This window comes from Lycorma delicatula, chromosome 2 (assembly GCF_047948215.1).
Source record: "Lycorma delicatula isolate Av1 chromosome 2, ASM4794821v1, whole genome shotgun sequence".
Taxonomy (NCBI): Eukaryota; Metazoa; Arthropoda; class Insecta; order Hemiptera; family Fulgoridae; genus Lycorma; species Lycorma delicatula.
In genome coordinates, this window is record NC_134456.1 from 189,230,438 (window position 1) to 189,374,616 (window position 144,179).

At 29.0% G+C, this 144,179-nt stretch overlaps 1 protein-coding gene across 1 annotated transcript; it reads left to right on the forward strand.

Annotated features, from left to right (window-relative positions):
* Window positions 1-15,920: 15,920 nt before the first annotated feature.
* Window positions 15,921-92,222, forward strand: LOC142319522 (uncharacterized). Its single transcript, XM_075356894.1, has 4 exons — window positions 15,921-16,069; window positions 83,257-83,443; window positions 86,519-86,818; window positions 90,126-92,222. The coding sequence occupies exons 1-4, from the start codon at window positions 16,029-16,031 to the stop codon at window positions 90,297-90,299; spliced, it is 702 nt and encodes a 233-aa protein (XP_075213009.1). The 5' UTR covers window positions 15,921-16,028; the 3' UTR covers window positions 90,300-92,222.
* The last annotated feature ends 51,957 nt before the right edge of the window (window positions 92,223-144,179 follow it).

Sequence of the window (144,179 nt, forward strand, 5' to 3'; positions counted from 1 at the left end):
ATGATAACGGTTATTGTCATTACAATAACCGTTATTGGGCGTCATCTGTTTTTGTTGTATGAATTAATAAATAAGTTCATTTTCATTTCTAAACTATTTTTATAATGGTTTAAAGAAATGAAAAAATGTAGGTGGAGTATATAAAAAACGTTTTACTTTCATTAAGTCATCTGCATCACTCTTAATAATATTATAATATAAATAATTCTATATCTAGAAAAAAAGAGTTTTGCAAAAAAATATTTTCAATATTAAAAAAAATTAAATATTTTTATTAATAAATTGAAATAACACATTTATTCGTATAGTTTTCTTTAATTAGTCTTGAAAGAATATTAAATAATATTAAAAGCCAAATAATTCTATTCGCTCTCGACATCTCAGAGGTAATAACTACGTAAAAGACTAAAATTGCCTAAAGTTGCGTTCGGTCGTCAGAATGAAACCCTTTACGTAAATCGGTAGAAAAGACAACTGGAAATAACTTTTACTTCCATTTCTTACTCGTTTAAGAGTCCCATTAATGTGATTATTTTTCCTGGACGTTCATCTAGTGTACTGTAAATTTCTAATCGGTCACGTTTTCTGATTGGTTAGTTAACAGTAATGTCCGAAATGCTTTTAAAAATCGAGTTTTATAACAACTGAATAAAATCCGTTGAGATTCTTCTAGTTAAACGGCCCTTGACAGCTGTTAAATCTAATTGGATGCTATTTACTTTCTTTTTATTGTGGTACATTCGCAAATCAACGATGTCAATCACCTAGGCGATTATCTATTTATCTTTTGCTGTTCTGAACAAGGACTTCGTTGATACGGATAGCAACTATCTCAAGCTATTTGTGCGTAATACTCTCCTCCTTTCGGGATTCCATTTTCCCTCTATTATTTTTTCAAGTATGAGATACCGAAGTGGTACTACTCTGGATGCTTCATCATATGCAGCTTATTTGTCTATTCTTTTTGACAATATTTTTAATGGCTTCAGAAGTTACTTAACCTAAAACCTCCCTAAACTTCCTCGTCCCGAATGCTACCATTATATCTACTTTTCAGGTATTACTCTATAACTTAATGTAGCCATAAAAAGTACCACAGACTCCATAAACAAGTTGTTGTAGTTAACAACTCAAGAAGAATAAATTTCTATGTTATTATTTATCTGTAATAATAAAAGGGTGGTTGATCTTCCTTATCTTCCTCATCAGATCAACTTATACAATCGCCCAGGAGCTGCTTAGGCGGAACGAAATAAATCTAATAATTACGAGAGTATAAGCTAAAAACGATTGCATACGACTAAATAAGCTAATTTTCTAAAATACTTAAATTCAGAATCACACTCGCCTATTCAGATTTATTTTAAACTTTGAGGGGGGGGGGGTCATAACACGTTAAATCACTAGTTGTATCAAATGTGAGAAAAACTTTCACATATTATTACATTTCATTAAATTTTTTACCCTAGTAAAATACAATAGAACTAATTACAACATATTATGTCGTAATAAATGTAACATTTTATTCATGCGCTAGTTAACAAAAAGATTAAGAAATTGTAATATAATTTATTATAGTAATAATTATTATTTTAAAGATAAATAATGTCATATATTTAGATTTGAGATTTTTTTGTATTTTTTACTTCTATCTAAAAACTTTCAAATACAAAAGGATGAGTTCTTCTGTATATATTTTACAATTTCAAAAATATGTGTATCATTTATGTTTTAAAATTCCACTTTTACATTCTTTAATTCAAATATTTTTCAGAGTATCACCAACAGCGAATAGTTATATATTCATTATAAACTATATTTTCTTAAACATATATCTGCTTTTGTAAAATGCAGATATACTATTTGCATGATAAACTTGATCACTGTTTACAAAATTTCAAAGCTAAATTTAAAAAAAATATTTTAAAAACTTTAAAATAAATAATCCCTTTTATGTAGAAAAAATTTATTTTCCTCATATTTTTGTAATCTACAAAAACTTTCCCATAAGTACTGAAAAATATTCATTTTTTATGTTTTTTTTTTGTAATGTGATGATACAAAACAGAATTCCTTAACAACGATTCGAACGGTTTCAATAAAGGAATGGAATGGAATGCAAAGTTGGCGGGAGTTGACAGATACTCTCTACGGATCGCAGAACCTGGACAGAGTCCCTTGCTGCTGGATGATTCAATCGGGCGTGTTTTTAAAAGGTTTATTTTAAGTGACGGGTCTAATTTTTCAAGTTTTGTCTTATTTAATATTTTGTGTTTTTAAGGACGGATTTAATTGCATTCCAATCCGTTGTTAAACCAGCGTTATCAAACCCATTTTATGGGCCGACTGCGGAAGGCTAGGCTTATGAAACCTGTCCTCCCGACGTAATTCCCCTTCAGACCGTCCACTGAAGTCCTTTCGGTGCTAAAGCTTCATAGGCTAGCAAAAATACGCCACAACGGGGCACTAACTATATGGAGGGAGCAATGCGCCCTCTTCTCCGGAGGAGTCGCAATTGCTGATTTAAGTTAATTTATATGTAAGTTTTAAAGGAGGGGTTGTGTAGAAGCTCTTCATCTACTTCTGTTATGGCTGCCTTTCAGGACGCATCTCTGCTGGGCTCTGCTCCGGACTTCTGTCCGTGATGTTGGGACGAGTAGAGGGTCTTCCTTCTTCTTCATCTTCTTCTTCCTCTTCTTCTTCCGATGACCTGTGTCACCTCTTCATTCTTCTTTGGCCTGCACTTTCCGAGAATTGGCAGTAACCGAAGTTACAATTAACCTTAGTATTCCCGTGGCCCCGAAGGGCTGAACGGGGGAAAGTGCAGGTTTCGTCTTTCTTCCATGCTGTCAGTGGCTGCTGGGCAGGTGACTGCTGGGCTTGTGACTGCTGGGCTGATGGCTGCTGGGCTCGTTCCCTCATTCTTCTTTCTTGAAAGGAAAGGGAATAGGGAACTTACAAATTTGGTGATGCCTATTCGCGATCGCGGTTTTGGAGCGGCGATCGCCTTTTCAGAAGAAGTAAACACAATTTCTTTATTCTACGTAATATTAATCTCCAGACACACGTGTGTCCGGGAAGGGGTTGGGGGTACCGCGTGGCCGCAGTGAAGAAACCATTTGTTTGTGGTGGCTGTGGGTATCTGCAACAAAAGAAACAGAACACACACACGAAAAAAAAGGAATTTATATTTTATTTTGGGATGACAGGATTAAAGGAAGGCCGTTTCCTTCTCTATTTCGGTGAGTGCTTAGTCAGAGACCAAGACGGCACGACGAGTCGCTCCACACCCACGTCTCTCTCGTTTCTGAAACAAACAAGAGAAACAAAACACACGCACGAGAAAAAAACCGCGTTTTTGCTCTTACCCTCAATATTGTTGTGGCAGAGTTCCACGATTGCGGAGCGGAAGTTGCGTCTGAAAAAAAAAAAAAATACACAACTTACCGCATTTTGTTGTCCTGAGACCGTATAACTCGCTGACTTGTACAGTTACACTCGAAAACCATTCACTCGCGACCCCGGAAACGTTTCTGACGCGTTTTTCCGTTTGTGGCTCATGCGATATAGAGGCCCCCAAGCCTGGTTTGTCGATTCTCGGCTCCCGCACCACACCATCACGGTGGTTCGTCCAGTACGGCGTGAGGCCGCTTCCTTACAACTGTCGGGGTTGGGTCCTCTCGGCAGATGTTCCGAAGATGACTGTGTTCGGACACAGCCGCTCTCCCGAACAGTCTGCGCGCCTGCATTTCAATAAAACGTGAGAATATTTTTTGAGACTACTACATTTTAAAATTTTAAATTAGAGGAAACCTTTTTATAAAATAATTTAAAAAAATCTATTTATAGTTGGAAGAGTTTTACATTATCGGTTGCAATTTTTGAAATATTTCAAAAACTCATACTCTAAAACTCACTCATATACATCACTTACAGACAAAAAAACACGTGAATATATATAAAAACACACAAATTCGGGTCTCTTTAGACTGCGTGTAATATTTTTTTTTGTGTCCTCAATTTTAATTTTATAAAGCACAACGTAATCGTGCCTAAAAATATATTCAGTATTATTTTGTTAATATGAAGCTTATTACTAAGAAAGTAACGTGTTGTTTCTCGGAAAGCAACCCTAAGCCAGAACTTCAAAAAATACTTCCCACTAGAATTGTTTCAAGTTTTAATTAATTTACTGACTCAAATTTTTTACAAAAATACATAAACACCAAATAAAACACAAAAATATATTTATGAAAAATAACGGACTCCTCCTCTCACTTGGGAAAAGTTTTTTGTTAAAAATTTCCAAACTGTTTCCGTTAGAATTATTTAAAGCTCCTATTTTTAATTTTCACTAAAATTTATTCTAAGATTAAATAAAAAAATCCATTGAAAAGGGAATGTATTTAATTTTTTGTTGACTAAGTGGAACCTAAATGAGTAAAAGGCAAAAGCCCATTTGTTCCTGAAAGGGGTAATATTAGTAAATATTTGAAGAGGAAACACGGGGAAACGAGTTAAGAATTCGGTAGTGTAAACTATTTCTATCAATATAAACTATTTTGCAAGTTTTAATAAAACAAGATTTTTTTGATTATGCATGAATAGGAAAAACATAATAGTAGATAGAAATAGGTAAAATAGGATGTAACATCAGTTTTTTTTTTATGAAACTTTAGGACTAAATAAAAATAAACATATTTATGTTATTTACAGACAAAATTTTAATTACTTGTAAATACCTAGTAGCAATATAATACTAGCTACGAAAAATTGCGTAATTCACCTACCTACAACAATGTTGAAATTAAATCTTTAATTAAATCAAACATTTCGAAAACAATTTACCCGATTTTTATGAAATAAATACCAAAATAGAATTTCCTCTGTTATCTAAATATCACTTGCAGAAATCGGAGCTATAAAACTAAAGATTTTTAGATTTCAAGTCAAAAATACAGAAAAGTCATGGAATAAAAGAACGAAAATATCTCAGTAACCTTATAGTTTAACGGATAATAAAACACACACACACGCGCGCGCGTATGTATATATATATATATATGTATATATGACCCAACAGACGTTGTCCTGACGTGGCATTGTTCTGTAATAAATGCACAACACATAAATATAAGTAACTTATTTAAGTTAAAATTAGCAGGAATTTGGACGAAATTTCATTAATATGAAATTATCAGTTTGTGATTGTTGTATTATTGTAATGGGTTTATTGATTAATTATGTGTAGTATGATTAATATTTATTTTCACTAAATATTGAGATATCTGACGAAAATCGAAACGTCGTAAAATTAATAATTAGTGTAATTAATAAATTTTGGTACTTACGTATTAACGCCACCGCAGCTACAGCTTCATGTAAAAACAAAGTAGTCAATCGGATTTCGGTGGAAAATGGGCCGATATAGAGTTTAACATAGATTCAAAACAGTCTCTTTATTAATTTTAATAATGATTATTTATATTTATTTATTTTATAAACATAATTTAACCAAACTTAACCTACGCTCGCTTCGCTCGCTAACCTTGACTAATTAACAGGAGTGTTTTGATCATTTAAATAATAAATAATTGCAATAATTACTGAATTTATTAAATAAATACACAAAAAATTACGGTATTCATTAGTCAAGGTTAGCGAGCGTAGGTTAAGTTTGGTTAAATTATATTTATAAAATAAATAAATATAAATAACCATTTATTAAAATTAATAAAGAGACTGTTCATTTTCCACCGAAATCCGATTGACTACTTGGTTTTTAAATAAAGCTGTAGCTGCGGTGTCGGTAATACGTAAGTGCCTAAATTTTCATCAACGTTACTTCTAATTTTCACTTAAGATCATTTTAAAAAAGTACCTCCTGCATTTTTTTTAAAATTTAATAATTTTGAAGTTTCATAACCATGTGATAGATTAATTAATCAGTTAATAAAAAATTAAAGCACTGTAAAAAAAGCAACGTTGTTAAAATTTTAGTAGAAATTTTTATCATTCTTTATTTTAACATCTATTTTACCAAATTTTAGATAATTGTAAATTATAACAATTTTAGAAAATTTGTTATAAAATTAATCGGCTACAAATATTATAACTTCAATTTTTATAAATATACTTTAATTATTATACGTAAATTATATTTTAATTTTACAAATGTTATAATTTATTTTACAAACTGACATTTTTATTTTCAAAGAGCCGTTCAAAACTTCATAAGTTGCATAGAATCAAATGAGAACTGACAATTTAAATTTGTAGGTTAAGTTGATTGTTATTGAATGCAGGTGTATACAAAATTAAAATTCATGTAAAATACTCACGTCAATACTGCATCTTACAAATTTGCACAATGTATATTTTTTAATTATACTTTAAAACGTTATTTCAATAAATAATAATATAATATTCTCAATAAGCGCGCAATTCTAGCACGCTCAGCAATGCTTCGCTATTGCTAGATTTGAGTATACATACAGATTAAATGAACACAATTGAAAGTTTCATAAAACCTTAAAAAAAACTGAACATTAGGAACTTCACAAAATTTAACCTTTCACAGAATGTAAATAAATCTAAATGGCAAAACAACAGCATTACCTATCGAATAAAATTCACACCACTCTCTAATCACAGTATTCGGTGGAAAACAATTTTTTAACGAAAAGGGTTGTGGCTGCAAAATCATTATAATTAATACTCAACATTAAGAAACTTACAAAATATTACGGAACTTCATAAAATTTAACCTTTCACTTTATAAAAGTCAAAATGTAAATAAATTCAATTGTCAGAACAGCATTACCTATCGGATTTAATTCAAACTACTCTCTAAACACAGTATACTGTTAAAAATATGAATTTTAATTTAGTAACAACATTAAGCTACGACGCAAGTAACTGATATGCGAAAAAGCAACAAAATAAAAAAATTTCCTAGAATCCGATCGCACCACCAACTACCGGTTCTGACTGATATGCCAAAAGTTAAAAAAAAAAATTCTAAAACGCGATCGCAGCGCTGCCTACCGGATTTAATTGTGAACCTTAACCATCGCAAGATCAACAACAACACATAAATGAATAAATTAATTAAAAAAACATTTTCTATCGGATCAAATTGTGAATCTAAACCATTCTCGAATCAACTTAATCATACACACAAAATTTCATCAAAATCAGTCCAGCCGTTTAGGAGGAGTTCAATTTCATACACACGCACAGGAGAAATACATATATATATATATATATATATATATATATATATGACAATAATTTTAATAAATCCAAATGTAAATGAATTATTTAGATTGATTCAGCCGTTTCTGAGTATTAGACAAACATCCAACAAAGTAACACGCGGATATTTTGATTTGTGAATAAAGATATACCACAACTAGTGAAATTAAACAAGTTTGTATTTATAAGAATTTGAAAAAATAAGTATTTCTACGTAATTAAATCTTCCATATCTGGGAATCAATAATACGTCACCCATCCATAAGCACATAATTATATCACAGTATACACATGCACTAACGGTTTGCTAAGTACACATCACGAAGTGGCCTTTTGTTTGTAAAATTCAGTAAGAATTGGCATCAGTCAGATTTTTACAACAAAAATTTATTACTCTTTTAATGAAACCTAGATAAAGATGAATAGATAAATATTTACATTATGTTTTTAATTAAATCTGTACAAATAAAGTTTACTGTAGATAAGAAAAAACGTCTTAAAATTAAGTAACAAATAATCTTCTGAAAATTAAAGAGAATTTCTAAAAACTTTCTTTCGTAGTGTATAATAGTACGATGATATTGCACTTTTGTATAATAGTACACAACCGATGCTATTTCAAAGTATTTTTTTTTTTATACCATTTAGAAGACTACAATACATATTGGATTATACACCTGAAAATTGAATTTGCAATAATAATATTGAAATTGTTTGTCTTATTTAAAATTTGATTCATGTTACTCAGACACGTAAACAATTTTAAATAAAATTTAGTAGTTAATAGAAATGAAAGTAAAAACTTTAATCGAAGTTTTAAAGAATGTTTTATGTTGAGGGAGTGGGGGAGTTAATTTTGTAACGAATATAAATTCAGGTTGTAAAAGGAAGCTAAGAAGTGGGGCACCTACAACTTAAGGCAATTTATTAATTATTTTATGTAATAGTTATCAAAATACTTATATACGTAGAATACCTTTCTGATAAATTTTCTGTTTGTAAGAATTTTTACATCACCGTATTTCACATACTTCTAAGAAGGTACTATTAATCATTTCTCCCATCTTCTTTGATCGGTTTTTATTCTTTGAATCCAATGAAATTTTCATAACGGTATGATAAGTTATGTAAATACTTTGATATATTCTACTTTTTATTATGAACAACATTAGTGACCTAGCCATATATTTAAACAAAATAAATAAGAACTGGGTGAAGGATGCAAATTTTGATGTTTACCTTTCTGCGAGTTATACGTATAATAATAATAATAATAATAATATGAAATGTCTTAAATGGTATTTGTTCAACATTTTGAGGCTTCTAGACGGTTTTTGTGATATAGATAAAATTTCAATTTATACATTTATTCTTGAGTAATATTAATACATTTAGTTAGGTTTTTTTTTTACATACGAATGACGGTTAAACATGTAATATTTTATATTTTCTTAATGTTTTAGTAAGCTGAGTAAGAAAATATGAACAGTAATTAAAGAAAAGCTAGCTACAACATTTATTAAAAACTAATTGTGCACTACTATAAACATATAGTAAAGTAAACAAAATATTATATTAAAAAACATTTAATAAAAGCAAACTATATCGTTTGCTTTTATTAAATTATTAATGCTACATATTTTCTTATTTAGTTTCTTAAATGATCATAGCAGGTTTTTAATTGTTAAAAATAACCTTTTCTGATTGAAATAACTATTTATTAAAAAAGTGGTCATTATTAGAGAACTGTTGGTCCAAGCACGCACACTTAGCGCGAAATTAATAAAAAAATTTTTTATTAAGCAATAAATAGGTATTATTCAGAGCGTAAAATCAAGTTAGCCTATATAAACATTGGTAAAAATATGTAATTTTCTTTAGTTTTCAAGAAAAACTTGAATATTGAAATGAAGTTGTATAGATTAACAGAAAAGTGATTATGGAGTAACGCTTCGAAAATTAGAGATGATTAGAGGATACACTGATTTTTACTTTAATCACAGTTCTAGAGATATAACGTCATAATTCTAGAGCTATGCTGCAAGAAGGAAAGTACGGCAATCAGTCAAAAAATGGGTATGGATTTTTTTTAATTTTCGACGTTTCATGACCTAGGAACCCCAAAAACAAAAAAAGGGGGTAGTGTTTGTACGTATGCACATGTGCACGTGTGCTGGGGTGTTCTAAGCTTAACAATTTTCACTAGATAAACCGATTTTGAAAAATTTTTTACAGAGATTTGTGCATATGAGACAATTTGTTGGTAAAATTTTGGGGTCAATATCTCCAAGGGGGTAAATATTTTCCGGGTTAATTTTCTTAAAATTTTGCAAATATAACCCCACTATATTAAACTCCAAACATGCGTGCACACTTATATTATCAAGTTAAAAATTTGCCCCAAAATTCCTCCTTTCCCCAAAATAAAAAAAAAAAATCAATTTTTATTGTAAATTTTTTAACTGAATTTTTTTAAGTCTTCCTAAGCACAGTAGTAGTGCAAGAAACCCCCCTCAAAAAAAATAATACTGAGGCCAATATTGGGGATGAGGAGTAGATCAAAGTTTAAAAATGTAGATTTTTTGAATTTTTCAAAACTTAAGGTTTATCTATATAAATTTTTAGAAACAATATTGCAATAAAATTTCATCATAATTCTCCCCGTCACCCTTCGAAAAATAAATCTTAAGTAAATTTTTATTGGTTGTACACTTTTTAGTGGATTAATTTTTAGTTTCTTCTAATTAACGTAGTAAACACAGAAACAAAATTATTGTAACTTTATTTTGGAGGTGGGTGAAAAAAAATAAAAAAATGCCGTATTTCTGAATTTATAAAACTTTTTTGATTTATTTAAACATACAATGATAATTTTACAATTAAACTTTATCATAAATTACCCCCCACTCAACAAATAAATTTTAGGTGACCTTTTTGAAATTATAATTATTTTCCACTACAAAAGAATAAATAACCAATGCCAGAAAAGTATTAGAATTTTGTTGTCAGCTGTTCTTAATTGTTGCTTAGAATCCGATTATATTAAAGTGCAATGGTATAATTACATCCCATACAAATTTAGTCGCTCTGATAGGTTCCCGTAATTTCTGTGTTAATTTTCTTACTTTATCAAAGGAAGATATCAATCTCCGAACAATGTTTTTAATTCTGACCGCGTTGTAGCAATATTAAATAAAATAAATAAAAAATACTTCAAAGAAAGGCACGAAAACCACTGAAAATAATGTTTCTTTTTGATCTTTAAATTTAGACATTTTGAAACCAGTGCAATAACCTGTTGGTAATTATTTTTTTTTTTTTTTTTTTTTTTTTTTAACTGAATTTTTACGGGCATCGACTGCTAAGGTCATTAGCCCTCGTCACATTCTTTAAAAGAAATTATTATCTCCATCAGGATCGTCATATGTAAGGGTGTAAAGGGCCCTTACATTTTATTTAAAAACACAAACTTCACAATAAACATTAAAACATGAAAGACAAGGACAATCACAAACACTTACGGGGTGTAAAGGGCCCCAATATTAAAATTTGAGATAGGTTCTCAAAAGACCATGAACTTAAAATTAAAATAAACTAATCAATACCATATCTTTCTTTCTTCTACGAAGTCTCATTTATAGTTTGCTTAAGCACCCTCGGGGCGACCAGAACCGCCGTTGAGCAGTATATCAGTCGTGCCAGGGTGCCGTGGCAGTTGAATCCTTCTTATATCAGGCTATAGGCATGCACGGCGTACACCCATAGCCTCGCGCCCTCAATCCACCCTTGAGGGTCCCCCATGCCATCATCGGACACACCCCGACTCACTGCTCTTGAATGCAGGTGAGCCAAAATGGCCTAGGCAAGAGGGCTACCTCCCGTCACTATACGTGCCACGCTTCGAGACTCCCTTATATGTATATATAAAACTACCGCTTAGAGTATCTCTTACCACAGCTTTAAACTTCCATTTTATAGACTTTTAAGAAGTCCACTGGCGTGTAAAAATGCAACTATATTTTCTTCATTTCCATTAATTATTAATATTCTAACTCGTTGAAATTTTAAGTTATCAAAAAGTATTTAATAATTTTTATAACGTTTTTTAAAGGTTGGTTTTATTTTTTTCTAAAGTTATTAATTATAATTACTAACAATTTTTTCATCGGTATCAGTTAACATTGTACAGCTGATTTTGAATAAAAAACAAAAATTAGTTCAGTAAAAACAGTTCGATTCAATTGAATCTTTTAGTTGTAGTTTTGTATTAAGTACCATATTGTAGAGAATGTAAACTGATATGTACCAAAAATCACTCTTGGAAATGACAGTCATTTTCTAAAACTAACAAGCTATTCAATCCAGAGAAAGTGAGCGGTTTCCTCACAGGGCAAAATGTGCAGTTTTTAAGCCCACCGAAAGGTAAGTGATATTAAAACTTACAAGCGATAATCAATCTGTTTCATCTCACGAACTGGGCGTTTAATGAATATCATTACTTTAAGAAACCGAGGCTGTGACCGATGGTTCTTGAACCCTAGGTATTTTATATGTGCCTATTTATAAGAACTGGGAAAATAGTGCAAAGCAATAAATTAATTTCTATTTCATTAAATGAAAGACTATTTTTTTAATATTTATTTTTTAATAGAATATTCTTTTCTGTACTAGCTGCATTACGGGTCTACCCATGAGTTCAAAACTTAGTAACACGTTTCCTAATAGTAAAAGAAGCAGAGGGTGATTTTATTCTGTTCCTTAATAAATTTTCTGTTAATTTCATTTCATTACTGAACTTTTTGCAAAAACATTTTAAAAACCCTCGATGAAAAAACCTTAAGTAAAAAAATATTAAAAAGGTGGTCCTCTAATAATTAAATAACTGTATTTTTACCTTATAATCCTCTGTACCATTCTGATATTGTAATACAATTCCTAGCATTAAACAGTTATAGATTAACTCTACTTACCTACAACAATAAAATTTAAGATTTTGATTAACCATCGTGCGTGACCCGTAGACTACATAGATAAGCTTTAGTTATCATCATAGTCACGCTAAAAACGTGAATACGTCTTGACCAAATTATTTAATAACCACACAAAAATGTAGCCTTGCTGAACTTAGAGACATTCAAAAGCTGTTTTGAAGAAACATATTTACTGCAGCGTCCCTGGAGGCTTATAACCGTAGTTTTACGGTTATAAGCTCTGAGGTAATACCTATGTAATGAAAAAACCGCATCCAAATCGGCCCAACCGTTTTAGAGAAACACATCAATTGCAACGCCCGCTGGTAGTCTATAACCGTAAAACATATTTAAGAAACTGCTTTGAAGTGATGCCTATTTATTGCAAATAACCGCATCGAAATCGGTCTAGTAGTTTACGAGGAAAATGATAACACACACGTACACGCAAACACACACACACGCACGCCTCTTATCTTATCTCAAACGCATATACCGTGTCCGTTCCGTAGTGGTTAAAAAAATTGAAGGAAATGTACTCTTTTGGACAAATTTTTAACTATATTCGATTTTAAACTGGAATGAAACGTCTAAAGAAAATTCAAAAAAACATATTAACTGCTTAAAATCTAATCTTTTAAAATTCTCCTCTTAGAATTTGAGTTTCATGGACCAACGATACCCCACTAAACTGTACTTTTTCAAGTTTTAGCTAATTAAATCAAGAATGATTACTTTTCTTAGTCGAAACGCTAATATGTTCATTTACCATATCTCAATCTGAAGTTTTATTTTCTGAAGAAATAAATATCTTCTGAAGATGGTCCTGGAAAAGATTGCAAGAGTGATGTTGTTGTTAAAAAATCTTTATGTTATTATTAAAAATAGAGTAGATAACGGTTCAATGATATTGACCAACAAAAGCAAGATCAATTAAATCTATGATCTAAGGATAGAGAATAGTAATAATAGTACCTTTCTTTATCTGTTTAGCCTACGGACCCACCGTAAGATATTACTTCAGAGGATGAATAAGGATGATATATGTGAATGTAAATGTAATAGTGTAGTCTTGCACAGTCTCAGGTCATGAGATGTGTGGTTAATTGAAACTTATCCGCCATAAAACACCGGTATCTACGATCTAGTAATCAAACCCGTAGAACTTTCGACTTTGAAATCAGCTGATTTTTGATGACGAGTTCACCACTAGACCAACCCGGTGGGTTAGTAATAATACTACCTAATGTACGACGATGAGGTCCGCGATTAAAAGATAGAATTAGTCTATTCATCTTAGTGCCTTATAAATTAAACTTTTTGTTTATAACTGAAATCTACAAAAATGATGAGAAGTTAGAGCAATAATAACAAAGAAAATTATAAGTTATTTTATTGTAACAAAACCTTGGCAACGATGACGCTAAACTATCTCGGGTTTGCATACAGTTTAAAATTCAATCCCACTTCTTGTGATGAATGTATGTCGGTAGCTTCACAGCAACAAACGTAAGTACGCTGACAGTTGTTAAACCTGACCCGAGATACACGACTGTTAAGAAAATGGCATAGCTATTCCGAAGAATAGCAAGCCATGCCAGGCTTACTAAGGGCAGTGAGAAATAATGTGGTTTCCTTTAGCCTTCATCAAGAATATTATTTTACATAATAGCATGTTAAGGCCTTCGAAATGAAGGTGATATTCACATTTCTCTCTTCTTTTCTGTTTAGCATCCGGAACCACCGTAAGGTATTAGTTCAGCGGATGAATGAGGGTGATATCTATGAATGCGAATGAAATGTAGTCTCGTACAGTCTCAGGTCGACCACTCCTGAGAAGTGTGGTTAATTGAAACCCAAACACCAAAGAACACCGGTATCCACGATCTAGTATTCAAATCCGTAAAACAGTTACCTTTACTAGGATATTCACATCTGCAAGTAATTAAGTTAACTACAATGATCAGACATCATTACTTACAGAGAAAATAACACGAAATAATTCCGTTGTACCTCAAGAGCTTTACATGTATCACAGAGATAAAACTATTTTCATCCTGATTAGGTTTCATTTGAAGAAAATTAATAAATAAATTCATATTGATTGATTATTGAAGTCGTAAAACCGTCACCTTTTAAAATTTATAAACTCCAATTTTTAGGACATGATAATTTTTTTATAATCTTTTGTGTAATTATTTTCATTAGTTCTTTTTTTGCACTGATTTTGTTAAGCTAAATGAATTTAAGTAAATCTATGTTTCAGTAACCTTTTCAATTCAATCCTCGTTGACGTATACCATCCTCTAAAATTTCTCCGCCATTGAATTTTTTTTCAATGCTTTAATAGAATCAAATCTGTAATTTACAAGCTACCATATGTGTCATAACCGTAGGGCTTAATTGTATTAAATTTGGGGGGAAAAACAGGCTTCAATATATTTATATAAACACGAATATAAGAGTTGTAAATCGAAATACATTTATACATATAATTTATAAATGAAATACAAGTACATAACAAAACTTAATTAAAATAGTCCACAATGTTTTAGTAATTAACAAAAAAAAAAAAAATCAAATGTTTCATAAATAAGTTTTTTAAATTAGTAATATCGGTGTAAGTTAATAATAGTCACATTATTAGGAGTAATGTTTTTTTTTTACCGATTACCGTTATATATTAATACATTATATGACTGTCAGAACAAAGTTAAAAAGTTATCATTTCGTACACACAGCTTCATTTTTTATTTAAGTAAAAATGTTTAAATAATATTAGGAAAATCCAGTCGCATCAAAAATAAATGCATTAAAAAAAAATAATAAAAAATAAATAAAATCATTAAATTTCGACGGATCATTAATCAATTTTAAATTAAAAAAAAAATTGTCTCATTGATATACATAAAACGTTAGCTTCGTACAGGCTATATATCTCACACAATTGCTTTGCCAAGGAATGTTTCATAATTAGAAACTGTTATGAAACAGGTTAAACAACTTTTGTTTTCCTGTTCTTTATTAAAATAAAATAGTAAAATTTGTTGGTAACACTATATCATTGTGATCGATGCTTAAGGTTATTTTTAATCAAAAATTTTTAATGATTTATATCTTATTAAAATGATAAACTGAGATTTTTAAAATTAAAAACATTTACGATATTAAAAAAAAATCGTTATGGTTTTTAAGTTAATAACCACTTTATTATTATACAGATTTATTGCTTACAGCAACAAAAACTATAGTGATAAACAAAAACTATAGCAACAAAAAATTATAGTGATTATTTTTGAAAATACTTGCTAAAATTTTTGTAATATAAAAATAGTCCGATTTAAAGTAACTTGTCATTACTTTTATTACTATCTACTACAATTTTGTAGTTATCCAGTTAAGTAAAATTTTATCAATAAGAAGATAATCTTCACAATTTTTTATTAGATAAAAAAAAATTTTATAAAAAAAAAAGTTAAAATCAAAAGCACTGGCTTAGTAAGAAAAAGACATAAAAATAATGGTGTGTAGGCCGACGTAAAAACGCAATAAAATTCAATAGAAATTTTATTAAACAACGCTTAACCATGAACTTCTTAAATTATCCAGTTTGCTAAATTAAAAAAAGAAAAAGAAAAAATTAAACGTGGTTGTCAGGAATCTGTTTGAAATGTAAGAAGGGCGGAGGGGTCGCCTTAGACATCGCTGTGGCTGGTGTGGGGGAAGCAGTACCTCTGTATTGTACGCTACGCCTGGACCATACAATGCTCTCGCTCAGTTACATTCTGGCCTCAACCTCAGATGTATAGTACCTTTACAAACATGAGATTCTCAGCTTTAACGTGAGTACCGAACATAATTACTGTTAATAATAATTTTAACCGCGATGTTTTACGTTACGTACCTTTAATTTACATCACGAATTAATTAACGTCTCTATTTCATAACACTACTTATTTACTCCTAACAATGTGACTTATTAATTTACACTGATATTACTAATATAAAAAATCTTGTTTACGAAATATTTGATTTTTTTTTTGTTGTTTACTAAAACATTTCAGATTAATTTAATTAAATTTTGTTACGTATTTCGATTTATAAAATCATTCTAAATTATTTGCGAATATTCATCAGGAATTTTTACTGGGCTAAATTATAAGAAATAATAAATATTTTAAAATGAAAAGAAAAAATTCTAAAAAAATTCATAATAGTCTAAATGTTATATTTTAATAAATCAATGAAAAATTCTCTGCAATTAGGTAACAAGTAAAATGAAATTCATTATATTTATAATTATTAACATTTCAAAAATAAGAGTATTAGAAAATAATTATTAAAAACGTTATTAAACAATATATTTGAACAGGATATCCTATAAGAACGCATCTGGTTACAGGTAATTAAATTTCCATTCGAGGAAGTAGTAATTTTACGAGGAAATTGTTGCAGTTAAGTTTAGATTAAGTAAAAAAAAAAAAAAAAAAAAAAAAAAATCTATACAAATACTTCTCCAAGGAAGTACTTAATTTTAAAAAAACAAATCAATCGATATAAAAGTCGATTAAAAAAATTACGTTGTAATAACATAATGGCTAAATGCGTAGTAAATATATATAGGTAGAAGATGTTAGTATACTCGCGTATGTGTATCTGCAAGTATGAGAACTTGCATCTTTTTGAAACTCTCAAGAAATGAAGTCATAGAATAATATTTTATTTTCATCTTTCAGACACCATGTGAATAATAAATAATATAGATTAAACAAATTGAAAATAAGTTTTATCATACTTTAGAAATCGAATAATGCAGTTGTAATTTTCTTCGCTTCTAATAAATCTCTGAATTAAATCAAGTAAATGGATAAAAACGAATTAATGCATAAATTAAATTATTAATTGTAGGTAATTAATATATTATTTTATCCCTCTTGTGTTATGCGTGCACTCGCAAACAATAATGAACTACGTTTACCGTATTAAAAATGGTAGATATTATAGTACATTTATTTGAAACTAGTTAAACTAAGTTCAGAACAATAAATCTTAAATAAATATAAAAATATTTTTAATTCTATCGAATAATTTTTACAACTGTAAAAAAAAAATATTTAATTACAAATCGATATTTTGTTACTTTGCCGAGTTCTTTTTTACCTTAATTTAATTACAAATAAATAAATGATCAAATAATAATAGTTAGTATGAAAAGGGTGGGGGATTAGGACGTCATTATTCCACATTCACTCATCAGAAGAATGGAGGGAAGATATTTGTAGGCAAATGAATATATGCACTCGCATATTTTCACATGTTTGTACATGCGTTTTGAATACAAACATCGGTTACGTAATAATTTATTTTGTTTTAACATAAATATTTTAATAAATATTTATTATGCAGTTTTAAAAGCTGAATAAAACATGAATGAAAATAGAAAATATATTAATGTCGAAAGCAAATTGCTTTGTAAAAATTATAATTACGAAAGATATTTCTTTTTACACGCTTAAGAAAACACAACTTTCTACACTTGTACCTACGTTCATTTACATTAATTAAGAAGTATACTCAAAAATCTCAGCTAATGATTTTACACATATGTTCAGCAGTATATGCATAGATTAAAAGTCGCTGCTCGTTACTTCAATCATCTCCCAAATCTTTAGCACGGAACCGAGTATAGCTCTTAGGTTGCAGAGGTAGTAGTTTTCAATTGGGGTAATTTCACGGAGTTTTTTTTGTTTTTAAAATTATAAAAATCTTTATAATGAATCTAAAATTATTCAAAGCGATTAAAATTTTCATATCAGGTATAGTTTAGCTCCAATGCAAACTGAAAAAAGATTTGGCTTCGGGAGTTGGAAAGGGATAAATATAAGTAATTTTATATTTACAAATCTTAAAATAGCTATTATGTCCTCAGCTCCGTATAGTAATTGTAATTCTTTAATATATTTTTTAATTCTTTTTATCTAGATCAAACAAAACCGGGTTCATAACGCTATTAAAGGCATCAAATTTATTCAATTTTTTTTTTTCAGCATTAGGTTATTTACTCTAAACAAACAATGGTATAACTTAAACAGTATTTCAAAATATTAGTAGAGAAATAAATTTTAAACTAATAAGTAATGTTTAACTAAACTTTATCAAAAATTAAATAAAATACGCTAGAAGTAATTCAGCATAATTCAACTACTGACATAGGTAAGTTAGAAATAATGTTATATCTATTTATTTTTGAATTTATATCTATGAAACGAGGTCATAAACTTAATTACTATCTTGTGGTAATAAACCATAATTTTATCATGTTTCTATTTGGTTAGTTAAAACTTTGGTTATTAAATAATACTCTGAGGTAACACGAAAGAAAGCTAAAAACCTTTTTTTTTACATAAAATTATTATAAGATATTGTGGTAAAAACAGTTAATTTAAGTAAAATTCTTTGAGTCAGCAAAAAATAGAATGGTTATATTAATAATTATAATAATAATAATAATAAAAATAATAATAATAAAATAGTACAGTAGGATAGTATTATAACTTGCAGAAGTGGAAATATCAAATTTTAAACTTATTTTTACACAATATACTGAAGAAAGTGTTGTTTCTTTGATTCTATATGCATGTAATAATGTTTTAAACAGGCACAAAAAATTCTCAGATTTTTATAAAATTAAAATCAAACTCTTTTCAGTAATTATAAATGTTTTTTAGGGCTTTTCGTACCGTATTTAATGAGATGTTATAAAAATAATCGAAAAAATCGATTATTTTTATAACCTCTCATACTTTTCATAACATCTCATATTTTTATAACATCATTATAATCGATTTTTTCGATTATTTTTTTATATGAATTGGGAACTGCAGAATCCTTCGCACCACCCGGACGAGGACACCGCTCTGGTGGTGCCAAAGCTTTTTAAGTTATAGATGTAGTATTATGTAATTGAAATATCCTTCATACTGAAACCATTTACAAAGTTATTACTGATAAGGTTTTACTTACTACAGTTCCTTTAAGAAGCAGATTAATTTTTTACTTGGTTTGTTAATATTTAAATGTGCGAGTAAAAATCAACATTTTTTTTTTTTTTTTTTTTTTTGAAAATGAGTTCAATATTTTATATACAGTACCAAGTTTAAAATTATAGCAATTTCAGTTGTTAGTTTGGTTTTAGGATCGACAAATTATATTTTGAATAAAGTATAGTAGCTAATAATAATGAAATTTTATGCAACTAGATGGGTGGAAATAGAACTCCTAAATCAGTATCGCTTATGACAGTAGACAAGATTTGGGACTGTTTTTCAAGATAAGAATATCATTCAATTATATATATATATATATATATATATATATATATATATATATATATATATATATATATATCAAATTAGATTAATATAATATCGATTCTGCGGTAGTTCTTAAAATAAATTAATTCTAATACTAATAATCACACTCAAGATAACTCTCTTTTAGCATATATGACATAAGAATTCTTGAAAACTGCATATGAAGAAAAACTGAAATTATTTAATTTTTAAAAACTAATCACTCAAGAAATTTGGTAATTGTGAAACAGCAGTAATTGTATTTAACATTTCTTACCTTAAAATGATAGAACTTAGAACTAAAATTGATAAATATCGTATTTTATCCGGTGGTTCCGGGTTCGAATCCCGGTCAGGCATGGCATTTTTCAAACGCTACAAAATTCCATTTTCATATCCCACGCACAAGGTTCAAAGCTAATGTGGCGATATCATCAAGAAGAAAAAATATTTATAATGAAAAAACTAACATACTCTAAATCAAGTTTCACAATTAAAAAATACTTCTAATAGATTTTATATTTTTTTATTAGATTTATAATGAAGGACACGATCCGGTAAAACAAGAAGAGCAAGGTCACTCATTTATAAAGTTGCAATTTAAACCTAAGAAAAGATACAAAAAAACAAAGGAATGTATCGTATAATCGCCCAATAGTATGTAATAAATAATAAATTTTATATATTTTTGCCACACAGATCGATTTACTGGTATGAAAAAATTAAGTCTTCGCCAAACGATTATATCGTGTTCCAGTTATAATATTTTTTTAATTAGTGTATTCCTTACTAACGAAATGAAATAAAATCTTTTACAGTTAAATAAATAAAATAAGTTTAATAGATTTACATAAAAAATTCTTATAATTTATGTTACTAATGAAATAACTAATTTACATTTTTTTATATATAATAATAATAATAACTTATTATTAAATACTAGGCAGCTTAAGTCTTAAACATACAAAATTACAACAGGTTGTGTTGTAGAATTAAAAATTTATTACTGTTTAAGTGTAGAAAAGAAGAGGTTCCTTGAATTACTACAGTTTTTATAAAACTAAGACTTATAAAATTAGAAATTTTATTTACCTTTAGATTGTTTGATAAAGGAAGAAACCGTACTGAGGTGAAACAAATTGTAGGTATGGATGTTCTTTTTTCTTAATTAAAAACATTTCTAGAAGAATACTTTAATGTATATGATTCATGTTACATTACCTTAATACATCTCATATTTAGATTAAGACAACGAATAAACCCAATGAACAACAAGCATCTTATCTATTTTTAAGATCTCTGTTCAAAGATGTTAAAAATATTAATGCTTACAATGTACTTCGCGGTATTAATAATCCATATTTGTCAACAAGGTTGATATTATTATTATTCCTTAGCTACAACTGACTATCTCAGATTAGAATTCGGCTTTTTCATACAGACCTATCATTAAACAATATAATTGTTCTCCGATTGGAAGAAGAGTATATTTCCTAAACTGTAGAATAGTTTCCGTTTTAAGTAAATAATTAACATTCCTTCAACGTCATACTACTCTTCGTTATTCTACAGTCGCTAATAACACTTAAGTATTTCTTTTAAAGTTTTGTAAATCTTTTTGTTGCCAGATTCTACCTACTTAACCCACCGGGTTGGTCTAGTGGTTAACGCGTTCTTCCCAAATCAGCTGATTTGGAAGTCGAAAGTTACAGCGTTCAAATCCTAGTAAAGCCAGATATTTTTACATGGATTTGAATACTAGATCGTGGATACCGGTGTTCTTTGGTGGTTGGGTTTCAATTAACCACACATCTCAGGAATGGTCGAACTGAGAATGTACAAGACTACACTTCATTTACACTCATACATATCATCCTCATTCATCCTCTGAAGAATTATCTAAACGGTAGTTACCGGAGGCTAAACAGGAAAAAGAAAGAAAGATTCTACCTACTTATAGTGGTTCTACATTTTGTTTCCTCGACGTTCATCTCTCAAAATTTTATAGAAGTTGGATTGAATAACTTTTTTATGCGATCCTATCCCAGAGTTTAATACTTTTTTTATAATGCTCTTGTCTTCGATATCGCCTATTTATAAACTACAATAACATTCTGTGAATTTAAATACAACAGGAGCTTAACTGAACGAATGATTAGATTCGTAAGTGTAATTTCCATTCGCCTGATGTTTTTTATTTTTTAAAATAACATTAGAGTTTTGTTTGAATAATGTAATGATTACACGTTTGCTGTGCAATCCTAAATGTAATTCTACCTGCCGTTTTGAAGACAAACTTTTAAGAGTACAATACATTTTACGTCGATGTAATAAGGGTTATTTTTACCGTACAAGAAGTAACTTTAAACATTTAATTTATTGTTTTTGTACAATACTCACATTAAAAATAGTTAATGCGGTCTCCATAAGCGAGGAAATTTGGCTAAGTATTTAACCGTTCGTTTGGATTCTGACTTCAAAAATATCTTGAGAAATGAACTTCGTTCACAACAAATAGATAAATAAAAAAACTGAATTTGTTGATATTTATTTTAATAATTTCAACCAACAGTACGAAAGAATAGAATTAAAACCATCCTTCCTTTCCACATTGAAGCGGTATAAATTAAAATACGATAGTGTAATTAAAATAATCATACGTAACCGATTGCCGGGTTCCTTCCTTCGTATATTATGAACAGTTCGGTACTTATTGTTTTATGATTATGATGCATAATAAGGCTGTGACATAAATTACGAAATGAAAGCTAAAGCAGCAGTTGTACTTACTACGTAACAGAGGGCACCAATCCCAATGTATGTCTAGAAAGTTACTCTTTAAAACCATACTTTATTAATGATAAATATCTTCATGTAACCTCGACATACCGTATAACATTATTACGTCTACGTGTAAAATACTGCTGTGAAACAATAATAATCATTTATGGATGTAGGAAGATTTAAGCAAATTATTATTATTATTATTCGTTGCAATAAAACTTACATAAATGTATTATTACAAAGCGATTGTTTTTTAACATAAGAAATCTGATTTTTATGTAAATTATTTATATAATATTCTTTCTACATACCAAATAAATACCAATCATAATAAACCTAGAATTAAATACCGTAATTTTGTTTAGTATCATATAAATTACAAAATAAAACATTGTAAATAATTAGTTTAATAGTAAAGAACAAGTAAGTTTAAAAATGTTAGCTTATATATTCAATATTTCATCGGAACTACGATTCAACGGTTCCTTTTTAAAAAAAATAATATTATCAATAAATAGAAATCAAAGTTTAAAATGCAGAATTATGAAAACAATTTTTTTGACTGTTAAAGATCAGACAGTGAAAGATTTTACAAGTAAATCAACCATAAAGATTCGAAAATTGAACATTTTTATGTTTACCGTTTACAATAGAAATTCTCCTTTCACAATAGCAGTTAGCATTAAGAGAAAATAACCTAAATTGGTTTTAATGTTTAGATTTAATGATGTAGAAAAAAGAAAAGGGAAACAATTTTTCACCAATTACTGTCAATTCAATCTGAAAATTGCTAATAAAATATGTACTAAATACAATTTATTATGTAATATTCGTAATAGTACTATTTTTTACTTGAAACTATATTTAACGTCCCAAAAACTAAATAAATATATACGCACACATACATCATGTAAATAATTTCTTAAGTTATATGAGATTTTATTTATTTATTTAATACGGAAATCACATTTAATAAAAAATAACCCGTGGGAGACATTTATTTCTCGGTATTAAATTTGTTCTTTGTATTACTCTTTCATAAAAAATAGTTGGGTAATTTCTTCACATGCAACTGTCTCTGAGAAACAGATCGTTGGAATTTCATTATAGACTCAGTTTAATTTCGGTGTTTTGTTTTTTAAAAAGTAAAACATGATTATATAGTACGTTTCTTATAAGTTCAAAATCATAAAATTGTTAAATGAAGTACGACGATACACTTATACGCATCAAAAAAAAAAGTTTTAGGTACATGAGGTTTTTGGTTTCTTCAAAATTTTATTCAGAATCAATCCTTTTTAGACGAAATGCTCTCACCTATTTACGCTCACATATGTTCAAATATTTACACACATTTATCTCTGTGTTTATGTGCGTAAGCACATTCGTACTTATACAAGTCTGTGTAAGATTTAATGTTCTGGAGTTCTTATAACCTATAAATAATACGTATTTAAGTAAATAATAAGATGTGGATTACATAAAAAAATATTCTGTACGTTTATTTACACAATAAAGATTTTGATTTTACAAGGATGTAGTCTCATTAATAAATAATTCCTGTATTTAAAGTATAAATTTAGTTATTGAGGAATTCAACAGATAAAATAATATAGGGAAAAAATATACGGGTGAAAGGATCACTTTACTTTAATTGTGGTTTTTCTACACTGATATAAGAAATATTAATTATATAAGTCGGTACAGTTGACGACTAACGGTAAACTGTTATAAGCAGCTAACTCCGCGTTTACGCCAGAAAAGTGGCTTTTTCCAGGGTCATGTAATGTAAGAAGTTAGTTTTTATACTTTACTATTCTAGTGAATTTAAAAAAAAAATTCCGATCAGATGGTTTCTATTGTACCCACCTTAACACACACACACTACACTACAGGACTTTGTTCAAACGCAGTTAAAAAGATTTTAACTTTTTTTAATCTATCTTTGTATTACTACATACGTCTATACAAATACGATATTAACAATGAAAATATAAGAAGAATCATGTGGCACTTCATTAAGAAGTGCCCCATGATTACTAGGAATTGAACGTAAGACCAAATTATTAAAAAATTATCATGCTGACATCCACGGTTCCAGCATTGAATGTCTTATTTTGCGGTAGGTAGGGTTCAATTGGCGGCACAGTAAACCTTATTGTAAAAAAAGGTTAGGATTATAAGATTAAATGGAATTAAAATAAAAGCGTACTAGGAGAGAGAAAGAGAACGTACTACGGAGTGAGAGGTGCATGAAATCCCTCCGTAGAAAATTTTCCGCTGAGAGATAACTTACCCTTGATGAAAGAAAACAATTATTATTCCTTTGGGAAAAAGAAAACCAGGCTCAGACTAAATTTTATTCAGAGGTCGGTTGAATTAATTATATTAAAGGATATATTCTTTAGATTTAATACCTTCTTACCGGCATTCAACCTTAGAGCGATTTCCAGGTAAACAACTGAAGCTTAGCCAAGAACGGGTGCTTTTAAATGCATATTATTACGTGTGTATTTTTACATGTATATTATTTAGTAGTAATTTAATTTTATAATGTGGTTTGGGCGAAATTCCATTCTTCACTTCCTTATTAAAAATTAAACTTGTTCTGCAAATAAGTGCTGCATTCCACTTTAAGAGTACGGAATATTTTGGTTTCTATTTATCCAATCCATTATTTTAATTTAACATTTTTACGGATTAATGTGGTTGTAATCCTTACCAATCCGACTATTTCGTATTAGTAAATCTCTCAAATTCAAACCGTACCATTTGTTCTTGTTGATTACGATTCACAATGTTCCTTGTCCATATAACGGCGTAAGAAATCAATACCTATTCTTTTCCAGTCGTCTTTCTTAATATATTCGAAGATTGTAATTTTAAATACATTAATACACAACTCTGTCTAATTTTCATTGATCCTGATGAAAATATTTAATAGAAAGATATATCCACTTACAATACATCACTTCAAAATCTATACAGTTTTACAAGTCAACAAATGATTTACGGACATCAAAGAAATAAATAAATACAAATAAAACAGCACATATTTTAGATTTAAATGTTACACTTTTAACTGTGTTATTATTTTTAACTGTTTTAAGCAGTTCTAAGCAGCTACACAACCATTTTTTTCTGGTGAAGAGAGAGAACGTGTTGTTTATAAGGCTGAATATTGCTTGAGTTTCAGAGGGCATGGTATAATGGCATAATCAAATAGCAGTATATTTGGCTCGGTGATGCAGGCAACGGGAGACTACCTCGTTCTTTAATTTCCTAAATTAGCTCGGGGTGGGATATATAAGTCCTGTGAGACTTGCTATGCTATTTTCAGCCTACTACCGTTACAGTTATGATACTTAATGTATGAAAATGTTATGACATTTTTATTTAAATTATCTTAAGAACATAAAATAGAAAAATATATTAGTAACAAATGTTATTATTAAATCACTATTAACGAAATAACAATAACGGTATAAAAAAAATACGATCGCATAAATCTTTTTTTTTGAATAATATTTTTCTTGGGTTATGAAAGTAATATATTTATATTACTAACTTTAAATAATAGGTATAATACATAGTACGTATAAACTTTTTATTTACTGGAACTATTATTTATAAACTGGATTTAATAAGGAAAGCTCAGTACTAGTAACATTAACCTAAACTAGAATTATTTTTAAATGTACTAATTTAATTTTATTAGAATTATTTTTGTTAATGAACTTAAATTATAAATTTAGAAGTATACGCTTAAATACACACACATACATACATACGTGTATATCCTTAGACATATATAAATCCTTTCACATGGTTAACCTTCGTGTAAAAAAATTAGTGTAATAACTACAACATTTAATGATAATCGTTATTATTAGTTCCTGATATACAGGTTATAGGCCAACATTATAACATTAACTGGCATAAGTATGGCCTTTTAATTGCTAATGGCAAAATACAGCCTTCAGGATGAACTTGCGGTTATTATTTCTAAAAAAATATCATAAATTAGAACCTCTCTCGCTCTCTTTCACACACACACACACACACACACACACACACACACACACACACACACACACACACACACACACACACACACACACACACACACACACACACACACACACACACACACACACACACACACACACACATACACATACACACGCGCGCGCGCGCACACGAGAGAGAGAGAAAATGAATGAATGAATTGTACTTATTTGAATGCTAATTAGATTATACGTAAAAGTATATGCATACGTAAAATTAATATAAATATTTAACAAGTAGGATGTAGTAAAAGTAAAACACCCGCAATGAAAAATAATACTCGTGGGTTTGTAATGGCGCCTTACGTCATTAAATGGAGTTGTATATGTTTTAATTTTAAATTGTAGGAAAAATACTTTTCACACGTTTTCATTACAGTACATGCTTATGTTCAATGCATGTATTTTCTTTTGTCTTGTATCTTATGTATTTATGTTTTTTCGGGATAAAAAACACATAATTAAAATTTTCGTCATATCGTTTGTTTCACTAAATTTTTATATTATTTTAATGTCTATTTAACTTCTATACAGGAGGAAAATAGTCATAAAGTGATGAAAAATAATGTATATTTAGTTCAATGCAAAATAATGACAATTGAACATTAACATATTTGTATTCAAAAGTTAGCAATAAAAAACACCCAACGTTAGATACGGAGATTGACAGTGGTATGTAGTTCATTATTCAAATTTTCAAATTATAGTAAAACTACTTCAAAAATTTTTATTGTCTGTTGTCAAACCACATCTATTACTCCCATACAAAGTGAAAACAAAATTGTATTCTTATATCACCTTTCTCCTCCAATATCTATGATATATTGATCTTCATTAAATTAAAATATGTCCGTTATTCTTTCAAAAGAATAAACATAGTTATCAAAAAAATGAAAAAGAAAATTATGATTTCTAACAGAAAAATTGTCGAGGTTCCTACAGATATACCAAGCATTACTCACAGGATAAAGAAATTGATCCCTAAATTATGATTTTAAAATTATTTTTTTTTTGCAAAGTTCTAATATCAATTGAATAATTTAATTTTTTTAAATTTTTCTAAGCTCTAATTAAAAAAATCTGATGTGGACACTTCATGACTTCCTTCTACGCCTATTAAATTACATATACACATTTTTTTTAAAATGAAAAGTAGATAAAATTTTATTTCATTAATAACGTTTGATATTTTTTTTTAATTTTATTGTTATTATTGAATTATTATTTATTGTAAATTTTTTTTATAATCAAAGGTTAATAATTATTAATAAATCAATAAATTTAAATTAAAAAAAGAAGTTAAAAAAAGGAGATGAAGTTGGATTTGAACAGATATTCTCCCCTTGTAAGATCCAAATATTTCATTAATTAGAATTTTATTTAGCTATATCTTTGGAACCAATGAAAATAGTACCACTTACAAAATATTGTTGAAACGTTCTCAATGAGGGCTTATTATTGCAATTAAGAAAAAGTCAAAAATCCAATTTTTTTGAGATTTTGGGCTTTTTTGACACTTTTGGTCCAGTCGATTGCAATAAAAAGGGGAGGTACACAACTAGATGTTACAAAAGTCCTAAATCCAAAATTTCAACATTCTACGGCTAGTCGTTTTTGAGTTATGCGAGTAAAGGATTTAGAGTAATGCAATTTAAATAACTTATACATATCAATTTTCGTATTTATTAATTTATTAAATGGCTTAAATCTATTTCAATATCAAATCAAGTTATATCAATTATCAAATCTATTTTAATATTTATTACTAGGGAATCCGTGCTGCTCCATAGCATCAATTATATCTGTAACAAAGTAATAATTACCTTTACAAGGGAATATTTTAGGAAGATCCAGGCGTAATCAACACAACTAATCACAGAAAACGTGGAATTAAGGGTAAATGTTTAAATGGTATTACTTGTCCGCATTTCTTCTTTGCCGCTTTCGATATATATACATATATATATATATATATATATATATATATATATATATATAGTATGATAAAAGGTATGTTCCCTTCAAACTCCTCTCATAATTTCATGAGCGTAGACGGTGCATGACGGTTATCTGCGGCCTGATGTATGAATGTTTCAAGATCCAAGGGGGTTGTTAACTAAATTATTTAACAGTAATTGCAGAAAAACGAATTTATTTTTAGTCTGTTTACCAAATTGTTTTAATACATGTAAATCTTATAAAACTGTTATAAAGATATTTTAAAAATCGACTAGCTTAACGTATCAAAATATTTTACATCGTACATTTTTACATTTTTGAAGTGTAATATGGCAAGTCTTTTAAAAAGTTTCAAACAATTTTGGTTTACCGGCTTGGAGACATTCCGTTTTTTTTATATCATATACCCAGTGTAATTCACGTGATAAAAATAAATAATGTGTTTAACAAAACCAGTGTAGCCGTTCATGATGTCAGAAGAGAAAATTAATTAACGTATAACACAAATACATTAATTTTTCTTCTCGTGTTAAAGTCAGATAGAATTGATAAAATATTTACATAAAATGGATTAAAACAAAAATGCAATAAAAGTTTAGAATTTCTAAAAGATTTTAAAAAGTATCTTAAATGATTTGATATTTTAAAGAAATAGGATGAATTTAATTTTAATGGTAAAATAAAGAAAGTTTATATAACGCACTGACAAAAAATTTCGTATACTTAAGCCCACCTTTAAAAAATGTTTAATAATAATTAATATACTTCTAATTATTTGTATCCCAACTGATAAAAATGGATATACTCGTTGTATTAAATGTTATTAACCTAAGCTTTTACTAATTTACCTCAGATTAAACAAAAATTGTATAATAACGAATACCAATGGCCTTTAATAGGAAAATATAATTTACAGATGACGATTGCAAATTTAAATAGTTAAATCTCTTAAACATAGCTGCGGTTATAGCACTGTTTGGAAATGTTAAGTAATAAGATTTAGGCCTACATTGCCCAGACTAACAAATATGGATAATAAGACCTTTTTCATCATTAAGTTGCAGAAGGATATTTGTTAGATGAAAATGATGAAAAAAATTTAATAAAAACTTAATATTACTTAAACTAAATTATTTGATCTATAATTTAGATAAATTGGTGTTAACAACGTGCAATAAACCGATTCGTAAAGAGTTAAATTTGAGATTGGTCATACATTTTGTGTACTCTGATTAATCAGAATTATTTACGCTTAAACCTGCATACAAAGTGAGAAATTGAATTTTTTTTGAAATTTAGTTTATTCAAACTAGACGTTTCTTTCAGTGCTGTAATTGAAGTAAATATACTTCTATCCCACTGTCAAATATATTCATAATTTCGGTTGAATGAAAAAATTCAACATTCTGATTTTTGGAAATCTGTAAAATCTGATTTTTCAGAACTAATCATTTTGGATTATTCGGAATGTTCCGTGTTGTAGAAGACGATAATTAAGTGGAATCTATTACACACAAAAGATGAAAGTGCATTATCATTGATTATTTTACCGATTAGTGTGGGTTAGAAACATTAATTTCGGCCTGGACAAACTTCATTCTGTTAAATCGTTTTATATCGCTGTTGTAAAGAAAATATTTTCGATGTATATTTAATCAATCCTGCATGACTTTGAAAATACTGATTGTTAGTATTATAAATTTCACTTAGTCATCGATGTCTGTTATGCAGAGCCAACAAAAATTTTTAAATACATAAATAATTATGGTCTTACATCATATAATTTACGTTTTCCGGTGTAAATTTAAAACTTTTCGAAAATTTAGGAAAACGTAATTCCAGAGAATGAATGTTGGGTTTTAAAAATAAAATAATAAACTTAATAAATGAACCGCACTATAAAACACAGAAACCTGATCCTATAAAAATAAAGTCTACGAAAAACAATTCGACTGTAACAAAACATTATAACAAAACATTATTTTAAATTACCTTGAACACGATACTGTTTACTTTAAACAAAAAAATTTCTTATTGATCTCTGAATTTATTATTATTGGTCTATCAGGATAATGATACGAATTTAGATCTATTAGCTCATTCTATATTAAAACATAGTGTCTTAAATAGTGTTTAAAAATTTAAAGAAATTATTATTATAAATTTAATTCAAGAATAATTACAAATAATTATTATAAATATAAAATAAAACTCATAAACTAAAAAAAAATGTTGGATTTAAAATATTCACTGCTGACATCCGTGAATTTGTTCTAAACCTTTTTCTGGAATGTCCTGGATCTGAATCCGGTCGGTCAGGCTTGATATGTTTCATAAACTACACCAAATTTTAATTTATATACTCGTGCATAGGATGATATACGCACTACCGTCTAGAACTACTTCTTATATACGGAAACTATTTAATGCAATTCTTAGGAACGCACTATCCATCACAATGGAAAATATCGCAGATAACGATTGTCTTGAAACCTGTCAAACCTTCGTAGGAAGTATTTTCGTATATGCCTATAAGCCTACTACGAACTTTATCAAAAATATTTGAGAAACTGTTCCTGCGCAGATTATGGCCAGTGGTAGAAAGCGAAGATGTGATGTCCGATCATCAACTCGGCTTTAGGGATGGTCACTCAACAGTGGAAAAAATTCATAGAGTTACTAGTATTATCATCAGGTGTCTAGAAGTGAAAAGGTTCGGCGGTCTTTTTGGACGTAGAACAAGCATTTGATAAAGACTGGTTTCCTGGTCTTCTTTTCAAATTAAAATCGTGCCATAACCTTATTCCTTAATCCTAAGTAGCTATCTGGATGATCGCTTTTCACAAGTTAACTTCAATCAAGAGATGTATAAGTACTTCGACAATAACTCAGGAGTTTCACAAGCTCAATCCTGGGACCCGTTCTATTCCTGGTCTACACTACCGACCTGCCTAATCCAGACAGTTTTACAGTTGCGTCATATGCAGATGACACGGCAATCTTGGCGGTTGACGGTAGCTCGAATATAGCCTCAGAGAAATTACAATCTGTACTGCATACCATCATTTTTTGGCTACGTTAATGGAGAATAAAGGTAAATCCGACAAAGTCCGGCTACGTAAAGTTGACGATGAGAAGAGAAGACTGTTATGAAGTTCATTTAAACGATGTCAGAATACCTCGTGCCAGTAAGGTAAAGTATCTGGGTTTTTACCTTGATCGTCGTTTAACTTGGAGAGTACATGTAAGGAAGAAAAGGAGGCTGCTTGATATTAATTTTAATAGGATGTACCGGATATTGGGTAAGGGATCTCAACTTTCTTTATCCATCAAGATTCTGCTTTAAAAGGCTTTCTTGAAGCCGGTATGAACTTCAGGAATTGAACTATTGGCACGAACCAATAACAGCAATATGGAGATCAATTAACGGTTCCAGAATAAAATACTACGGAACATAACCCAAGCGCCGTGGTTCGCGAGGAATACTGATATCCACGATTATATAGGCATTCCATACGATCGAAAAGTTGGACGCCTAGTTTCGCGATGTGTATCCAGGTTGGAGAGCATGTTAATCATCTAGATTTGAATTTACCTGATAACAGTGAGGCCGTTAGGAGGCTGAAAAGACTTCATGTGCTTGATCTGGTAGATGGATCGTTACGTTGATCCGGTTTGTTGGAGATACCACTTCTTCTAATTACTTTTGTTTTATTCTCAGTTATCAAATTTATGGATGTTTACGTTTATTATTTATCTACGGTTATATTAAAGTTAACGTTTAATTTATTACTGTTCTATTTACGTATCCGACTTGATTAATGGTCTGAAAATATTCAACTATATTCTTAGATATCATCAAGTTATTTCGTAGTTACTATATTTATTCATAGTACTTATCTTGGAATTATGTATATTAATTGTTTTTGTTCTCGTTGAAAATTATGATCCTATTTTAAGTGATAGTCGGTCATGCGATTACTTATAGATTCAATATGGGAGCTGATTGTAAATAAACAAATTCAGCAAAAAAAAAATTATTCGTGCAAAAGCTTTAGCTTAAAAAGAATTAAGTCGATTATTTAATCAATTTCGGCATGGAAAATCTAAAAATATATTTTACACTTATTAAAAATAATTTGTTTAAAACTTTTCATTGAACGTTCAAATTTCAACCAAGATATTCTTGGATAATGAATTCCCTTGTGTTTTTTGTTAGGCTGAAATTTTAATGGATTAATTTCATCTGTAGTACTAATTTACATTCTTTAAAAGCGTTAAATCGTTCCTTTACTTTAAAAAAAATTCAGTAAGGCTCCATAGATAAAATCCTATAATTGAGTGAATTTTCATTGAAAATTCATAAAAATATGATAAAGTACGTTTTAGAATAAAATTACTTTATTTAAAATTAGATTTTATGTTAGGAATTCCAGCATTAAAAAAAGATAATGTTGTGAAAACTAGTACAGTGTTTACATAATTATACATCTAGTAAAATAAACTTGATTTGTCTTCTAAATTGTCTGTTACCAAAGATCGTAACAAATATTTTATAAGCCGTTTGAATAAAATTAATGAATGGTAAAAGAAGAATAAATTAAAAAAAAGACAATAATAAAATAAATATAAAAATTAATTATATAACGCATGATATATGGCACGAAAAATTCGTTCTTTTTTCTTTTATTTTTTTTTAAGCATAATTTTTAAATATAAAAGTACTCTTTCCAGTTTCATTAATTTCTTCATGTAGACTAGAGCTTGGAAACGAGTACAACGCGTTAAAGTTTCTCAATATCTTGGGATATGTTAACTACAGCTTATCGTGTCTACGATACTGTAATTTACATTTGAAATGCTTCATATATTTTAGTTAAATTATTTATTATTATACGTTACATTGACTATGTTAATGTAATGATAATAAAATACATAATAAAATACGACATTTTAAACCTCTAATATTTATATGCAATAGGAATAAATGTGTAAATGTAAACTTAAAAATTAGGGAAGATTTCAACTTCTTCCTTTTTAAGAATATATTTTAACTGATAAATCAGCAAATGAGAAATGAAAAAGTAGAACAAATTTAATAAATAATATGTTGTAAAATATCGTTTCTTTACTTCCTACAACTAAATATTTCTTAACTTCATGAAGACTATAATTTGTAAAAAAAAAAGAAAAAATCAAGCTATTTTATAGTGAACAGAAGAATGTTTAAAGAACCATTACTTCTTACTGAAAATAAAATTTCGAAATTAAAAAGTAAACATAACTTATCTTACATGTAATCTTTTTATACGTCAAAAATCATGAACGTTCTCAAATTTATGTAATAAATGCATCATACAAAAGCAAAATGACTTTCTTATTTGTATTTTGGTAAAAAATTATACATGAAATCCAGCAAAGAAATCGAAGATCATTTTAATGAATGGATTACTGATATTATCTGTCAACCAGCCTATAATCAAAATTTGAACTAACTAAAATAAAAGTATAAAACAAGATAAGGTGATTAGACAATGTTGGAGATCACAAGAATCAGTACTTCCCTACTAACATCAAGTTATCAAAAACTCGTTAGGTATAAGTTTTACACGATTTTATTAGATTTAATTTACGTTCTTTCAGAGTTTTTAATATAACTCATTTTAAGAGAGAATATTTAGTGCATTTTTTCCAAGAAGGAGAGAGGCCCTCCATTTCAAATTTATTAAGCCTCCTTATTTTTTCCTTTCCTGCCTCAGACAAAATCACATACAACATTTAGGGTTCTTATACATTATCTATCTACAATTCGTTGGTATTCATACGTTTCTTTTCATCATATTCCTTTCTCCTTATACTTTTGACAACCTTATCTACGGAACCGGCCTTGTAGAGCATCGAAATTAAAACGGTTCACTTTACGTGATTATACTTTTGTGGAAGATTGCGAATCTTATGCACACCGTTTACTCCATGTAACTGTTGAATTTAGGATCCGGAAATAATTAGGACCCTTTTTGGCTCATATGAACGCATTCAGTTGAAGGTTCAACGGCACAATATCAGAACGGAGGGTTTCCTGTAGAATCGAAATCGAAGGGATCAGTCATTTTTTTCCCTGTATGAGATTGAGATATTTAAAAAAAAAGCAGTGAGAAAGGACGATCCCAGAAAGAAAGCGCTGCGTGATGACTATTCCAAAAAAAGGTTGTTCAAGGCTCTTCTCAAATACCGGGTATCTATGTAAAAACTCCCTTTCCCACGGGAATAAGGGGAATTTTTGTCCAAGAAAAAAGTTATCTTGGTTCAAGAAAACAAACAACTCCGGAAAACAGTTTACGTAAGAAACTTAAGAAGGGAGGAGACAATACCATATAAATATGATTGATGCAGGTAATATATTCACTGTTATCGATGAGACAGATAAGATTAGATTTTCTAAGGATTAGATGCCCTGGATTTATTCAATATGCATCTAGTGATGTTCCCCGGATCGTAAACAGAGTTCTTGGTCAGAGTTCACAGGGGCAGAGGCAGGCTACTTCAATTAAGTTTATTAAGTAGTGAATGCCATGTTAGATACTAGAAGATGCAAGCATGATACTACAGATAGAACCAGGGGAAGACAGAGCTAATTACCATAGTTCTCGCCCAAGGAAAATAAATAAAGGATAAAGAAAAATGGACAGAAGTGAAAGAAGGACTGCCTTCGAGCAAGTAGTCTATTGTCTTACTGAAACTAAAAAAAACGCAACTACGAAATAAACAATTTTTCAAACAACTTAAACGTACACTAATGTGAACAAATTTGTACACAAAATGTGTGTGACAAATTTGTGTGAATTATGAAATATTTACGAAAGGAGTGAACAAAAACTCAAGTACATCTTATGAACTTTTGCCAGAAAATATTGTTTTTTGTAACTGCTCACAAATTTCACTCCTCATTCACCGTTAAATAAAACAAATTACATTCACTTATGACATAAAAATGTAAAACAAACCTTATAATTTGCATCATATCATAAAACATGTTTCATAATATTGTAATAGTAATTTAAAAATAAAGTGATATTAGATTAAAAGTAGCTAATTTCAGATGGTTTTTCTTTTAAGCAAAACTAAGTTATAAAGTAATTTAGTTGGAAGAAATAATCTACTGAAATTACTTTTTGGTTGCTCTGTTGCATGTTTGTAATATTGAACGTGCACTAAGCTAGACAAGAGAAAGTACAATCCTCTTTTTATATCCCTTCTCCTTTTTATTCTACCTATATCATCAACTAAAAATACTTAGCTGTACATTAATGCCAGTCTCTTCCCTTTTACTTTATACTACTATAAAAATTACAAGTTTTAAATCTGAAATTTTATGAATTTTATTATTTTAACGACAAACTGCACTTAATTATTTGACGATAACTAAATTTAAAACGTAAAAAGAGAATACTAATAATACCGACATATAGTTTTCTTTAAAATTTAATAAAACTATTGAGTATGTCTCGTAAGTTTAACCTGAAGAAATACAATTTGTTAACAAATAATTAAAAGAAACTAAGCCAAAGATTATTGACCAAATAATTTTATTAAATATTAGAATAAATCTATTTAGTAGACGAAAGATTTTTCCAATTATACAAATTACTAAAAATTAATTTTTTTTCTATTAGAAAAGATACTGATACAACTAAGTTACATTTTTTAATTTCAATGATTCTTCACATGTAAATGAAATATAATATTTACAGTCCTTCCTCAAATTTCCTCTGCTAAATAACTATTTTCTTTTTTTTTTGAGCAACTTATTTTTTACAATCGGTCGGCAAATGGACTGCAACCATAAGTAAAATTGTGTGGCTAAGAGTAACGTGTCAGGGACACGTTACAGCCATCCAAAGAAAGCCCACCTCAAGTACAATATTAATAATATGCATCACCTCTTATGACAAAGATAACAGATAATAAAGGTAAACCAGCTAATAAATAATAAAGTCAAAAAAAGGAGGTAATAATAATAATAAAGTCACAAAACATCTAAGTTAAACCTAAGTAACGTCAAAAATATTAAAGTCAGATAAAGACAGGTAAAAATAGCATGGATTCTAAATACTTAAACTATACTTAACATAATAATCACAGTAATCACGGGTCACGCACTTCAACGATCATCCACGTCTTCAAAGATCAGCGAGATCTAGTACATGTAGCCTCCTCAATCGTCTTACTTCCTTAACATTGTTAAGTAAATTCAGCACCAGATAATTCACACATGCTTGTCTTACTTTGATATGCACTCCCTATTGGTTCTCCGTATCTCCTCACGAACACCATCCTGAGAAACTTGTTTTCAAACCGTTGGATGATTTCAACGTTACTATTACAGTAGTAGTCCCCATATTTGTGCACCATTTCTCCATACTGGTTTGAGGAATACCTTATACAGCAAAATTTTATTCGTCAAGGACAAATGAGACCGTCTGCCAAGGAGCCAGTACATTTGTGCAAGTTTAGCATTTAGTTGTCTCCTCTTCTCTTGAGGACGTGATGCTTCCCTGTCAATCGACTATCTAGATATAACCCTAGATACCGTACCGTGTCCGCATCAGAGATGAGAGTATTATCCAGTGGAACCGGAGTGCAATTATTCCTCGTCATGGTAAATGTTACGTGACTCGATTTGACTGGATTGACTTTCACCCGCCACCTACGCAGTCAATCGTCGATAAGGTCGAGTGCAGCTTTCGGTTTGCCCGAGGCAAAGTCAGGATCATCATCTACCGCCAAAATCGCTGTGTCGTCTACAAAGAACGCAACTGTTGACATTTTTTGTACTGGAAAGGTCTGCAGTGTATATCAAATATAGAATAGGACCTAAAACAAAACCACGTAGAACTCCTGATAGACTGTCTGATTTGATTATTTGACTTCAGAAAACCACCCATCTAGGTAACTAAGTAACAAGATGGACGGTTGACGTAGGCTTGAGTTCAGTTTGAAAAGGAGTCCGGGAATTCAAACTATATCAAATACTTGTTGAACGTCTAGGAAGGCTGCCCAATGGTACTCCTTTCTTTCTAGGCAGCCACTGATCACATTAACCAGTCTGTAGGTCTACTCGATCGACGAATGGCTGCCTCTGAAGCCTCTGAAATGGTGATCAGGGATAACGTTACCCTGCTCAAAGGCTAGCCATACTCTTTGAAGGATCAGCCCTTCAAAGACTTTTGAAAGGATAGGATAGGATTTGAAGGATATGTTAAATAATATTTAACCTAAGAAAATATATACGTCATTTAAACAATAAATACAGCGATGCTGACATAACTGTATCTTTAATTAATGGATTTTTTTTATTTCCTAATGTGTACGTTGCAATCTGTTCAACTGTTGAACAATAAGCAACTCCCCTCTTTTACTTTATTCAGAATTAAATATATTTTATTAATATTTTATGATTTTGACAGTTTGCAAAAATTATTATTCCGATGATATCCTACTCTTTGTTATTAAAAACATAAAAAAACTGCAAATTGTAGGAAAATAAAAAAAGTCGTTTTAAGCAATTAAAATAGGAACTTGTTCTTATATATTTATGAACGAGGAAGAAGATTGTCAATATTTTACATAAACTCAAATTTTAATGTTAATAGCATTTGTATTCTTGAAGTTTCCTTAGAATGAACAGAAACTGATTTTTTCTTTTTTAGTTTAGGTGTGACAATCAACTGTACAGTACAGTAAAATTTAGATATATATATTGACATATGTCTTACATAAATATGTCAATATCATTTATTACACTTTTATAAAAAAAAAAGCATTAAATTCTTACAACACCGGTTGTTTTACAGACGGTTATTTTAGTTTTAAGTTTTTAAATTACCGTCAGAATTAAATTTGTGGTTGTTACGTGGTTTGAACACCAAATTTTTTTTTTCCAAAAAGATATTTTTTCTATTTAAAACATTACAAATTTTGTTTTGTTTTTACTTCCTTGTACAAAGTAAAGGAAGTATTGTAATCGCGAAAAATTTCGGTTTTCGGATTTCAACGGAAATATATATATTTTGACCATCCCTGAATCCATTTTGATTAGTTTCGGCGTGATGTCTGCCGTACGTCTATATGTGCGTATGTATCTCACATAACTCAAAAACGATTAGCCGTAGGATGTTGAAATTTTGGATTTAGGACTATTGTAACATCTAGTTGTGCACCTTTCCTTTTATTTGCAATCAACTTGACCAAAAATGTCCAAAAAATTATGATTTTTGAATTTTTCTTAACTGCAGCAATAAGCCCTCATCGAGAACTTTTCAACGATATATAGTAAGTGGTGCTTATTTTTATTGGTTCCAGAGTTAGAGCCAAAAAAAATTTAAATTGATAAAATGCTCGTATTTGGATCTTACAAGGGATCTTACAAGTATATCGGTTGAAATTCGACTTCATTTTCTTCATTTTATTTAACTTTTTTTTTCTTTTTTTTTTAATTTGAATATATTGATTTAATAATAATAAATTAAAGTATTTATTAAAAGGTTTTTACAATAAATAATAATTCAATAACAACCAAAAAAAAAAAAATGAAATAAAAATCAGAATTTATTACAGAAATAAAATTTTATGTACTTTTCATTAAAAAAAAAGTGTATATGTAATTTATAGGCGTACAAGGAAATCATGTAGTGTCCACATCAGATTTTTTTACTATTTTTGTATATTTTTATTTGTTTACTTTTTAATTTTTGTATTCATAAATATCTGTTATAAAATACCTATTTTTATGATATCTTTATCACAGGCAACTGGGATTTGAAGTTCTCAAGTGTAATTTTGTAATTTGTAAAATGCCTGCCTTTTATAAAACAGTATAAATACAAATAAAATGCTAACAATTTCTATTGAAATACTGTTACTAAACAAAGAGTGTTGCAATAAATCTTCTGACGATATTATTGCATAACACTGCATGAAAAAAATCTCACAACAAAATTAATTGCACGCAATTTTCATGAAAATCTTTCGTAAAATTTCAGTTTTATTGCAATTAGAAATCTGTATTCTACATAATTCTATGCAGATGTTTGCTTATGTTTAGTCTGGAAGAATAAAATTAATTCAAACTGTTATTTTAAAAAACAAAGACACAAAAATTAAAAAGTGGGATACGAATTATTGTAATACCTTTTTTCCAGGGTAACCTGTGCCAAAATCTTAGTCTTTTGTCTGCACCTCTCCATTTAACCACATCCCAGTTAGGAGTCTTCTTGTCTCCTCCTGTACTTTTTATTTTCACGTCTTTCTTCGAATCTTTATTTCAATGTGTACGTCATTTCAAGTATTTTTACTATCTTTCTGTACTTTAAAAATCAAAAAATTATGTATTTTCATATATTTTCCTTTGTGAATTCGACCTATATTATATATTCTCTTTTTGCTAACGATTAAGTCTATAGACATGATCCGAATTCATTCATATCTCTAATATGGCTAAATTTCTTTTTCTTTTTCTATTCTTTTTAAATTTAATTAAATGTTAGTTTATGTAAATGTATGTTTTAGTTTATGTTATGTTCATTATTAATTCAAAGATCTTTTTTAATTTTTCTACACTGACTAATTATCGTCAGAGGAGAAAAATGTTTTCCCCTATAAAACTCATTTCCGGTGCTTTTCTTCATTCCTTTTAAGCTCCTATGATTGTTTCAAGTTAAGGTATGTTAAAACTGCTTACATCTTGAAACTTTTTCTGTATTTTCTTCGTAACTTTCTTACCCGGATCTAGACATAGCTTTATTGTTCAATATAATATTTATGATGAATAAAACTAATTTTATATATCACATCAAATTTATTCTTGACGTCAAAGTTCTGACGTCTCATAAGTTATATTGTAGATCGAGTAATTAAAATACTTAACGGTAATCAAAATCCAGAGTTGGGTTTTCCTTTTTTATTTTAAAGTCATTTTATAACATTATTTTAATTTTTATGTTGCGATAATTATTTAATTAAATAGACATCACTTAAAACGAAAAACATCTAGCTAGCGTTATGTTGCGGCAGACATTTTTTTATAATGGATAAGAAGCTGCGAACAACAGAAAAAAGGGACCATTATTGTACATTGTAGAAGAGTATATACCGAAGTAACAAAGATCACATACGATAAATAAACGACAGGATTCAAGAATATATGTACTGATGCCTGTCCTAGTATGACTATTATGCTATTGTATGTGTATATTTATTCTTCAATGCTAGAGTGCGGAATTGTAAAAAAGTATTGTAAAAGAATTACAATATTATTTTTAATACACTGATATATTAATAGAATTTTATTGTATTTTTATGATATTTTGGTTAAAGAATAAGCAATTGTAAGCATTCGTTTTCTAATTAAACGATGAACTGAAGGATTTTATGGTGAAAGAAAAGTAAAATAGCATATCTTTTTTTACCAGGTAAAAAGGAAAGAAAAATAATTGCGTAAAAGTGAAGGACATTTGAATTGTTTCGTTGTATAGCGCTGTAATTATTCTGTTGTTTATTAAACTAACCTTTAACCTTTTATTTATAATACATCACATTATAGAATTAATGGCATACTTTAACATGTACATTTATTTTACAAAGCCTTAAAAAAAATGTAAAAAAGAAATATTGAAATTATTTATTTTTCTTAATAAATAAAAAATAATAATAATTTTACTAAGATAATTATACTGATTGTAAAATTTATATTTTTTTTTTAATTAAATTTTTGTATTATAAAAGGTTAAATAATTATTAACAAATTCGAATTTCAATAGCTCTAACTGCAGGCCTCCCCAACTCGCTTGTTCTTCGAGTATGGTATTTTCCCTTCTCTCTTGTCTTTAGACAACCATCTAACTACGAGTAGTATGACGTCAGTTACTGACATCTACTCGTGACTGATATCCATTCACATAATTATTTTTAGCAAGCATATAGTTATGCATGCGATGATTGGAGGGAGTAATTATCGTGACGTAGTACTTTTCCGAGTTTCGCTTATTCTTTAGTAAAACATACTTTAGAACCGAATAATAAACCTTTTCATGTCTAATTTATAACGGGAGTAAATAAATATAATTAAATTGAGAAAATAGTCATGGAAATCATTTACGCGTATATTTAAAAACAAAATTACTATGTAAATATGAATTTTAATAGCAGTCTTTATGAATATAATCGCTGTAACCGTTTTCATTTTGTTTTCATTCTTAGAAAACTCGTGCCTTTTTTACCTATTACGGTATTAGGGTTAAAATAATCCGTTATGTGTACTAAAAAGTAAAATTATATTTTTTTGTCCTTTTTTTAATAGAAAAAAAATATATAATTGTGAAAATAGTAATAGACGATAAAATTTATTATTATTTTTTTTTCTATAATACATTTTAAATGATATGTACGTGATTTACTAAGAGGAAGGTTTTTAAATGAACTACGAAAAAAATCTTCATAAAATTTAACAATAATATTAGTAACGTTAATGTTATTTGTTCTGATCATTAAACCAAGACACAGCTTAGCAGATGGTATTTATGCACATGCAGTATTTATAGGGGCAATCCCGCAGCACACATATATTTTACAATAAAGAAAAGGAAATTGATGTCAGCAAAAATGTGTTAACAACAGGAGTTTTTTTTTCTTGTCGCATTGATTATCAAAATGTAAATAAAATCTTAAAACATAATTTTATAAAGTAGGCGTCCTTTTGTTTATTTATGAAAGATACAGTTTAACCAACAATCATGGAATTTGGTAATTAATTCGGTTGTTAGAAATATGTAACATATTACGATTTTGAAAATCCTATGAGAATTTAGGGAGATATTGCTTTATTTCTATCGGGCTTGAACTTTACGAAAATTTTACTTATGAGCATTTATTCGTTTATTTATAATTATTATTTTAAGTAAAAATGAGAAAATTAAAAAAAATACTCCTAGGATGAAAAAAATGTAGAAGTCTTCTAATACCAACGATGTTAAAAATTGAAGTTTTATAAAATATTATTTTTTTTACTTTTTCAAGCTCTAAACTTCAATTTCAAGTTTGTAATTTGAAAAAGCAAAGAAAATAATTTTTTTTTTCAAATGATGTGTGGAAATGCTTTTTCCTTTTAAAAAATGTTTCAATCTTTTAAAACGGTAGGGGATAAATTTAAAGAACTTTTTAAATTAATTTTAACAGTGCATTAATTAATTTTAAGAACTGTGAATTTAAAGAATTTTAATTTAACAATAATATAATTTAATTTTTTTATATTTTATTATCATTTTCTAACATTATTTTAATTTTTAATTTGCGATAATTATTTAAATAAATAGATATCACTTAAAACTAAAAACATCTAGCTAACGTTATGTTGCTGTAAAAGTTCTTTTATAATGAATATATACTAATATTCCTTATTTTTATTTAAATAGCTCAAAATATTATCATCTGAGATTTTTTAATAACATTTTCCTTAATATCGTGTATAATAGCAAGTATTTAAATTTGTTTGAAATTTTATAAAATGTTGACTATTTTTTATTACATTAGGTAATAAATGTATTAATTATGAGAGTAGTAAATTTTTAATTCAATACCAACGGCTGAAAAGGTATACAAAATTATTTTAATTTAGAAATAATATTTCCTATTTTAATTTGTTGATTATATTACAGAAAAATTTAAGTTATTTTAATATTTATAACTTCTACGATGACGTCAGTTAAATTTGCTTGGTCATTTATCTACAAGTAAATAATTATTTTCAGTTGAAGTGTTTTCCTTTTAGTTCCAAGTCGGGATAATTAATTTTAATTATGATATGCTCTAAATTTATTGTGAAATAATTAACTTAAATTTGGTTCCACCCAATATTATTTTGTTTTCTAAGACCAAAATTATATTTATTTGTTCATTATAGCTATTTTCTTTCAATATTTTCTGAGTTTAGGAGGAGAGATTTAAAGGTTTGACACCACCAAATAAATAGGTGTAGGCAGTAAGTTGAGGTCCCGGGTTCGAATCCCGGTCAGGCATGGCATTTTCATACGCTACAAATCATTCATCTCATCCTCTGAAGCAATACCTAATAGCGGTGTTACCGGCTGTTAAACAAAAAAAAAAAAAAAAAAAAAAACAAAAAAAAACAGTAAGTTGAAAATAATAATAAATATATTTTTACAATAACAATATTAAATTGCTAACGATTCCAATAGTTCTACGAGAATATTATATACGCGTGTAGAAATCGATAACATTTCGATTAAAATGTGTATTCTTATTTCCAGTTGGATTAATGAATTTTAAGTATTAAAGAAATATGTCGACTTACTGGAGCCGTGTACTGATGTGAAAGCAAAGGAAGTGATGTTAGATTACAAGGTAGAGGAAGTAATCTGTTTTATCTACGTTATATACACGTATTAAGGGTTACCTGTTATCATTGGACAGAACCAAAACTGTAAAATTAGCATTTCCAGTTCTTCCAGTAAATTAAAATTGCAATAATATTATAGACACTGCATTTCCTTCATGTTGTATCGTATTATTTAATTATTAATCCGACAAGGTCAGTTGTTCAGTTAAAAAAAACTGATTAGCAAAGGTTGTAAAAATAATAAAAAACAATTAATTGAATTTAAAAAAAATATATTATAAGAAAAAAATTCAATAAGAGATTATAACGGAAATGCAGATTACAAAGAAGATTTAAACCATTAAATTTATATTATTTTAATTTTTTTTTCTGTATTTACGCTAATTTACATGCATTACTAAACATACTTTTTTTTTTACTAATTTAGTATAAACCTGGATGCCTACTTACCATAAATCTGTATTCCTCTTTAAAGAAAATCTGACCAAAGCTTCTTCCTTTTCTAATCTACTATAAAATCTTTTCAACTAGTATTCTATCAACCCATTTAAACAATAAATATAACACTAATAATGTAAAATATACGTACACTTAATATAAATTAACAGCTAAGTCAAACGGTTAATTAAATAGATTGGGAAATTAAAATTATTTAACCTGAAGTTTTAAAGCCAAAAATTTTAATTTTAGGTTTTAAATAAAATGTTTGTGAACGATTTTTGAGACATTTTCCAATATATTAAAAAAAATACTTAAGTGATATAATATAAATAAAAGTGATATAAATAAATATAAGTAATATATAAATACTTAAGTGATTTCATAATCACGAAAAATTTAATTTATAGTACGAGTAAATAATCTTAAAAAAGTAAGAAAATAGATAAAATAATGAATATTTCAAAATTTAATAATTTTAAAACATTGTTTAAGAGTAATTAAACATAGTCTTTGTATAGAGTTTTAGGAGAGAATATGAAGTCCTTACTTGTCTGGCAATTCAATCAATAAGCTTATTGTACGTCCAACAGATAGGAATACTTAGATTAGTCCACGGGAAGTTCTCCCATCAGATTACAATTTTACAGGTCCAACTAGGTGGGTCTTCAGAATTGATCTGACCTATCAGGATTCGATCACGTCCATAGATCTCAAAATAAGAAAAAGGAATCGAAGGAAAATCGGTGGATGATGAGAAATCATGAACTATCTCAGAAGAACTGTAGCAAGAGACAAAAACAACTTAGTCCCGAGGATATCTCAAAGCTTCTTCCAAACAGCAAATGCTTATCCCTTTTTAATCCTTTGGATGTGCATTAAGGTTAGCTGGAATACGGGTAAATGAATACACAACTATGTTATGTGAAATTCTGAGTTTTGAAATTGTAATAGTATCTTTCTGTATTTCCAACATCTTTAAATAGATTAATTCTTTTTGCTCTGTAAATTTGTATTTACTACAAATTAGACAAGAAATATTATTTCCAGTAAAATATCATTTTAAAAATAATTGTACTAAATCTTTTTAATTAGAATTTAAATTTCTGTATTTGAAATATAACTCTTGCAACATGCTTATGTTAATTTTTTATTAAAGAAAGACAGAAATATATTCTTAATAAACAAAAAAGAAACACACACGTAGAATAAAATATCAAAAATGTAGTAAACATAAGTAGAATTATTGCAAATGGTCATCTTTTTAAGAAACGCAAGGTCAGTTTTATTGTAATAAATACTACTTTTATATTCATGCCAAATAATGAAAAAAATATTAGATAATTATAGAAACATACTGCTAAATTATCTTGGTGATTATAATATTACTACAATCAATTTAATTTAAATGACAAATTTATGTTTATTCCCTTTGTTAATATTCAATTTCAAACGTAGTTATAAATAATTCCATTTTATTAAAAAAAAAAAATACAAAAAAAATTCTTATAAATATTTAAAAGAAGTCAGTTTTATCATCCCAGTGTATCAAATCACGTACGGACAAAAGTCGGTACGTGATTTGGGTAATACCGATGAAAACTCTCCAGTCTACGCGATTCTTACTGGCATCACATCATTGTGACATCACAAGATTGACTAAAAATAGTATTTGGAACAAAAACTAAATAAAAAATGATAATAATTAGCTCATTAAAAAAAGATTTATAGGTAAAAAATGAAATAATAAAATAGTAACAACATACTGAATTATTTGTTAATGACCGGTTTTTTTAAGTCTGTATTTCTTTTCCACATGTTATCACTGAGAAATCTCTTTGAAAACAATCATGTTTTATTTACTAAAAAATTTTTGTTTTTTATAAACACTAGCCGAGCTTTTCTTATTTTGATGATTTAACAGACGTTTTTCCATTACATTACTTAATTTAAACTTTATATTCGTAAACGGTAATTATCATTTTAACGAAAAATGTTGTTGATAGTGAGAGTTTTTTTATTCGATAAGAATATTTTTTCAAAAATTAGTACTGTAGAACGACTTCAGTAAGATAGGACCACTTTTTAACAAACCTCGAGTAAAGGAGATGGTTCTCTTACGTGAATATATTTATATATATTAATGAAACCTTGGTTTAGATTCTTTCTCAAATAAATATCAATAAAGTTTCTTTGGCGGTTACGTTTTCAAGATAAATTAATTGAAACAATCTTTATAACAAAACATTACGATGTCAATGTGCACTAGTCTTAAGCTGTGTTTTTTCTCATCATTACTTATTGAATTAATTTAGATACTAATTTACAACCAATATTGTAACATGATGATGTCATTCCTGATATTTTAAAATATTTTCATGAAAAAATCCATAAAATTAGTTGAAAAAATTGGAAATAAAACTTACGGTGGTGTTTAAGTTTTGTTTAATGCTTCCTTCTTCGAACATTTCTTCAGACGGCCATGATTTTATATGAGCAGCAATTTTTGTGTGCCTACCCTTAATTTAAATAAAGATAAAACTACAAATTATAGGAATATATATTTATTTATTTCAAGTCTTTAAACACTTGATTTTTTAATTCAGCACCAAAGTAGAGGTCAGTAAGTAAATGATAGTAAATTTTTAATTTGGTGCAACTTTAAAATATCGAAACATATTCTTTCGAAAAAATCAGCACATTTTACGATTAGTACACCTCACTTTATAGACAGCTTGAAAAACTTCACATTGATGCAGAGTTGTGGTTTAACAAAAAAAAAATCTCATAAAAAACAGTGTATCAAAATTTATCGCTAAGATTTGCTTCTTGAGAAACAAATTCGCCGACACACATGATTTATAGTGTTAAAAAATATTCCGATACTAGCAAACTTTTTTTTTGTAACTGATATTTTTCATGAAAGTTCTATTTTTGGTGATTTCAAGATTAGATAGAATAAGACAGATAGAATCAGAAACCAAATAAATCATCTAAAGTGAAATGTGGGAACAGGTACTGAAAGAATAAGGCAGTATGCACCTTTGGGAAGTAAAGGAATAGGATTTTATAGCAAAGCAATATTAGTTGTAAATATTTAAGGAGATATAGTAAGCATTATTGTTAAAAGTCATATAAAATAATGCATTTAATTAAATATAAATCTATAAATAAAATAATATACAACTTCAATAATTTTTTTATTAAAAAATTAAGAACAAAAATAAGAAGAAAAAACAGCAGACTTTTATGTAGAATATGTAATTAAAAATAAAATATAATAATAAATGAAACATATTTAAACAAATAAAGGAAAAAGTAAATAAAAAGGATAAGAATTAAAAGAAGAAAAGCAGTCGAAATTATCAATATATTTCTCACGCACACAACACACACACACACACACACACACACACACAAAAAAAGCACTCCCCTGCTTAGGTAACTGATTAGTGGGAGGTAGATAAGAAGCAAATTCATTTAACAGAAATAACATTTCTACCATTTACAACCTTAAAGATGAATTCAATTTAACTTTAAAAAATTTTGTGTTTTGTAGAAAATTGAGAGGTTTTTCGTTGATGTATCTGTTTAAATCACGGATGGAATGTCTGTCAAAATTCAACTTCCAAATTATGAAAAACTATTCTTTTTAGAGCTAAAGAGAAAAAAAAAACAGCACAAAGATTGGCTTTTATACGCTCACATAAAGGTATTTATTATATATACGAATTAAATAATGAATAGGTGTTAAATCAGATCAATTCAGAACAGTAAAGCCATCTGGCTATTCTACTTTCTTTTTTTTCCTGTTTAGCCTCCGGTAATCACCGTCAGGTATTACTTCAGAGGATGACATGTATGAGTATAAGTGAAGTGTAGTTTTGTGCAGTCTCAGGCCGGCCATTTCTAAAATGTGTGGTTAATTGAAACCCAACCACCAAAGAACACCGGTATCCACGATCTAGTATTCAAATCCGTATAAAAGTAACTGCCTTTACTAGGATTTGAAAGCTGGAAATCAGCTGATTTGAGAAGACGCGTTCACCACTAGATCAACCCGGTGGGTTCTGGCTATTCTACTTAGAAAATATTATCATACCATTCGAGGAAAAACAGCCTATTAAAAATATTAAAAAAAAATTTTTTTTTAATCATAAAGAAGAGAGACAGCGAAGAGTAAACATATAATATTCGATCTAAAAGGAAATGAACATTAGGTGGAAATAAAGGCAAACAGAGGTGGTGTGAGTGACTTCTCAGAGAGGATAACCGTAAAACGGTGATGATAATGACAATACTGCTGAAGGTAAGCCTTAAAAAGTAAGCAAATAATAATTTTTCCAAATTTTAAAGATATTAACGCCTCATAAGGGAAGTAATTAACAAAAAAAGGTGATTAACAAAAAGAAAGGCTAAATATTTGAGTATTTTTAAATAATTTAACAGGTATGAAAAAAATTCAGGTTCATCTACATAATCCCCTTTTAAATTTTCTTATTGCGTACGTAAATAAAATTTAGATACTGAAAAATTTTTTTGATTTATAAAATCCTTTCAAATTTGTAAATCCTATATGTACAAAAACGAACAGAAACGAAATACACATTTAGTCATCTCTAATCCCTTTAGAAAAATAATTAATATTTCTCTTTTAATATATTCATAAAAAGTAAATGTCTATCGCATTTGTTATATCAATTTATTCCAAGTATTAAGACAATGGAGAATGAGGTAAATTACAATTTCATCGCAACTAATGGGATGGTGTAAATCAATCTTACAGCATACATAATAAATATAATACATTATAAATTGAATAAAATAAGATAAAAATTGCATCATCATTAACAGGCTATGTATTGCAAAGTATTATCTCTAAGATTTCACTTATCTGAATTAACACCTATATAATTAAGATGCCTACACTAAGATATCATCATAGTAAATAAAATAAAATTGTAAACACCTGAAACCATGACAAAACGTTTTTATTTATTTTTATTATGTCGTATACATATATATATACTAGACGAATTAAATTCTGAAGAAATCCGGATAAGCTGAAAGAAATGTTTAAAAAAATTAAAGCTCTTTATCAGTATAATAAACTTAAATGAATAAAACCTTTATTCTTCTATTCACTATTGGAAAGTAGAAAATAAATAAATATTTAACTTTGTAGAATTAAAAGGATCTTTCTTACAAAAAAAACTCGACTTTTTTGAATGGTTTAATGAATCATCATTTAATATTAAGTAAAAACAAAAAAAAAGTATCTTATATAACAGTATTTCTTTTTAAGAATTTTGTTATAGTAAATTTTTTCCAGAAAGATATATTATTAGAAAAAAACCTTCTATTACGTATAGGTAGATCATTATATCATTGCAGCTTGCTATTTAAATTATAAATATATATATATATATATATATATATATATACATATAGAAGAGTTACATTCATTTTTTCTATACTTTTTTCAGTTAATGAACCAACCATTATTCCATTCTGAGAGAAAGGCTAGAAATAATACGTACGATAACCCCTTTACACAATAACCCTAGCCTACTATTTCTTATCAATATTTCATAAGCTTTATGTAATAGTTGTAGGTGAAATTCTAACCACTTTCCAGCAAAAACTTATAAGTAAAAAAACGCTCAATCAGTACGGAAGAAATTGTAGATAATAATTAATATTAGGTATGTATTAAAGATAAATACAAGTAAGTAATGAGAAGATGGTTTTGTTGAAAAAATAAACAAAAAAAAAAGTTGTGGCTTAGAAGCATAAATATCTGTGATGATGATTATTATGTAATATTAGCATAATTCATTATTCTCTTATTCTGTGTAAAGAATGAAGACCGACTGGTATTAATTCTTTGTTTTACAAAAAAACTTTTATGTGATTTTATCAAAGTCGATTGTTTATAATGACCCTCACTCATACCTATACTACTATATTTTCCTTCATGGAATTCAGGAAATTGATTTATCATTCACCAAAAGATCTTTAATGGATTATTTCTTGTGAAGTAGACAAAGCAGTAACCTTATTTCTTAAATTAATTATAAAATTATGCGGAACATATATACATATAACAAATAAATTATGCGGAATATTAAATAATATAATAAGTAAATTTTCCTTGAAAATGTAATAATAAATTATATTTACATTTTGTGTATTGTAACTATAAGGTAACAATCCTAAATTTCAAGGATTATTTTGATTACATTATTAGTGTCTGATTTGAAATATAATACAAAATGATTAAAATAAGTGATAAAAATAAAGTTGATAAACATTCTAAAGCAAAGATAAACGCTAATTATTATTTCAGTTACGAAAATTTTGTTAAAGATTCTGCGTATCTTTATAAAAATAAGTATTTTATATGATAAAAACGTTTGCTCATAAAAATTATATGTTTACAAAGGTATGAAGATTGATATTCACATTTTTCAGAAACATCAATTAATTTTCTAGGAAGACGTATATTTTTTTTATGAAGTATTTGTCATAATTGTAAGTAATAAGTTCCATTAATATGCTACAGTTTGACATGAGCTATGTTTTTTTTTTGTTTAACCTCAAGGTCCATTGTTAGGTATTGCTTCAGAGGATGAGATGAATGATTTGTAGCGTGTGTGAAAATTGCCTTGCCTGACCGGGATTCAAACCCGAGGCCTCCGGATGAAAGGCCGAGACGCTACCACTCGCGCCACGGAGGCCAGTATCAGCTATATATTACAAGTTAAGGAATAACACAAAACTTTTTTTAAAAAATCTGATGTGGGCATTATGACTTCCTTGTACACCTATTAAATTACATATACACATTTAAAAAAATGAAAAGTTCGTAAAATTTTATTTCATTAATAAAAGCTGATATTTTTCCATATTTTTTGATTATTGAATTATTATTTATTGTAAACGTTTTTTACAATCAGAGGTAAATAATTATTAATAAATCAATATATTTAAATTAAAAAAAAGCTAAAAAAAGGAGATGAAGTCTGATTCGAACCGATGTATCTTCCCCTTCTAAGATCCATTTATTTCATTAATTAAAATTTTATTTGGCTATAACTCTCGAACCAATGAAAATAAGTACCACTTATGATATATCATTGAAAATCTCTCAGTGAGGGCTTATTACTCCAGTTAAGAAAAAGTAAAAAATCCAAAGTTTTTGGATTTTGGGCATTTTTGGACACTTTTGGCTCATTCGATTGCAATCAAAAAGGGTGGTGGACAACTAGATGTTATAACAGTCCTAAATCCAAAATTTCAACATCCTACGGCTAATCGTTTTTGAGTTATGCGAGTACATACGTACATACAGACATCACGCCGAAACTAGTCAAAATGGATTCAGTGATGGTCAATATGGATATTTACGTTGTAATCTGAAAACCAATATTTTTCGCTGTCACAATACTTCCTTTACTTCGTACAAGGAAGTAAAAATAAGTTAAAAGCTTCCATCAAAAGTTTCAGGAAAAATACCAATATTTAATATTTTTTATAACTGGGTTACTTTGAACGTAAAAAATGGATAGCTTAATAATTATTAAATAAATAAATATTCTTGATTCTGATCTTAACTATGTAAATTATATTGATTACTTAGGAATGGGAAGGTTTTATTTTCCATGGATAAAAAAAGAAACTGTGCCCAAGCACTTTCATTGAAGAAAACTATAATAAAACCTTGTTCAAACTAACGGCAGAAAATAAATGATTATTTATAAAAAAAAGTAGTTGTTTAAATCAATATTAATACTTAATTATAAATACTTGAAATAATAATAATAAATTAAATTAATTGAAATACTAAAATATGTAGAATATCTAAAAAATAAATAACAGTTAAGAAGACGTTAATGATATATGAGTATACATTTTTACTTCCTAGTACGAAATAAAGGAAGTATTGTGATCGCGAAAAATTTATTATTACCATCGTTATTTTCGTTAACGTTATCACATTACCGTTATTATCTTTCCTGTTAATTTATTTAAAAAAAAAATAAAATAAAATTTTAAATTGTAAAATATTTAGGAAGAATTAATTAATTAAATTTATATCTTAAACACTCACTGGACAAGCTTCATGGTAGTAAAACTGGGTTATGAAATAATAAAGTTAAACGAATAGCTGAAAAAAGATCTGTAATTATGTTTCGAAATAAAAAATCAATAACTGAGTAATCAACTATTATAATTATTAATTAGAATAAGTGATAACTGAGGAAAAGTAAAATTGGTAAAAGTAAACTAAATATTTAAATACAAGCAAAAGAAAACGATTATGACGAAAGTAATAAAAATCAAAGTGTTTCTGTGAGAAAAAATGAAATTTTAATGAAATTGTTAACACGAGTCAAATTAAAAAATATGCTGCAATTATCAGTAGACTTTTTTTTGTAATGCTCTCATTTTATCTTTTTATCACAAGTATTATAATTTATGTCGCTAATACTCATCTAATATTGAAGAGTAACTATTTAAATTTTATTTATAACTAAAATGATGATCGTATACAAACTAGTATTCAAGTTTCCATCATTTTACAAGTCAAGCTGATGGATATCTTCAAAATCATCTTTGCGTCACCAGAAGTAGATCGTTTTAAAAATTTTCAACCTTTAAAAAAAAGGTTGAAGATTTTAAGTTCTGCTGTTAATTAAAACTGGTAAAACGAAATATATTATGCGATTTGAAAAATTTCTTTTTTCTGGGCGAGACCAGAAAAAATTACCCGGATACAAAAGTCTCTATACTATTTACTGACAAGGAAGTGCTGCATTGTAGAAAAAAAAACGAAAGTGGATATTTGTAAAAATAAGAGATTTTTCTGCTGGTGAATTATAAGAGTAATTCAGTAACGCGGTTTAAAAAATAAAAATCTACCTTTTACTTAATTATACTTTTTATAATTATTAATTATAATTATAATTTTTATTTTAATTAATTTCTATATTATCCAGTTTTTACAAATATTAAATAAATATTCCTATTAAATATGTACACGCATTAATAATTTTATTTATTATTTAATAAACATTGAACATAGAATTTCAATCTTAATACTTGTTTTCAAGTGGTGAGATATGTTAATGTGCCTATAGCTGTTGAAACGTTATATAAGAAGAAAGATTCTATTTATTCATTGTTTAATAGATGGATGGACTCTAGAGATTTCTAAGTTGAAGATGTTTTCTTATAGTTAGCTATAATAATAATACTAACATTAATAGTAGTTGAAAGAGGAAAGGAAAGGCTTTTGAATCATTATTGTCTACGTTCACTAGCCTCGTGACTCTTCACTATCTTACGTAAACGTTCCCTTCCCTTTTATTTCTTGCAAAAGACTTGATATTCGCTATCTAGTCGGCAACTAAATTGAGCAAAGTATTATAGATAAATGGGAAATGCAGTTTCCTTGAATTCTATTTAAAAATGAATATCCATGAATATAATTTATAACAAAAATAATCTATAATAAAAGTAAAAAAAGAAAAATTATTGAAAATATAACTTAAAGAAAATTAAAATCTTATAGCATGAATGTATCAGAGACTGAAAAAATAGTAATTTGTACTTATAAAAACCATCATTGTAAAATCATTAAGTCCATTATTCGGAGGGAGCTGTAAGGCTGTACGAAGTAAGAACAAGAAAGGTACACAATTATAAGTTAAAATTAATTTTTAATGGTATTATTAGTGCCAAGAACAGTAGGAGTATTTTAGTTTGGACGATAACCTTTATACGCGAAAATTAAATTCCATTTACTTTTGTAAATTGGTGTAAATGTCAACTGAATACATTAGCTAACGAATCGTTTTAAACATAATATCGACTGAACGAATAAATCGGTTATTTCATTCGGTTATGGTTTATGATTTACTGCAAAAGTAGCAGGAGAACTGCGGTGGGAATTGTCTTTTGTTTGTTATGACACAAGGGGCCATCCTCTTATTTGTAGAATATTTAATTGTTTCCAAATTCAGAGATTAAAATAATAAAAATTTATTATAGCGGTAAGGGTTCAATTAACTACAAATCTTAGGAATGGTCGGCCTGAGTCTATACATGAGTACACCTCATTTACACGTTATATATATCATTCTCATCTCATCGGGTCATGAAAACAAAGCAGTTTCTTTCACTTAAAGGGTTTACCACAAGATATTTAAAATATTAAAAATAGTTATACAAACATAAAACCTACATTTTTAACAACGATAACTTTAATTCATTAATTGTTTTAACATTTTTGGCATTCGATAAAAAAAAAGTTGAAATTAAAATTTATTTATTAGTATTAATTTAAAGTATTAGTTTTTGTGCGATGAAAAAATTCTTAAAAGAATAAATAAATGAATAAACATACACCCATAATCATCTAATAACGAACTTTTCAAACATAACGACAGTCAGGCATCACAAAAAAGCTAATTATTTAAGAGTTATTTCTCACTAACTACAAGATGAGTCACACACTCTGTTAAAATTCCCGTTTAGTTGGGACGTTTTTATTTCTTTGAAGAAAACCTGTATAGATTAACTAACATTACGCATAAAGAATGCCGCCATCCTTTCGTGTTTTCTGATAATGGAATTTAAAATGTCCATTATATAAAACTTTAGTGTTTCAGTGTGTATAAAAATGGGTTTGGTTTATAGTATAAGTATTTTTAACGATTTTTTGATAACCGGTTTCGACATTTAAAAATAATCTGTATCATAACTCAGTAAAGGTCGGATGTTTTTACTCTGAACTATGTTTATTGCAAAAATATTACAATAAGTAGATAGTAACTTCAGACCACAACCGTATCAAAAAAAAACTGAGAAATAGAATAAGAAATTCTATTAAACTGTCGGTAATCTCGACTGTCTTAGAATATTGTATTCTCTTGATTGTTATTATACACTTGGTTGTACAAGTATTTCATTGACTTGGGATTGATAAGGAGATGAGTGTTCTACTTTATAAATTTAGATCTAGTATACGATAAAACACAGCTATCTAGGCGATTTGCATAACACTTATAGCTTTGGTGATAAGTGGTAAATCTAGCTTTCGAACTGACGGCTTGTAACATTTGTACAAGAATCTCAAGGAGAGGTAAAATTAACGTTGTGTGGAAAAATCTTAAAAATTTATCAATTATACCTGGAACTTAAAATAAACAATTGTTATTTGTTTCAAAATATTAATTATATTAATTTTAGTTTATTCAAGGCTGCATATTGTCATTCAATCAAACAGTAAGTTAAAACTATTGACTGAAAGCATATAAATTAGAATATTATGTTTTCAAATTACAGTTGTTTTTATGTTATCAAAGTGGTTTCAGTTAAATGTAAAAACAATAGCAGAGGAATAAAAAAATAACACAAAATGACTTTTGTTAAATTGATTTATTCATTATTGTGCAATAATAATAATAAAAATAACAATAATAATAATCGCTTTATGTAGCCTAAATATTTATAAACTAAAAAAAACCTACAAATTTACTTTTAAAAAACCTAAATCAAAAGAATTACAGAAACGTCGTTTGGAAAAAAATATATTAAAGATGCATACTTGTATTTCACAAACATTTTACATCATGTTGCACGTATATAAGCATAAAAAAAATAATTTTGTATCGTTAAAAACATCATCAATCCAGTACAAGTTCTCATCCTTGACCAAATTGACTATATTAAGGAAATTGACGACTAGTTTCACAATATACTCGTGTGTATATGAATATGTATATGTGTATGTAAAATCATGTTACATCTTCAGTTATTTAATTAAGCATTAAATGCTAAGCAAAATAGAACTCAGGATATCAGTTTTCAAAACTGTTTAGTTTACTAAATAGTTCTACCAGTTAGTTTTAGAATGTTTTCAAGTTTCTAGAGAATTAAAATGATAAGAATAACGTAACTTAATTCACTGAAAGTTGGCAATCAGACTCAGTGGACCTTTGCAAGAAATAAATAAATAAATCATAAAATGATTCTCCTGTTATTTACTTTCCCAGCGAATACATCCATAATAGCTACATTAAAGGGAAAAGTGAGGTGATCATGTCAAAAATAGGGTATCGAGTTTTATGCAAATGTTTACCTTTTAGAGTTCAACCAGTTCATCTAGACAAAAAACATACATATTTAACTACGTAAGTGTGTGTGTCGCACTGATTTTTACCTTGTATCTCAGGATTGAACAAATCAATTTTCTTCAAATTTGGCTCAGTATTTCTATACATAGCATGTCTGAAAAGTTCCTGAACTAAATTAAATAAAAATATAGATTTAAAGATAAACAAATTTACTCATATCAGCCATAAGCCTATCATGTACATAGAACCCTTCTCTAATTATACACTCGTTGCAGCGCCGATAGGCCCGTCAAACGCTCTGAAGAAATCACTTTGTGGGATCGCCTTCAACTGCTCCGTGCAAGCCCTTTGGATGGTCGGAATGTAGTCGAAAAAAGTTACTGATTCATCAATGCCCAGCAAAAACTACTGAAGATAAATTGATAAAAATTTGTACGCATGTTCTTCTTACCGTGTAAGTCCATACTAAGAAAGAATTTTTTGAAATTCCGAGTTTAAAGAGTTAAAATAGAGTAACAAAGAGATTTACTATTTTCCAACCAACACAGTCATTTTTCTGTATGTGCAGCTGCCTCCGGTTACTTGACTAAAAACCATAAAATAAAAGTAATTAAAAAAAAAAAAAAAAATAGAAACAAAATACGGTCACTTCCTAGCGGTGTTTGTCGGGTAACGCTAAGAACCGGTAAAATAATTTTTACCCGTACGAAATACTGGTAAACAGTTATAACTAATATTTTTAAGATGGAGACTGACTGTTTTGAAACCCACATTCTTAGATCACTCAACGTTTCGGGTCCTGAATTGACCAAACCGTTGATCTGAAAAAATTACAATACACTGAAATTTTTTATAAATTGATTAGCCTTTAACTATTATTTATCATTATTATTTTCACAAACACGAGTTTAATGAACACACCAGGTTCAAAGGGGTAGAACCCTCTGACTAGACGGCCGCGACGGGAAATACAAATAAACATATAGCTCGGGTGAAGCCGCTACGAAGATCCTGGTATATATATATATATATATATATATATATATATATATATATATATATATATATATATATAACAAGTCGAGGGTCATTTATAATCAATATTCAGCAATAACTACTGAAGATAAATTTATGAAAATTTATATATACCTTTTCTTACGGTGTAAGTGCACACTAAGAAAGGATTTTTGAAATATCGAATTTAAAGGCTTAAAATAGAGTAATAATGGAATTTACTATTTTTCGAATTTCTGGTAACAAATATTGATATCAACTGATTTCTGGTGTATGTAATCTTTATGTGAATATTTAAAACTAAATTTCTAGGTTTTTGAAATTCCAGGTTTAAAGAGTAAAGATGGATTTTTTAATTTGTTTGAAATGCGGTATTCTTTTTAATTTCTCAGTAACAAATGAAGATATCAACTTGTTTTTTGGTGTTTACAATCTTCATGTGAATATCTAAAAACCAATTTCGAGTTTTACTGAAATTCGACCTTGAAAGCGGTGAAGAAAGGTAAAACATTTTGAACAATGATTGCAAATTTTCCCCATTCCGACTACACTAAACGAGATAGTCGTTTAGATTTGGGGTTGCAAATACTCTTCATACAAATATTTTTAAAAAAATTTCGGGTTTTTTAAATTTCGTTTTTTCAAGGGGTGCGACGGTGTACAGCGCAGCGGCTCAACCAGTACAGCCATTACCACTGTTACTGTATATGCGACGCGACTGGCTGATCCTGCCTCCGGTTAATAAACATAAAATAAATAAAAAATTTACCGCAACAGGAAACACAACGTAATATAGCGGGCGAATCTACGTCGGGTATGCTAGTATATTTATTTTTACATATAAGAATGCAAGACTACCGAAATTCATGTGATATTCAGCCTTCAAGTTACGCCTTCAGTCTACTCAAAAAAAGGGCTAACTCTAAAGACAGAAATTTCTTAGAAAAAAATAACTTTGAGTGGCGTTTCTTGTGCCTCAGATGATTTACACGGATAACACTCTAAGAAAGGCTTGGATAGAAAGCGTAAAGCAACTAATTAACGTCTATGGAGAACAATAAATTGAATAATGTTTCTATAACGTAATAATTATGTTAATTATGTTCCTGTAATAATGTTTCTATGGAGAACAATTAACTAAATATATTGTCTTAGTAGGGATTAATTGTAATACACAAGATTATTTTTTTCCGATGAAGCAAAACAGAACATTCGTTAATATTGTTGAATAACATTTAAGACATTGTACAGTTAGTACCAAACATTACATTGTACCAAACATTACGGAAATACCTAGATATTCAACAAGTATTTATTATCAAATATTTATTACCCAAACATTCAACATTACGGAGCTATGCAACTGGTATTGCCTAACACTATCAAATACGCTTAAAGATGGTTTAATGGTAAAATAATTACAATACTTGCAATATAATAATAAAAAAATAATTAGTTCCTTCAGTAATCAGGGAAGTAGAAGGTCTTAATGAGATATAGATTGATGTGTACGTTGACTGTGAGCTGAGTTAACTCTACCTTTTTTCCTCTTTTCATTCCTTTAAGTACAAATTTCGAGGGATAAACTGAATTTTAAAATTCAACTGTAAGATATCGTAACTAAACCGTAAAATACCGATTCCATTTCTTGATCACGAGTAATTCAATCTCAATGTGCACAAGACCTGCTGTGATTGAGAGAATAAAGATTACAAAGTGATATAGCACTAGATTAAGAAAGCTAAAATCTCATATTTCAGCGTATTTTGAAAAATAGATTTATTTTCTTACTGCAATATAATGAACGAATTCGTCGTTCGTACTAAATTTGAAAATATTGTCCAGGATAAAATGAAAATTAAATAGTACGTTTAATTATATGTTTATATTTAAATAATAATAAAGATTTTATTTACAAATTAATGAGTAAATGACCATATGTAGATTATAAGTGATCTAATAAACGGAGAAATAAGAATAAAGCACCAATTACTTTAAAACACCGTTAAGAATGTAACAAATTGCAGTGTCCAAAGTGCTGGAATTCAGTTAAGTTAAAAGAATTCAGCTGTCATACTACTCGGTTTTATATAACGGTGAAGAAAAAACTGTAACGCCAAGGTTGGACAATTCTTGCTTCTTGCAAGTCCTTGTCCTTGCAACGACCTTGTCCCGCTATGTCAGTACTTGCTGCCCAAGCGTAGACCAATGCGCAATAATCGGTGGCTGTTCTAAGCTGATATATTTAAATATCGCTTCAGAAAACCGATAGAACTGGAGAACTTCTGATGTTAACTTTTATAATATTCTTAACTAATGAGGATTTGTTTACTAGTATTCCGAGTTAAAATATATTTTTCTTAAAATAAATATTGTTCACTCGGTAAGGAAATTAGATTATACGTTTACCCTTTGATTAAAGCGCGATAAAAAACAATAACGATTAAATAAAAATTAATTTAATTTATAATCATTTAATACAAAGAATTACATAAAACAGACACACGCAAGACTACCAGGTTATTTTTTATTCGCAACTGTAAAAATTAATTTTGGAAAAATAAATAAAATCATCTTTAAAAATGATTAATATGAAGAAAACTACAATGGTTTACGGAAAGCGATTCTTTTTATTTGTTTTGTATAATCCCAGAAATTTTCGTAACCATTCTTAAGAATCACAAGATCCCATCACAGGTTTATTCGGAAAAGTAATATTGCGGATTGGTTTCTATTTTTCTTTCGCAAGGGTGCTGAATGTACTCTTTCACAATAGTAATTCGAGTATATCTTACTACAAGTAAGTGTACAATTGACTTCTTCACTCTGTTCAGCACAGAGACTGCCTGTAAAACGGATACAGACATCATTATTCTAAAAGAAAACAACTTTGACTAGTGTCTCTTGAACCTTAGATGTTTACTAGCGTCAAGGCCGTAACGGCATACAACAGATACAATATAACAACAAATTAATGTGCCTATTACAATGAGAAACAATGTTTTATATATACACTTCTCCATTCACTGAGGGAACTATTTAATTAAGTAGCGGTTAACTACAACAGTTTTTGCAAAAACAGATAACTCGATTAAGAGATTATTTAAGCACGGGCTAGAGATCTATAAATAATACAAGTATTACATTTTAATTGCGGGAGGTGTAAATAATTATCGCATAATTAACATCTTCCCATCAATTTTAACCTAAAAATATATTTCACCGTATTTAAATCAGAATCTTTTCATGACAGTTTGATGTTATGACATATATCTGAAAAAAAAAAAATGAATCTAATATTTAGCATCTGAAATATTTGTATCCTCCACATCAGTTGTGGGTTTACATACTTAAAAAGAACATATATCGTAGTTAGGTTAATTACTAATTAGCTAGAGTTCATTAAACGGGATGAATACATTTTCAAAGTCAGGATCTATTTGGATGAAAAATAATGATTAATTTCCCGATCAGAATTTCTTCTTAAAAAAAAAATTGGAGGTAATGTTTGTATGTACGTACGTTGGCGTGCTTGAAGCTATTGACTGGATAAACCGATTTTGAAGAAAATTTATACAGAGACTCGTGTATATGGCGAAATTTATTGGGAATATTTTGGGGTCAGTATCTCCAGGGGGCGGAAGGGTTTTTTGGGGATCAATTTTTTTTTAATTTTGGAAACATAATCCCACTTTATACTAAGTTCAATAGCTGCGTGCATGCTTTTCTTACAATTATTCTTACAATTAAAAAAAAAAAATTCCTCAATTTCTCCCTTCCCCAAAAATAAAAAAAATCTCTTTTTATTTATATTGCATATTTTTTAACAGAATCTTTTTTATTGACTTTCTAGGCATACTAGTAGTGCAAGCATTTCAAAAAAATTCTTTGGGGATAACATTTGAAATAGGGGACCCGATCAAGGTTTAAAAATATTTTAAAATCTTATCAAAACTTTTTGAATTTATTTATACTTTTAATAGTATTAAAAGTAAAATAAATTATAGTATTACATCGAAAATAATTGATAAAGAATAAATGAAAAAAAAGTATATTCGGATCACTAAAGAAGGTAACAGGAAATCACTCCACTACTTCCTTTCCTTAGTAAATCTGGTAAGTGGTAAATGAATTATACGTAAATTAATAATAGTTTAGGAATTTCTAAGGTTTTTTTGAAAGTGATTTGTTTTTCGTACCAGGTTGATACAAAATTAAGATTATGACAATCAACATAAAATTTAAGGATAACTTTTCCTGTGAAAATTAGTTGGTAGGTATAAAAGGAAATTTTTTCAATTTCGAAAAATGTGATAAAAAAGTTGGAATAAGTATAATTATATACAATCCTTAGAGTATAAATTACAACATAAATTCAGCATTAACAAAACATAAATAATTAATATTAAATATAAAATGGAAAATTCAATCGGCAACACATTACAATATATTGTTATGTCACCTAGGGAAAAAGTCGTAAATAATAATACCGGACCGGTATTGTAAAACGCTGAATAGTAAATTGTAGATTGAGATTGCTATCTCTACAGAATAAATAATATAACCTAGAGGAAAATTATTATATTAAGATACATATATCATATTATATATCGTAATTTATATAACCGATCGACTGAATAATCTATCAGCAATTGTTTCGAGAAATTTGATATAAATTACTTCGTATCCCTAAAGAATCCGCCCACTAATTCATATCTGTCGAAGACTAATAATTAGGAATAGATAGCTTGTAGTTAGTATTATTATAGCTTTCTCCCTGTCTAGGACATCTGATTCGAAAAGAACATGTAATTGTGCACGCAAGCTTAAGCCGGCCTGATATGGTTACTACTAACTTCTAAGGGAAAGGTAATAAATACACTTTTGAAAATACATTTATTTCCTGATCGTTTCTATGAATTTAGTATCTTTAATTTGGATGTTTGTTTAATTCATTATATACAATTAAGATATTAACACACAAATTGCGTATAAACAATTTCAATACAGGTTTAACAATGAGCGTTAAAACTTACCGCTCAATGGTTATGATTAATAATTGACATCTCAATAAATGGATATAAAAGTAAATGGGTTTTGTGAGCGCTATTATGAAAGTATAAATGTAGCTTACACGCGAACGAAGTTCATAAATCTATAATTATTTTATTCACTTAATCATATAACCTAACTATATTTATAACATTTTGAGTATTTAATACGAAAAAAAAACGCCTAAATATATCATTGCTTATTATATAAAACTTCTCACGTATAAAACATAAACGATAAAATATAATGGTAAAGATATATTCATCAAATTTTTCACCAGAAATATTAATATTGTTGTTTAATCAACTGTTTTGATCGAACACAGAGACAAAGGATAAGTGAATAGCTAAAGAATAATTGCAAGTATAGAATTTTTTTTTATGGAATATGACTGATGAAATGCATGACGAAAATATTTAATCTCTTAAAGGAAAAAAAAGAGGAAAAATTGTTAAGATGAAAATATGTTGGACCAATATACATAATGTCAGACAGTTATATCTTAAATTATTAACATTGTAATAAGATAATATATGCTGTATTTTATAACAAGTGGATTTAATTTAAACAAAATATTGTTATTTAGTTGTATATAATGATAAATATTTCTATACGGGTCGGATCAAAAAATCTTTATTGGTAATTAAGTAATAAAGGGGCGATGTATAATGACGCATTGCTTGTTAACAGAAAAGGTCGCTTACAATTTTTTTTTTTTTTTTTTTTTTTTAACCTCCGGGTCCACAGTTAAGCATTACTTCAGAGGATGAGGGATGAGATGAATGATTTGTAGCGTGTGTGAAAATGCCATGCCCTGACCGGGATTCGAACCCGGGACCTCTGAGTGAAAGTTTTTATAAACTCGTGACAGTTTATATATTTTGGAATCGGTTTTTTTAAAACAAATTAACTTTATTTTTTTCCAAAATTAAAAAAAAAATCAATTTCCATTAATGGGTCAAACGAATCGTCAAATAGATATCCAAAAAAGTTAAAATGAAATTGTAAACCGTACGGTAAGAGCTGGTAGATATCATTTCTTCCGTTCAAAAAACAAAAAATTTCTTTAATAAAATAAGACTGTTTTTAGCAAAATGATACTGATATCAAAAAAGGTAAGACATTACATTTCTATTACCAAAATCTGTTATTAATTTAGAATTTTGTTTAAAAAAATACATGTTAAATATATGTTATAGACAATAGATATACAACAGATAATAAACAATGTTTAAGCGTTCCATATGATAAGAAACGAAATAGAAAAATTTGTTACAAAACTGTTACCGGCTCGATTTCATTTATTAAACAACAAATAATCATAAGAAATGTATTATTTCTGTAAATGTGGTATGTGTTACATATAAATGAAGTCAGGCAGGTAGAGTTCTGTAACAAATTTTTCTATTTTTTGCTATTATAAGGAGTGCTTAGACATTTATTATCCATTACTGTATAACTATTGTCTATTACATATATTTAAATGTATTTTTTTTAAACAAAAATCTAAATTAATAACAGATTTTTATAACAGAAATGTAGTGTCTTACTTGTTTTGATATCAGTATCATTTTGCTGAAAACATTTTTATTTATATTACAGAAATGTTTGTTTTTTGAGCGGAAGAAATGGTATCTGCGAGACTCTTACTGTACGGTTTACAATTTCATTGTAATTTTTTTTTATATCACTGCGTTTTGTTAGATTATTCTTTTACTTTTTTTTTATGAATTACTGATTGTTATCTTAAGGATTTATTATTAAAATTTATTGCCTTTCTAGAACAAACAGAATGAATTTTTTAAATTTCTTGGCCAGTTCTTATTGTTGATAGTCATACCATTCACTTCATACCATATTTTTCCTTTTTTAACAAAATTAGTATAATGATGACCTTCACGAATCGAAGATCCGTTATGTAATACAGCAATTATTACTTTGTAAGAGTAACCCTCGGTTTTTATCGTATTCGTGGACACACTTTTTATATTATTAATGAACATTTCATTTAATGAACTTTGTTTTTTCTCCATCAATTAGTTCAAACAGTTCTAATTGTAGAATACAAATTTAACCAATCGAATTTATTTCTGTTTTATGTAACAAATCTTTGTTGTCACATTTACAACGCTTTTCTACTGTTCGTGTTTTTTTGTGTTTTATTAGCAGCTATAATCTCTTGTAAACTAATACTTTTATTCTTTATTTTTTAATGAAGTGATGGGAATTAAAAAAAATGTTTCATCTTCAGTACTTTCATTTACGTAAGAGTACTTACTATTAAAACAAGCTGCGTATATTTTCTTTTAAATTTGATTATTTCAAGTACATTATCAAGTTTTTCTACGAGATAATTCGTAAATTCAAAGGCGCCGTTAAGTATTGCTACGTAGCGGCGTGATTCGTAAAACCACCTTTTTGAGAAAAAAGTGACATATTCGAGTCCCTCTGTTCATCAAATGGAAGAAAAAACTTTAACAAAATTCAAAGTATTTTTTGAAAGTATTCTTTATTAAAAATCTAATTGAACTGAAATATAATGTTTTCATGCTTATTTTTAAAAATTTTTCTTCATTTTCATTTCACTTTTAGGTTAGGTTATGTTTAGAACTGTAAATATAGTTCGTTGACTTCGCCATGCCGTCCAGTTCTGCGGACTCTTACCGGCGAAGTTCTAACGAACTTCTTGATATTAATTTGAAAAACATGTAGAACATTTTTAGTGCTTTTGTAATAAACAAGAAGCATAGGATGTAAAAAAAAAATAAATTCTTGTAAAAATTAATTAACTAACGTTACATTAGAAAAAATATGTATATTTAGGAACTGATATTCTAATTTAAAAATATTTCAATTACTACTCATATTATTAGATATTACATTTTTGGTATTCGTCAGCTAATTTGAATTTTATAAATAAATATAGTAAACAGGTATTTACTTACACATAGGATATAAAACTGGTTTTTAACAATACTTGTTTGAGTACGGAAAGAAAACGAATAAATTCCATAAGACATCAGTCACAGATTTCCTGTATATAACATAAACTTAATCTTTTACAAAACTATGCAAAAATAATTTGGATATATAACGTTTAAAATATACATGAACAAAAATCAGGCAAGGCAAATTATTTTTTATTAAAAAAACAATACACAGAAATGGACACTTTCCCTACACCGGTAGTAAAAGTAGTAATTATATAGGATATAATTTTATGAATATACACAATTTCGAAAAAACCTAGAAGTTCAGCAAAATATAAAAAACATAATTTTTTCTGAACGAATTCAAGTCAAAAATATGACGCATAAGAAGGAAATTAAAACTCTGAAAACTTTAACGAAAACTAAAGTAAAAAAAAAAATATTAAAATTCATAAAATATTTGAGAATTTAAACGAAAACTTCTGACAATATGTTTATATTTTAATCTATTTTGTTATACTTATTTACTCTACTAGAAATTATGTAGGTGCTATCATTACAATATTATTTTATATTATTATTATTACAATATTATTTTATATTATAAATGTGTCTAGGTATATTGATACATTATTTAAAATGCAAAAAATTAAATTCACATATTAATTACGTATGATTACGAACCATCGTTAATCGTAAAACAAACTTGGTTCAACGTATCGAACACGTCAAAAAACCATCGTAAATGTTTTCATTAATTCGCTAGTTAATGTTTAATTATTTAATTTTACTATTTAAACTATTCAATATTATTTTACTTGTGTCGGTGGAATTTATGTGTCAGATTTCATAGTAATGTATAGCTCTGTAAAAAAAAAAAATAATATTGGTACACCTCTTCACTGAGATTTACCAAAAGATAGTAGTATAATTTGTATTTGTAAGGTAGTATTATAATTTGATAATAAATGGATCAAAAAGTAATTAGCATTAAAATGATGTAGTAGAAATAGGGGAAGTACAATATTTAACTTAATTACATGGAACTTAAAATCCATATCCCCACTTTAGATACTTACGTATTTTACAGAAGGCCTATATTATGCAGGTGTATGTCCTTGCCACACCCTTCTAACATTACATTACACGTACCGGTCGCAGTTGTATGGAATGCCTTCTTGTAGGCCTTTTAAGTGAAAGCAGAACCCGCTTTTTGTTCCTCGCTTAAACTGGTACTGTACAATGTAGCCCTTCCTATTTCTTTAATAAGTTTGATATTTTAATCGATCGAGCAATTAATTGCTTATCAATCATTATTTTAATTAAGTGATTACAGAGTACTAAACGAAAAAACATGCGATTATTAGATTTAACTGTACTCATTGAATACAATTAATATGATTGTTTTTAATTCAATTAAAAACAAAAAAAAATTTGCTCTAACGTTATTTCATTACTTCCTAAATTATGTTTTTACAGAACAGGCACGGATATTTGTTTACTAAAATCAGATAAAATAACTTACTTTTATATATATATTTATTAGCTAATAAAAACTACTTTAAGAAAATTAAACTATAAAAAACAGAACTCTCAATTTTGTTTTAGGCTTGATATTACCATATAAGCTTCAAGCTTGTGCGTGGGATATGAAAATATCTAAATATTTTAGATCGATATAATGATTAAATAATTTCATTAAACTTTGTGTTCACTTTCCAAGTTAGCTATCTAATTAACAATGGCTAAATTCATTATTCCGGAGAAATTCTTTCGTAATTAAAAAAGTTCATGTAATACTATTTAATAATTTACAATCAAGAATATATATTTTTAATAGAAAATTAAAAAAAATTAAAAAAATGACCTCCAGTAAGTATATTTAAGATATTAGGAAAAGATTGCCGAAGATGAAATTAAGTAAAAAAAAAAAAATTGGAAACCTTAATACAAAAGTGTAATTAAGAGATCACTTACTGGATTTACCTTAAATATATAGTACAGAGTTTTATTTTTTGATTTAACCGACACAAGTAATGTTTGTAAAATGTAATTTATAAATCACTGACAGCAAACCACCATTTCTAAATGCTTATAGTTTAAATAACTAATTTTTAAATAAAATTTTAGTTAAAAGAAAATTGTTCCAAAGTGATATTATTTTAATCATTTATTTTTTTTATATATATATATATATATATTTATTATTATTATTCATTTTGCCCTTAAGGATCGCATAATCAGGAAACATTCAAGTTCAAACATTGAATGTTTCATGATTATGCGATGCTAAGTAGTTTTCTCCTTTTTTCTCTTCCCAATCTCTTCATTCTTGACGATGTTCCTGTTTCCTTTGTTCTGCCCAATTTTCTCCCGTTTTCTTCTTTTTTTTTCACTTAAAATTTCGTGTTCATAATTTTCTTTCTAACTTTTCTTCTTTCTCCCATCATTTCTCTGTTGATCCCTGTTTGTCTTAGATCCTTTTCTATTTCGTATGTCAATTGGTTTTCCTGATTGAGAGCCATTCACTACATTAAAGATCCTCTTCTTCAGTCTGTTGTTCATTCGCTAATACATATATATATATAAAATCCGCCGAGTTAGTCTGTTGGTTAACACGTCATCGTAAAATCAGCTGATCTTCGTAGTCGAGAGTTCAAAGGTTCGACTCCTGCTAAAGGTAGTAGCTTTTATATGGATTTGAATAGCAGTGTTCTTTGGTGGTTGGATATCAATTAACCACACATGTCAGGATTGGGCGACCTGAGTCTGTTCCTGACTACATGTTTTCCGGTACATTTACACTTACACTGCAGCTACGTTAGGCCTGGCAAACCGGTAGTGGTAATTGCATTTGCCTATATACACACACAAAAAAAATACCCCCCACACACTCTCTGACCCGGAAGTAGCTAAAAGACTGGTTGGATTTATTTTGTTTTATTTTTAGGACAGGTAGAAGGAAAAAATTGTGTAGGCAGGCCACGTTTGGAATATGTAAAACAAATTGTTAGGGATGTAGGATGTAGAGGGTATACTGAAATGAAACGACTAGCACTAGATAGGGAATCTTGGAGAGCTGCATCAAACCAGTCAAATGACTGAAGACAAAAAAAAAAAAATATATATATATATATATATATATATATATATATATATATATATATATATATGTTTAAGTAATGCCAGGTAGAGAGTAATAATACAAATTAAACGAGTACATTTATTTGTACTCCGCCTCGAATAACACCTCAGCCATAACATCTCAGACATTCATGCAGAAGGTTTCACCAAGTTCGAACCCCGTTCAGGCTAGGGATTTTCCACACGCTACAAAATTTCTATAACATATTTTTATGCACAGTGTTTTTTAGCTTACGTGGATGATGAAGAATAAGATAAAATAATAAGTTATCAGTTTTGAGCTAATAATTATTTCTATATATTTTACAAATTTTTTTTATAAATTATGTATAATTTCGATTAAAAAAATTATTTATTAAAAAATGTATTCTACAGATTTATTATTTATAAAAGTAAGAACTATAAATGTAGAGATGGTAATATAGATATTTTAATAAATAAGAACTGTAACGAATGAACGAAGAAATAACAGACTTTGACTTCTCAAATTAATTATTTTTTTAGAATGACGCTAATAATAAAATTAAAAGGAAAATATCAAATTTCGGTATAAGAACATTCTGAAATTTTTAACGAATAAAATAAATTTGTTTACAATACTTAGTACGTGACATATTCAAGCTATGTTTTGTTGTAGTTTGTGCACTCACTGAACTTTCTTTACCAATTAGAAACGCTGAATAATACTACATGCTTCACATGATATCTGATCTACAGATCAAGTAATATTGGCTATTTAAGTTAGAGCATTTTGTATCCGTATCATTCAGAAATGAAAAGTAGCAGCTGGGTTGCACGGTGGTGAGAATTTCTGTGACTTTTTTTTATCTCAAACGGCTTCATTTAATAGATTTCTGAACGCCGTATTCATTAAAACTACTAAATACGACCAAGTGAAGTGGAAATAACGGTTTCCTGAAAATTGGAGCGTGATAAGTCGAGGAAAATTATTGTATAATGATTCGTCAATGCGGTGCTTTAGGTGAGTGGTGTTTGTGGTTTCTTTTGACAACATCCTATGACGATTCAGAAACTAACAAGGCAGGTCCACGTTGCAAAATATTTCGATCGGTTTACATAATAATAGTAGAATAAAACTTTACCGCATTTTGTAATCCTTTACGCGTACGTTGCATAAGTTAATCTTTTAATAAAAATTATATTTTCCCATAATTAACTATATACCGATATAATCGACAATCGCGAAAGCAGTATTTACTTCAACGTTTCCACGTTACAGTATTGATGCGATCTAGATACTTTTACATGTTGTACAGAATACATATTTGCAAGTATATCTGCGACTGCGTTTTAAAAATAATTTTTCTAGAAATATATCGTAACATATTGATGTCGAATTTTGTTCTTTTTCGAGAAAAGGAAATCCCAAAGAGTTCATCACCTAATCTGTATAGCCAAACAAAATATTAAAAATTAATTACGAATGGAAAAATGAAGAATGACGAACGATATTAATAGTCCAAAATCGAACGATACTAACAGCCATTAAAAGTAAAGTGAACGGAAAAATGAGGAAATAAAGACTGGAACTATTTTTCTGATAAAAACGTAAATTACCGTTTTAAATAAAATGAAGAAGATAAGAACATATAATTCAATGCATTGTATGTATAAAACATTTACAGCTATTATAAAATCTAAAAAAACTAAAAAAGAGAATTTAAATTTTGGCAGGACAATCATTATAATGATTACTTTGTGAAGTGATACAAATGATTTTGTGGTTTACATCTCATTAAAGTACAAAATTATAAATAGATTGGAGAAATTTGAGCGTTGCAGGTTTCTCTTGTTATATTTGATTTTATATTAGGTTATTTACTTTAAGATATGAAATAAAAAAAGGAAATCTTGATGTAATCCCTAATATATGCAGTAATATTAACCAGTTCTAAGGTTCATCATACAATAAATAAAGTACGCTACAGTCTAACATCGTAATGAAATACTAAACATAGTCATGATAAATATCTTAAGTACATTGTTTTGTTAAAACAAAATATATAATAATAATAATAATTTTGTGCACGCGCGCGTGTGTGTGTTAACAAAAGTTAACTTGGAATTTGTCCATAAATTCACCTACATTTAAATCAAACGTTTAACGTTACCTAGAAATTATTTTTAACATTATTTTTATTACAATGAACATTTACGTTACTATCAATTCCTTATTATTAACATAACATGAAAAAGAAAAAAGTAGAAAGGAGAAGAAATACAGAGATTTAGTTAACATATATAGCCTGTTTAGAAGAGAAAAAGGTTATAGAAGGTTAACTTCAGTCAATAATTAAGGAAAAACAAAGAAGTTAAAAACTCTGTCTGCGTGATCTATTAAATTATGTAACTGAGCGTTAAGAAACTGTAAACAAAAAATTTTGGTCGTACCAATCCTGCCAGGTCATTTAATTTAACTTGTTCTCGTTAATAAACGTGCTATTGAACCCTTCTATTTTCTCCAAGTTTATTATTATTACAAAGCTAAAAACTAACGATAACTTGTAAGAAAACAATAAAAAATTGTGTTTTTTAAACAATTTAAAATTGTTACAATTGAATTGTATTCAATAATAATAATACGTACTTTCAAATGTTGGCCTTGTTAAAGGAATTAGCCTATTTTATGAATTATTAGAATATTTTTTTTTTATCTTTTATGACCGAATAGGATCACTTAAGTCAGACCATTACTCAAGTCTCTTCGAAGATACTGTTTGTACCTTGCGATCTTCTCATACTTTTTCATACTTTCCGGTCTACGTGCCCTTTCTGGTGCTGAAAATATTCATGTTATGAGTTTATTTATTATGAGTGTGAAACAAGTGTTTTTTTCTCTTGATTTTTTCGTTTAATTCATTTTGTCTGCGGTGTCTTCTCGGGTAAGGTAAATTTCCTTCAAATTCTATCTTATTTCCCTGATCCATCTGCATCCTGTTTTGGTGTTTTTCGAGACGAGATTGTACTGTATCAACTGTTTCAAAAGTCTCAAATCTTGCATTCTAAAAATGTGTTCAAAGAATTCTAGTCTCCTCTTATGTATGGTATCAGTGATGGGTTTTAACTCTATGTGTACAACTTTGTTGGCCACGTTCCACCGCTGCTCGTTTATCGGGTACTTTTGTTAATGGAGATTCTTCCATTCTTCTTTCGATTTTCTGGAGTCATTGTCTTTGTTCGGTCAGGTAGAAGGGTGATTCTGCTGCATATGTGGCTTCCGGTTTTATAATTGTGTTGTAGTGTCTTCTTTTGCGTTTGTGGATGGAAATTTTTTCTGTAGGTATATCAGGTTAATGTTTATGTTTTAGTTGATTTATTTGTTCTCGTTTGGATTGAGGTTTTCCTTAGGTTGATTGTTATTATTTCTCAGAGGTGTTTAAATTGGGCTAGTATTTTGACTTTATTACAGTTTATGTTTACTTCTTTTAATTGTGTTGACTTTTGGGGCATAATTCAGGCTTTTCGAATGGTATTTTGAGACTAATTTTATTTGCAATGTTCTAAAGTTCTATATCTGTGTTTTAGGTTCGTCTATGTCGTTTGCTAGTACCAAGTCGTCTGTGAAACCAAGGCAGTTTGCTTTGATTTTTTGGCCAAATTTTATTTTTTAGGGCATTTTCTGAGCCATTCTTTCATTACTATTTCTAGAGTGCAGTTGAATAGCAGTGATAAGAGTCCATCGCCTTGACTCAGTCGTTTCGAGAATTCGGCTCTGAATTTCACTTTTGATTTAGTGTTTGTGAGGGTCAATTTTATCATGTTTAATTATTTTTGATGTAGTCCAAGTTGTCTTAGAATTTTAGTGGGGATTCTCTCTGGATGCAATCGTATGCTTTCTTGAAGTCTACAAATGTTATCACCATGACTGTTTCTTTTTCTGTTGTAATCCCTTATTACTTGAGAGATTCAGGATTTGGTCTGGACAGCTTCTCCAGGGTCTGAAACCTTCCTGGTACTTTCCTGGTCCTTTCTCGAGTTGTAAACCAATCCTGTTGTGGATGATTCTTGAAAACGTTTGTATGTTGTATTTAGGAGAGAGATTTCCTTGTAGTTGATAGAGTCTGTTTTTTCCGCTTTTTTGTGTAGCGAGTGAATGAGGCTGTCGTCCAGTGTTCTGATAGTTCTTCTTTGATCTAATTATTGACAAGCTGTTGATGAAGGGCGATTTTTGCTGGTCCTCTTGCATGTTTCCAGATCTCTACAAAGGTCTAATCTTCTCCCGCCGCTTTGTAAATCTTCATCTCACCCAGCGTTTCGAAGATTTATTTTATTGTGGGAGGGTAGATGTTTTCCAGTGGTATTGTTATTGGGGTGTTGATGTCGAAGTTTAGGAATTCTGTCGGTTCTTCGCAATTTACAAATTTTTAAAATACTTACCCAGGATTTCCACTTGTTTTTATTGTTATGAGCCAGATTATGGTCTTCACCCTTCATTAAAAGGGTTGGGAGTTCGTATTTTTGGTGTTGTTTTTTGAAGGTTTTGTGGGAGTCTCAACAAAAACGCAGTGTTTTGTTGATTCTTAATCTCTTGATTTCAGTGTGTCTTTATGATGTTCTCTTTCTATTTTCTTTAGGGTTTGGGTGGTTCCTTTTCTTTGTTTTACTACATTTTGGAAGGATGTTTCTGATTTTTGGGATTGGTGGATTAACCATGTTTGATATCTCTTCTCTAATGTTTCGTCGCATTCGCTGTTCCACCACTGATGCTTTTTATGTGAGTTTATTGGGGTCAATTCTGCGATTTGTTTAAGGTTGTTGACTAGGTCTTCAAGTTTATCTATGTTTGTTATTTTTTTGGTTGCTTTTTGGTAATTTTCATTCTTAATTAGTTGAGTAGGGTCTGTTTTTCTTTTAGTTTTAGGGCTTAGTTTTGTTGCTTCCTTTGGGAAGTGAATTTAATTTTTGTTTTGATTAAGTAGTCATTTGAGTTTGTGTTTACTCCTCGGAGGACTTTTAAGTTGGAGACCTCTTTGTGGTGGTTTTGTCCATGAAGACATGATCTAATTTTCATTCTCCTTTAGTGTAGTCGGGGTGTTTCCTGGTTTTGAGTTTTTGAGGTTTCCTCTTGAAATATGTGGATTTCGAGATTAGTTGTGATTTATGATCGATGAGTTTCTCTTCGTTTTCATTTTTTTTCTTTTGGGCGGGCCATTTTCCGATAAGTCCTGGTATCTTCTTTCTTGGCCTAGTTGGGTGTTGAAGTCTCCGATTAGTTGTTTAAGTGATCTTTGGGGATGTTATTTATGGTCTGGTCGAGTAGAACTAGGTTCCAGAAATAGATGAAGTTGTGAAGTTTCTTTGAATCAGTTCACCAGACAAATTTCTGTTATCTATTCCGGATATATCCAGGTGCACCTCGTGGAGACTCGATCTGACTTTTGTTAAAGTTGTAATTTTACTGAAAAGTTAAAAAGTCCGATCCTAAACAATTCGTCATATTGAATATTATAATACAACAATGAACTGTATGAATACTACAATGTACTGAATGAATAACTGTTATATTCTAAATTTCTAAATCATATACATACATATAACTGAAGGGGAATTACGTCGGGAGGACAGGTTTTAAAAGCCTAGCCTCCCGCGGTCGGACCCAGAAATGGGTTCGGGAACGCTGGTACAAACGGATATGGAATGCTAATAAATCCGTCCATAAAATATAATAAAACATTAAAACTTAGGCCCGTCATTAAAAATAAACCCTTAAACACGCCCGATTATAGAATCATACAGCAGCAAGGGACACTGTCCAGGCTCTGCGATTCGAAGGGAGAATTTGTGAAACTCCCGCCACCTTTGCATTCCATTCCATTCATATAAATATGTACATATATTTCTATCACAATGTATAATATATATATATATATATATATGTATTTTTTTTGTTTAACTTTCGGGTCCACCGTTAGGTACTGCTTCAAAGGATGAGATGAATGATTTGTAGCGAATGAGAATGCCATGCCTGACCGGGATTCGAACCCGGGACCTCCGCATCAAAGGAATATAATATATGTAAATATTTACACACACGCGCGCGCGAATGAAATCACAGAATTAAATTGAACTATTATTAATAAAACAGTGATAAAGTATTATTAGAAAAAAAGTCTTTTAAAATAAATGGGACAATAAGTAACGCGTAGAGGAAAAAATACTGTAATATTCTCGTAATAAACAGACAAAATATAAATCTACTGTGGGCAGCTGCTTAGAAAATAATGAACCGGATCTAAACATTTCTAGCCAGAATTACTGGAAATCACTCCCTTCGAAGCGAAATATTTAATCCCATTTTTATTTACTAATATCATTCTTTTGTACGTAATTTTTTTAGTTTTTAATTTTTTGTACATATATTCATAACAGCTTACTAAAAAAAATGAGGTTGTTTTCAATTAAAAAAAAAACTTAGAAAGATTTAAACTAAAGGCGTATGTATAAATTGACTGACTAGGTTATTAAACATAAAGTCTTTATGTTTAATAACCTAGTCAGTCAATTTATACATACGTCAATTTAACATAGTCATTCTTTATAATCAGTCATTTTATTTCTTCCCAAATACAAATTGTCTCTTTATAAATTACTAGTTAATTAAATTGTCAATTTTAAAATTTTTTATAAAATAATTTCGTTTTATTATTGTTAGAAAAGAATATAGGTGTAAGTTACAGAAAAGGATTAATATTCTTGTAAAAAAATATGATCCTTTTTTTAGCTTGTGTTCCTTTTTTTTAGAGATCGTGTAATAGATCTTTTTCTTTATATTTAAATTAAATTTAATAAATTCTTTTGAAAAAATATTTCTCGTCTTCCAAGTATTGTATCTTTTGACAAATCCAGTTTCTCTTTTAATTACATAAAGACCTTCATTCAGATCTTTCCCCCGTTAGCGACCATGATCAACTTGCTCACACGTGCGCAAGCGCGCGCACACGTTCATTTGCGCGCGCTCATGTGTGTACATATATATATATATATATATATATATATATATATCATTTTCACTTTAGTGAATAAATTTTTATTATTTAAATAACCTGAGATTTAATCCTAAATTTTATGAATTATTCTTATGAGATCAATATTTGTGAGCAAGATGTTTTAATAAAATTATGTAGATTTAAAAAATATATCATTCTAGTAAAAAATTATTCAATGTACTAATTTATTTTTGAACTATTATTATTTTATTTATTTTTTTTTTAATTCAAGCTTCTAAATTTAATTAATGATCGAATTTTTTACTGTAATTTATTTCAATCTTAGATTAAAATTGAGATTTTTAAATTAGAGACGATATATAATAAATCTTCTGTCGTGTATATTTCAACATCTGATTTATACTTTGAAACAGTCAGCTACTAAATTAATATAAGCTAAAATTAATCATATTAATTTTAATATCTATTAATATAATATGCTTTGTTAATTTCTTCTTTTCATGTAATATTTCGCCCTTGGATGTACGATAACTTTAAGTAATCATTTGAGTATACTACTCAAATAAGATATTAATCATTAAAAATTTCTTTACTTTCGTAAAGTAATATATATATAGATATTTTAGGTATTAAAATATAACTTTCATTTATTCTAAATTTTACATTTATTTTTCTGCAGTTTAGAGGCTGATATGATTGCTAATTATTGTTGTAACTACAATTTCAACTAAGAGCCAATTTATTTACTAGGAGCTATTCGTTGAATCTGCTAGGAAAATTATAAATAATTTTTTTTTTTTATTATACTTAATATAAGTAGTTTTTATGACATTAATTTTATATTTTGCACATAAGCAAAACATAATCCTCAACCTAGATTAGCAGCAGAATTTTCTAAATACATTATATTTCAAATAATGTTTTTCTGTTACATTGCACCACTCATTTTAAAGCTACAAGTAAAATATCTATAATGTACAATATATATATATATATATACACACACCGCAGTAATAATATAATGCAAACAATAGTGCAATAAATTACATTAAGCTTGGCTGTTTTATTTTGAACAGTAATATTATTTCATAACAGTATTTAATAAATTTTAAAGTTATTATTTTTTTCATAATAGCCAAATATTTATTTACATATGTTACGAAATAATATTAATAGGTGTGCATAATTACTTAAAATTTCGCAACCGATTTAGGATCGATCTGCATATACTATCTGCCAACGGTAACAGGCGCCGAATATTCGTGATACGTTCTTGCTAGTACGCCTGTTCTGGATTCTGCATTCGGTTCTATTATGTGCGGTTGTGAAAACTAGGTCTTTACAATTGAAGTTCTATATCGGAATGATAAAAGGAATTAATTGGTGGGGTGAACCGACACCGTGTAGTATAGTATAGTGTAGTTAGTAGTGTACTGTAGCTTATCGGTTGCACAATAATCCAACGATGGCTGGTCGAGGGGTTGAGTCCCAGCACTAACAGAGGTGCTAAACCTGTTCTGCTTTTAGGTTATATGGTACTTTCTCTTTCGACCGGTTCTTCGTTTACAAGAACGGATACCAAGGTCGTGTCGTACAACTTAAACATAATAATACTTATTTTGTTTTTCCTTCTTTATCACCCTAAGAAATTCTACCCCCCAAAAGTTTAGAAATCATATCTGCATTTGAAGACAATAATCCTAAAATCTTTAACGTATAAATCCTCAAGGTTTTAGTTATGATTCTATTAATAACATAAAAAAACTATTTTACTAGAACCAAAATGTAGCAAAATACCTCACATCTATTGTTGAAAAATAGCAGTTATACATTAATTATATTATGCAGAAAATTACAATAATGTAAGTGGAGATTTACACAATTATCCAAATGTAATGATTGGAATAATAGACATTTTTTTACACTTATCTTATAATACTAATATTTACCGCTTCATTTATCTATAAATTAATTCATAAAAATTATTAAAACATTAACTCTTTACAATTTACAAACATAACCATTATAAGTAGTAGTTTCTACAAAGCGAATAATCCTTTAAAAAAATATTGCTAAGTATTTTATTGTTCTGATAACTGATCTTTCATGCGCAAATTAATACACAAAAACAAATTAATTGTTACAATATTAAATTAATATTTTGCGTGGAACTTATATTAAACTAATCTTTATTTCAGAACATAAGATGACTGGTAATTTGACGATTAAAACTTCATTATCAAACTAATACTTATTTTTATTTTTAAAAATAATGTCAATAGTATAATAAATTCTTAAATATGTAATTCTAGCCGTGGATCAGTGTTATTTCGAGGTTAGAATAATGAATTAAAAGTACTACAGCATTGCACACTAGTATGACTGATTCTTTATCTTTTTACTGATGGCGCAGATTCTGTTATGTTCAAAGATATAATAATTATCAGTGTTTTAGAAATAATAAATAAAACGTAAAGCGACAATTATTAGATTTCTACAGTAGCTAGTCCTTCTTCAGAAAAGAAGTTAAGCGATTTGGGTAACAATAGACCAACATTAATATTCATACATACTTTCCCATTTATAAAAACAGAACCGTTTTTAAAAAACCCCATTAAAACTGGTTATTTTACCAAATCTTTAATTTAAAAAAGAGTTAATAAGACAGAAAGAATATGTATTATTTTTACTTTATAGTGCGGTTTAAAAAAACACACTATCATAGGTATAAAGAGCCGAAACATGTACGCTGTAATTTTATATCTCAATATCAAATAATCATGATAAAAAAAATTCAAATTTATGTGAAAATTATAATAGCTTTGCTTTTTAAAAAACTCCATCACGCAACTTACCTGAAAATACTGTACTTTAAATGGACCACTAGAGGAGGTTCCTTAAAACAAAAATGTATCCTTGAAATCGGTACGTTAGGTTAAAACTTCACCATAAACAAATTCACAGAGGTCGAACTTAAAACCTCCTCTTTGTTTGAGTCTGTCACAGATAAAAAAATGAATAAAGCATTTCTTAAGTCACGGAAAATAATGATCTCGTATGTCAATACTTTTTTCTTAAATAACATTACGCAGTCTAACAAATTGCTATTAGATGAGTTGGAGTTCTATTCTTGATAGCAACCACTCATGAGGGGTGGTTTTAACCGAACTTTAAGTATTAATTTGTTTCAATACATAAATAAAGATCCAATGTAAATATCGTACTTCTATATGGTTTCAGATCAATCCTCTTGAGTCTCTAATAACTATGAATTTGCTGTCGGGTTACTGAATTTTGTCTACAGCTCTACGTTTAAAAGGTTACACGCTCATTCGCGGTTTAACACACAGTTTCAACTGAATTTTACATCAATGTTTTTATATTTTAAATTAAAACAAGTAATAATTTCCGTTAGAATTTATTTTATTTTCCCGAAATGAAATAAAAAAACGTAGTTTTATACTAGATGTCTATTACACTGGGAACAAAAAAGAATTTTTTTTTATATCAAGAAAAAAATATGTGATTCTGATAGTATTTTTTCTCTGAATATTTTTGAATTCTTGAATTTTTTTCTTGAATTCAAATATGATATCGGTTTTTCGCCATCATGCAAGGTTTCCGAAAGACAAGCATTTATAATTTCAAACATTTGACTCGCCTAGAAAGTATGAAACGATGATTTTCTGCTATATTTCACCTGTGGAGCATCCTTCTTGATGGTCCAACAATAATCGGCCAATATATTAGGATTCCATTTGCTTTGATACCCCTTCTCCACAGATGAAATCTCCTGATAAAGGTTTTTCCCGTGTTCATCGCTCACTGCGCCAAGATTTTCCGGGAAAAAATCTAGGTGCTAGTGCAGGAAGTGTACTTTTAAGGACATATTACAACCCAAATTTCTATAAGCTCGTTGACAATATCACGGTAGTTTTCCGTCTTTCGATTTCCCAAAAAACTCTGAGAAACATTTTTAAATGCTTGCCAAGTTGCTTTCTCCAGTGGATTCAGTAGTTCTTAAAACTTTTCATCGTGTACTACTGATCGTATTTGTGGACCCACAAATGTTCCTTCTTTAATTTTTGCATCACTAATTTTAAGAAACTTCTGTTTTAAGTGCATGAAACAAGGAGTATTGCCCGTGGCCTTGAAAAAATTCTTCGTTAAACCTAGTTTGATATGTAACGGAGGTAGATACACATTTTTAGAATTATACAATTGGTGATGTTTCACAATTTTTCTGTTCAGGAAAAAGTGATTCGCGTTTAGATCATTATTTTCTAATGAAATGGTTTTTTTTCTGTCCCTACTATCCCATTCACACAAAAAAACAACAGTACTTTGTTTAACCAAGCTGCAGACCAAGAATAAGTGCAATTACCTTCAAATCACCACAAATATTCCATTCATACACTGCATATTGAAGTTTTTCCAATATAAATTTATAGTTTTCATATGTTTCTTTCATACTAGCATAGTGAGCCACGGGTACCGATGGAAATCTTTTGCCATTATGCAGAAGCACAGCTTTTAAACTAACTTTAGAGAACTTAAGCGCCATTCTGTTGTGTTATGTTCATTACAAAGTGTCTCCGTAACAGAGGAAATGTTAATACAAAACACTAAGCCATTTTCTTCAGAAAAATAGTATTTAAATTCAGAATGACGATTACGATAAGTACATATCTTCGTATTCTTTTGAAGATGATTCCATTCTTTTAGCTGGGAAGCAAGCATTTTAAACTGTTTTTGGATAACTTTAAATCTCGTATGAGATCGTTAAGATTTTCTTGAGTCAGTAAATGAGGCTCAGATGAACTGCTTTGTTCAAAAGTTGTATCACCAGAATCTTTTTATTTTTCTTCCTTACTTCTATCAGACTCTCAATTCTCTTCATCTAATTTTACGTGTTCTGGAGGCTTTGGTATGGGCAATTCTTTGCAGTGTGGACCTGGTCTCATTGCAGATTGCAAGTTGTACATCACAACTTGGTGCAGTTTGCACCAAAGTATGTTTTGATTTTGATGTAATTTCTTTAATATTTGTTAAGTAGAAATAACAGTCACAAGAGTGATCTTTGGGTTCCCTCCAAATCACAGGGATAGCAAATGGCATGTATTTTTTTTGGGCGAAAAACGCTTCGGCGTTATCATCGTCCGAATACGATGTATGTGTTTTAAAAAACTAAATCTTAAAAATCCACAATTAAAAATTAAATAAAAAAGCCCGGAAAACAAAATATGAAATATAATACAAAATGTAATAGAATAAGAAAAATTAAAACAAAATAAAAACTTAAAGTAGAAATTTAAAAACAAATCAAAACAAACTAAAATATCAAAAACAAAGAAAAAACAAAAAACTTAAACTAAAATATTAAGACACAAAAATATACAACTACTGCAAAAAAAATCTAAGAACACTATTAAAAATTATGTAAAATTTTAGCACTCCGGTGGTCCAATTTCTTTATTATTGCTTAGGATTTGACGAAAATTCCTGGAAATTTAAATTTACGACACAAAGCCGCATAACGTATGCATTCCACAAGAATGTGGCGCACAGTCAGGCGGCAGTTGCATCGTATGCATACTGGTGCGTTTACTGCTGACATTAGATACTCGTAAGTAGCTCTCGTATGTCCTATCCACAATCGGCAGAGGACTACCTCACGACGAATTTTCCTGTATGAGGAATCCCATGGCAACACAGAATCTTTAATGTGCCGGAGTTTGTTATCAACTGTAGCCGTCCAGTTATCTTGCCATTTTGCGCAAAAAGTGAGTTTTATACAGTTACAGTTAATAAAGTCGGATGTAGTAACACGGGTAGTGAAGGATGGTTGATTACATAAGTCTTTAGCAGCGGAATAGGTTCTTCTAGATGGAAGAACCTACTCCATCATCCTGACGTCATTATTATCATGATTGTCAGGATCATACATCCTGACGTTTCCTTATTCTCCTTACTTCTGTAAAACTTTGGGACGAAGCTCTTCGGCAATTTCTTTAACGTCCATCTCAAGAAGATCTCGACAAAAAATTAACTAACTAAAACTAAAAATACAAATCTAACATTTAGGCATTGTAAAGGTGTTTTGTCACTATTCAAATTATTTACCTTCGACAGTTATCGTCTTCGGATAAAGCTGATCGAGGCCTTTTCACAAGACACAAGTTGGTGTTTTTCCTAGATGGACCACCAACCGTCATAGAATTTGTTTGTGGACTTGACATTTTGGTCCCACGAGTACCGGCGATATCACGGATCACTCTAGCAGAGAGTAGGCGTACTGGAGCTAGAGCTAAATACACTGGGTTCACCCAGGTGTCCAGAGGACATTGTTCGAGATTCACTATATACAGCATTCACCCATCTGCACGAGAGTTTCCACATTGGGTTACGATTGCGCTTCGTAAGGTGTCGCAACATCACCGAGTGTATGCGTGAGAAGAAGTAGTGTAGAAAGTTGCAATGCAGTTGTGGAACGGTATATGTTGTAAATTGTGAAATGTTCTTGGTGTAGCGAATGTGTATAGTGTAAAGTGTTCTTCAGCTCAATATGTAGTGGGGAGAAAAGCTGCATAGGCTAGGCCCATGGGGACGTCAACCCTCAAAGTTTTAAAGAATAAGACTCTCCGTTGGGGCAAATGGCATGTGGCGTGTGTTATTTTTCCATGCAGCGAGAAGCTTAACGATAAATAACAGATATGTGGGGCCCAGGGTCTTGTTTGGTCCCCGATTTTACACCCAAAATAAAGTTCATATCACTTTTTTACTTATGGAGTATGATTTCGCCTTTGGGACTTGAGCGTCACTTCACCAAATACATAACAAAAATTATTAGGGTGATTTAAACAAACTCTAGGCATTTTGTAACTAGCGATTAATTAAAAGAAATAATGTTGTAAATATGTAATATACAATAATTCAGACACACAAAGCACTCACAATGACGTGTTTACTGGTTCACTACTATCTTACAACTGACATCGTTTTGATGAATGTGTGCTACATTAGATTACGTTTGTACATGTCTATACACGTCTGAACCTGCACAACAGTAGCAACGCTACCCTTTGAGTTAGCTCATTTGGTTCCATCATATTTACAATGCTCTAGGAGCTTTTCCTTGACAATGGACGAAAAAACGTTTTAAAATATTTAAAATAACAAAAAACTGTGGGTGATGGAGAAATTCCGAATACATATTTGAAAACAGGATAAAATCTGCATTAAGTACATCTATTGGTACTCGTGGGAGAAAAACCATGTTGACCAGTGTTATAGGATAAAAGTGATAGATTTTGATTGATTGCGATTCGTTTTATGTTTTTTATATTCCATTAAATTTTAACACTACTTTATATGAGGAAAAGATGTTCTAACCCGTTTAAAATTTGAATAATAGGATATTTTTCATTTTTTAAAAGTATATTTAATTTTTTTTTTTAAATAGTTAAGAAAGAAAATTATAAAAAAAACATACAAACTTAGAATATTTCTTTTCAGTATCGAAAGTCGTTAAATCTATTTAACTGAAAAAAACTGATTGTATAACACTCTATAGTAAATAAAATTTACATAATACTATTTTAGAATACTATCAAATAAATTTTTTTTACGTAGAATGAAAAAGCAAGAAAAAATGTAGCTGACACAACGTATAATAAAAATAAATGTTTAATTTTCTTAGTTTCTCTTTAATGCACACGTTTTGCATGAAATGTAATTTTTAATTAAAATTTAATTTTTATTTACAGGCTTATCTGTGTTGCCTTCTGCGTCGTATGTCTCGGTTCTAAGGTTGTCGGCCAGGATTACGAAGAATATGCGGACGAACCAGCCGTCGCAGCACCACCTCCAAAGGCAGCCCCCAGAGGCCTTTCCGCCCTTAATCGTTCAGCGAGAGGGCCGATCATTGGACGCCCACAACCAAAGAATCAACAGGTAAAATTTACATCATAAGCATGATACATTCGCAATAAATTGCGTGGCAAATTAGAAAATTAAAATTAAGTAAAACAATAGAAATTATAATATGAAGTCAGATTTTTTTTTAGAATGAAAGAAATATGCATATATGTAAATGTAAAAAATTGAATAAGCGTAGATCTTTCAGTTGATGTACGCATACGATCACTTCAATTGTAAATTATAATCATGTATAATAAAGACGACTTAAATGTAAACCCACGGACATTGCGCGCTCTTTGTTGAGTTTTTCAGAATATATTTTCATTCTTTACGCATAAATAATGTGGTATTTTATTTTTGCATAATTTATTTAACGATGGTGTGAAAACAGTAATAACTCTAAAAATAACCTACAATTCAACTTATCCAGGCTCAGATGTTGTTGTACGTTGTTCGGTATTGGTTGAGCAGAAATTTAAACATTTGTGACTAACGTTCAGTAACAGAACAATTTAATATTAAGAGGAATATTTACAGTAATTTTTTACTAAGTTATACAAGTACAAGTACTAAGTGTAAGGTGTACAAGTTAATAAGTACAAATGTCTTTTCCTTATAGATTTCTGAAAGGCCATTTTAATTGTTAAAAAACAAAAAAATAAAAACCTTTGAGCGGCAGTTTAGATCAGAAAAACCTCTTTTGTTCTCTAACAATATAAAGTTCAGAACCTCTATCCTCTAATTAGAATTCAAAGTTTTTTGATTTCAAGTTATTGAGTTTTACATAAAACCTTTAAATTAAAATTATTAAGTATGAAATATGAATAACTTTTTTTGCTTTTATGTCAAAAAAATAATTTTGAAATATCTTTAGTCCAGAAAAAACTTTTTGAATCTATGGGTGTAATTAATTTTTAACCAAAAAATGACATATAATTTAATGCAGATAATAATAGTAATACAGATTAACGGAAAATTGTTTTATTGGAAAATAAAACTTGCATTTTTAAGGAGCTACCGGCAACGAATTTCCAAACTAAAACTAGTACCTACTATTTTTAGAAATAGTTAAATATACTTTTAAAGCAATAAAAAAAACTAGTACAATAATAATACTATTGTACTAATAAATAGTAAATAATATTATTTTCTAAATTCAGGTAATCAAAATATATTTTTGTAGGTTTATTTTTTTTGCGCTCTAGTTTAGCCGGTTATGCTGCTCCTAAATTTTGCCGCCGTAAGCAACTGCCTACCTTGCACACTGCCTAGGGCTGGCCCTGAGTACAATCTTGAAATTCGAACTCATATTTATCTGAATCAAAAACGTCAAACGTAAGTTTATATAGTGTAATTCGTAAAAGTATAAACTTGTAAATTTTCTGAATTATTATCGGTAGCGTGCAATAAACTGGTCATCCTAAAATTCTTACATTAGAATAATCTCTCCCTGGTTATCAATTTTTTTCACATCATTTATTATGTACTAGATATAAACGTATAAAGTAGAAATCAACTGATTTTCATTTAATCTTTTAGGCGATTTGAAATAAATTTTTTCTTATAAGTAAAATCATTCCTAATTAAATAGTGTTGTTATCACTCAAAATCAAATAAACTTGGTTTTTCTTAAATCGTCATAACACAAAGATGAAAGCTTTCAAACTGGAACTAATATACAATATAATTACTGTTTGACTGAGCTAATCTTATATTAAAGGCCACAATTTGACAGCTCCCTTTCTTTATCTAGTTTTACAAGAATTATCTGATTAAAAAGAGCAAGAAGTCGATCTACTGATCATTTCTATCCAAAGATTGGATAAATCTATCCAAAATTCTTAAAGCCAAGATATTTTGAAGGTCGGTGGCTCAAGGATAGATTATCTCTTCTTTCAAAATAGATTTGTTCCTTAAAGCTGATTTACTGTTTTTATTTATCTTTTCCATCTATTATTATTTATCTACTGATTAATTTATTATTGGTTACTTATTTTTAATGAACAGCCACTTAAAGAATCTTCTACGAGGTATCACGTAACCGTTTGGTAGACGTCTATACAAGAAAATCAATGAATTTATAGTTAACATTCTTTGTGGATAGTTAACTATCCACAAGTATACTTATCGAGAACATGTTTAACTATAATTTGCTGCTCGTACTAACATAAACTTAATATATTATATTAAACATTGCCATTAATCTATATTCGAGAGATTTTCAATCTAAACTGCATAAAATTTCATACTGAATTTCAATAGTTATTTCCATGCGTAAGATAATATTTTGAATAACTTCGTTTCCTTTTTACTAGAATAATCAGGTTTCCAAATCCAACTTTAGAAATTAACCCAAAGATTTTCTGCAGCATTTTAGTCGAGAAAAGCTCCAAGGCCATTCAGTATTTCCAAAGAAGTCAATTCAACTTTCGCTTAAAAGCAACAGATGTTAGCCTTGAACAAGGAACCTCGTTATGAAAACACATCTGTTTTTTATCAAGCGTGTGCTTGTTATAACTCGTAAGAATGGAAGAAGAAAACTTCCAAAATATTTCGCAAAATTAATGTTCGTTTTATGATTCCTCGTCATTTAATCATACGTTTGTTTTGACATTCAATTCATGTTCTGGTATGGCACATAATTTACGTACGACTGCGGCGTCACATAAGTGCACTTTTTTTTTATATCGTCACATAAGCTTGAAACTTGAGCGCAGGGTATGGAAACGGAATTTTTTAGCGTATGAAAAATACCATTGCTGACTGGCATTCGAACTCGGGACCTTCAGATGAAAGGCCGACACGCTCCACTCCGCCGTGGAGATCGGCAATTCACAATTCGCAGATCCGCCAAGGAGATCGGCTACCACTGCCTACGGAGATTAGCGGTTCATATTAGCATAAGATTATTTTTCACATAATGGCGTTTTACTCTTAGTAAACTTTATTTAGTACTCTCTTGCTGTTTTCCAACTCCGTAAAAATACTTTGTTTCAGGATTTTGATTTATTTTAATAATCAAATCACTACCGCAGGCGAATTTACTTAATCTCTTGTCGTTCTTTTAAGACCATCTTATTTCATAAAGAAATTTTTTTTCTTTTTTAGAATTCAAAAACAACAACTACAACAACTGAAGCGCCCGCTCCTGATGTATACGATGATGAACCAGTAGATGAAGAATTAGCAGGAGAAGAACAGCCTACTACAACAACAGAAGCACCCAAAAAATTTTTAAAAGGCGGTGTTGTTAGGCCATTTAGAAGTAATACAGATTTGATCGAGACATTAAAGAGGAGAAGACAACAAGCTACTCAACAAGGAACTGTTGCAAGCACAACGACAACTACATCGGCACCAGCGTCAGAAAAACAGTTCAAGAACAGTGGAAGACGTAATTCAAATAAGGTAATCGTAAATTAACTTCAACACCTTATTTTCAAATTAAGTTTACAATTCCTTTTTCTTATTCATTTTAAGAAAAAAGAGTTAATGATTTTCGTTAATTCACCGATTTTCCTGTAACTTATATCGACGTGTATACAAAATTGTATTTACATTTTTAATTATTTATCCGTACTTAAAAATATTTTTACTGCAATGTAACTAAAACTTTTAGACATCTCAAAAAAAAAAAAAATATATTTTCAATCAATTACTGTATAACAAATGCAATAAGTGATTCTTCATATTACCAGTGATTTAGCTTCTTATTTTTTAAAGAAAGATTCATTATATAATTTAATAAAAATGTAAAAATATTTATAAACATTAATTAGATTTCTTTCTGAGTAAACTATACGAACTAAGTATTATTTATTGTATTTATAATATCGTTATGACGAAATGTAATCATGATCTATCACAGAAGAAAGCTAAAACGAAAGTAGGTTTGATCGTAAAAGCTCCAACTGGTTCATTCAATTTACTGAAATCAAAAACAGAAATTAATTACTAAATGTAGATATAAATATATTAAATTTCGTTACAGCATTAATTAAAAGTTTTTTTTTTTTATATTTACTGATCAATTTTCATTTAATAATGTTTACTTATTTATATGAAAAGCTACTAATTATTATGATATTAATAATGCATTTTAAAATGATTACGTTGTGATATTTTATAAATTTTCTAGTTAAAAATAGTACAGACCGTTAAAAATCTGTTGTTCCTGAGATGCGCACAACAGAGTAGGAGAGACAATATGTTGAGATGTTAATAATGCAAGGAGTGTAAGTAATATATGTTGGCACACAGAGCTCCATTATTTCCCATTTCTCATTTTTTTCTGCTGCGCATCCACAGGTCAAGTGAAATTTCATTCTTGATGGACTATAGTTCCGTTCATTTTCTTTAACATATATGTTTAAGAAATACTATATTTATATAGTATTAAAACTTGCGTAACGATTTCCAACTCCTGTTTCCTCTTTTACATAAATATCTCGTCTGCTGAATAAAATTTTACAACTTATTTATTGTAGTTGTTTTAAATTCTTTAGTAGTCTAGTTAGAAAGAATTTCATTTCTTTCTTACTAATTTGTATTATTTTCATAAAAAGAATTAGTTTAGGTTTAATTACGAACTGAATAGTTTAATATTCGTTAATGATAAAATACTTCAACAGTGTTATGAATGTAAATGTATGTTCATCAAAATGTACTGAACATAAATGTGTTGAAAATAAATGAACCAAAATGTATTCATTTATGTTAAAAAAAATTAGTCTTATTTACAATAACTGTTTTATTTTATTTATTTCAGCGTTTGTTTTTTGTATTAAATTTATTAAGTGGACTTATTGAAATCCTTTTCGGGTTAACATTGATAAATTTAAATCAATCTATCACATGTTTTTGACAATATATTATAAACAAATTTTCCATCAAATTCAATAGCTTGTATAATATTTTTATAGAAACATATAAAAAACCAGCTTAGAAGGAATAATACATAGAAAATACCCTTTCCGTATTTGAAAATTTATTTAGATTGTTAATATTCCTTAACTTTCCTTTTCAAATTGCTCTATTCTCTTTTTAAGCTTCATAAAACAGTTAACGACTACATCTAGCATAATATCTTTCTATTTAAAATTACTGTTATTCCATACGATAGGTAATCAAATGATATCAATTCCCTATCCTTATACGCGTCTACTTGTTGCCAGTCTCTTCATGAACATACAACTGCTTTCAATATTGATGTTTCCCGTCGAGTGAAATATACACCGACACAAATACTTGTATACATAAAGTAAATGTGATGAATAAGTGACTTCAACTAAGATTTCGACTTATTACTGATCAGTTGTTCAGTTATAACGCGATACTGAGATAATTATTATTGATACTACAGAGTCGTATGGATACCCATAGGAGACGTACCTTTTTATACTAGAGTTAGTTATAATGCTCTGGAATAAATCTGCTGCATTTGAAAGAAATGCTCATGTATTTGAAAAAGCATGTTCAGTAATAATTCCTTTTTTCTCATTCTTTACTTTCAATTATACCGATAATTTTCATTTTCCTTTATTCTGGATCACGATTATCATAATCCTACAACTGAGTTTTCAAATTTGTCATTTAAAAACAGTTTTCTTTTCGTTTTAAATAAAGACTGTATATATATATATATATATATATATATATATATATATATATATATATATATGCATACATTTTTTATTTTGATACAGAAGTATTGCACTGATAAAAGATAAACTGCCTGTACCTTTCTGTCGGTTTTGTGGTTTGTGTCAAACTTTCCAGGCAATTGTGATTTATTTAAAGTATTATTTTCGTAATTCAAAATTATTTACTTTTGATTGAATAACCAAACAGTGAAAAAAGAGCAACAAATGAGAGCAAGCAATGAAAAGAGAGCACTGAAAGCGTCGTTGATTTTTTTCTTAAACTTCTTAACGTGGATACTAAACGTTATTCAATTTTATTTTCTTTCTTTTTTTTTTTTACAAAAAAAACATTTCCAGTCAAATTACTAAAATAAAATTTATTGTTTTTTCTCGAAAAAAATATATTATTTTAAAAATGGCATACCTAATACATTCATAGCTTGGATTTTAACATGTTTTCCTCAGTTGATACCACTACACTCAACATAATTTTACAACTCATTTATGGTGTGGAATATATACAATTTTATAAATACATATGACTATTATCATGTATTTGATTTGAGTTTATAGATGCAACGATCTATAATAAAAAGAAAGAAACTTTAGATTCATACAGCTTTTTTAAAATTCACTCTTTATTAAAGAATCATTTTGAACCATTATCTTTCAGATCCTCAGGTTGAAAATATGAAAACTTGCTTTTACTTTACAGAGTCCTGCTAAGAAGGATTTTCTAAAATTACTCATGGGATGTCCAGGTGGAAAATTCTTAAACTGAAAAAGAAGAATGTCTGCAATAGACTTAGTTTCTGTTTCAACGTATCGATATGAGCGTTGTTTGGCTTCAATTTGGATAGAAAAACACTATTTCGAGAGAATTGAATGAAGAAAAATGAAATAAATTGTAAAATATGTCAAAGTTACTTTAGAGCCCTCATTCTCTGAGCATAGCATCTATAAGTCTTTATTTAAACCGGATTAAGTAGGCTCAAATACCTACTTCATACTTCATAGATAATAATCTATGAATCAAATTATCATTATAAAAATATTGTTTTCTTTTAATTCAGGTAATTGATCAAGCCGGTAGCGATTCCAACCGCAAATCATCAACAGCTAATGCAGGAGGCAGAAGATTTTCTCCAAAATCAAGGCAAAGTTCAGAACCAGTTGAGGAAGAACCAGTACAAGAAGATGTACAGCCAAGATCGAGCAGAGTATTTGGAAGGTCGAGAAAAGTTTAAATCATCTATAATTATAAAAAAAAAAACATAAAAAAAATAAGCAACTAATTAATTTGCCATAGTGCAATTTAGATAGATAATCATCGAATAAATATCGTTCTTAGTGCAAGTTTGTAAAAATAAATATGTTCTTACAATTAAACATTAAGAGAATATTTCTACAAACGTAATTATAAACACGTATCTAATAATAATAATAATAATAACAATAATAAAGAACACTTCTGGTTCATTTTCCGATAGGAAAATCTTACACGGTTTATTAAACAAGAAAAAATTACAGTTATTTTATAAGTTCAGGATAAAATAAAGAAAGGTATGTCAATTAAATAATTAATGTATATAATAAATTCTTAATTTTTAAAAGTTAAGAATTAATTAATTAATTCTTAATTAAGAATCAAACAATATATATTATTATTTTTCGATTAAATTATTTTTATAACAGATTATAAAAAAAACTTTTAACAGTCTGCTTTAAATATATATATATATATATATATATATATATATATATGATATTGCATATGCACATTAATGTATAATACTTCTAATATTTATAAACAATGTGTAAAATAATATTTTTATTTTTTACTATCTTTACATTTCAGTGTGATTTTTATATTGTTGTGATTAAATAACGTTAATATATTGAAGTCTTATAGAAAAGTATGTATTTAAAGAAAAATTACAACGTTAGTTTATTATTTTCTTTTAAATCTGCGAAAAAATGGTAATATAATTTTTCAGTTTAGAATAATATATCTTGGAGAAAAATCTGATAATAAGATGATGTTAAGGATTTGCTAGACGAATAAATTATACTCGTATTATAACAGCCTAATTGTTTCTTATTTGTTACGAAAATTATAATTATTTGTTTCATTGTTTATTTGAAAAAATGATTTTTACGTGTTAAATGTGGTATTATTATTACGTTTTATGGAAGATCTGGTTATATTTATATCTTCTTAATTATATAATATTAATTATTATTATTTTATTTAAGGGAAATACAATAATTTGAATAATATAAACAAACTATTTTGTAAAAAATTATCCCATAAATTAAAGATTATGCTAACAATTTTTCATAAAATAATTTATAAATTTCAAAAAAATTGTAACTGGAATAAACGAATTTAAAACATTAAAATGTGGATAATATTTTTGACTAATAAATTAATTGGTTTGTACGTAAATTAGCAAAATAAATTTGTAAATAATTATCGTAATTATAAACTGAATATATTATTACATTGACCATTTTTTTTATTTGTAAAATATTTTATGTATCTAAAAGGGAAAGGCACATAAAATCAAAGAATAAAAAAATAAGTAGAATTTATTCATTAAATTGTAATTATATAATTTATAAAATTAAAATTGTATAATACTTTTTTAATTTAATTTATTCGCGTATGAAACGTACATTTAAATTTCAATAACGTAAATGAAGAGTTTATTTTTAAAAAAGCTATTTAGAACTAAAATTTAATTTTTTTTTTAAATACTTCCATATCACATAAAAACTTTCATGTTTTCACCGAATAAATTCATATTAATTTTTTTTGTATTTACCTGTATTTATGTGAGCTGTGATGTTTTAATAACAACTTCTTTAATATTAATTTAAAAAAAATTGTTCTTTATACTGATAAATAATTTACGTCTATTAATGTTCTAAATTGTGAATTCGGTAACTAATTTTAATTTTATAAAGAAATGATGTATCAAGATGTTATAACTTAGATAAAAATTACTACTTAAGTGGTTATGTAGCTTATTTGTTAAAGATAAAAAAATATATAATATATATAAAAGTTGTAAAATATGATGTACAGTTTTTGTTAATGTCTTAAGTTAATTGGGAAGTATCACATCTGAGTAATTAAATCAAAATAATAAATTTTTTTTTTAAACTTTTGTTTAATTTTATTATTTCATCAAATCAAAATATTCCATAATTATTTTCAAATAACTCATCATCTTTAGAAAAAAAAAAAAAAAATGGAAATAAATAGAGAAAAAAAGAGGTAATGGGATTCTAAAATGATACTTCTAAGGGCATTATAGAATATTAGTGTGCATATCGTATGCTTAGAATTTATAAAAATAAACCGATTATATTGCAGGTGAGAATTAGATCACGTGAGAAGAAGACTTTAATCGTACCGCCCATCTTATTTTTAACATTTATTCGTTTACTTAGAAAATCAGGAAATTTAGAGAATGTAATACATTTAACAAATCTATGAACATCGCCTTAAAGTACAACGATAAGTGATCAGAACATCATTCAAAAAAATAAATAGCGTGTGTAGATTTTTTACGCTAAATTTTTCTTATCTTTTTATCAGAGAATTTCAGAAACAACTAGGAAAAATTATAGCGAACTAAACATGACTAAAAGGATTTGATTCATGTTTATGGACATGTCTTGAGAGTTTATACATGAACGAAAAATAAAGTAATAATCATCGAATGGTGGTGAGTCAAAGGAATCGAGTTAGGCCAGATTAAAAATTCATAACAGAATCCATACTGAGGAAGTGGCATGTTTATAAAGAATTGAGGCATATGAGATCCGAGAAACTCCCGAGTCAAAAATTGTAATTTTGGAAAAATATTTCCTTCCCACAATATTTATTAATAAATTAACCAGTTTTTTAAGATGATATTTTTTTCTTAGTTTATCTTTTAACTAAGCTACAAGTTGATAATCTATTTATACAATTCAAGGATTTCTTTACTTTTTAAAATTAAACCTGGATTTAAAGATAATCCCGTTCTTCAATTAAAATAGGAACGGTTATTCTTTACTGAGATAATTATTAGTTGCTAAATAACACTGTTAATAGGTACTATAAACAAAAAGAGATAATAACGAAAAATATCGATATAATGATAAGATTTGTAATCATCATTTAGAGAAAGCTATTATTAATACTTTGAAACAGAGAAAGATTAGTAGGAAGGTTGAACAGAATATAAATAATTTTCAATGCTTTGGATGCTATGAAATTATAAATTAATCAAAAAACCTTCTATCCTGTCACAAAAAACGATTTTTAGCCAAAAAAACTTTAGATATAAAACAATAGTTAATAGATGAAAAAGATTATAAGATACAAAAATAAGTATAAGGAGAATTTAGTATGTATAAATGTAATAAGACGATAAAGATTACGTACAGCGAAAAGAACGCATCACCTACTCCGTTAATAGAAGGTGAAAGGCAGCAATAGCCTTCACAGTAAGAGTCCAACTGAATTCATCGAATACTATTCGGAATACTATACGAGCTGCAGCAGAACATAAGAACGACTGATATCTTCAACAAATCGGTTTCTCCTGAAGATTGAACATAACTTTTACTTTATCAAAGGTTGTCCGATGAATACACGTGTTAGATAAATGTGATCTACCCGATCTAACTTTTTCCCAAGTAGTGACAAATGAAACACCAGAAATCGTTAGTACTTTTATCTATTTTTTGAATTTTGTTACTTTTTAGAATTAACGTAAAAATTTGATAAAAAAAAAGAAATTTAAAGCCGTTAGATCCCAAGTTCAATTGGGTCAGTGTAAACTAGGAATCTATAACACAAAAGTCCCCGACGAAGTTATGCAGCATAGGTTCTCTATTTCTGATAGTTGTGGAATTAATTTTTTCATCTTAAATTGTAAAATATCAACTCTTTTTCTAAATAAATATTATGAATTAAACATTTTTAAAATATGAATTAGATGAAAGTAGAAAGAAAACTTATAAGTAATACTGGAAATTTCTAAATATTTCTTGTTTTTTCTATATATTTTGTATAAGACAACAATTTATATTCCTGCTTACAAAAATAATTTATTAATCGATATGAATGTAGAATAAATAATTCTAATTTAGTTTACCTAATGAATAATCTAACGGTTTAATGTGATTATTACCCACTTAACTAAGTTATTTTACGCCAAACATAAAATAGTGTCTTTCGACTTCAATCTTTTATCATATACTCCAGATTTTTCAAAAAACTACAAAAAAGGTAGTTCTGGAATATTTTTTAATTTTTCACATCATATTTCATATAAAACCACTGAATTTATCCCTTATTTTGGGTCCCAAGAATTAGGCTTAATTTTACTGAAGGCGCAGTAATTAAGGCGAAATTAAGGCCAACCGACACTCGTTAACGAAGCGTTTCCAAATCTGTGTTCATATAAATTTTGTTCTTTATTTGCGCCAGTAGAACATGTTCTGAAAGTTTTACATCGAGAGATTCTATATACCTAGGTGATTCACGAAGAATGTCACAACAATAATTTATATACATAAATTATCACGTTAAAAGTTTAAGAAAGAGGAAGGGAAAACATGTAATCATTACAAAACGATTATTAATCTAACTGGGAAAAGAACTCCCAATATTTTTTTTCATTTTACTTTGCTATTTTTAATTATATATTAATTGAGTAAATATTCTTTGTAAATAATCAGATTAAAAAAATGAATACTTAGGAAAGCTTTGTTTCAAATAAAATGAAAATTTTTATGAAAGCAACTCTCATTTGAAGAATATTCATATAACGTTTTTGGTATTCATATAAACGTTTTTGGGTCGAATTTAAAAAACTGGCATGGAAAACGTACGTTTCATAAAGCTACGTAATAAATAAAAATAGTGCATAATAATGCGTAATAGTATTATTATTACGCATTAATAATGAAATAAAAAAATGAAGTATGATTATGATTTCAAAACATGCTTAACATTACGTTATTGAAAGTATATTATTGATGGATTTAGTTACTTACTACCTATTTCACGTATCCATACAACACTTTCGCCAAATATTTCCTAATACATAACAGTGAATTAAGCCTAGCTGCTATCAATTACAAAATAAAAATTATTTTTTTTTTTAGTTTGTTCTCCATTATCAATTTAATTATTAGCAGTAAATAACAACAAAAGGCGGACCAATTGATGCGGAAAACGTTTTTTTAACATAATTAAAATTTTGTTTGTAATCGAATGAAACATTTAGTAGAAAATAAACCAGATTCGTTTACACTGATAATAAAAGTGTAGAATTAAATGATCTTAATTACTTTTCTTAGTACTGATTTTGTTTTTAATATTATTTCACTACAGTTATTTAGTTTAATAATATACATAAACTATGCCACGATAGAACCTTAAAAAAACAATCACTACAAGCAATTTAATCAACCGATTCGACTACACTACAACTCAAATGTAACAACAAAGCTTTTGACTGATTAAAATTAGGTAACTGTTGATGCGAGTGAAATGATTGAATTATGTCAGAATTCCGGTTTATTTCTTTTATATTAACAAAGGATCTATAGGTAAGTCAAAAACAAAAATATAAAATAAATTCTCAAAATTATAAGTTAAGTATAAATAAAAACTCATAAATAAATTATGAGAATTCATTGAACACGAATAGTTTTCCTAGTTCTGATTTCTACTACAGATTTTCTGTTTACCATTAACATCAATTATCTTAAGATTTTTTCCTTACAGGAAAAAACCTTAATTTTATTTTAATACTTTTACGGCTTATAATAAAAAACAAAATGGAGATTAAACTAAGTTTTTTCTAAACATATATTTAGGCTTTGTAATTAGAAGATTGAAGTTCTCTATAATATATGCAATAATCATTGACTAAGACTTAATCTTAGAATTAAAGAAAGAAATATAATATTTCTCGGAAATTATGAATTTTTCTAGTTTAGGAAATGTTAAAAAAAATAACAACACTTACTTATTTTTTTAAAGTGTATGAACTTTCATAAAAAAATGAATATGTTTGCGTGTTAGAAACTAGAGAAAAAAATTTCAAGTGACCTAACATGGATCAACCACTCTCAAAAATGGTAGTCAATGCCATGCATAAAATATCCATACAGGAATACATGGATAGAGGGAAATTATTTCCGGCCATCTTCTTGCCGAACCAGCATATCAAACTCACCAAAATGCTGGTTACATTCAGTCCAAAAAGTGATAAATTCACTAAGTTTTACTCTCACTGAAAGTACCTTTAATCCTTTCAAATTCCGTTTTAACCGTGGTGTTTCATTTAGTCACAAACATAGGAAAATTTTCGACATAAACATACTGCAATACACACTGGACATTTGCAATACAAACTGTATTCCTTTCTGGGTGGAAACGTGGTTTAATATAATTATTATTTAGTAAATAAAATATACTTTCATTTAATTATTCCATTTTCCCCAATCTACTTAACGGAAGAAAAATACACAATAACCAACGTGCAGCCAGCACAGTGGTTATTTATTTTCAGTTTAAATGGGCTCTATTATATAATCGATTTTCTAATAAATTTTAATGGTACAAAATTCACTATTTAAATATGTAGCCTAACATATAATAAATAATATTTTTTCTTCATGTGTATTTATTACACATGAATATTATAATATCATGTTTATTACAAATTACTCTAGGGCGCATGGAGGCACTGCGGTGCACTTAAGTAATACGATAAGGCAACATCAACTACCGGGATTCAGTACCGATCATATTCAAGTAACCTCGGTTGAGATCCTGGACCGGTTTGTGCTCTCAGATTATCGTGGATCTATTGTTCTCCTCGCCAAATGATTATGAATGACTTAATTCTCCCAGTTCTTTACAGCGCTGGGACCCCATTTTATCGCAGGATTGATTGGAATACAAAACATTTTCTTTGGAGCTCACGGCTTTCAACTACTGCAGGTAGAGCTTCAAAAGGTTGCATTTTTAACATGCACTTCAACGTAATCTCCGGGTTATCAGCGATACTGGCCGTCGGATCTGACTAAGGTCCCGGATTTGTTAGACTTTTATATCACCTCGGGTATATCATCTTTGTACACTATGGTTAGGAATAGCTATGATTCAACGCATAGCTGATCAAATGTTAATTTGGTTTGCTAGTATTTCTCCCGTCTGCACCACATTCGGTCGCCCTAAAGCATAAGATCGAATGTCTGTGCCACAAACGGCTACTGTGGTTCAAAACTTTTTAGTTACCAATATCCTAATTAGCTCCTAGAGCTTACCTAACTTCGTGAGCAGAATAAGCGTGGTACCCTACACCACTCGCTCGCGTGTCCTACCGCTCACATGTCATATATTACTAAAATGGGTAGGTTCATCCCGTCTACACACTACAATATATGACTTGTCAATAAATTAAAATTTATTCCGTCAAGGTCAGCAATTCGCTGCCACGCCTAGGTTGCTGAATGCCAGCAAGTACCTGTCCACCATATTATAACGCTTGAAGCTATATTTGACCGATGGTCAGCCATTTATCGAGGGTAGCTTCCTATAGCAAGCGGTAGTAGTCTTATACCGCTTAAACTACTGATGCCGGTTGAAAAAAGCAACGGCATCAAGGAACTCCCACACGGTCCAAAAATGCGGCTCACGCCACATTGACTCGCTGCTTATGAGTGGCCAATTTTCCCCTGTAAGTTCGACGGTAACCTGAGTTCTGGCTCCCCAAAAACTGGTCAGTCGAAAGAACATCACGTGTTCATTCGACTGGACCTTTCCGCAACGCACAGCTCATCAGCAGCCAGGCGGAACCGAAACAAATATTGGTTCAAATTCGTGTGGTTGGAGAGCACTTGGGCTCCCATTGTCCTTAAAACGAACTAGAACCATCCCCCTCAAGTCCTGTATAAATCTATACAAGGACCTACTCTTAGTCGTGGCGTGCCATTCCTTGCTGCCATGCTTCCATCGCGAGGCTGTAATAAACATTCAATAAAAATTGCCAAAATATATTGACAGTCGGCGCTTAACGTAATGGCCCGACCATTAAACCCGTATCGAACACCGGACAGCAAGTGCAATGGCTTTGGCCGGTAACATGATTTAGCGAGCTGCCAGGGGTTGCGTTGCAACTCGCGTATAGACTCTTGCCAAAATTTGAGTTTGGCTTCTTCGATAGCATGAACGTACTCACTACGGGCGCACCGATAGATTCGAACACCCTCAGCGCTCACGTCTTCAACGATAATCCCGCGTTAGGGGATTCAAATGGGTCAAATGGAAAATGAAAGTCAATACAACGAAATCGATTCATATGACTTTTGTAATGAGAAGAGGTCACTGATCCACCTGAATGGAGTTTAAGTCCGGCATGCTTACAGTGTGCGGTACCTAGGATCATTATCTAACGTTGAAGATTCATATAAGGGAAAAAAGAAAACAACTGAACATCAAGTTTAAAGAGTTTTACTGGTTACTAGACAGGAAGTTTTAGTTTTCAGTAACTAAAGACCTATTGTTAAAAAAAGTGATTTGAACCTGATCCCACTCTGAAGTACAATAAGCGCCAGCAACATTGAAATCATTCAGCGATTTCAGAGAAAATTAGTGAGGAACATAACGGAGGCGCCATGGTTTCACCCCTCGGGGTGAAACTTTATCTCTTGAGTGTTGTGCACTATTTCAGTATTTATTTGAGAACTAGTTGATTATGGTTCCCCTGTTTCTTCGTTCCATTTCTACTCTTGTGATATTTGTAATTCTTTGATATTGTTATTTTTATTTTTACTATTTTAGTGTTCGTAATGTTATTCTTTGGACTTAATCGATGTAAGTGCTTTCTAACGTGTGCTATAGGTGACTTTTGGATGCATTCCATTAAGCGGTTTTGATGGAAGCTTCTTTTCATGTGATTATTATGATGCGATTTAGTTATAATTTCTGCACGAATGGAACTGAATGTAAATTAAACTTGAGACAAAAAGAATATATTTATTAATTAGTCAAACTGACCGTGATGGAGTGTTGGTGCCTTAACCTCTTATTCACAAAGTACCAGGTTTTAATTCCGGTCACAACTGGAATTTTTTATAAACTATAAAATTTTCATATCATCTTCTCAAACACAACCTTTGAGCTTGTATGGTGTATTAATTCTTAAAGATATTTTAATAGTGTGATAATTTCTGTGAACAAGCTATTATTACTACGGCATTAGTTTTATTTTAAGATTGCATGGCCTCATGTTGCATGCATATAAAGCAACGTGGACTAAAAAAAGTTTTATTACTCAGTAACATTACAATAACTGACAACATAATGAATACTTAAGTGAAAGTATTGTAAGTGAAATTCGATGGCAAATGATGTTTGTAAAAAGAAAATTAAATAGATCATAGCGGTCATAAATTATAAGGTCATGAAATAAAACTCAACAGTGTTGATTGGTTAACTCACACCGGTTTGAACTCTGGTAGAGTTATCTACATACTAAAAGTAAACAAGTTTATATTTTCAGATCATCAGCTGAATTTTATTTATTTTCTTATACAAGAAACTAAGCTCATTTTATAAAAAAGTTTTCAAAAATTACACTAAGTACAACTGTTTTTTTTTATATAAAATACAATTTTGTTATAAATAACTTGAATTAAAAAAAAATACATGTTTAATTTAGAAACATCTTCAGAAAAAAAGATATTTATCAAATCGACCCTTGTTTATCTTTTATGCGCAACATGTTCAAACCTTATGTCTAGTCTATCGAAGTCCATCTAGCAAGATGATGGACTTCGATAATTTACTACATGTTTTTTATAGGAATGGGCCTGAACATCCAATTATAAGAGTTTTTTCCAAATAATTTAAGTGAACATTTTTAGACGAAAATTACATTGTAGCCGCTAGTTTAGAGTCGATTGAAGTTTCACAATGATACATAGCGTAATGACTTTCTGATATGCAGAATATATTCGTGGAAAATTTCAATAAAAATTAGTTGAAAAATAAGGATCTATGGAATCTACATATACGTAACTCGCATACTGACACCTTTCAATAAGGCTTAATAGAAGTCTCTTCGTTTTTTTCCACTCATTGTATTTTTATCAAGGGAAATAGCAAATTTACAGACCAATCTATATTCTAAAATGTAAAACTACAAAATATAAAATACAATAAAATAAAAAAATATATAATAAACAAAAAAAAATTCAGTAAAGGATAAAAAAATTTAACACTTTTTAGTTGTTTCTTATTTAAAATTCGAGTTTAATTTTTTTCAAATTAACGGTTTGTAATTTGTTAATAGAATAATATTTGTTTTTAATTTGGAGCCAGCTTAAAAAAGTCTAAATTTAATGAAATAATTATTTTTTAAGTTAGTAATAAAACAGATTACTAACTGTACTCATTTACCCCATATTCGGGTATCTATCAATCTTAACAAAATGGAGGCCATTTAATTCTTCACCTCATACAGCCTACACAGGCAACCGGCTACACCATAAAATGTAAAGGTAATATTAAATTTCACATCGCTGACTAACTTACTGTATCCTGAAAAAATGCCTGTAAGAAAAGTATGAAAAACTTTACTATTTTTTGTTTTTCACAATTATTCTAGGCAGATGTGTACAATTGAGACGACTTTTTTGTTTTAATAATTATTTTATTTAGCCCTTTTTTTGTTGTTTGCATAACTTTGTCATTCAGTATTCTAATCATCTAGATACGACACAGGTATAAGTTTTTTTGTTTTTTAGAAACGTTGTGCTAATTAAACAGAAATCTGAATGTTAATGAATGATAATGTACTTGCGTGTAAAGCAGTTTGTGCTAGTCGCGATATATTCCTGTTTCCGTTTGCTGAGCACATTTTTCGCTTTCCGAGTACGATAAATGTTTCGAAAAAATCAAGCGGAAAAAAGTGTTTCTTTCTATTGTTTTATGGAAACCAGCACTAAAATCTGAAAATAGCGGATTTTTTAAAAATTTTGTCTCAGTGTAGATAAGACAATTTAAGATAACCTATGTTACCTGATCGAAGGTCTGCTACTACCCAAAAGCCAAAAGTTGGCTGGGGGAAAAAAAGGATTGAAATAATATCATTTTTTACTTTCTAGTGGGGATTTTACAAAGTCGTTTTTAAGGTAAGCCTAAAAGGATTATTTTTTAAATTAAGTAGAATATTTTTATTAGTCAGCTAAATAACATTAATTAGAAACGTGAAACAAAAATACTATTTTTAATCTATGTATCCAACACAAAAATGTGAGAGTTGGAGTGATATTAATTGATTAATACCCTTAAGAATGCTAGTGTGCTATTTAAAATGTTAAATTGCACTGTTAAAGTGTTTATTTGTTTATTTAGATATATAAATACGATCAGATAGAAAAATTGTTAGATTAAGTGTAGGTTTACATACGTCCATAGTTCCAAAACGCATAATTTTAATATGAGAAATAACTTAACGGATAAGTGTAATGAAAATTTTTATTGAAATGGAAAATTGAAACAGTAAAAGAAGAGTTCATGTGAAACAAATTTTTTTTCTACGATTCTACATATAAATATCTATGTATTTTTTAAATTACATTTTGTTTAAAAAAAACTTGATTTTGGCTCAATACAATGTTTTTCGACTAATTAGGTTAAAGTAAGAGGAAATAAATTACCATGTGAATTAAAATTAAAAATCGTGTGAAAATTTCTAAGAGGTGCTAAAATTTAACAATTTTACTAACCAAGTAAACGTTTTAAAAATCTTAGTAATCGTGTTTAAATTCATCAGCCTTTTAAAACTTCCGATTTTGTAATTTTTCCATGAAGTTAAAAGTTTCAGAAAACAACCTGAATAAGAATGTGAAGAATACCTCCTAACGGTTTCGCAACAGTATCGTTTCATATAGTGGTTTTCTGAAAATTAAAGGTTAAATGATGTGAAGTAAGGATTAATGTCAACGGTCAAAACCACATTTAATAAACCTGTTCTTAAGGATCACTGAGTACATATATAAAAGAAAATAATTATTTGCAGTTTTACATTATGTTGTAGACATTTATTAGTGGCTAATGAAAGGAAATCTATGCGGTTTAAATAAAAATCAAATGTTTGAAAAAAATTAAATGTGAGGTATATGTAATATTTATGTACATTATAAGAGGTGTGTATAATATAACATTTTCTGTATTCAAAAACGATGAATTAAAAAAATAAATTATGTAAAAAATAAGCATCTTTAATGAAAAATGTTGAAAACAATGTTTATGCCTATATGCATAAATAATAACTTTTATAGTCAGATTTTGTTTTCCTTAGAATGTACTACTCTAAAGTGCCCATAAGGCCATTAAGAATTCAATAGTTATTGTTTTGAATTTGTGATCATTAGTTGACCTTATGTTCAAACTACACACACAAAAATCGCAATATAAATGTAGTTAAAAGTAACGCAAAGTTTTGCACGTGACTGAACTAGGATCTTAAAGCATCTATGAACATGTCTACAATAATAAACAGAAGCGAAACCGGAGTACTAAGAAATAGAAGAGATGATGAGTTAGGCAATATCATTAAGTTAAAGAAATTTTCGTAAATTGTTAAAAAATTAAAATCGTAAGTTTGATCTTTTATTTATTTAAAGATACATAAAATATTTTTTACTTATTGTAGTCTGATATAAACAACAAATTAACGGATAGAAATTCTTAGTAAAGCATAAAAATAAATCACTAAAATCGTTAAGCATTTAACAATTCTTAGTAAGATATTTGTTTTGTTTTGGGATAATCTATTTTATTTTGCGTAAATAGTTATTAACAATACATGGCTGTGAATAATCTCTTATTTGAACGTGATTTATTAAAGACGCTGGTGTGTATATATATTCACATCTTGAGTAAGACAATAAACTGTATCTACTTCTAACAGGCAAAACCTAGATTGTTTCGACAAAACGATGACGACGACAGATCCTAGATTGGCTTAAGATCCACCGGGCTAATCTAGTGGTGAACGCGTCTTTCCAAATCAGCTGATTTGGAAGGCGAGAGTTCCAGCGTTCAAGTCCTAGTAAAGTCAGTTACTTTTATACGTATTTGAATATTAGATCGTGGATACCGGTGTTCTTTGGTGGTTGTGTTTCAACTAACCACACATCTCAGGAATGGTCGAACTGAGACTGTACATGACTACACTTCATTTACACTCATACATGTCATCTTCATTCATCCTCTGAAGTAATATCTGAACGGTAATTCCCACAATCTAAAAAGAAAGGAGATTGGTTTAAGAAGTAGAATCTTAAAAATGGAAAAGTATGAAGTAAGATAAAATGAAAATGGTCAAAACCGGTCCTCATATATCACAAAGGTTAAGATATATGGATGAAGTTTTTCATTGCGTCGTGGATGGTAACCATAACAGTCGATTCTTTTAAAAATAATATAAAAACATAGTAACAAAAGTATGTTAATTAAACTTTATCATTCTTTGTTTGTTTAAAACTAGCTTCAATTATTACGGTTATATTATGGTTTTATTACGGTTTTATGTAACTTCCAGTTACATAAAACAGTATTTTTTCCTAGTTCCAGGAGAGTTTTGGCTCCCAAAACTTATCCGTGTTAAATCAGTGATAACATCTTATCGGTGTATATCTTAAGCTAACAATTCACCAGACCCAGGTCGAATGGTTTTTCAGGTTCTATGAGAAATACTTTTTTAAATTTGTTTTCTGCAGCGATTTAGAAATAAACGTAATATTAAATCGCTTAAAATATTGTTAAATGTTAAAACAATTCAGCCGCTTTTAATTTTTTTCTAATTGTACAATGGTGTGTTATAATTTTATACGGTTTAGAACACATGAACATTCCTTTATGATCAGACAGTGTTGTTGGAGTTTGATAATAGTGCATTAAAGTTTATTTCTGAATTAATAGACGGGAAGATCGAACGGTCTAGTTAAACAGTAACTCTGATACATGACAGAGCAGCCGGTAATTATCAGCATGATTAAGTCAGCAGTTGCAACGGGATAAGACACTTAAAAACAGCTTATAGTTGACATAAACGAGATTTTTACTGCACATCCGGTTGAATAAAGATCAACTGGAAGACTTGAAAAAATTTTCTTTATGATGTCAAGTAATAGATGAAAGCTTATCAGTTAATGTTCTTGGTAAATTTAGATAAAAAACAGAAAAAAATAACCAATTAAAATAACAGTTGTGCTAATTAAATTATAAAATAACGAGAGAAAATACGCGTGTAATAGCTGTTATTATGTTCAGTCGACAAAAAAACGACGTAATTCTTCCAACAGGATATATTGCTGTTTGTTGGTAAAAAATCCTGTTGTTTATGTTAGCAATAAATAAGTAAACAGAGTAAATAATAAATATTATTAAATACAACATTAAAAACCCGCAGAAATTTATCATATAATATGTAAATTAAATTATCCTACCAATAATTAATTATTAACAAGTAATTCAACTTACACGCTTGACCGTGAACTTATCATTTTGAATGTTATTAATATTAAATATTGTTTTCATTTAAAATGTTTTACTCAGGAATGTTGGCGCAGTATAATGTTAGAGTTTCAATATTATTTATATGTACACAAATCATTACAGTACAATCTATCAGTATCGTAGTTTTAATTCATTGTAATAGAACTTTTTGATTCTATCTTTTATAGTTCTGCTAGAGCTTCAATTGTTCATCGATACAAAATGATTTAATGATTTGCTAGTCTTCACAGTTTCACTCAAGTGATGCTTGCTATACCACCGTCAGTCCCTTCTGGTAACCATAGTATTTTCTTTTATGATTAAATTAATTGTAGAGGACAAAGAATTTCATTTAAAATATTTAGAATATTTTATTTCGCATATTAATCTTACAGAATCAAAAGTTTGCAAACCACTCACCGAAGTAAAAGAAATGAAATAAGTATTTAAATTGGAATAAGTTTCAAAAAGCTAATTCGAGCCATGTGACGGTCACAATGAGAAGAGGAGACTGCCCAGGGGTTTACCTTGATGGCATTTTAATCCTGCATACTGAAAGTGTAAGGTAACTGGGTCTTTACTTGGATCGTTGTTTGACGTGGAAGGTTCATGTAAGGGAGAAGAGAAAGCAACTTAACATGAAGTTCAAGGAAACGTACTTGAAAAACTAGGTTGTTCGGCAGGAAGTCTTAGTTATCTTTGTCTAATAAGGTACTTTTATACTCAGTTTCAAATCAATATGGACATAAGGCATCCAACTACGGGGCATGGCAAACAACACAGATGTTGAAATCATACAGTGGTTTCAGAACTAACTAGCTAGCTGTGTATCTGAGACGCCGTGGTTTTCTAAAAACAGTGAAGTTCATAAATATTTTGGTATACGGTACGTCAAGGAAGAAATACAGCGATTCAGTTTCAAATATGAACGTCGGCTAAATCCTTACGTTAACCACTTGGTCGTGAACCATCTGAACAACGGTGATAATGTTAGAAGACTTAAGCGGCTACATGTTCTGGACATAGAGTAACCTCTCTCTCTCTTTTCTATTTAGTCTCTGGAACCGACGTAAGGTATTACTTCAGACGATGATATGAATGAAGTGTTGCTTGTACAGTCTCAGGTCGACCACTTCTGAGAAATGTGGTTAATTGAAATCCAACCATCAAAGAACACCGGTATCCATGGGAAAACCATAAAACTACTTTTTCCTAGGATTTGAACCTTAGAACTCTCGACTTCGAAATCAGATAATTTGCGATGATGAGTTAACCACTAGACCAGCCCGGTGCGCATAGAGTAACCTCTATAGTGTAATTAGCCTACACCCGCTGAATGTCGTGTATTAATTAATCAATCCTTCATTCCTTTCCTCTCTGTTTCTGTTTTCACATTCATTTTTAACTTTTTTCTTTTCCGGTTAATTTTTTATTTCTTATATGCCATTTTTGTGATTCTTTTTATTATATGTTTTGCATTATACTTCTGAAAGTATAATGTATAAGTATAAACTTCTTCAAAACTATCTTGTGTACGTTCAACGTTCTACCCTCTGGAGTTCTGTTTTTATAACACCAGTGTGTAATTTTTGAGGAATCTCAATGGGAATTCCTTTTCAATTTCAATTTCTGTGATATAATTTACTGAGGGTTACAACAAAAATGTAATCGACTGTAAATAAAAATTTAAAAAAATAAAAAAATGCATTTCTTAAATTTTATATGGAAATCTAAGTTGACAAATAAAAAAAAAATAATCTATTCTCCTTAGAAATCTAACAAAAAATGTTTTAGGCGAAAAAGAATTGTTAAAAATTTTACTCGTTAATCTTTTTATTAAGGAATCTTTTAATATCAAGCTGTTCTTGCAAGCAGAAAATTTTGGAGACCCTCTATAAGTTTTAATAAACTCAGCTTAACAGAATAGCCTGTTTAGTAAAGTTAATAATTCCTTAAGAGGAATATTTCAACAATCGAACTTCCTGATACGTCATCTCACTGGATACTAGTGACACTTGGCTTATCGGCGAACTTTTGATTCAATTACTGTGAATTACATATTAAGTCTAGTCAAGAACTAACTTTGCGCTTATTGAATAACAGTTAACGTATATTTAAGTTATTTCTCGTTTTCATAAGTAATGGAATATTAAAAGTTTAGTCATTTTGTAAATTCTTTCTGTAGTACACAACCGTAACTGTAAAAGTTCTTGGTCGATTAGAAAGAGTATTTATTTTTTTAAACCCAAGATAAGTACTAAAAATAAACTAACGACGATAATAATACTTTTAGCTTTTACTGGGTTCTCAATTTTATCTTTTTTTAATAAACCTAATACAAAAAACCTGAAAAATTCATTCTATTTCATTTCAATTATTCAATAATTCATTTCTAACAAAGTTATTATCTCTAAGTTCTACTTACGGCATCCTCTAAGTTAATATAATTTATCTCGTGTTTTAGCAGTTTAATTACATATTTTATTTCTTTAAATTATGAAAAAGTTACTTAACTTTCCTTCCATTTTGAGGATCTTTCACTTGATTTACATAATAGATATTTATATATTTTAAGCAGTTTAGTATACATTAGTGCGTTTGAACTAACTTGATAGCTTACACCTTATTTCGTAATGATTGTTGTAAAATTTTAATTTTGGCGGCCATTTTGAGTAAACATGATCAAACCATTCGTGTATTTCTGTAATCCTATAACGATGCTTAATCCGAACCCGAAATCAAAATCATAATCCGAGACAAAAAATGTTCACATACATACCTACATGTTGAACTCAATGACGAATTGTTTGTGAATAAAATTCTTATAAAATTATAATTGAATTTATTTTTAAATAGATTATTATTTAATTTAATATCTTATTGATCCTACGCTTTAAGGTTGACTTTCCTATTAATGGAGATGAAAGTTACTTCCGGACACGACTTCCGGAACGGACTTGCAATTTTTTTCATATTTTGTTTCATTCATTTTCCGTTTAGGTTTAAAGAATATTATTACACGAGTTCATCGAAACTTCAATAGGATCTCCTTCCGTAGAATAAATAAATATCTGCTTCTACACTAATGCAAACGAACAAAAACACGCTTACTTTCTTTAACTTGTAGACCTTATTTACTTTAGTTATTACATTTACTTTTACAATCTTATTGAATTTAAAAAAAAAACAACAAACCCATGAAATTGAATTATTATAGAAATCTAAATAATGTCATTTACCTGAAACCTGTTTGTGTATAGTTAGAAAAATGCTTTTAATAACTTAATAAATATGTATGATTGAGCATTTCTAAAATTTTTTATAAGCATTTTTTTTAGAGATACTTCTCCTGTATCAATGATAATTAGTCACTGACGTTTACATCCTTTACTGACTAAAAAAAACTGATTAAAATATTAAAAAAATGTTGAAATAAATTTACGTTTATTTCAACACGCCTAAATTTGAGGAAAAATAAAAGAACTTTCACGTCTTTTATCCATCATTTGATCCCCTAAAAAGGCATAAAAATTATCTTACTTATTATGTACGAATGCAATGTTCTTTTATCGATTTATAAGATATTCTATTATGACTTAAAATAGTCAAACGGGCAAAAGAGTAGAATTATATTAACTCCAGGTCGATACCAATGGTCACTAAAAACGAAAAGTTAATGTATATATATATATATATATATATATATATATATATATATATATATATATATATATATCAACTTATCTGCAACCGGCATGGGTTTTTCTTAAAAAAGAAAGTTGTGGTCATGAAAGGAAATAATTTTAATTGAAGTTCAAGAATCAACTATCTACCTAACCTGCGATTTTTGGAGGATCTTTACTGTTAAGTTAAAAAATTATACAAATGTACTTTAAATCTCTGATTACAATACGCTAAAAAATTTCGAAATTTTAATTTCTTAGTTTAGTTCATAAGTATCTTAAAATATAGTCTTTTTTTTACTTTCTTTTAGTCAAGTAACCGGAGGTAAGTGCAGCCTGTCGAGTCGCACCTACAGTAACAGTGACAGTGGCTGTGTTGGTTGAGCTGCTACGTCATACACCGTCGAAACCATTAAAAAATCAAAATTAAAAAAAAACAAAAAAAAACAGAAAATAATTTTTAGATATTTATCTGAAAAGTATTTGCAAACCCGAATAAAGTGAATATCTCGTTTAAAATAGTCGGAAAAGGAGAAAATTTGCAATCACTGTACAAAATATTTTTATCTTTCTTCACCCCTTTCAAGGTCGAATTTTAGAGAATCTAGAAATTAGTTTTTAAATAGTCGCATGACGATTACACATACCAAAAACCAAGTTGTTGTGTTCATTTACTGAGAATTTCATAAAATAATCGAGTTTCAAAAAAAATTTCAAAACTCCATTTTAACCCTTTAAACTCGAAATTAAAAAAAAAAAAAATTTTCCTTATACGCGTATACAAATTTATCTTCGGTAGTATTTGCTGAGTATAGATTATGAATTACTCACGATGTATTGAGTTTTAAAATTATGAATACAAAAATACTTGTAATGAAAAAAAATTACACCAGAAAATTACAAAAATTTTTGGAAATGGGTGTATTTGAGAGTATTAGGTATAACCTATAATAATTTGGCCTCTTAGTGCTTTAACAGCCGAATTATTAAAGACGACTATTACCGTCAAAATTAAACGAATTATAAATTTAAAAAAAATTTTAGATTAAACCTTTTTTATTTTATGTTAGGTTTATTTTATGTTTATGCTTTTTCCGTATAATTTGTTTCAGTGAATTTTCTATGCTTGTTCTTCATTTAAAAAAATAATTTTATTTTTTTAATTTTGTTTAGAAAATACTATTTAAATCACGCTTCTCAATATAGTTTTCCAGTGTCAAAACATTGACGAAGTGCAATTTTTTAAACCGAATAAAATATAACAAAATTCCTAAAGAAAAGTAATTACGGTCTGCATAATTCATAAGCATCTGTGAATAACTACTAAAATATTAAAATTTAATAGTAGATATTCCCGTCCATCAAATTTATCCATTATACCGGTATTAAGAAATAACCATAGTATATAATAAATCGAATAAGGTATTACGATTGTAAAATTCAAATAGGATTTATAGAATCTTTCTGATATCGTAAGTGTAATATGCCTATTTCCTACAATACGTGTTTGCGTTTTATCATTTTCTCCTCAAGACATAGGATTCGAATACTGTTGTCTGGCTTGGTATTTCTCATATTACGAAATCATTACGTCATATCTCCACGAAAAGGTTCAATCATTTAAGATTAATAATAATTTTTTTTTTATAAATAATTTCTTTATTTATACGATTTTAAATTGAATAATTTCAAAATTCTTTCTAAAATAGTGATAAACTTTTGTTATGTGTTTTAGTTTTACAGTTACTAGAATCTTATTAAAAATTGACTATTTTATTTCAAAAGTTTTATGCATAAAATTTTGTCGAAGAACAATAATGAGAATGTGTTTAAGTTTTTTATAAATTACTTCAAAATCAGGAATCTATCAGTTTGTAACCGACAGTCGGCAAAACATTCCATCTAAGGATAAAATTCATTGAACATACCTGATAAATTCTTCTGTCAGTAAATAACAATTAATTGATTAAGCTAGCTTAAAAATCCTTATTAGGCAATCATATTTTATTATCAGAATATATAATAGTAATTTTATAAAATTTCTATAAAACTCGTGATCATTTTTTGTAAATTAATAAATCGATGGAACTTCATTTATAAAATTATTTACTTTATGAATTTAAAAGATAAATTATAATGCTCACATTAGAAATAATTTATTACTTGCATTTTAACATGAGTTTATGTCACTAATCACAAGCATGATCATTATCGCCTTCAGCAAACATATTCTCTCTCAATACGTCATTCTCTCTTTCTCTCTCTATACTCTCTTCCTCTGCGTCTTCAATTTATATCCAGTAACTCCCACAGGCAACCTCTGCATTGAAGTATAAAGTCTGTTAATTACTTATTTATTCCTCAAGATACTTCCTCTTACATGAATAAATAATTTCAAGCAGTAATTTTGTCAAATAATTTTAATAAATATTAAAAAAAGGAAGGTAAATTATGTGAATTAATATAGTTGAAACAACTAAAGTGTCGAGGTAGCTCCAGAATAGAGGTCCACCATTCTGTTCTAAAAATTGCAGAATTGATTCCGGCTCAACCCAGTTGATGGATGACAGTTCACCAACAGGTAAAAAAGTAATAGTTTCCATTATAGAGAAAGTTAAAGGAAGTAAGAGTGTAGTGTAATGTCATTATACTTTGTGTACCTTTGGCTGTAAAGTACACCTCATTCCTAATAAATATGATACTGCATTTTTTAGTACAGGATAGATTTAAGTATATGGTCCAATTAAAAATATATAAAAAAAGAAAATATTATTATGAAGGAGGATTAAACTTCATATTTATTGCAGAACGTGAACAAATTTAATTTAAATATATTTTATTTAACGATTTTGTTATTGCTTTTTTCTTTATTTCACATCTTATAGTTTTTAAGCAACTCACGTTGTTATTATTTTTATAGTTATTTATATATATATATATATATACATACTTTTTTTATAAGTAAAATAAATATCATATTATAATATATTATTTATTTTATAAATCATTTTTTTTTTTTTAATAAATAAATATTTATATATATATATATATTTTTTTTTTTGCCTTACAGTTTGTTTATTTACAGTCGGTTACGAGTAAGGAACAAGTAAATCGTATTAAAAAAAAATCAAATGATAAGGGGGCTTCAAACGAACATCCTCAATCAAACATACGTATAGGTAAAGATATAAGTAAAGTAGTACATACCCGTTCATAAGTAAAATATATATATATACCACACACACACACGCGCGCGCACTGTATACAACCACATAGGTACAAGTTTAATAACCACAAAATTTAATGAAAAACAAAAACAAAAACTTATAACATCATTAAACAATAGGCAAAGACAAATAAAGGCAAGCAGTGATATAACAAGCTCATGGAGGTAAATGGAAATTTCCTGATCAAGGCATAGAAAGTTCCTCATCATATACCTGGTATTGAACCAGCTTAAGAGTCACTCAGATTCCCCAAGACCACATGAAGACATTTCAGTCGTCGGACATCCTTGCTGTTGTCTAGGAAATTAAGAGCTAGAAAGTTCACATGATTATCTAACCGCTGTCTATAATTCTAACCAAAGCGTCTGACTTTTTTACCAACATAAAGAATTCTAAGTAGTCTGGAATTCTGTGGAACCACAGTGCTTCTGCAATAGAACTTGTCGATTTATTTTGGAAATGCCATACGCATAGTTCTATGCCATACATACAAATCGGTTTTAGAATCACCTTGTACATTAAAAATTTGTTGGACAGCGACAAGTGTGAATTCCTGTCTAACAAACAACGTATCAAGGGCCAGCAAACGAGGCGACGTGATATGATTCAGAGCTGGAAGGTCGGCAGTGAAAATTGAGTACGGGATTGGTCCTAACACGGAACCGTGTAGAACCCCTGATCTAGTGTTAAAAGATTCCAGATAACTCATCGTTGCATCTGATTTGGAAATGCCCATCGAGGCAGTTCCGCAAAAGTCAGGTAGAAGGGTTGAGGAAAGCTTCATTTCAGCTTATGAAGCACACTAGGCAGCTAGACCTACTCAATGGCCTGCTGAACATCCAAAAAGGCCGCCGAAAATACTTCTATTCTAGTCACTTTGTGATGACATTGACAGCTCTGTGCGTTTTTTCATTAGGAGAATGTCCACCTCTGAATCCAAATTGATGATCTGGAATAATTTTTCCCGCCCCAATGTCAGGCTCCATTGCCTTCTCACAAGAAAAAACTTCCACGGAAATAGTAAACAACCTATTGGTCTGTAGGAAGACACGTCGTGTGCAGGTTTACCTGGTTTCGGAATAATCCCAACTTGAGAAACCTTCCACTCGATGAAAAGTACGATGTTTGAAGGATACCATTGAAAACGGGTGTAACATACTTGATGACCTTAAATGGAAGCATAACTAGCATTTTATGAGTCACCAAACCAAAACTTGGAGCTTTCTTTGACCGTTCCCATTGTTTGTTATCGTAGTACCTCACTCTTTGAAGCGAGCCTAATGGAAAGCCTTAAGGTCATCAGAATGTTCAAGAAGTCAATTTTTTTCCATTATTGAACTCCCTCCGTCGTGTGGGAGAAATGTCGGGCTAAGATGTGCAGAAAATAGATCGGCTTTTTTCATGTCGCTCTTGACTCACAACCCATCATACACTTTCAGAGGAGGAAGCGAGGGTGTAGATCGCTCCCGGCTTTACACAAAGTGCATCCATCTTTATTCAAGTGGAAATGATTCTCACTTGCCTTTGAAATCCTTATTCCTAATGTTTTTCAGTAGTCATATTAATTTCCGAGCAGCCCTGTTGAGGGAGGTCTGAACTCAAGCATCATGTAATACTCCTTTTGAGTAATACTCAGAAGGAGTATTAATTAGGTCTATCATCTCTCTCACATAGTCTATGCCTCCTCTCCCCTCATATTTCTCCTCAGGTGTCAATTTTCATATTCCCTGTGCATGACTGAAGTCAAATAGTACGTTGCATAATCGATGTCATTAGAGTGTTTCAATGGAACTGATTTAATCCAGTGTCGATATGAGTCCTAGTCTGTCTTGTTGTTATGAAGGATAGGCGACTTCCTCTTTCTTAGCACCATCGTACTTAAGGTGAGTAGAACAGGCGAATTGATCCGATGTTGAGTCGTAAATACTTTTAACCGAAGTACACAGAGAAGACATCTGAAATAACGTAGAAGTGTAGCAAGTCCGGTATTTTAGTTGCGTCTGTAGACCAATATGCACGAGTAGGTTGTATTTATATATAAATAATTAATTTTGTCTCAAAAATAGCAGGCATCTAATTAAAAAGAAATGAACTCATAGTAAAATTTGTGTGATGTATCTTTAATTTTAAACTTTATGAAAAAAAAACAATATAATAATGTTGCTATTAGTTTACTGTGATAAACACGAACCTATTAAACATTCAAACTTAATAACACATTCAGACAGACATACGAGTAACAGTTTCTTATAATATAATGCTAAAAATCCGTTATTTTAAAGTCAGGTTAGTTGAAATAATTATAATATAGAAAAGGATTTTGTCTCCTTTCCTGGAATAAACAATTCCATGCTGGTTTTAACAAATTAGGTATTGTAATTATAAACCCACCGGCTTGGTATAGTGGTGAACGCGACTTCCTAAATCAGCTGATTTGGAATTCGAGAGTTCCAGCATTCAAGTCCTAATAAAGTCAGTTATTTTTACACGGATTTGAATACTAGATGGTGGATACCGGTGTTCTTTGATGGTTGGGTTTCAATTAACCACACATCTCAGGAATGGTCGAACTGAGACTGTACAAGACTACATTTCATTTACATTCATACATATCATCCTCACTCATCCTCTGAAGTATTATGTGAACGGCAATTACCGGAGGATAAACAGGAAAAAGAAAGAAGGTATTGTAATTATAAAATTATTCCGTTTCCAGCCTTCTCGCTAACTTCAAGAATTAATCACTGATAGGGTATTTGAGCAGAAAGTGCTCAATATCTTTGTACAAGGAATAATTATAAAATTTCTATTGAACAACGGGATCAAACCTTGAAATTTTTAGTAGACTTTAATACAGTTTGGGAGTAAATATTACATTACAGTTACGAGTGTACGATCAGGCAATGTTGTTCCAAGAGGGAAGAGAATTTATGGAAACTGAATATCATACTTTGCGATTAAAAACATCGTTTTCGCTAAAACGTAAAAAAGAAATGTTGAGATTGTCTGGACCAGTAGTACTACGGTTCGAACTAGCACAGAAGTTATTTACGAATATGAGGGTAAATGGAATTGGCCTACTATTTATGAAATTACTGTAGAATAAGTGTTTGCAAGTTTTTTCATTGTCTCCAGTACATAAGAGTACAATGAAAAAGTTATTACAAGGATTACACCGAGTCACTAGAATTGGAATATTTCTTTCACCTCTTAAGGAATAAGAGGAATAAACTATGTAGTGTGTAATAAGTGTTGGGTTCACTACTTTACTCCGAACTAGAACGGAGTGTAAACATAACGAGGAAAACAAAAACAATATCTTCAGTGGACAGTTTAAGCTACATTATAAAATTTAAAGTTATTAACTTAGACTTACTGAAAGATCTAAATATACGTACGTACTATACTATTCAAAACGGCTGAATGAAGAAGTGATGACAAAATTCATTCCAGACGAAGAGTAACTAGTTTTAATTCGCTCCTCCGAGACAATGCTTCCTCTCAAAAATGACTTATTTATAAATATTTTCTTGTTAAAAATTTGTCTATTTCTTATTAGAACAATTTTGAAACGGTGAAATATAATATTTTGGACTAGTGTGTAAAAATTTGATATTTTCCTGTTTTAAAATTTGTAACTCTGAAAACTGAAATGAAACTTTCTGTAAAAGATGTTCTATATACACGGTTTAAAATCAGAAAATACATTATATCCAGGGTCACTCACTAGTTATGAGAAATATATAGTTGTAAACATACGGAAAAAGATAAAAGAAACAAAAGTATTAGTGCATTAACGGAATACATCAATAAATAATTACTGCAATTATTTATTACTTAAAAAAACAAAGATATTTTTAGTGGGTGACAATAAGTACATGACAATAAATTTCATTAATCAGTACAAATCTGTAAAACTGCTCTTATAATGTCATTTTACCTTCATATGATACAGCAAGCAATTCCTGTTAGCCTTCAAAGTGAAGGTGAAAACATTTTAAACTTAATATAAATAGTCCTCCAATACCTATACGGTTGATATTACATAAATTTAAATTTATAATATTAATAATTATTACTTCGTACTTCCACTAACGTTCAGTTATATGATACCTAGCCTTACTAATGGTTGTTTTTTAATAAAAGAGTATTACAAATATTTCTACGAACAAATACAAGTACAACTTTTGCTATTCGGTTATTAAATTATCCTTGCTGTATTTTATTGTATGTCGGCATTGCATTGCAATAACCTAAAAGTTATCTTTCTATAAACGAACAGCTGTCTCAAAAAATATTCTTTATTATCTGATATGAATCAAATTAATATATATTATGTATTATTTACAATAAGTTGTTTATAACAATTAAATCAACAAATTATTTTCACATTGAGTCATTCTGTACTTCTACAGAAACATTTACACGTCATGGAGTATTTTTCAAACAATTACTTTCACGAACAAGCGAAATATTTTTACGTTGAATGGCGTTTAAATTTGTGATTAACGGGGACCTAATTATAAAAGACGTTATTTAATTAGTATGACAATTACATAGCTGGATTCTAGGAATATTAGAACAGAAAACATATCAAAGAACTTTTAGCCATTTTTTTTTATTCACCCCAAAAAAAAAACACAAAGAACAAAACAAGCCATCACATTTGATTTACTGCAACTGTTTAATTCATTGAGGTTTTAGTTATCTCGACAATTTTTTGATGTATTTTTGTAGCATTCCGATTTCAAATATTATTTTTACATTCTAGCATTCTCATTAAGTTCTTTTTAACAAAATGTTTTCCTGTCAAACAGATCTAAAATAAAATAAGTCAAATAAATAAATAAGTCAAATAAATTTTATTCGCTTGTGTATCACAGGATTGTTCTTGAAAACGAAGAAAAATACAAGAGTTAAAAGAATTCCAAAAACTATTTTTATAACCGTGGTCGGTTCTAATAAAGTTTTGCAAGTAAACGATTCGGTGCCTACAAAAAATAACTACAGAACTACCGTAGCATTTTGAGTACAACTAAACGCCGGCCTCAACGACGTAAACTTGGAAGAGGTGGCGTCCTCAATGACCTCTTGACCGCTGGCCATAATCTCTTCCCTCATCACCTCGGCATCCAGGTCTTTAATATGTACTACAGCTTTTCTTAGAGCTCCTTTCTCAGCCACCGTTGCACTAGGAACAGAAACCAGGATTTTGTCTTTTAAAGCTTGGGGCGCTCTTCCTCCATTCTTTAGTCTAACTTCCAGGTTCTCTCCCCTTCGCCGTTCTAACGGACAGGATATACTGAGCTAAGGCCTCTCCAACCGATGTCATAACATTCCTAAGAAGGTCGGCTTAGGTGGCGCCTGTTGGCGCACCACCATTGTTGCCATCCTCTGAAACTCCCTTGGGATCGGTCTGGATCCCTCATCTACTAGGAAAAGTGTGGCCTCTAAGTTCCGCCTCCTGGGCCAGTACTCCAGAGTCTTTCGAACTGTCAGCCCCAACTTTCCCTTCGTGGTCGCAAACACCATATCATGTTCCTCAACTGCTCGTATTTTGACTTCATGATTGTCCATGTCTCCATGATTGTTGTGCGCTTGACTTGTGTTGGCTTCATTGTATGAATGTATAAATAAATGTATGTGGTACGTGTTAGTATCTGTTAGGTATGCTATGTTCTTGGATGTTTTCCTCCTTTAAGTACAGAGTGTCCCATATAAAACGCAACCCAACCTTATATTGGTAGGTATTGAAATAATAAAAAGGCATGTGTAAATGTAAATGTAATTTTTATTATTACCTTACATTTAGAGTAAATGTTGGAAGTGGCCGCCATCTTCTTGAATACAAGCTTCAATTCTTTTTACAGCGTTTCTTGCAACTTTTTTCAAAGTTTGTGGCTGGATATTTAATACAGCTTGTTCAATATTGACTTTCAATTGTTCAAGTGCTCGTGGTTTGTTGCTGTAGGCTTTTTTTTTGAGGTAACCCCGTAGAAAAAAATCCGCCGCAGTCAAATCTGGAGATCTTGGTGGCCACAAGCCTCGACCGATAACACGATTACCAAGAATTCCTCAACGAAATCAGAAGTTGAACCTGTGTAGTGCGATGTCGCACCATCATGTTGTAGCCAGCAGTGTCTGTCTTCCTCTTCCAAGAGTGCGATGAACTGAAATAAATATCCTGATATCGTTCTGCATTAATGGTGTACCCAAAAAAAAAAGGACCGATTATTTTCTTCCGCGATATCGTACACCACATGCCCGACGTCTACGGGTGTAATTGTTTTTCGTGATAAAGGTGGGAATTTTCAGCACTACAAATTCTACTGTTTTGGCTGTTTACGTAGCCATCCAAATGAAACCGTGCTTCATCTGTTAAAAATAACGAATCCATAACATTAATTCCCTCACGCAGAAATCGACAGAACCGTTGACAATAATGTAGCCGTTTTTCTTTGTCGGGCTCAAGAAGTCGATGAACCGTTTGAACGTGATAAGGTCGTAATTGTAATTGTTTGGTCGCCCGATGAACAGTTGATTTAGACAAATTAATTTCAGCAGACAAACGTCTGATCGATTTATTTGGCGAGGCGAGTAATCGGTCTTTGATTTCAGTGACTGTATTGGTATTCAACACTGACGCAGATCTTTTGTGTTCCTTGTTATCAACAGAACCAATCTCTCTAAATTTTGCAGCTAACATTAATACTGATGTTTTGTTAGGAGCTAGTTTATCTGGGTACTTATGGCGAAACAAATCTTGCACTGCAACAACTGATTTCGTACTGAAGTACGACTCAACAATGAAAACACGTTCACCTAGCGAAAACACCATCTTGTCTCTAGCAATACACTAGCAATACTCTGCATTGTTGTTACTATCGGTAGTGTTCTACTGCGTCGCCGCGATGTTCAGATGTTGGACGAGTCCATTTCAGTAACGAGTAGGGGAGTAAGCTTGACTTTTGAAATTTCATGGACGAGTGATTGATGGGTTGCGTTTTATATGGGACACCCTGTATTTGTGGTGTGCGAGGTGTGCGTGTAGTGGTTTGGTATGAATGATGTTTGCTTGTGGAGACCGAATGTGTGTGTGGGCGCTTACCCCCTCCTAAAGTAATGCTTTATTAGCGGTTTCCCAGGAGGTGGGTTCGCCAGGAGTAGAGGTTTAGTCGGTAGTGTGCAGGAACACGTAAGCATTTTCTGTAACAGCTTGTGGAACCTGTTGGCGAGTCCGACACTGCTTCGGGGCCTTAAATGGTGGTTCCTCCACCTCTAAGAAAAAAAAACTTTTTCTTAAGATCTAGGGGGTTTCATAAAGTATGGCACAAGACATTTAACTAAATCAATATCGCTTTCATCGCTTTTCTTTTTTATTTTGGATTATTACATTTTATCTAGAATATCACTTCTTCATGGAGACGTTACAAAGTGGTCAGTTATTACCAAACCCAATTTTCATGCTTGAGTGTCGCAGGAAAATATTTTAACTCCATTTCCGATTTTCCCATAGAAATCTGACTTTCCAACGACATCTAAAATAATGGTTCACCTCAAAACTTCAATTTAAGCATTTCAGATAGCATTACAATTATCACAGTACGTTCGACAAAATTTACACGTTATATGAATTGAGCAGGAGAAGTTTCGAGTGCGATTTCATATTACTTTTACACATAACAAAGAAAAAAAATACTCCTTCAATATTTACATATAAATATTTACAGAAGTTCCACGTCTTGAAGCGGTTAAAAATGTCTTGGCCTACACTTAGACCAACTGTTTACTAATAAAAAACAACAACAACAACACGCACACAAACACACATACACACACACACACACACACACACACAGAGAGAGAGAGAGAGAGAGAGAGAGAGAGAGAGTGTGTATGAGAGAGAGAGAGACCTTATTTATCAAATGTATAATTACAACTAGTTGGTAAATAAATAATCGAGGAATACCAATGGATATTTTATAAATAAAAAAAAGAAAATTCAATAAAAAAATCTTAAGATATTTGGTAAATTTTTGAACAATGTATCAGACTTTTTTAAAATAAAAAAATCACGTTTCTTTTTAACAGAGTTGACTAAAAAAGCAAGTAACAAAAAACGGTATGCAAATGTAAATTTCTAGATGTTACAAAATCATGTTTTTAATGGGGTTATGATACAATTCTTATATAAAAATTAATTGTTAAACATCAATTAAATAGATATAAAAACTTTAAAACTGCCTCTTTTTAAGCTGAGGGAAAAATCACATCTAGATACATAGGGTAGGCCAAAAGTAACCTGTCAACATTTATTCTTTTTTTTTTTTTTAATAAATTAATATAAATTAACTTAAAACTTAATTTTTTTATCTTTAAATTACATTTCAGTAAACCTGATTTACTGAATTAAGTTTTGAAAATAATGTCTTTTAAATGGTCTCCTCTGAAGGGTCACAAATGTAGGCTCTTTTTAACACATTTTGCACAGTTAAAACTAATGTTTCATCCGGTATTGCCGCTATTTCGGTTTCAAAGTTTTAAAGAAAAAAATCAGGAGTTGTCAAAACCGGTCACCTTGGAGGCCAACGAAAATCTAAGTTTCTCGAAATTATTTGATTTCCACATTTTGAAATAAGGAACTCCAGAATGGCCTTGCTAGTGTGATCCGTGGCTTCATCTTGCTGGATCCAGGCCTCTTCGACGTCATCTCCAAAATCTGGAACGAAAACTTCCTCAAGCATTTGCTGATTACCTATAGCTATTCACTGTCAGCGAAACATAATTTTCTTCTAAAAAAATACGGTCCAATGATTCTTTGTTGAGAAAGAGCACACCACACCGTAAGGTTTTGTGGCTGTGAAGGACTTTCATGTGTAACTAGGTGATTGACAGTTCCCAAAAAACGAGCATTTTGTTTATCGACATAGCCATTTATGTGGTGACGGCCTCGTCATTCATTCACAAATTAGGAAAAAAGGAATCGTCAGTATTGATAAACTGCCGGCAGTATTCCAGGCGTAATGCGTAATCGTTCGAGTCCATTTTATGGGCTAATTGGATTGTAAGGGAACATTTGAAAATCCTTGTGCAATATTCTGCGCGATGATGTTTGAATCATAATCAACTGAGTGGAACGTTTTCGTGTTGACATTGTGGCATCCTCCGATACAATGTTCCTTACTGACTCAAATTTTTCATCATTTCTGGAAGATCTTGGTTTTACTGCTTTTCTAGCATCTCCCAGTCATCCAGTCAGTTCAAATTTCAAAACGCTTACGCGGACGGCTGCGCCGGAAGGTAATTTTCTAATTTTGTAAAACTTTCAAAATCTTAATTATATTTCAGAAACATTCCTCTTCTGACTTTCCAAGTAAAATGTGACTATTTTTATTATTTCTTGGAGGGTGTATCAAACAAAAAATTGCAAACCTTGATACAAAAGAAAAAAATCCTAACGAAAAATGAAATAATATTGGCTTTTTTTACGTATTTAAGTTTGGTTATTTTTTCATTATTTTTATAAAATGAATCTTGTTTTTATTTAAGTTTAAGCTGAAAATAAAAATAATATTTTAATAATAGAAAAATTGTAATTTTTTTCATAGGAAGTAATCTTTTGCTCACCCGGAACTTAAAAAAGCTATCTTTCAATACTTAAGTTATTAACTTGAACTAAACTTGATTTACTAAAGTTATTATCTTGAAATTTAACATTATTAACAAGTCATAGAACTACGAAGTAACCAAGATAATTTTTTTATCAATCTACTGGGCGGAGTTATAAGTTTTATTATTTCTTATGGAACACCTTTTGGTAATTTTATCTAAGTTAATGCAATTTTAATATGTAACTGAAATAAATAAATAACCGGTTAACTGAAGAAAGAACAATAAGCACGGATGAAGCGATAACATTAACACCTGCATCGAAAAAATATTGGCAGTAATTTCTTAAAGAAACTTTTTTAAAAACGATTATGCTAGTAACAGGCGTAGAGAAAGGAATAATATATTATCTGTTCGTTATCATAAACTCGTATGGCTACTGAGTACGAAAGGAATCTATTTATTATTAAATGTCATGGTCCTGCCTACTGACTGCCTTAACAATTTAGTATACGCATATAATATATATATATATATATATATATATATATATATATATATACACACACACACAGACAAACATAAAATACAAAATCGATTGTCTTATAAAAGTTTGTTTAAGACGAACTGTGTATTGAAATTAACGTTGAGATTCACAGACATTCGTGATAGTTTAAGAACGTGAATCTTCTTCATTTCTCAGTCCCACTACAATATATATATATATATATATATATATATATGTACTGTATTTAATTTAAGGAAGCGAATTTTTTGTTTTTATTTCGATACTTTTTTAATCGAGTTAAGAATTTTGCTATACAAAATAAGATTCATATTTATTTTCTATACAAAATTCATAAACAATGTGGTAATATTAAAAACGAAAACGTGATCACTCCAAACACATGCAAGCGCGCGAGTGCGTAAAGAGCCTTTAGTTAAATTTAATACTTTCCGTGAACTTATTAATGTGAAATAAATGAAACCGTGATTTTTTTTAAAAATACAGTCAATAAAAGGAACAGGTTCTCTATTATACCATTACTTTTTCTATGTTGTAAAATCTTATAATTCAAGAAGTCTTCAGATTTTGGCCATTCTCTTTTTATTTTAAGGTATAATTTTTATTTTTATTTCGATATTTCAATTATTTCGTGTGAAAATTCAATAAAATTAATAGTAGGTAAACGTATCCTCTTATAGACTCCTAAGAGCCTAAGCTAACGCTAGGTAGTAGTCCCTTTATAGTTACACAATATTCCTTTTTTTATTCTTATAAAAAAATAAGAAGGAATACATGTTTATCCCTTGACATTTTTGGCGAAACGCTTGTTTTCAGGTGTGCAGTGTTTGTTGTAGGTTTACGTTATAAAAATAAAAGTAAATATAAAATAAAAGTAAAATACATAAAATGAACTTTTATTTATAGAAGAACCGACTTCAAAAATCAAATTAAAACGCAATAAGGCTTCAACCTTGTTTTCGAAGTTACGTCTTTGTCATCAATTATTTGACTGGTCGGTGTTCTTTATTCTTTTTTTTTTACTACGGCTAATCTTCTGATTTCAACGTAATTACTACAACCTACACCATCAGTTCTTTGATTTAATACTGCAAACGTTGTTTCCATGTACCGTTTTCACCATCTATACGACTTTCTATGACCAAATTAATTAAGTCTGGGTGAATTAATAATTGGCCAAACACATCTATTTCTTCTCTTTACTAGATTATTTTTACATAAATTTCTTTCTTTACTTATTTACCTTATATCTCTTCACTTTATACTTTATCAACTCAAACCCACCTCATCTTATTTTCATCCTCCTCCTGCAATATCGTACTTCAAAGGTCTGTATTCTTTTCCCATTGTTTACGTTTTTCAACCGTAACCTCCACAAATTCCTCAGCTCATCCCCAACCAAAACAGATTAAACAAAAATATATTTAAGAATATCTTTACTATAAACAGTAAGAATATCACTCTCGGATTCGTGTTTAAGATTAACAGACCTATTTTGTTGCATGAAATTTGATATTTCTTGTATCAATTGAATCTTGATCTCTATATTATTTCACCCGATCTTTGAAATTTTACCATTAAGATAGAAATAATTTGCATCTTCTGGTACATTATGACCCCTTATCTTAATATTTAACTTTTCATTATCCTCCTTTTTATCTTATGTCACTCCTAGCATTACTTCCACGTCATTAAGAATTTTTTCTAATTCGATTTTCATTTCTGCCAAAAGAAGAATTTTATCTGTGAATTTCAAGTTTTGTCCTTTCTCCTTCGTTAGCAAAACTTTTCTTCAACTTTTGAAGAATTGCTGACTAGCTAATCCAGACTGTATTTTAGTCGCGTCATATCCAGATCACACGGAAATCTGACGGTTGACAGTAGCCGAATGTAGCCTCGGAGAAATTACAATCTGTACGGGATGTCACCAGCGCCTGGTTACGTAAATAGAAAATGCAGGTAAATTCGGCGAAGTCCACCCACATAACTTTCACGATGAGCAGAGAAGATACCACTTGGCCTGAAGTTCATTTAAACGGTATTGAAATGTAACGGTTCATATAACGGTTGAAATACTTACATGCCAGTTATATAAGATATCTGTGCCTTGATCGCCATTTAACTTGGAAAGATCACGTAAGAGAGAAAAGCAGGTTGCTTGACATTAAATTTAAAAGAATGTACTGGATATTAGGTAAGGGATCTCAAACTTCTTTATCCGACAAGAAGAAGAATTTCTTTATCCGACGATCTTACGATCGTCAAGGTTTTCTTGAAACCGGTACGGACTTACGGAATTGAACTCTGGAGCACAACCGGTAACAGCAATCTGACCATTCAACGGTTCTAGAATAAAATAATACGAAACATAACACAAAACACAAGTGCCGTGGTTCGCGAGGAATACTGAGATCCACGATCACATAAGAATTTCATACGTTCGAGAGGTTTAACGCTTTATTTTGAGAAACGCGTTCAAGCGGGAGAAGAATATTGTTATCATCTATCTTTGAATTTACTCGACAGCACTGAGGATGTTAGGAGGCTGAAAAGTCTCCATGTGCTTGATCTGGTTGATGGACCGTTATGATGATCGGGTTTGCTGGCGATACCACTTCATACAATTGTTTTTTTTTATAAAAACAAATCTATGTATTATTATTCTACGGTTATTCAAATCTATGAATGCTTATGTTTATTATTTATCTATGGTTATCCTACAGTTAATGTTTCATTTATTGTTGTTCTTTTAAGTATCCGACCTGATTAATAGTGTGAGGATATTTAACTGATGTCTATTGACAATTAACTTTTAATTTAGGTGTTATTATCACAGTTACGTATCAGATGTTGATTAACATTTCTGTACTCAGATGTAGCGAACTCTAGTTTCTATTAACTCTGTTTTGTAAGGCGAATCCTGTGGTGAATTGAGTTTGTGTGGAATTTTATAAATTTATTCATATGGGTAACACTATGGTAGAGTTCTCAGAACTACAATTTATTACAAAATTATTTCATAGTTACTAATTTTCTTTTATTTAATCATATTAATTATTTTTGTACTTCTTGAGGATTATTATTGGCTGATCCTATTTTAAGTAACAGGCTATCATATGGCTTAGTTATAACTTCAGTATGGAAGCTATTGTGAATAAACGATTAGCAAAAAAAAACGTTTGAATCACTTTTACATAAAAGGTAAATGATAGAGAAGACCACATCTTTGTTTCACTCTTCTCTAAATCAGTCTGCTTTTTTAAATTCTACTCTACGTTTAATTCAACGTGCTTTGTGCATTATTCTTCTTACGATCGTCTGCTTTAATTAGGTGTCTTTAAGGCTAGAGTCAACATTTTTCACAGATATTTTTTAATAATATCTATTAACACAACATTTTTATTTATTATCTATTAAAATAATAAACACTGCTCTTGTTTGTGAGTACAGTAAGGTAGAAATACTTAAATCCTTACGCTTAAGGGCTTAGAATAGAAAGAATAAAGCTGTAGAAATATTTTTTACAAGTATAACTTAAAAATAATAGTCACTTTACGTTAAAGATAGTAGCAAATTTCTATTATTAAAAGGTTTATTTCTTGCTCAACGTAGCTAATAGAAACAAAATTTCATCCTTGCGTTTTATATCTTTCGAGTAATAATAAAAAAATCTATGTTTACATTTCTTTATGTATGATTAACATATAAATTTCATATTATGTTCAAACATAATAATTTATCAGTCGAGTCTCTTTTATTACAATGCAAGACGTAGTCGTTTATTACTCTTCATGTCCTTCATTATTTAATTAATGTACTATTTCACATCTTTTGTAATTTTCATGCGCGCATTTAGTTAACGTACACAAAACATTTATAATCCTTATTTATTAAGCGTAATAGTTTTCATGCATATATTATAATCGACGGTTACGGTAACTTTACTACAACTTAGGTTAATTTGCATAGTTTTAATAAACCTAAATAGACGAGGTATTATGATGAGCATATAAATAATACAGGCAAACATTTATTCAGGTATATAAAAAATAAACAGTTTTTTTTTTGTAAATACATAATTTTAATTATGAAACGTGTATTTTCTTACAGGTTTATTTATCGATAAATCGATAAAATCATCTCTTATAAAAATTAAGGATAGTTTTTTAATGTTATTCTAGTAACGTCTAGTCCAAATAAAAAATAAAAATATATCTTTGAACATCTTATTTAAGAACTTTATGAAATAATATTTAACTTTTTTCAGAATATAATTTACGGAAAAAGTTAAAAGTAAATTAAAAGAAAAGATCCCTAAGATACATTTTCTTAAATAAAAATAAATAAAAATTTATTTATTTTTATTTATAAAAAAATGAAATAAATGTTTCCTGCCGAAAAAATGAATGCAATACTGTTATACAGTATTGTTTGTCTGGCTGCCTAATCAAGTAACATTACGTTCATCGTAAACATTATAATTTTTAATAAAAATTAATTCAATAGAAAAAAAAATTATTAATACTTATGTTTTTAATGAAACTGTCATGTAGAATAAAAATAGATTCCGATATTTTATAGTAGTTTTATAGTAAAATTTGTCGTTTCACTCACAAACAGAATCACTTTTAAAAGGTGTGCACGTCTACACTCAACATACACACAAATATTTACTATAAATGTTAACATGTTACAAATAATTATCTTTTAAAGGGTGAATAAAATTTTTTGTAACATCAAAGATAGTTAATTTTTTAGTTAAAAGTAAACTTCAGGTCAATATTCAAAAAATTTTTTTTTCTTTCTGATATCACCACATAAGCGTGACGCTTGTGCATGGGATATGAAAAGGAATTTTGTTATAGTTATATAAAACAATATTTGTTTAGGACCATTAATAAATATTGATATTGGTATTTATTGGTACTGAAAAACAGAACCTTCAAAAAATCAAAAGGAAATCGATTAGTCTCAGCAAAAATAGAAGAAATAAATAAAAAAAATCAAAGGAAAATAAAAATAATAAATCATATAACCAATTGAAGAGAATAAAAATCAACGGATGGAGGACGGAGAACAATTGGTTAAATGGTTTTGTAACTGATTTAAAATAAAGTTATCTTTCGGTGCTTATTTTAAAAAGGTATTACACGTTACTTTATTTTACACGTTATTTAAAGCTTTATTTTAGAATTGGTATTTATAAATACAGTATAATAATTATTATTATTTATAACTAATATAACATTTGTATATTAAATTTTGTAACAATAATTACAAAATTCAACCTTATGCGTAAGTTTTATTGCTCAATTAACAATAATATTAATAAACTATATTATTACAAAATATCTGTTAATCTAATATTACTTCACGATAAAGATTAAATTTAATTTTTATCAATAATTATTTAAAAATAAATAAATACAAATAAGTTACCTAGAAAATATTCTTTCTTCACTGAAGAAAATTTGTGATATAAAATAACCGTTTTTATCATTATTAATTACCTCGTTTCAGTCATCAATATATTTTAAATATATCAATATTTCAGAAAGTTAATTTTACTTACTTTGTTTCAGTTACTTAATTTTTTATAATAAAGAAACATTTAAACATTTCCGTAAGTAGGTCAAACTATAAAGAATCTTTGATGGTAATCAAGAAGATTCTTTAAAGTTCCTATTAGTTTGTGCGTCATGATATTGTTTTCTGATCGCATCAGTGAAACTAATTTTATAATTTGTTTTATAAACAATAAAAAATACAGTTTTATAACCACTTGTGTAAATATAAAAAACGAGATGTCACAGAAAGAAAGTGTTAAAAATTCCACGATTTGATAATTTTTTTATTTTAAATTTAGAACAATAAAAAAGTAATATAATAAAACCATTTGATAAAGTTTTTGGAATCTTATACCAAAAACCGGAATTTTTAGCAATTTCACTTCTTTTAGGAGATAAATAATGAGAAAAAGATCTTGAAAGAAAACTTCTAATTGATGAATAGGCGGTTTTAATACACAATATGATTAACGATGAAAATTTGTTAATTTCTTTTTAATATTTTTCTTTCTGCTGAATATTTAAATTTTTTTGTTAACTGTAAAAAATTAGCTGTGACAGTGGAAGTAGGTATTGTTAAAGTGATATGTTAACACTAATTGGTGTTTTAATTGGTTCAGGATGATCCAAAAAATTTACAGCCGGTAATTTTGAATATTGATAGCGAATTTATACGGGTTCCAGAGAACAGCCCAATATTGATTCTCTGAAATTTATCATGTAAAAAGAATAACTTGGGCAGAGCATCAATACAGGTTTGGCAATCAGGGTTATTTAATTTTGTACCAAATAAATTACGCAGGATAAAATTTGTAAGGAAGAAAAACATTAAGGATTACAGGACGATTTAACAAACATCCTCCTTCAAGTAGAAGGTTAATGTAGAACAAAAATAAGTGGAAGGAGAGTGCTACAAACCAGTAAAATAACTCGTTCAATACGTGGACTTGACAGGTAGGTGTATGCTCGCGCGTGTTCTTTTGGAAGGGGGAATAATTTTCTACGGTTGTGTAAGTTGTACAGACATTTAATATCCATACGTTCTTTAGTACTGCAGTGGTAGGGAGATGTTTTACACCCACAAATAAAGCCTCTCTACGTGTTTAACAGTAGTATCAGTCTAAAGAATTTTATTTTATTTTTCTAAATAATAATTTTAGGTGAATTAAACAGATCATTTTGAACTGCTTGTGTTAATTTTTAGTTGATACATAATTCTTCATAATCTAAATAATATGGGTGGATCACGTTCCGGATGCAAGAAAACTTCGGTTATGAGAATAAAATGCTCATAAAACCTCTTTTTGAACAAGATAATGACATTCATGAGTTTCCATAATTTCTATAATGTAAGTCTGCGCGTTTGGATTAATTTTTTCAATGGCTTTCGATTTATTTATAGGCATAACCGGAAGAGAGTGATTAAAACGAGTGTCACCAGTAGCATCCTGAAATTATGGACAGTCTTATTAGGATTATGTTTTAGTTTTCCCTTATTTATCCTAATGAAATTTTAAAAAACTTTTCCTATTTAATCTCCATATTTTTATCACTAGATAACTGCTTTCTCCTCAAAAGCCCATATTCTGATTTCATAGTGAGATTCTCAAAAGCCTAATTATCCAGAACTTTTAAAGAACTGATTATCAGATGATATAATAGTTAAAATTTTGTCTTTTCTGTTCAATAAAAGGATTACTTTAAAATATTTCCAGTAATATTTTTCATCTTCTTTTATTCACTTACAAAAGGTTGATTCTGCGTAAATTTTAACCTGCGTAATTTAATTAAAAATTAAATAATCCTAATTGCCAAAGCTGTGACCCTCCGTCCTAGTTATTCTTTTTACAAGACAAATCTCAGAGAATCAATCTTAGAAATTGATGTTCCAGTATTTAAGTGTATGCAATAATTCACCTATTTCAACTCTCATAATTAATTAATATAGTTAAAAGAAGAGACATACTTATAGGCCACTTACTAAGGCATCCTGGAGTAGTCGCTTTAATATTGGAAGGACAGGTAGAAGGAAAAAATTGTGTAGGCAAGCCACGTTTGGAATATGTAAAACAAATTGTTGGGGATGTAGGATGTGGGGGGTATACCGAGATGAAACGACTAGCACTAGATAGGGAATCTTGGAGAGCTACATCAAACTAGTCAAATGACTGAAGACAAAAAAAAAGAAAAAATTAATTCCGTATTTTTTGAATTAAAAATCAAGCCTCTTTTCCAACTTTTTGACGTCAGAAGTGATTTAACTTTTGAACAAAGAGCGCTAGAAGAACAGATAACAGCAAAACACGTTATAATAATCACAACACTTTTGAATGAAACGAACCTATTTCATTTCACTCGTACATTTCGTTTCGAGTAAATATAACAAATAAAATTGTTTTTCTTGTTATGAGAGAGTTCGATACGGTTTAAAAACAGATCTTACAATTTGCGTTGTTATGTGGGCCTACAGTTACCCTTCTAGTACATTAATAGCTAGTAAACTATTATCAACTAATAGCAAACTAATATCGTCTAAACGAAAGAAATATTGGAAATAATAATTTGCAAAAGAGCTTCTAAACTACTGGGAGATGATATTACAAAAATTCATTCATTATTTATACTGTCATTAAACGCTTATTTATTAACTGTAGTTCAATTTCACAACACTAATGATAATTTTAAAAAAAAATTGTTAAAACAGAAATTAATAATTTCTAAATAAAAATTAAATATTTTTTCTATTCTTTATTTACATCGGTTTCATATTTGTTTACAATCGAAACCATAAGTAAGCGGATTATCAAATAATGATACGAATGAAAGAGTACCCAGAAATACCGAAACAATAACTTACATTTCTTTTCTTTATAACCAGTGATAACACAACAAGCGTAATAACAAAACAGATAAAAGTAATATAAATTTAAATCTGCATAATCTTCTAATTTTGTAATTATAATACAAGTAACTTTTATAGCATTAGTACCTAACATGTAACGTTCGCCAGTTTAAGTCAGGCCGCTTAAGTTCTTCAAACGTAATGTGAAAATAATAATAATAATTATTATTAATTTAGAATTTTTAGAAAAAAATTTATACGAAGTTCTCTCGAGATTTTCAATGTCCCGGGACATTTAATATATAATCTATTCTACTCGTGAAAATAACAGAAAAAAAATCATATCATATGTCCTAAAATCTTTGTTTGCGAGTTACTGCTAGTGAAAGATTTAGCTCGGAATTCAAATACCCCGGTGAAATGAAGTTGTACTGAAATTTTTAGGACGTTAATTAAGGGACACAATTAGTGATTTCATGGTATTTGACCTGAACAATTGAATAAAATAGGTCCTAGAATCATATTTGCAGTAGCTTTTAAGAAATTTGAAATCATGACTGGCTAAATATCCTCTAACCGCGACGGGAAACGCAAGTAAATATTTAGTGTGGGCAAAGCCGCGACATGGGTGCTATGTATTATATATAAATATACTCGTATATTCCTATCAAATTATTTATTGAAAATGTTAAATATCCTTATATGTATTTAAAACACCTTTTATTTTTGAATAATTACTCAATTTTTGTAATTCAAATAAAAAAAAAGCTTGGTGTTGGCCAATTAATTTTTGTATTCATATTAAAATTCTGATTACGGGTATCCCGAGCGAAGCCGCAACGGGAAATTCTAGTGTGTGTATATATATATATAGCATTTACATTTAATTTGAAAATAAGTTAAGGAAATTTTATGTTCTTCATACAATTTTGATAAACCATAATATTTTGCTAAATGTTTGATTTTATGCAGATGTCACTGAAGCTTTAACTAAATAAAACTTTACCGATTTGTTTTCATAAATATCCACTTTAAATGGATAAATCTTTCAGCTGGGATAGTCAAGAATCTTTTACTATAAAATAAAGTTTTAAATTACATATCTAATAGAAAAATTAACAATATTTTGTTTAATACTGACAATCATTTTCGCTGGATTTGTTTTTTCTTATTTCTAACACTCACGTGTAATTAATACTATGAATATAAATATTAATAATTGTTATTTTTTCTTTATTTGTCTTTAATAGTATAATTATATCATTATTATATAATTAAAAATTTCACAAACATTAGCTTAGCTACGTATATCGAATTAAAAAGAACAACAAAAGAAATAAAATGTTTAGGTATAGAATACATTTAAAATGATTATTCACGACGTTTCGTATTCAAAACTATAACATAAGATGGTTATATAATTTATTATTTTTAAAATACGACTGCGATTTCATATTTTATTTTCTTGTAAGAAACAAGAAATAAAATAATAAGCAAGAAACAAAATAATAATATTAAGTCTTATAAGTTAGAAAATATTTAATGAGAAAATTTTTTGAAAGAGAGAGTTATTTCTAGACTCATTTTATTTATTTTTTCTGAAAAAAAGTTTTGTCTAAGTTTTTCTAAATTATATAATCTTTATAATAAAAAATAATAAATAAGCAAATAAAACTGAGCTGTACTTAATTTTTTTATACAGCAAAAAATGAGTGAATTGCAAGAAACTGAATTAATAGAGAAAGTAATACAGAGGAAAAATTACAAAGGTTATAATTATAAATTATAAGTACGAAAGGAAAGAAAGGATTTCGGCCCGATCCACTTAAAAAATTCTAAGCTTAATTTTATTCAGTAATAGTTATAAAGTATGTTATTTCTTATTGTAAAGTTCTAATTTCCAAATTCTTTTACATAATAGTTTATATTTCTAATATCTTTGAACTGAAATACAAGATATAATTTATATTTATATTTATATCATATAATTTTCAATTTTTGAACTCTGTATAATCGATAAGTTCTTAAGAAGAATCAATGAAAATCCATATCAGTACTATGCAAACACAGAGTTAATTATTCTGACCATAAATGACAATAAAGAAACGGCTTGCCAGTATTCAGGGAGGAGATTTTAAGAATAAAGTTGCATCTAGGAGACCTTCAAGATTGTTAATTACTAACTTGATTGGTGTAATCTAACTTTAACAGATCGGTTTTAACAGATCTGATTTTAACTTCAGCTGCAAAAGATGATGAAAAACTAGAACTTCTAGGAAAATTTAGCGTTTACTAAAAATGTGTTTTTAGTTTGGAGAAATGATAACCAGATTCTATGATAAAGTTCTTAATGTCTGTAGGTGCATTTTTGTAAAATTTATAAAATTAATCGATTAATAAGTTATAATTTTTATCAGAAATTAAACAAAATCTGTTTGTCTACCTCCTTTTTTGAAAATAATCTTAAGTTCACATAATTAATATAAATTGAAAAATAAAATAGATAAAATTTAACTAATATTTTCAATTAATTAAAAAATAATTAATTTACACAAATTTTATTAAGTTTTATAAAAATAAACTAATAATTGAATTTTGGAGCGATAAATAATAAAAATTGTTTTCTTTTGTATTTAGCATTTACTGTGAAGATTCCACGATGGAATTATTTTAAAAAGGACCTATTTTTGTAGAACGAAGACAAAGAATATCAAATAGCAAAGACAGCTGGTGGGGCTCATGGCAATTTTCAGCTACTATGTAGAAGTATACTGCTAGTTAACCGGGCATTATCAAAAGGAAAATGCGCTTCATCAGAAGGAAACAAATTGCTCTGCATGTTAGGATCGTTTTACAATAGATTTAACAAGGTTGTTACGGCTTTCAACCCTGCAACTCTTGCTGTTTGTTAATGTCTATTTGTCAGAGACTGTATTAACTATATTTTGTAGGATTGGTAATTATGTAGAAAACATTTCATCACGGCATGTTCAAAACTGTACGGTACCGATTTTTTCACGTGTATAGAATTTACTTAAGGCTTTTTTGTGTTTCAGTTTTATATATATATATATATATATATATATATATATATTTGTGTGTGTGTGTGCGTGCGCGCACGCTTGAGCGTTCGAATGCACGTAAAAATAGCAACAAATGAAAAAGTGCTGTAAACTCGTTGTTTTTCTATACCCAAAAAAGGGTAATTATATTGATATGTTTAAAGATTTTTAATAAATTCTATACTACAGCGAAATTCTCACTAATATAACTTAAAGGCTCCAGTTAAATATAAATAATAAGCAGGCGACACTCCATTGAGTAAAATCTCCAAAATATAAGTTCTTTTATCATTGTTTTCCTGCTCATTTCGGATAAACGATAGGGAGATTTTTCTGATTTAAGAAACAGAAAATGGAAAATATCATATAAATATCGAAAACGATGTCATATAAATATCATATTTATCGAAAACGATAAATGTTCATCACACTTCCTTGACAATAATTTACAGATAGATACTCATACTCCTCATAACTATGGAGAATAAAGAAAAAATGCCACAAAAAACGCCGACATAATTAAACGAAACTGCTTTTAATTTTACGATTAGAAAACCAAAATTCAAACTTTCAAGCGTATTGAAAATATTATATTATTTAATGATTAATTATATTAATTCTATTTTTTCCATATATTTATGTTCTTATATGTACTTTTCTTCAAAGTCTGCTGATATTGACGAAAGTACTTATGATTGTTGTTTACCAGTTGAAATGGCCATTTTGTTTAGGAGTTAAAATAAAAGAGTTAAAGTAAAGTTTTTATTAACTTTTTACCTATTAATATTACTAATTGTTTACGTTTAGCGTTGTAAAATCAGTAAATAAGCAACCGCTAGTTTTTAGTTAACTTCTATTAGAATTACAGGTAGTACACTAGTTAAATCTCTGCTGCTTAAAAAGAAGTCGTTAAGGATCTTTAACAACAGATTAAAGGATATATAAACAAGAAAAACGAATATATAAAAATTAATTATGAACGAAAAAATCCAGAATAACAAAGAATCAAGAAAAATATCTCAAAAATTTGAAGAAAAAGGAACTTCACAACAAAAACAGCTTAACTGAAGTTAAGCTGTTTTGCATAATATAACTAGTACTGTATTTGTATTATGTAATCTATTGCGTTACGAAGAAAATAATAGGTAGAATATCAAATTTTTAAATGACATGAGTAAATTTAAAGTAGATTCTGATTTAAAGTGTATAAAATGTAAAAAAAAAAAAAAATAAAATAAAATGAGCGATGACTTTTGTTTGGGTTTATTATAAACGATAATAAAATTATCCATTTATGTTTATAAAAAAAAAAAATATTGATTTAATTATCACACAATTCTTAAAATTTATCAAAAAATTAATTCACAATAACAAAAATTTCTAGTAAAATATTATGATGTTAATGCGCACAAAGTTAAAAAATATACTTAATTTTTTTGCAATGTTTAAAATAGTAATCTTATTTTGTAATTATTTTAGATAGAATTAAGTACAAATTTAACTTTAAAAACCATCAAAAAAGTTTTATTAAAATATAAAGATACCTTCATTTCTGACTTTTAAGTTTTATTTTACTTAACAATTAATTTGGCACAGAGACAAGAAATTGTTTCAAATAAAGTTGCATACTGATGCAAAACAAACTTGGTTATAGCACAATTACCAAGAATTATAACTTAATATAATTAAAAAATTTCTTATTAAAGTAGGAAATAGTACATTTGTACTATTTCACTATTTTCACTATTTGTACTATTTGCACTGTAAAAAAAATAATAGCTAAACGCTATTATACAATAAGAAAATAACTTACTAAACTTAAAAACCTTAAATAGATAAAAATGCAAGCTATTCATTAATAAAGAACGATCTGATCTATTGCACATTTTTATAAAATTTAACGAAATTATTGTGTTTTTCCTTATTATAATCATTATGTTCCTTCGCTGTTTGCATCAGCAGTTTTATCTATACGTAAAAATGTTCTAAATGATTCATGTAACGGAAAATTTATGAATAAGTGAGTCAAGGTTTTCTACACATTCAAAGTACAAAGTGTGCCAATGCTTATTTTGTATGCATCTTTATTTAAAACTTGTATCAAAGCAAAAATTAATCGTTAAATAAAATAAAACATTTAACGCGTGTTTTTTATTTTTATTTTAATAACATAGACCCAAATAATTTAATTTGAGTAAAAATTAATGCACCAAATGAAATATTTTTATACAAATACCACTCAAAAGCACTGGTCTAGTTAGAGGAACGCGTCCAGAAAATATTAAATGCAGAGTTTTTTTTTCAAAATCTACCGGAAAACATACCTTTTATCTTTCCAAAATAATATTTATCTTTACTTTGATATTTAGACAATTTTCTTAAGAAATTAAATTCTTCAGTATCACTAAATTATAGATAATCCTCCAACTGTAAGTACCAATTATACCCGTTATTAGTCGGTTATGCTCCATCCTATTCCACTAATTTACTAAAACATATTTTTACATTGCTATACTCATCATAAATAGTTAACTTCGTAAAAAGACTCAAATGTATCTGAACGACTTCTAATCTGAATAGATGAGAATCTGGAATCAAAATAGGTAGGCAAAATAAACGTTTAAAAAATTTAGCTTAACTTTATCTACTTTCTTTCTTTTTCTGTTTAGCTTTCGGAACCACTGTAAGGTATTACTTCAGAGGATGAATGAGGATGATATGTAAGACTGCAAATGAAAGTGTAGTCTTGAACAGTTTCAGGTTAACCATTCATGAGATATGCGGTTAATTGAAACCCAACCGCCAAAGAATTCAGGTATTCCCGATCCAGTATTTAAATCCTTATAAAAGTGTCTTTACTAGGATTTCAACCTTAGAATCCTAGCTAAAATTAGCTGATTTGCGATGACGAGTTCACCGCTACACCAATCCGGTGGGTGAATTTATCTACTTACTCTAAATGAAGTGTCAACTAGTAAATTCATATAAAACAAAATTTTTTACTAAACTTCAATGCAGATACCATTTAGAGTCCAACGTTTTTATTTTCCTTAGCTAGAACGTTCAATACTGTTCTTAAAAAAATAATAATAATAATATTTGAATGATAAGATTTGTTAAATCTATTCCTTAATAATTTTTTGATTTTGAATTATCACCTTTCTTAAAAAGCAAAAACATTAAGCGAGTCTAGTTATTATGTGATCTTACGATGTCTTCCTCAGCAAAAAAAGGATGACGTAAGGGAAAACCTAGGCGTTAGAAAATAAGAAGAAGCTCATTTTTATGTTTTTTTGACGAATTTTAGTGAAAGGATGTACATTTTAATTTTTCATGACGTTGTAGATGTTTTGGTAACTTTTGATTGACGTGGTTTGTGTGTTGTTAAAGTGGCAAGGGTCCTTTAAACTCTTGTCATCTCGTGATTAATATTTTTTATTATAAGTGTTTTTCATAGTATCGACAAAGTTTCATTAGAAATGTTTTGTGTTTTTAAGTGGCAAGGTCCTTTAAAAAGCTTGTCATTTTGTGTTTCGTTGTGCAGTTTACCTTTTGACAAGTCTTTTTTAGATGATTGTTTTTTGACAAAAATAGTTTGCTGACTATGTTGCTAGCGAATTAAAGGGGAAAGGAAAGGAATATATTTTCTCATTTTCTTTTCTTTTTTTGATGTAGAAAGGTGAATGACCACAACAGTAGATGCTCCTAAAACCTGAAAAAAAAAAATTATATATTTGAAAGATAAAATTTATTAAAATTTATTAAAGATTAAACTTATTAAATTTATTAAATTTATTTATCAGACGATAATCGAAGAAAACTGAGTTTCGCACTTCATAAACAGTTATTTAAACATATTTACAAAGGCTATTGGGAGAAAATGGGAAATTTATTTTACATCCAGTAAACCATAAACAAAAAACAAATCGCAAAAAAAAACATTAGCTAATCATTTGCAATAGTGTATCTTCTTATATGTTCATAACGTATTAAATCTACAGTTTCACGTTATTATTAACAATCTACTAGAAAAAGGAAGTTATGGATTTTGAATCGATTGGTTATCAGCATACTAAAATTTTATTAATCCTCATTGAAAGTTTACTGTAGTAACAGTAAAGAAAAATTCCTTGTTTAATTGGTTAAAAATGCGATTTTCTGAATGGTTATACTGACACTTTCTTAACAATCATGATTGTGACTTGTGATAACAACGTTTAGTACCGAAATTGGTCAAAGGAATTGCTTATTATGATTAGATGCATTCTGATTGGTTAATCGTATTTACTCTTATAATCTAGGTTGGAATTCAATACATTTTAATCGGTCCTAATCATTTAGTGTGCCGTGTTTGCTGTAAATATGATGTTTTCTGATCGTTTAAATGTATACATTTCTGTGATCGATTAGGAAATAGGTTAAATAAAATCGTTATTGTGATTACTTTTGGAAATTTAAAAGTTAGTTGAAAATCAGTGTAATGTGATTACGTGAACGAATTAGTATTGGGTAATTCGGACGAATTCAGTATTTTGGTGGTGATATTTAAATGAATGTGTATCTTCATTAGTTAATGTTCATCTGTTTCAGTTTATAAAGATCAGTTATTTAACACGGTCGGCTTATATCTCTTTTTGTTTAGGTATATAGATTAATGTATTAATTCTGTATTAGTTCCTATAAACTAATCTATATCTATATATAAATGAACTAAATTTTTATCTATTTTCAATTACATCTGGATGATGTTGAAAACAGTGATTGTTAGTATCCTAATATTTTATTTATTTTAAAATAATTGCAGAGTACGGCCAACATAAATTTTCATCTCTGACAAATATTGTGGTTTTACGTATGTTATAATTCATGTATTCGGAATAAATTTCATGTATTTTCGGGACAGAAAGAATAAACTACAAAAAATAAACCTGTTTGTATATTTAAGAAAGAAAGACTCTAGGCGATGAAATTTCAAGTAATCGTAACAACATTATACAAAATGTTATTTCACGATGTAAAATTTAAAACTGAATAAATAAAATACGAGCTTGGAAATAAAAATTCAAGTAGTGTCGTACAAACCGGCTAAAACAGTACGTTGCTGTGTGTGTACAAGGGCATGTCGATCAATTTGATATTGTGTTGTTTTCCCACAAAAATTAATAATTGTTAATGTGATTTACTGTTTCTAAATAAAAACACTTTAGGTGGTAAATTTAGTAAAAGAATAAATTTAAAAAAAATGTTATTCTTTTTTACAGATTTATAATTATAAAATTTAATTAAATAACCTTAAATAAGACTGTAAGTTTAAATTAAATTACTGCTGTACTTACGTTATCACTGCATATCACAAAAATTCATTATAATTAAAAATTTTATTGTATGTAATAATTTAAGTGCGATAGCGCTAGTTTGAATTTAAATATTATTAGCGTTATATGTGGATCATTATTTTCCCATTTAACAGATATATGCATTCCATTTTAAAAAATAAATTATTTGCAAAATTAACAAGTACTTGTCATGTATCATAACGCTGTTTTTTTCTTCATCAGTGAAATAAGCCGTTTATAACTTATAAGTTTCAGATAATTAAAACTTTTAAAAATATTTTATAAAAATGGTTGAGTTTTTAGAATTTAACTAAGAGTCTTTCATGCATTTCTTTTTGTTTGTGTGCGTGCGTGCTTTGTGCGTGTGTGTGTGTGTGTGTTTATTTCTCACACACACACTCTCTCTCTCCCTGTGTGTGTGTGTGTGTGTTTTAATAGTTACAATATCCTAAGTTTTCAAGAACTTATAATTAATATTCGCTTAACTCAAATTATCCAAACGAAGATGTTTTTGAAAAAAGGATAAAACTATCCAACAACAAACAAAAGAATTCGATTGAATAACGTGTACATATTATATATATATATATACACACACTCATTCTACATCAGATACAGTTGTATTTACAAATTTTTTTAAAATTCTTAAGGCAACCAATGCATAGCGGCAAAACAGTATCAGTGAGTGACATATTGGCCATGGTGCCTTACTGTGAACGGATGTTAGTAACGCGGCAGCAATACTTAATCAATTTATCTTAATAAAATATCGTTAAATAATAATATATAAACAAAATTTTATCTTTTTTTTAGTCGTTGTTGTTGAGAATGAAAAGCAGTAATAATAACTTCTTTATAATAAAAAAAACAAAGGTTCTTTTAATTATATATTTATGAAGCACTTTATGTCAAAAAAAAAGTTAATTTATGATATAAACAAAAAAGAATCCTAGATAACGCTTCTAATGTATTTAATTACTATAAAATTAAACACTAATTGGTTCAAATACAATGTTTTATTGTACTGATAAAACTATTGCTCAGTTAGTACACGTGTATTAATGGAAATACTGAAAGCCACTACCGATTAAATTTGAGCAACAGTTATTTTACTAATAATTATAGCTAATTTACCAATAATAATAGCTAATAAATATATAAAAGAATTTAAGGACGACCTTAGCAAATATTTCATGTAGATGAAGTAAAGCTTTCCCTTCGGCTAAGGAGATAACTTTCACGCATTCTATTTGTATATCCCCAACAGAAAGCTCAACAATAGGAATTTACTAATTTTTACTTTACATCAGTATTGAAAAGAATAAAATATTTTTATTTATAAAACTACATTAAGGAATTACTGAACTGAAGTAGTATTTTTATTTAGCGAGTTAAAAAACAAACTCATTATTTAATAATAATTTAAGAAATAAAATTAATTTTTAATGGAAAAAATGTTTATTATATTGCCTATAATATATGCAAAACCTACCATCAACCTGTAAAAATTCCTGGTAATAAATATATATGTAGAAAAATCCATTAGTGCAATATTAACGTGAATATGTGTAAATTTTTTCTGTAAATTATCAAAATTATTTATTTTTTATCGCTGTTATACACAATGATACGAATTTTATTAAATGTAATGCAGTGTATTTAGAAATAACAAAAATCCTATCGTAATTCGAAAAACAACAAATTCTGAAAGAAAACACACCTTAGGCCTACTAATATCTTTACTTTTTTTTAATTGATGTTTTCAACTGAATTTTGATATTCAAAGAGAATTTATACGTAGATATTTAAGAAAGATTTATTTAATTAATATTATATAATTACCACAGTTTCATACAAACTGTGATAATTTGCTGGTTTCATACAAACCAGCAAATTTAAAAAAAAAAAAATTATCAATCAATTCAAAAGCCGTTTAATTGCTAACAGTGAATTGAAGATTACATAAATACTAGTGTTTAATTACTGCGTAAGGAAACTGGTAAAAGTGTATTCCTCAAATAATTCGTTATAGATTTTAAATATATTAAAATACACGAGTAAAATACAGGTAAACAGATAATACAGGTAAACGGGTAAAATACAGAATACAGATTAAGATCTCAGAGAAAATTTTTATGTATTCTTACAGGAATAGTACAGTAAATCAATAATCATTATTTCTGCTACTTTAATATGGTACAATGAATACATAATTTAATTAATTATTATTATATGTTAATAACTAATAATGGTAGCTTGAGACTATCATAATCATGATAAATTATAATTATCATTATTAATCGTGATTATTTAATAATATAATTCGTCTTGCGATTATTTCATAATCAACTACTTCTGCAGCGGTTAAGGTTTTTTACCTTTGCTGGTTGATCCATTAAGCTCAATAATATTTTATTACATAATACAATTGTTTTAATTTCCTTATATTAATTATGTTGTTTTTTACTTTGCTTACAGAATTTATACGAGTATTATGATAGTACTAAATTTGGTTAACAAATAAAATAAATACATAAGTAAAAAAAAGATACCTGTACTCCAAAAATAATACTACTAGAAAATAATAATAAAAAAAAAACAAAATCTTGTGGAAATTTTCCTAAATAGAAGATTGAATATGAAGAAAAACAAAAAAAGTATTTTTTTATGAGAAAAACCGGAGAAAACAGCTTTTTATAAATATGAATATAGCAATGATTAAAAAAAATAAAGTAATAATAATGGTTTTGAAATTTAAAACCAAAACCACTGAAATAAAAGGAAGTACTTAAGATATATATAAAAAAAAAGTATAATGTAGAAAATATATGCTCTTTAAAAAATCTTTTTCTTTATATTCTTTTCGTTACAAAAATTGTTAGATAAATGATTTAATTAGAGGTTAAATTTTCCCCTTATTTTTACAAATTCTTAAAAAATTCTATAATAGCTTATTTATATATATATATATAAAAGCTATTTTAGCTTACTATATATATATATAGTGAATCTAGGGGTTGCTGTGTAGTGGTCTATCAGTGCGTGGTTTGAGTGGTCCCTTCTTCTTCGAGGGTACCGTAACAGGTGAGGCGTATCTTTACAAGGATTTTCCCTACCATCCAAAACCCGTATGGTGATGAACGTTTTACGTACAAGACAGAGCCCCGCCTCACTCTCATCGAGATGTCAGGTTGTACCTCGATAATTGCTCTACCCGGACTGTGGGTGGGTTGAAGAGGTGCTGTTGAGTACCCATCTCGGTCTCCTGATTTGACACCTCTGGACTTCTACCTTAGGGAAACCGTCAGAAATGACGTGTAAAAACAGCAACAATCGACGACATACATGAATAAATCATAGAGTCATATGCTGCCATTACGCCTGATACACTAACAGCTGTAGTTCGGTGCCATGGGCGTTGTTTAGAAGTTGCTGGTGTTCATTTCGAACACATACCATAAACGGTCCAAAAACTGTCACGTCAAGTCAAATTTATCAGGAGATATGGAGTAGCAAACACAGTGAGTACATTTTTTTGGACCCTTCTGTACGTAATTATATGTATGTAAGGTAGCAAAACAAAAAACGTCGTAAATGATCTAATTTGAAATACAGATCACTTCCTAAACTGATATATCTTGAAACTCAAGATAATAAACACTTCATGACAGCCATACTAAGGAAAAAAAGGAATGAAATGATTTACTATTCTTCACCGGGTTGAACTACTGCTGCACCTCTCCAAAGCGTAAGAGATGTTCAGCTTTAACGCGAGACCTTTATTCCGTTAACCGCAAGAATTGGTTATTCAATCAACATCATTACTCTCAGAGAATGCAACTGAATAATATCTCTGATACCTTAAATGTTTTAAATTCCTGTTGCGAAACAATAAGTTACATCGTCTCTACTCAGTAGAGGATAGACTGAATGTAAAAAAATTTAAAATAATTTATACTTTACGTTGGCCAGGTTGATGATTGAAAAAAAACGCACTATTTTCGTGTGCAGACGATGGGAGGAACATCGTATAAATGCAGGATTGATGCATACCCGACCGGAGCAGCTCTCGGAGTGGCTCTTGGCTATGTCCGGAAACTCTAATAATTTTGCAATATTTGCAAGAGTAGTCCTCAGAATAAAAGAAGATGCAAGACGACTGGAATACTGAGGGTTTTAGTTTATAGCAGGGCTGGGCGGACAGCCCCGTTCCTGAGGGCTCACATGCCCTGGTGTGTGGGTTCCCGTGATGGAGCGGGGACTTCTGGAGTCCGTTAGGTGTGAATTAATGAAAAGACTGAGACCCGGCCGGCGGTGTGGGTTCCCGGATACGCTTCGGCGGCTTCGGCTCCTGCACCGTCGGTTTGAGGCTGGCAAAAGGAAAGACCGAGACCCGGTCTCTGAGGGGGGGGGGGGGAGGTCTGGGAACGGCGTAGCCGGGCCTGGTTTCTTCCGTCGGAGATTAGAGGCACGCAATTAAAAGATCCGGAAAGGACACGTCCCCGAGTCGAGTATACTTAATTGGATGTCCGGCTCGGGGACATAGGGGAAAAAAAGTTTCATGATTGTTGTATTTTTTAATATTTGTTGTTTTTAATAATTGTATTTTTTTGGATACGGTATATATCGCATCCATCGTAAAAATTAAACAGTGTATTGACTCGAGTCAGTTTACGATTTATCAATTTAAAGTTGATTTATTAATATTTTTACGTACAAATTAAGTAACCAACATTATGTCCAATGCTTATGTTCTTCGAGAGCCCTTAATTATTATATTCTACTTTCGTTTATTATATTGACTGATAAAGGAAGTTTATGTAACCGCAATGCTATATCGTCATTTTGTTTCGTGATCGCGTGCAAACCTCAACGATCACATCGGATGAAATCTTAGGTAGAGAAGGTGGATCTGAATCAAACTTCTAATGATTTTTACCGATATAAAACTTTCAACTGAAAAACCTTGCCTAGAGTTGAAGAACTATACTGACAAATAGCAATTTAACCATGTTTCAGTTTTTTGTCGGAGTAGAGTTTTCACTATTCATTTTAAAGAGATTACCCCAAAAAGGAAAATTATTATTATTTTCTAAAAATTCTTTATCACCATATCTTTAAGGGGGTAGTTCAGAAGTTACATTTACAAGAGAAACAGTTTAATTTAAACGGTTTTCTGCTGTCTATTATTTGAAGAAATTATAATTAAGGTAATGGAAAAATAATTTCTAATTCAATTAATAATAAAACAAAAAATTTCATAATTTGTCAGTGATTAAAGTCTTTAAAAATTGAAATTTTTAAGCAACAAACCGAATCAAATATAAAAAATACAACCTTTTAAGAACTTAGTTAAAAATTTTATTATTTTAAATAAAATAATATTAAATAAAGTAAAAGATTATAATATTCAGATATTAACCAGTTAATATAATTAAAATGTTTTAATAAAAAAATGTTATATCTTAAATTTTATATTTTGTTAACATAGAAATTTAAAGAGGGAATACTCTGTGAATAAAGTTAGAGCCTAGGTCCAGAGCCATATACCTTACGAGTTCCAGCTCATAAAGAAATTATCCATGCTTTTTACATTCAGCACATTTCTTTTTACAAAATGAGCAAAGTTTTCAATTTAAACCTCTGATTACTATATTCTTAGGAATGCTTTTGAGTACATCAGCAA

Excerpts from the sequence above, each read along its gene's own strand:
- LOC142319522 (XM_075356894.1), top strand. The coding sequence starts at position 16,029 with ATGTATAGTACCTTTACAAACATGAGATTCTCAGCTTTAAC. Across the intron at positions 16,070-83,256 it reads ATGAGATTCTCAGCTTTAAC|GCTTATCTGTGTTGCCTTCT; the intron begins GTGAGTACCGAA and ends TTTTATTTACAG. Across the intron at positions 83,444-86,518 it reads CACAACCAAAGAATCAACAG|AATTCAAAAACAACAACTAC; the intron begins GTAAAATTTACA and ends TTTCTTTTTTAG.